The 140,477-nt window shown below is 50.3% G+C and overlaps 2 protein-coding genes across 5 annotated transcripts; both read left to right on the top strand.

The window, feature by feature from the left end:
• Positions 1–19,979: 19,979 nt before the first annotated feature.
• USP40 (ubiquitin specific peptidase 40) lies at positions 19,980–79,830 on the top strand. Of its 4 annotated transcripts, none has more exons than XM_044002229.1 (32): positions 19,980–20,102; positions 22,156–22,373; positions 24,391–24,458; positions 25,401–25,514; positions 27,086–27,250; positions 27,887–28,033; positions 29,186–29,329; positions 30,545–30,673; positions 36,100–36,204; positions 37,133–37,240; positions 38,994–39,306; positions 40,246–40,327; positions 40,546–40,720; positions 41,684–41,768; positions 42,745–42,815; positions 43,875–44,203; positions 50,662–50,785; positions 51,917–51,974; positions 52,337–52,390; positions 53,321–53,409; positions 54,103–54,189; positions 54,405–54,441; positions 65,663–65,727; positions 67,866–67,940; positions 68,744–68,873; positions 70,031–70,137; positions 71,682–71,800; positions 72,160–72,225; positions 76,181–76,391; positions 76,601–76,696; positions 77,902–77,996; positions 78,564–79,830. In XM_044002229.1, the coding sequence occupies exons 2-32, from the start codon at positions 22,175–22,177 to the stop codon at positions 78,691–78,693; spliced, it is 3,777 nt and encodes a 1,258-aa protein (XP_043858164.1). In that variant the 5' UTR covers positions 19,980–20,102; positions 22,156–22,174; the 3' UTR covers positions 78,694–79,830. The 4 variants fall into 4 exon arrangements, 3 of the variants coding, with proteins under 3 accessions (XP_043858164.1, XP_043858163.1, XP_043858165.1); XM_044002228.1 differs by having other exon boundaries at positions 27,881–28,033; XR_006356339.1 differs by lacking the exons at positions 71,682–71,800; positions 77,902–77,996; positions 78,564–79,830 and having other exon boundaries at positions 27,881–28,033.
• Positions 79,831–82,616: 2,786 nt separating this feature from the next.
• On the top strand, positions 82,617–130,417 carry NDUFA10 (NADH:ubiquinone oxidoreductase subunit A10). Its single transcript, XM_044005453.1, has 10 exons — positions 82,617–82,795; positions 84,435–84,603; positions 84,896–85,111; positions 85,770–85,856; positions 87,421–87,542; positions 88,750–88,829; positions 90,793–90,847; positions 96,656–96,741; positions 101,139–101,247; positions 130,016–130,417. The coding sequence occupies exons 1-10, from the start codon at positions 82,703–82,705 to the stop codon at positions 130,082–130,084; spliced, it is 1,086 nt and encodes a 361-aa protein (XP_043861388.1). The 5' UTR covers positions 82,617–82,702; the 3' UTR covers positions 130,085–130,417.
• Positions 130,418–140,477: the final 10,060 nt, after the last annotated feature.

Raw genomic sequence — 140,477 nt, 5'->3', positions numbered from 1 at the left:
TCCCTCTGACCTGAGCGGAGGTATCTGAGAGATGCTGGGCTCTGGCATAGCCTGTGCTGAGGCACATGGAACTGGAGAGCACCCCACCCCCACCAGCCGCAGCCCTGGCTAGCGGATTAGCTTGGTCTGTGGGGGTGCAGGAAGCCCCAAGATTTGAGTGGAGAGTAGAAAAGGTATATATAGACCTGGGGGTTAGACTGGGGGCGGTGGGGCAGACAGATGAGGGGGACAAGATGAACAGTAATGCAGGACTAGGAGCAAGGAGGAAAGGCCAGCGGACAAGATTAGAGGGGCGGCAAAGGTGGCAGAGGGCAGACTGATGGAGCAGACAGACAGAAGGTCGGTGAGAGAGAAACACAGGGGTTCAGCAGAGGCAGCGGAGAGCACAGAAGCGGTCAGCACAGGGTATAGGTTGGAGAAAGTGAAGATTAAGAAGAGTTAGAAGAAAGTAGCTGAGCAGGGAAAGTACATACCATGAGGCGAGAGGCGGCTAATGCCCTTATTGTATTAAAAAAGTTCAAGGCTCAGCAGGTGGGAAAGAGAAGCAGTGGAAAGAGATGCACCTGCAATGCAGTCAGGTTGTACATTTTATTTCCTTGTATTCTTAATTTTAAATAGTATCTCATAAATAAACTCTGCTTTGATTATTTAGCTAAGAGGCTTCTTAATCTTTAATTTATCAATTTGGGAGTGGAGCAGTGTGATGGAACTTTATAAATGGCCCACATTGAGTTTACAGCAGTCAGATAGCCAGTTAGTCAAACGTCCCCAGATTAGTCCTCCAGTCAGTTTTAGCCCCCCAAAATTAGGCCTAGTCATTCAAAATATTTCTACATTTTAATGGCAACCACAGAGGGACTTATGGCCCAATTATAATTTCTCTAAACTTATCATTTTTCATTTAGTTATAATTTTTCTTAAATCCAATTATATATAATTTTCCAGGTTAGATTAGATATACTTACTAATAATTAATTTTTTTTACAATGGGCATTGCTGAGCGTGACCCTGCTACACTGATAACCAATACCAAGGTCTATAAGATGATATGCAAGGTATGGATGGGTGCCGTCTATCTTACTGATGCCCCATTATTCTAAAACCCCCTCCTATTTGCTTTGTAATTCCCTACCCCGTTTCAGCTTGCTTTGTTTTGTGAACATACAAAAACCCCCAGATCTTCTCTGACTCAGAGAGACGGTGTCCATAGTGATTCTGTCTCCCAGCCATATAGTCCTCTCTCCTAATAAACTTTTTTATTTCATAGCATTTGTGATGAGCCTCCAGTTCTTTGGGTAAGCTAGCCTCCTCCCCACCCTCCCTGCCCCCGCCATCCAGGTTGCAAGTCCCTCCAACAGATTGGAGTGAGGAGTAACTGAGGTAGCCCCCCCCCAAGACTATCGAACAGTCTGAGAGTGAGGGATGAAGGCCTACATCAGGGTGGGGGCAGGGTCAGAAGAGAGGAGGGGAGTATTGGTGTCTTGGGGAGGTGATGCAAAGGCAGAAATGGCCAGATTGGGCAACCTATCAGATGGGGGGGAGGGGGCAGTTAGAGAAAGTTAGAAGTCCAAGGATGATGGGCGACTGGGTGGGGCTGAGAGTAAGACAGGAGAAGTAGATTAGAGAATCATCAGGATAGAGATTCCAATGGAATCCACAGGAGCTGATGAGACCACCTAGGGAACCCCCACAGATGTAAATTAGAGGAAGATCCAGCAAAGGAGGCCAGAGAGGAAGGGGTCACCCTGAAAACCCAGAGAGAAGAGGGCATAAGGAGGGGCAGCTGGGAGATCAAGGAAGTGAGGTGTGAGGAAGGGCCGCTGGACAGGGGCGTGGACAGATCCTCAGTAACTTTGGAGAGAGCTGTTTGGGTGGGTTGTAAAGGGCCGTAAAGAAGAGAGTGAGGGGCAGCAAGGTGGTGCAGTGGATAGAGCACCGGCCCTGGAGTCAGGAGGACCTGAGTTTAAATCCGGCCTCAGACACTTAACACTTGCTAGCTGTGTGACCCTAGGTAAGTCACTTGACCCCAATTACCTCACCAAAAAAAAAAAGAAGAGAGTGAGAGGAGAGTGGAGGCAGCTGGTGTAGACCGGCTTCTCAAGGAATGACCCTACAAGGGAGGGGTAGATGGGCAAGTCAGGCTTGAGGGATTTGGTTTGCTTGATGCTCTCAGGGATGGGCGTGTTTGTAGGCAGCAGTGAGCAGCCAGGAGCCAGAGAAAGAACGGGAAGTGAATGGTGAGAGGGAATGGTGGGGCTTGTCTGTGCATGATCAGGGATGGAGAGCAGAGGCTCCCCAATGAAGGGGTCACCATGGGGAAGGAGGAGAGAGGAGTAGGAATGGGGGGGAGGGCGGGGGGCTGGGAAGCAGGGAGGGGTGGGAGGTTTGGAGAGAAGGGATAAGGTGAAGAACAGGGAGAGGGACAGACAGAATGGCAAGAGATCAGGGCCATGAACTGATTCCTGCGTGGGTCTGGCTCCCAGGATCTGGCAGTGCGGCCTTGGACAAGTTATTCCCTCTTCCTAGGCCTCAGTCTTTTCATCTGTAACATGGGAGTGTCGGACTAGATGACCTGCAAGGCCCTTTTTACCTAGCTCTGGAGCTACCTAGAACACGGTTCCCCGTCTGTGACCCTATGGCCTATCCGGGCCCCTTCCTCATCTGTAAACTGATGGGGTGGTCTCTGAAGTGCCTTTCAGCTCATCAAACCCTAATTTATCCAATGGGTCCTTCTAGTGACACAATAGGTGAGGAGGAAGTGAGAACAAGAAGTGAAAATCCAAGCTTTTCCAGGGATTGACCCAGAGCTCTTCTTGACAGCTGGATGGAAGCCTCAGGCCGAGCTGGCCTGCCCTGGCCTGCCCCAGAGCACAGCCTCCAGTCTACAATGTGCCCTTAACCTGTTTTCCTTGGCCCATGGGAATGTGAGCGTGACTAGAGTCTTTGTGTGACTTGGCCCTCTTGGCAGAGTGAGGAGTGGCTAGATAAGGCTTGCACTCTGCCCTGGGGGGAAGTAACGCCCAGGAATCAGGAAGCTATCCCAAGGACCATCCCTGGAATTTCAGGTTCATTTGGAACCTCCCGGCAGCAATCGGAAGCCATGGGGCAGGTGGGGTTGGGGGACCTCAGCTATTACCCGCACATTTTCTCTGCCAATCCCTTTACCCACCAGACATTGCCAGCTTGGCCTTTCTTTGGCTTGGGTAAAATGGGCACTGCCATCCCATGTGGTCAATAATGAATAAGACTGAATGAGCCCTCCCACTGTGGGGAGAATGCTTCGAGGCAAGCTGGCGATGAGGGAAGCTGGAGGAGCTGGCTTTTCCCTAGGCATCTGCCTTCCAAAGGCTTGTTTCTCTCCCTCCATAGGCATCATAGTGCATGGAGTGCCGGGCCTGGGGTCAGGAAGCCTCACATTCTGGACTTCAAATCCACCCTCAGGGACTTACTGTGTCACTTAACCTCTCTTTGCCTCGGTTTCTTCATCTGTAAAAACATGAGGGATAATCATGCTCCTACTTTGCAGGGTTGTTGTGAGATAATAGTTGTAAGGCCCTTAGCTCTATGCCTGCCTATACAGCAAGCTCTAAATCAATGTTAGCTATTGTTAATGTTTTCTTAGACCTAAAAGAATCTAGAACCATGCGAGCCCTTTTTCAGAGGAGGAATGAAGAATTTCTTTCCCCTTTCAAAAAGGGGGAACTTGATTTGCTTGAGCCCCTCAATTATCCAGGCAACCAGAACAACTATCTTCACCAAGAGTCCTTTGCCCTTTGGTTGGCTGAGAGTAAACCCAGCCTGAAACCAATCGAACACTGATCTGACTGTAGGATAAGCTACTATGGATGTTCTTCAGCTATTCTATGACTTTGGAACAATCCTTTTCTGCATAATCAAACCTTGAACTGAACCACCTGTCATGCAGAATGCCTTCTGGTTGTGTATCAAAGGCCACATCCTGTACCTCTAGGATTCTTTGCCCATACCCCTCCCTTTGGGAGTGGGCTTTGTAAGCCCATCTTTCCTCCAAATTCCTTGCCTGCCTTTATTTAAACTGTATATAAATCCTCGAGGGGCACCTAGATAAGCTAGGTGGTACAGTGGATCTAGAGCACTGACCCTGGAGTCAAGAACATCTGAGTTAAAATCTCACCTCAGGGGCTAAGCCAAGATGGCAGAGGAAAGGCAGTGAGCTCTTGAACACATGACATGGTCACTCCAAAAAACATCCAAATAACGCCATAGGACAAGTCCTGGAGCAGCAAAACCCACAGAAGAAAGTGCTGAAATCATCTTCCAACCAAGAACAGCTGGGAAGGTCAGAAGGAGGAGCTGCTGTGCTGATACAGGAGTCAGGCCCAACCCCACAGTCGCCCTGACACAGATCCAGTCCCAGGAAGGCCTCACCAGAGAAGGAGACCCCCAGAGCCTCTGAATCAGCTGAAGCGCCAGTGTCATCTGGAACTAAGCTCACAGTCTGGTGAGAGGGCTGAGCCCTGGGCAGGGGGGAGACTACAGGGCTCTATGCTGGTGCTGAGGCAGAACTTGGGTTTTTCACCCCTGCTGGGAACCAGGAGGTAGGCTCGAGTAGCAGTGGCCCAGGTGGGGGAGGGGCACAGGCTCGTCAGAGCTAACAACCACAACACACAAAGCTGGTTGACTAGCAAGTTTGTCTGGGGTCATCTAAGGACCAGGGAACAGGCCGGGCGAGGGAAGAACCTGATCCTCCTTAAATCATACCACCTGGGACGTCTTAAGCTTGGGACACTGCAGCCTGGAAACAGTGCCCCACTTTAAGGAGCTAAAAGTCAAGTAAAACAAAGGCAAGATGAGCAGACAGAGAAAGGTGAGGACCATAGAAAGTTTCTTTAGTGACAAAGAAGACTGAGGTGCACCCTCAGAGGATGTCAACATCAGGCCCCTATATCTAAAGCTTCCAAGAAAAATACAAATTGGTCTCAGGCCCTAGAGGTGCTGAAGATAAAGGCTCATACCCTGCAGGAAAATAGAGGGGAAGGGGATGAAGAGAGAGAGGCAAAAGAAGGGAAGGTAGATTGGGGGAGGGGACAGACAGAAGCAAATCTCTTTTGAAGAGGGATAGGGTGAAAGAAGATAGATAATAGAGTAAATATCATGGGGAAGGGAATAGGATGGAAGGGAAACAGTTAACAATAGTAATCATGAAAAAGAGAAAAGGGGGAAAAATTGTACAAAAAATATTTATAGCAACTCTTTGCGGAGGCTATAAGGATATATAAGGATGGACATTCCCCTACCAAGGGAATGTCCTTCAATTGAGGAATGACAGAAAAAGCTGTGGTATATGATTGTGGTGGAATGGTCTTGTGCTATAGGAAATGACAAACAGGATGATCCCAGAAAAAACCTGGAAAGACTCATATGAAGTGATGTATAGTGAAGTGAGCAGAGCTGGGAGGACAGTGTGCATAGTGACAGCAACATTGTTCAATGAGCAATTGTGAATGACTTAATTATTCTCAGCAATGCAATGATCTAAGACAATCCCAAGGGACTAATGAGGAAGCATATCATTCACCCCCATAGAAAGAATGGCTAAAAAGAGTACTTGTGGATTGTACATATATAACCTGGTTGCAGTCTTGTGGAGGGGGGAGGAAAGGGAGGGAAGGAGAAAAATTTGTTGTTGTTTTTTTTTGTTTTTGGTGGGGCAGTGAGGGTTAAGTGACTTGCCCAAGGTCACACAGCTAGTAAGTGTCAAGTGTCTGAGGCCGGATTTGAACTCAGATCCTCCTGAATCCAAAGCTGGCACTTTATCCACTGTGCCACCTAGCTGCCCCCCCCCCCAGGAGAAAAATTTGGAACTCTAAATCTTATGAAAATGAATGTTGAAAACTACCCTTGCATGTAACTGGAAAAAAATAAATAAATGTTTGTTTCAAAGAAAAAAATAAATAAAATCTCACCTCAGACATTTACTAGTATGAGAATTGGAATGGCACCCCCTGCTGGAGAGATACTGCAGGGAAGCTCCGCCATGAGGAGATGGCATGTGAGGAGAAGCCATGTGACTTTAGCGTCTGGAAGTGACCTTTTCTGGGGTTTCGAAGGTCAATCTGGCATCCGGAAGTTACATCTATAGAACCACCTGTGGGACTTGTCAATCAGAGCTACCAGCCAATTAGCTTGGAGGTGTGTCTGTGTGTATGTGTGTGTGTGTGTGTGTGTGTGTGTGTGTGTGTGTGTACAACCCTGTTTCCTGTTGGACAGGAGGTTTCTGGGAGGAGGAAGGAAGCATTGGGGTCTTTTGGGTTCTTGACCTTGGCTTGGAGGGGTCGGATGCTGGGGTCTATTTAGATAGTTGGAGAAAGTTTGCCTTTTACCTCTTTCTCTCTCTCCTCACCAACTTCTGATTGCTCTTTAATAAATTCTTCAAAGTTTAAACTCTTGCTAAAGCTTCTAATTTGGGGCAACCACTCATTAGATTTTAGACATCAAAGCTAGAATTTTAGCCCCTTTCACTAGCTGTGTGATTCTGGGCAAGTCACTTAACCCTAACTACCTCAAACATCCAGAGCCATCTCCAGTCATCCTGATGTTTATCTTGCCACTGGACCCAGATGGCTCTGGAGGAGAGAATGAGGCTGGTGACCTTGCACAGCCCTCCCTCACGCGAATTCAGTGCAAGTCATGACATCACCCCTGTGTCATGGTCCTCTTAGAGAATGAAGGACAAACAACAGCATATAAACCCTTACAATCTATCGCCTGGTGTCCTATTTGGTCATAGGCTGAATAGCAGCCATGATCATTCTAGATTTTCTTCCCTGCTTAATAAAACCTCTCTTTTAATTTTGACAGGCAATGGCTTCCTCTGGCTTTTCTTCCCTTTTAGGAATCTCAAGAACTGGCCTTTGCCTTCTCTAGTCTCCCCCTTTGGGGGAAAAAGAGATCTAAATTCCATTTAAGAGAGTGTTTGCCTCAGTTTATATTTTGGTGCCAAACATGGGGTTTTGATTGGGGGCCCAGGGACCAACAGCCTCAGCCTGCTGGAGATATCTTGAGTCCATCTCCACCATGGCCTTGGCAGGGTGGTCAGCTAGGACCCCAACTCAAAGCCAGATTCCTGTCTTTTTCACTTCAGTACTCCTTTATTGAGCAGGGAACTGGTACAAAGCCTTAGGCACCCAAGGATTGGTAAATGATTTTTTTCTCCTTGGGGCAGGTCTTTGGCTGTCTTCCCCCTCCCCCCTCCCCAACCTTTTGGTGTCTCCGGTTGTCTCCCCCCACCCTTTTCTTTGAGGGCTAAGGGAAAGAGGAATTTGCCCCATTAGGGCTTATCCACCTTGCCCTCTGCTTGTCTTCCTCAATTTTGGAAAGAGGGTCCAAGTTCAATAGACCTTGGGTAATAGCTGTCAGCTGTCAGCATTGTGGAAAAGTGTCTTGATAATGCTGACAATAGGATCAAGCATCTGGAATTTTAGTCAAATGGGCATTTTAAACTTAATTCAAAGATCAATAACCTAGGCAAATAGGAGAACTTTTCGCACTGTTCAGAAAAACTTTAAAATGGCATTTGCCCCCTATATATCATGTTAGAAAACAAAAAGGACTTGGGATATGAGTGATAAAAGGGAAGTAAAAATAATCATAATCTCTTGGGCTGTGAGTATTTGTATGAGATGGACAGAATGGTTCCTCTTAAGATTTCTTTTTTTTTTTTTTCCTTTCAATGAGGCAATTGGGGTTAAGTGACTTGCCTAGGGTCACACAGCTAGTAAGTGTTAAGTGTCTGAGGCCGGATTTGAACTCAGTTCCTCCTGACTCCAGGGCCGGTGCTCTATCCACTGTACCACCTAGCTGCCCCCTAAGATTTCTAGTAAGGTAGACAGGAAGAAGTAACCTTTACTATTGGGAGCACTATCTCCCAGTCATTCATTCGTTTGTGTCTCTTATGTATGTTTACGTATGTTTCTGTATGTCTTATGTGTGCTTAAGTGTCTTGTCGAAAGTTGTAATTTTGTGCACTGAGTTTAGAAGGAAAGTTTATTTGTTTGTTTTTGTTTTTTGTTTTTTGTTGAGGCAGTTGGGGTTAAGTGACTTGCCCAGGGTCACACAACTAGTAAGTGTCAAGTGTCTGAGGTCGGATTTGAACTCAGGTCCTCCTGAATCCAGGGCTGGTGCTTTATCCACTGCACCACCTAGCTGTCCCAGGAAAGTTTATTTGATTGTTTGTAATTGATAAGATTCTTTCTGCTCTGATGGCCCCTTGCAAACTAGTTGGAAATTGAATGTGGAGTAAAATCTCTACTGTGAATCTTAAAGATTTCCTTATCTCCTTCAAGCCCTTTCCCCAACCCTGAAATAACTTATTTAAATCTTTTAAGCTAGAAAAGAAGGTCATTTTCTTTGGGGGCTGTGCCTGTAACAAGGGAAGAGTTTTGTGTTATCTGGAAACTACTAAAAAGCTTTCAAAGGTTCCTGCCCTAGAGAACTACCTGCCTGGGAAAAGAAGTCAGGCATGCAAAATCTTGGGGTAAGAAAATTCTAAGAGCAATAACTCATAACACCCAGCCCAGCATAGTCTAAGTTGATGAGAGCAGGAATGATTTCAACAGTTTTGTAAAACTCTCACGTGTACTTCTAAGTACATGCAACTCGTAGGGCAGCCCCTTATCTGGAAAATCTCAAAACTATTAAGATCAATCAAGGATTTCCTAGGGAACACCCATGTTTTGTGATAGGCAGATTAATGAAGAGAATCCCCTGGGTTTAACTTTGGAAAAATGGGAATTTAAAAGCCACTAGACTAAGTTACAGTGTCTATGATCAAAATGGAGGATGCTATGTGTCCTAAGCCCCTCTCTTGTTCTGTGGGGCAGTTTCTGCTATAGGAAAAAGAAGGAATCTGATAACAAGGGCTCCTAAGTGAAATAGGATTTATCATAGTTCAAATCTGCCACTTTTAAAATCTTTTGTAGTGCAAGAGTTTAACAGAAAAAAAATCCTAGAATATTAAATGCTTGTAATAAATAGCTCTTGGGTACAATGTAATACCTAATACTTTAAATTATACATTAAGGTTTTATATGATGTCATTTGGAATTTAGATCCAGGTGTAATTGAATAAATTCTGGCCTCAAGTGAAATTGTTTGTTTGTTATGTGCAAAAATGCCTGATATTAGTTCAATAATTAATTGCATTAGATATTGGCAGTGTTGTGGGTGGACCTTGAGACCTGGCTCAGGGGGTAGGCTCACCCAAAGAATTGGCAGGCTCACTGCAAAGCTTGTAAAATAGAGAGATTTATTAGGAGAAAGGAATACATGGTTGAGAGATAGGGTTAAGTTGGAGGCTGTCTCTCCAGATAGAAGGAGAGTTGACCTTTTATAGTTTCAGACAAAGAAGGCTACATGCCAAGAATAATGAAATTGTGAAAACTACCAAGGAGGGGGCATTGGGGGGGGGCATTAGGGGGACAGGTGATGTCCATATCTCGCTGATGTGCAAGTATGGAACTCGCATGTCATCTCTGTTCCTTGCAGACCTTGACATGCTTATTGATGTTTACATCAGCGATAGAAATGTCTCTAAATATCCTGGGGTCTGCATGACCCCTGGACTATGTGTCCTGGAAACATCATATTCCTAAGGTGGGAAACAGGGATTGTTTTTTATTTCTGAAATCTTAAGTTTTAGTGTTTAACATTTAAGTATTGTTTTTCTTTCTTTCTTTTTTTTTTTTGTGGGGCAATGGGGGTTAAGTGACTTGCCCAGGGTCACACAGTTAGTAAGTGTCAAGTATCTGAGGCTGGATTTGAACTCAGGTACTCCTGAATCCAGGGCCGGTGCTCTATACACTGCACCACCTAGCTGCCCCCTAAGTATTGTTTTTCACTTCTGCTCAAGTCCAAGGTCTCTAAGTTCCTTAGGGTCTTGTGTCCCACCACAGGCAGGATGTGAACTTTTCTTTAATTCTTTTGGGTGATGGATTTAATTACTAAAAAAATGATGTAAGTTTAAACTTAAAGAAAAATTTTAAAATATAGAAGATAGGAATAATGGTTTTCTATGAAGTGAGCATAGCGTTGAACCCTTTAAAATATTCTCATCTGTATTTTAAGATTGTAAGATCTAGGGGGGCAGCTAGGTGGCGCAGTGGATAGAACACCCGCCCTGGAGTCAGGAGGACCTGAGTTCAAATCCAGCCTCAGACACTTAACACTGACTAGCTGTGTGACCCTGGGCAAGTCACTTAACCCCAATTGCCTCACTAAAAAAAAAAAGAAAGAAGATTGTAAGATCTAGTCACATGCTCAGCAAATATTGGCTATAGTAAAAGTAGTGGTTATTGTGATTATTATATAAAATCTTAAATATCTCCTCTATCCAAATTGAGAATTCTTTAACTCCTGTGAAACAGGCCACACCCTGTCAGCTTTAAGCCAAATTCCTTAAATCATTTTGCTTGTGAAGCCCAGAAATGCTGCAGCTTGTTATCTGATAGGTTTCTAACTTAAGGGCAGAGGTCCTAGCTTGGTAGAGAAAAGAAGGAAACAAATTTAGACATGGCTGGGAAATCATCACCACTTGTCATAAAATACAAATGTATTTTATGAATTTATGGATAATAATAATTTCTTTTAAAGTATTAGGTCTCAGAAATTAAAATGTTACTATTAGTGATAATAAATCCAGATTTGATTTGATTTAAGCCAAAATCTGGCCTCAAGGAAAGAATGTGGTAGTAGTTGTGTGGCTGCAAGTGTTCTATTTACTGTCTCATGAGGGATAATGATAGACCCTTCCCCCCCCCCCCACACACAGTTTTCAGGGTCACATGATTGTAAGGTCCTTGCATAGGGCAAATATTATATAATTGATTTTTTGTGTATAGGGCAAAAGCCTGTGCAACTAAATTAAGAACGCCTGATTGGTAATTAATTGGTTTTGTTTCAAGTTTTAAAAATTCCTAATATTATTTTAAGGTATTATGTTTCTAAATTTTCTTATAGTGTACAGTTTGGTAAACAATTGTATCACCTCTGGTAGAAGGGCAATTTTTTTATAATCTAGATGTTAAATTAAAAAAAATATGCCGTTAAAAGGGAATGAATGGGATAGGAAGCTGTTAAGTCTGCTGACCATGTGTTCTATAGTACTGTAGGAACTTATATTGTTCACTAAGCTATTTTGAGTTAGTTTTAATCAAATATTTACATAATTATTTTTAAAAGGGAAAATTGGTAATTATAAAAGAAAATACCTTGTAAAATCTCCTTTGTATAAGTATTTTTAGCACCATCTAGTCATAAATTCTTATCAGCCCTGTACTAGGGTTTTTCAGTGGTGAAATGGGAGTAAGCTTTTTGTTTTTGTTTTTTGCAGGGCTATGAGGGTTAAGTGACTTGCCCAGGGTAAGTATCAAGCATCTGAGTCCAGATTTGAACTCAGCTCCTCCTGAATCCAGGGCCAGTGCTCTATCCACTGTGCCACCTAGCTGGCCCAAGGGAATAAACATTTCAAGCCTACTTATAAGGTAGAATGAATTTCATCCAAGGTTACTGTCTATCATTTATGGACGTTATATACCTCTTTGAAGCAAGTTTGTATTTACAAATTCAACCACTCTTAAAAGATTAATTTTGCTTTAAGGGGTGAATGTTTAGAGAGGATATATGTATATATGTTAATCATTTTCTAGGGATTTAAATAAATTTACCTATTTATTATCTATGTGGGAATCAGGAATGTAATTAGTTTTCTTGATTTCTAGTGATATAATGTTTTAAAATTATTGAGCAAACTTTTTTTTTTTTGCAGGGCAATGAGGGTTAAGTGACTTGTCCAGAGTCACACAGCTAGTAAGTGTCAAGTGACTTGGCTAGTAAGTGTTAAGTGACTTGTCCAGAGTCACACAGCTAGTAAGTGTCAAGTGTCTGAGGCCGGATTTGAACTCAGGTACTCCTGAATCCAGGGCCGGTGCTTTACCACTGCGCCATCTAGCTGCCCCCTGAGCAAACTTTTAAAGGCTAGGTTAATTGTATATTTTCCTTTTTGATTTAGAAGTAACTGAATACCTTCCCATTGCAAACACCTTTTGATGAAAGGGGGATGGTAACTGTAATGGGGAAAATGGGGTACAGGTTTGGTTAGGGGTTGGGGTTCTTAGGAATTCCTCTTTAAAGAATTACACCCTCTTGCACACAAAAATAGTTAGAATAAGGTGATAGTTTATTTAGGAACAAGGCAAGTGAAGGGTGGGGGGAGGGAAACCATGAAAGAAATCCTTGGACTTCTCATGGGGAGATAGGCACAAAGCACATGGCTCAGAGGTACCAATCTCCTCGAACAGGAGCCTGGAAGGTACTTTTATAGAGGCCTGATGGGGGTGGACCATCTGCCTGTGAAAAGTTCCTTAGTGAGGGAGGACCATCCCCCACTGGTAGTAGCTGGGGGAATTGGGTGTGGAGTGGAGGACCATCCCCCACTGGTAGTGACTAGAGGAATTGGGTGAGGGGTGGCTGCGGATCCCTCTTCAGAACGCAAAGGCTGCAGCCATACCCAAATTTATCTCCCCAGGGTAAGGGAGACCAGAATGAAGGGTAGGAATCTGAAGCTAGCTCAGTCCAATTTGGTTCAGCTTATCTCTCTAGGCATTATCTGTCCTCTGGTTTAGTTTCTCAAGGAGAAGTTTCCTTGATATGCCCCAGAGAATTTCTGGGGTGCTCTGTACCCCATGACATGTGTAATTTGGAAAGGTTTAAGAGTTCTGCTTTCTGTGGTATTTTGAAATATTTAGCTTGTATTTGAATGTCTTACATGTATCAAGGCATCAGTAATCTTTGGTTTGTTGTTAACAGTGTTTATGTCAAGTTTAGAGTTTAGATAAAGCTCTAAACAGCATAGGGGCATTTATGACCTAAATTCTCTAAAGGTTCAGGTGAACTACGAGCCCTTAATTTTGATGTCTCCCTTATAACTCTATTGTTACTAAGATCCAAATTATAAGGCTTGAGTTGGTTTTTACAAGATGGACTAGTTTTGGAGAAGTAAATTTTATGACTGCTATTGAACTCCTGTATTAAGATGTTTTGTAAAAGATTTTTGGCAGATATATCTGGAGTCTCTACAAGTTACCTGAAACCAGAGAACCTGAAAACATTTTTTCCAGCCCCGCCCCCCCAAAAAGCTATTTCCACGGACCAGACAACCTAACAGGACACCTAGAACTCAAAATGAAATGTTCTTGTCCACTCTACCTGGGTTATATTGTTATTTGATCATTATTCTATCACTTTGGTCTTTTGTTTCATGGTATTTGTTTCTTGACTTTCTTGGTGACTTTGTTGTACACTTCCCCCTTGTCCTGTGGTCTTAGAGCCACTGAACTTTTGTTGTGTCCCCTGCCTCTTTAGGATGCTAACTTCTGGCAAGCATGGTTAACTATTATTGGCCTGCAGGATTTCTGGGGTTGGCACCGCCCCCCATCCCTTGGCCAAGAGGAGGGAACGTGAAAATGGGTACCTTGATTTGCTTGCAACCCCTCCCCCTCAATTATCCATATAACGGGACAGTTGCCTTCACCAACAATCCTTTTCCCTTTGCATGAACAAGAATAAACCTAGCTGTACATGCAGTGAATCAGTAACCCAGAAACCAGTTAGACTCATCTGACTGCAGAATATGTGACTATGGATATGGATTTTATCTTCAGGCATACTCTAACTTAGAAGCAATGCTTTTCTTTTGGAAGAAATCTGCATAATCGAGTCTTGAATTGGACAGCATCACCAAGAAAGCCTTCGGATTTGGGCATCCAAGGCCACATCCTGCATCCCTGGAATTCCTCACACACAGACATCTTTGGGAGTGGGCCTTTCTAAGCCCACTTTTTCTCCCGATTTCCTTACCTGTGTCATGGTGTGCAGAGCACCCCAGAAATTCTCTGGGGCACATCAAGGAACTTTCTCCTTGAGAAACTAAACCAGAGGACAGATAACGCCTAGAGAGATAAGCAGAACCAAATCAGACTGAGCTAGCTTCGATTCACACCCTTCATTCTGGTCTCCCTTGGGTGTGGCTGCGGCCTTTGTGTCCTGAAGAGGGACCCATAGCCACCCCTCCCGAATTCCTCTAGTCACTCCCAGTGGGGGATGGTCCTCCACTCCTCACCCAATTCCCCCAGCTACCCCCAGTGGGGGATGGTCCTCCCTCACTAAGGAACTTTTCACAGGCAGATGGTCCACCCCCATCAGGCCTCTATAAAAGTACCTTCCAGTCTCCTGTTCGAGGAGATTTGGTACCTCTGAGCCATGTGCTTTGTGCCTATCTCCCCATGAGAAGTCCAAGGATTTCTTTCATGGTTTCCCTCCCCCCACCCTTCCCTTCCCTTGCCTCTAAATAAACTATCACCTTATTCTAACTACTTTTTGTGTGCAAGAGGGTGTAATTCTTTAAAGAGGAATTCCTAAGAACCCCAACCCCTAACCCAAGCCTGTACCCCATTTCCCCCATTACAGCAGGAAAGTCGGTTAGGCCTGGCTACCACCTGACCAGAGCTAGGAGACAGAGATAACCCCCCCCCCCCCCCCAGGTCAGGACCATCATTTCAGATCTAAAATTCCCCTGACTCTCAGGCATATGACAAGCATCCAAGCTTTCCTCACCTCACCCCAAAAAGGAACTTTCCATTTTCAGGTGGTCACCCCATCTGTCCTCTATAAAAGCTTCTGACTTCCTTCTGTTCTGGGAGAAGAATGTTTCTAAGCAAGCTCTCCTATCCAGGGGTAAAGTTTTTGACTTACCCCTCAGTCACTTTCTCTAGTGCCAAATAAAAGACCACTTTAATTCTAATTGGACTTGTGTGAGAATATAATTCTTTACAGAGGAATAGGTAAGGACCCCCACCACCTTTTCCCCAAGACACTTCTCTTTTGAGAAGAAGGGGATTTAAATCTCAAGAACTGGTCTTTGCATTCTCTGGAGAACTGGCCTTAGGGTTCTCCAGTCTTTCCTTTTGGGGAAGGAGAGATCTAAATCCCCCGGAAGAGAGCATTTACTTTGGTCTACACCCTCCAAAGCTCTCATGCCAATTCCTCCCTCAAGTCTTGTATCTCCAGCAGCCTATTAGACCTCTTCAACTGGATGGCTCATAAGCTCTTAGATTCAACATGTTCCAGCTGGGTGAGATAGGTTAGGGTCCTGCTGCCCCCTCTCAGCGTGGGGGTCATTGCAACATTCCCAGGTGTGCCACCTATGCTTAGGTGTGAGTCTTTAATGCAAAGGCTAAACAGGACTAGGCACAGACAATTCCAGGAGCCCTCCGCAGGCGACTCCTCCCAAGCATAGCAGCTCCACCACTCCGAGGCTGTGTACAGTGAACCCCTTCCACTGCTGCCCCCTGGGACTACTGTCCAGGGGCTCTTTTCTGTTCAAACCTGGGCCGGTGTCTCTGTTACAAGGGACAGTTCTGGGAAAGAGGCAAAGGGGGAGAAGGGTCTAGCTGGAAAGGCAGCCACGAAAAGATGCAGGTGAGTGCAAGCTTCAGGATCTGCCCCCACCTCCCCAAACTTCTGAAAAGGCTGCCCCAGACACGGAGAGGGTGGGGACTTCTTCAAGGTCTCATGGCCTGCTGCAGTGCATACTCAACTGCTCCCTCTTACCTACTGAGGGGTGTTAAGGGCTAAAATTCTAGCTAGTCTGTCTAAAATATCTAATGAGTGGTCGCCAATCAATTATAAGCTTTAGCAAGAGTTAGACTTTTAAGCATTTATTAAGGAGAATAAGAATTTGGTAAAGAGAGAGAGAAAGGCCTAGATTTCTATCTATTAAAGGGAGAGCACATTTCTAGCTCCCTTCTCCGCCAGCGTCCCCAGGAAAGAGCGCCAGCCTGAGCGCCAGTCTCTTCCTTCCTCCTCCCACTAGCCCGCGTCACTTCCTGACTCCTGGTCTTGCCCTCAAAGACCTTCCCTTCATGGGCAGAACTCTTCTACAGTAAGTATCCAGCAGGTGGCGTTATTCCAATCGTTACAGGGGGCCCTGTTCCCACTCCACCCCGCCACCTCTCAAGCACAGCACATGTAAAGGATATCCGAACATCACTAGCCACAGCCATCATTCCTATGGGGCTTTAAGCCTTGCGAGGCACTTTACCTGTGTCACCTGTTGATCTTCACAACTGTTATCCCCATTTTGTAGAGGAGGAAACTGAGATGCACGGAAGTCAAGCGGCTTACCTACAGTTACACAGCTAGTAAGGGTTGGGGGAGGGATTTGAACTCAGGTCTTCCTGACTCCCCCCGTGTGTATACACACGTGTGTGTGTGAAGTGTATATATGTGTATTTATGATAAAACATCCTATTAAAGACAACTAAAACTTAAAGTGGAACTAAGACTTTTGGGCCCCCCTAAGAATATAGGGTATACAAATACATACGTACATACACAGATTAGGGATGGAAACAAAGGCAAAGCTGTTTTCTGGGCTGAGCTGAGGGGATACAGCCAGGAAGCCTCCCATCCCGTGATCCCTGGGCCCGGCCTGTGAGGGAGCTGGGGATTCCCGGAGGTGGGAGGAGAGTATATGCCACCGTGGGGACAGTGTGAGCTAAGGTCCACCAGTAGATGAGCCACCCAGGGAACAGGGAGGATCTGTGCACAGCTTGGGAAGAGCTTCCCATGCCACTGGGAGGAAGGCTCACACCTCCTGGGGGCCTCTGCCGGCCTCCAGCTCAGTGGCCATTTCGTGAATGTCTGGGGAGCCAGACTGCCCCCTTCCTTGTAGTTTTTTAACCCTTACTGGTGCGTGCTGTGAGCTCACTTCTGCTCCTGCCAAGCTGGGCCCTCAGTTTCTTTGCCAAGAGCTGCTTCCTAGGCTCGGACAGCCCAAGACAGGGACAGAGCTTCCTAGTTCTTGCTCCAACTTGCAAGGGCAGATTCAGGGACACACCAGTATTGTGGACATGGGAGATGCTGGAGACTGGGCCTTCAGGGGTAGACAGCTGATACTGGGGAGCGCCTGAGCGCCCGGCTTTGGGTGGTAGAGTCCACTGGCCATCTCCAGACCCCAAACACAGCTCACCTCTGTCTCTACCTCAACACGATCAAGTTGTGGGGCCAGAGGCCAGAGCGACGCTTTTCTCCTGCCCAGCCCTTCAGAAAGGGGGTGCAAAAGCTGGCTACAGCCTTCTTCCTGTGGCCCATTTTCAAGTGTCCCCCCAGCCTAGCCCTGGGCACACAGATCTGTCCCCAGATAAAGTCCAGTTTAACTTGTGGGGCAAGAAGCCCGGAGCTGCTCTCCCTCCACAGCAGAGGCCTGCCTCCACAGGCTTCGGCCCCATTTGCTTTAAACCCTGGCACGTTGGGGTGGCAGAGCTTCAGCTTGCCCAGATCACAGCAAAGCTCCTGAGTGTCTCGCCCTCCCCGGACAAACAGTGGGAGCCAGAGAGCCCAGTGCTGTGTGGGTGCCCCAGCAGGCTTCTCCACCCTCTCCCCAGGGACTTGAAAAGGCGTCAGAAATGTTTATTAGAGGATTGCAGGCCACACAAATCTATGGGCTGGTGGTTAGGACCCTCAGCTAGGCCAAGCAGGGACTGATTAAGATGGTGAGGACTCAGAAATGAGACGGCAGGTGCAGGTGAGGCAGATGGGGTAAGACAGCAGGTCACCTGAAGGAGCCCCTGGGCTGGGGTGGGAGAGACAGCAGGAATGGGAGAAGATGGAAGGGGTGGGTGGGGCTGGGGTGGGAGTGGGAGAGGGTGGCAGGGGAGTGGGTGTGGGAATATGGAAGGGGTGGGATGGGGGTGGGGGGGAGGGGCCCATAGGAGTCAGCAATCAGTCGAGAACCCTGACACACAATAGGCAAAGCTCCCAGAAGTAAAGAGAGACTAAGAGGCATGCTCTGCTCTTCCTGGAGAAGAGAAGGCTTAGGGGCCGTGGGACCTCTTGGGTGGGTCGGTCGGGGCTGCCCTGTGACCTTGCCCTTGGCCCTCTCACCTGGCCCCAGCATTAGGAGCTTCGGGGGAAGTTGCAGGGATGTGGGTTTATGATTGGGACCTGAAAAGTTTACTACCAATTAAGGCCTTCCCAGAGTGGAGCAGGCACCTCAGGAGCTGTGCCCTCCCCTCCCGAGCCACTTGCTGGGTAGATGGGAGGGGACTGTTCTCCAGCACTTGGCAGAATTGTTGTTGAAGTTCAGTCACTCAGTGTTTGCATCAGGCCCTTGCAAACTTAGGGGCTCATCTCCCAATGTTATCTCTATTAACATTTTCATACTGTCCATGGGAGTGGGGACAGCTGAGCACTGGGCCTGGAGTCAAGAGGACCTGAGTTCAAATCTTACTTCAGACACTTACTAGCTGTGTGACCCTGGGCAAGTCACTTCACCCCAAGTGCCTTAAACATCCAGGGCCATCTCTAGTCATCCTGATGCCTATCTTGCCACTAGGCCCAGGTGGCTCTGGAGGAGACAGTGAGGCAGGTGACCTTGCACAGTCCTGCCTCACTTCGATCCAATGCAGTACAAGTCATTTCTTGGAGAATGAAGGACAAGCAACAACTGTCCATGGGGTTTCCTTGGCAAAGGTACTGGGGTGGTTTGCCATTTCCTTTTCCAGTGTATCACCTTTTGTCCAAAACAAAAACAAAACCGTAGCAAAATGTCTGGTGCTTAATACGTGCTCACTGATGACTGTTGAGGGGGAGGTCAGACTATGATTCTGAGGTCCCTCCCAAGTCTGAGGCTTTGTGATCCCCTGAGCCTTGAAGTCTCTCTCCCTGCCCACTTCTATGCCACCTTCTTCCAGGACTGGGCTTCTGAACCTTTTGGTGTGTGTATTGGAGCCTTCAGGTAGCCTGGTGATGCCAGTGGGCCCTGTCTCAGCAGTGTAGTGTTTCTGAGTGAGGAAGATGAGAGGCAGGATTACAAAGAAATCCAGTCCCCAGAGTATGCTTAAAAACAAGTTCATGGACGCTGGGTTAAGAACCCCTGCTCTGGGGTTGAGGAACGAGCTCCGAACTGCATCATTTGGCCACACTCTTTATTAGGAATCCTTCCACACTTTTGCTCCTTGCCCAGCTTTAGACTGAAGCATCCCTTTGGTTGGGGGTTCGGGGGTGGGCCAAGCACTTCATCCTGTCGGGATGCTGACAGGGGGCTTGCTACCTTTAGGATGGGCATGAATGAATCCATGCAGCGAAAGCAGGGGAGGATGAAGGAGAACCCAGTGTTGCCCAAGTTCTCTTGGGGAGACCTGCTGAGGTCAAGGCAGAAAGAGGGCGCTGGATTCCAGCCCCCCCCCTCCCCAGGGCAGTGTGTGCTGCACACCTTCTGTGACCCCAATGGGCAGCTATTTTTAAAAAAAACCTCTCCTGGCCTCCTCGGTTTCTTTAAAACGAGGGGTTTGATGAATTCAGTTCTATTCAAAAAGTATGCATTAATCAGCTGGTCTAGTATGTGCAGGAGAACGTAGTTGCAAAGAATAACACCACCACCTTTGCCCGCAGAAAACCTACATTTCGGGAAGACTCGTTTTAGCATGGAGGGTCTGGGTTCAAATCCTGTCTCTTCTACTTACTGCCGGCACTGACTGGGGCTCTGACCGTCACTCTCCTCCTGTCAGATGAGGGGGTAACCTGGGGTCCAATTCTGCGCCTGCCTGGACCTCAGTTTCCCCATTTGGAACTTGAGAATCCTTGTTTCGATGGTCCGCCATCTCTGATCTCACAGACTAGCGGACCCGGAGCCTTCCCGCCCCTCATTTCACACGAGGCCGACGCCGGGGCTCTTGTCTGCGGGCGGCAATGGTCGGTCTGTCTCTCGGTCGATCCGCCATCCAGGGCTCCCAGCTAAGGCTTCAATTTCTCCCTCTTGCCCGGCAGGGGCTGGCAAGGAGGCCTCCAGACTACAACCCCCACAAGCCTCTGCGAGCCGGCCTCGGGCTCCTCCGGGCATCAGGCGCCGGCGCGCGGCGCGGGGCACCGTGGGAGGTGTAGTTCGCGCGCAGGCGCATGGGCCGCCGAGGCGACGGGCGCCCCCTCACCAAAATGGCGGCGCTCCGCCGCGCCCTCCTCGTTCGCTTCCAGTTGGGGTCGTGGGGCCGGGGGGCAGGGCGTTAGCGGTGAGCGGACCCAGGGACCGGGGGAGGGGGGCAGCGGGCGACCTCTCTGGGAGGGCAGGGGTCAGACTGGAGCCGGGCCTGGGCATCTCCGCTCCCATTCTGCAGGCGGGGAAACTGAGGCCCAGAGTGGGGAAGCCCCCGGTGCCGAGTCACCAACTGATGCCGAAGCGAGCCCGGGGTCTGGCCTCAGGGTCCTCACTTACAGACGGGGAAACTGAGGCCGGCAGAGGAGGCTGAGCGTCCGGGCAGGGATTGGAACCCAGCTCCGTGGCTCTCACCCCGAGTGGAGGGGTTCGGCCCGGCTACACGGGGGGGGGGGGCTCCCCAGGTGAGGGTGAGTGGGAAGGTTCGGGGGGCGGGGCTGCCTCTGGGTCACCTGGAGCACTCACCCCCCTCCCCCAAGGGCCGGGGCCCAGTGGGGAGCCACACACTGGACGTTACAGTGATATTGAAACATTGTTACCAAGATAGTCGGGCCCCGCCCCCCTTGGGACCCCAACCCCCACTGTCCGCAACGCCCCGACCCCCCCCCCCCCCCCATCATCCCAACTCTACCGAGCCGACAGAGTCGCACACTGTGGCTGGGGAGGGGAGGGGCGGTCCTTAGAGGCACAAACAGGACTAGAACCCAGGCCCCAGTGGGGCGGGAAGCTTTTATTTAGTGCCCTGCCCTCTTGGGGGAGACAATGTAGCTAGAAGCCATGGGGGTGGAGCTGGGAAGGCACGGGCCGCTGGGAGCTCTGGGAGAAGGAGGAGGGAGGGCAGCCCTGGCCCAGGGCAGCCTGGTAGAAGTGGTTTGTGTTGCCTTCTAGGAACAGTGTGGGGGATGGGGGAGAGATAGTCAAGCCCCAGAAGTCTTCGAAGGGAAGGGACCAGACACCTGAGGACTTTATGTTGGATCCTGGGGGCCCTCGGGAGCCACTGCCTGTTACTGAGGAGGGGGTGCCCCTCTCAGGAAGAATGGTAGAGATAGGATTGCTTGGGCAGACCCTTAGCAGCCGACTCGATGAGGGGCAGGGGCGGAGGAGGGGAGGGAGCTTTTCTTATCGCAGATTGGATAGGTAGGGGGATGAATGGGGAGGGAGTTGAGGGTGCTGACAAGATTCCAAGCACAGATGACTGCGAAGATGGTGGGACCCTCTGCAGTAAGAAGGAGATTGGGAAGAGGGGAGGGTTTTGTGGAAAGGAGAACGAGTTCTGCTCAGGACCTATTGAGTCTGAGGTGCCAGTGAGGGCACCCGATTGAGAGCCGATGGGGGGAGCAGAGAGCACAGAACGGGGCTTTGGGGGGGGGGCCTGTGAGGGAGCAGGCGGCCAAGGGCTCCCCACCACCAGTTTCCTCATTGGGCTCGGTGTTGGAGGTCTCTCCTCTTGATCCGTCTGAGCTGTAGGTGAATGGGGACTCTGGGCCCATCGTTCATTAGCCAAGTGCGGTCCCATGTGGGCTGTCTGTAGGCTGGCATCATTAGTTTATAGGCCCCTGGGGCACAGGAGGTATCAGAGGGGAGGGGGTTGCCCGAGGTCCCACAGGTCTTTAACCTCAGGTTCCTGCACTTTGTCATGGCACATCCATCATCTCCTTGTGTACTTCTCACCACCAGGATCAGACTTTCCTGTCCTTCCTCTGTCCCATCATCCTCAGGCTCCCTGTTCTGTCCTTCACATGTGAGGTTCTGAGCCAAGATTGCCATTGGAGCCACCCTGGTCTCTCTCCCAGCCCAGCTCTGGAAGCCAGGGCGCTGACCCCTGCCTGCTGCTCTCTGCTCTTACAGTGAGGGGCACCAGGAGACTGGTGTGGGGAGGAGGGGAAGCTGGACCACGTGAGGCTCCTCCGAGGCTTTGTGAGAATGACTCTAATGGGCTTAGAGAAGCGAGGGGATCGCCCAGGCCTGGAGTCCAGCCCCCTCATTTTGCCCCTGAGAAAATGACTGATGTTCCCTTTCTGAAGGAAGCCTCGGGTCTGTACGGCCTCCCCTGCTCCCCTGGGGAGGCCAGGGGTGTCTAGGGAGAGGCCTTTGCCGAAATGTGTGGTAACTGGTCCTGGTTTTTGAAGGGTGGCCGGTGCCTTCAAGATGTTTGGGGACCTGTTTGAAGAGGACTTTCCCTACATCTCAGAGAATCACATTGAGAAAGGGCCCAAGTCCAAGTGCGTGGATCCAGAGCCCCCGCTGCCCCGGGGCGTCACCAACCTGAGCGGCATCCAGAACCAGGGTGGGACTTGCTACCTCAACTCCCTGCTGCAGACTCTCCATTTCACACCAGAATTCCGAGGTAGGCGCCTTACAGCGTGTTTATGAATGCCCTCCCATCCACATGGAAAACTAGATTAAGGGTGCTGACCTCTGAAGCTCTGGCTGCCAGTGATGCCCGAGGGACCTTGGCCTCAGTGCCCCCACCCCCCACCTCGTAAAGCAAGGTGCCCGTGCCCGTGCCTGTAAAGGACAGGTACGGGCCATTTTGGGGGTCTCTGCTCTGCTGCATACATGAGACCATAGGTCGGCTATTCCAACATGTAAGGTAACCAAGGCTTGCTAGCTTGTGCGCTCGCTCTCCCTCACCCTCACCCTTGCTCTCACATGCTCACATTCAGCACACTTTCAACTCACACGTGCTCACACACTGACATTCCCACATACTCACATACTTATACACTGACACATACATGCACTCACACATACATGTACTCATACACACCTGCATTCATACATACTCACACATGCACTCACACTCACAATGCTCACACTCATACTCACATGCACTCACATACTCAAGCTCACACATATATTCATACACTCACAATGCACTCACACACTCACAATGCTCACACATACTCACACATATGCACTCACATACTCAAGCTCACACACATATTCATACACTCACATGCACTCACACACTCACAATGCTCACACATACTCACACATATGTACTCATATACTCAAGCTCACACACATATTCATACACACTCACACACATGCGCTCACACACTCACAATGCTCACACTCATACTCACACACATGCACTCACACACTCACTGCTCACACTCACAATGCACTCACACACAATGCTCACACTCATACTCACACACATGCACTCACACTCAATGCTCACACTCACACATGCACTCACACTCACAATGCTCACACTCATACTCACACATGCACTCACATACTCAAGCTCACACATATATTCATACACTCACACATGCACTCACACTCACAATGCTCACACTCATACTCACACATATGCACTCACATATTCAAGCTCACACACATATTCATACACACTCACACATGCTCATACACACTCTCAGCTCACAGCTCACACACTGGCACTTGCATATACCCACCCTCACATGTTCACACACACTCACACACTCTCAGCTCACACACTGACACTCCCACGCTCACTCCCACACTCATGATCACAGAGCCTACATTTCTTCCCTTGTTTCTCACAGTACGGTGTGGAGGGCAGTAGGGACGTTATTTTTGCCATCTCAGTGACTGTCCGTCCGCTCAGCCTGGCACAAGCTGGAGGTGGCAGGGCTAGAAGCCAGTTAAGGAAGGAAGGGCTCCTGAGGCAGGCCCGGTGCTGTCCGTGGTCCTGGAGCTCCACAGATGCGGAGGGAGCCCTCCTTATCCAGAGCTTGGCTGACGGCAGGGAGAGTCCTCTGCTTGTGTACCGCCTGGTGGTAGCTCAGTCGTGACGGGTAGCTCCTTGTTGGGTTAGATTCAGGAAGGAAAACAGTGTTTGGTTCCTGGGGCTTTTCGGGGTGCAAGATTGAGTCCATTTTTCTGAGCTGCCTTTTCTCTTCCTCCTCGTCCCCATTAACGCCAAAGCGGGGGCAGCTAGGTGGCGCAGTGGATAAAGCACCGGCCCTGGATTCAGGAGGACCTGAGTTCAAATCTGGCCTCAGACACTTCCTCGCTGTATGATCCTAGGCGAGTCACTGCACCTTCGTCTGTAAAATGAGGATGATCCCACCCACCTCCCAGGGTGGTTGTGTGGATTAAATGAGAAAGAGATGACGTTTATAAAGCACTTTGCCAGTGCCGAAGATGGAGATGTTTTAGGGAGCTGCCACTCCCGTGCCTGCTTCCTCGCCGTGCGTCCTCGCTGTCTTCTTTCTGAAGTCGTGGCTCCTGTCCTCCCGGCAGAGGCTGGCCCTGCGGAGGCCTCTCCTCCTTCCCCCTCAGGAGAGAATCCTCCCGAGCCAGCAGAGGGAGAAAGCAGCTCCCAGGGGTCTCTGGGGTGACCCAAGTTCTCTTTTGCTCTTTCTTTGTAGAAGCTTTGTTTGCTCTGGACCCACAAGAGCTGGGATCTTTGGAGGACAAGGATGACCCCGATGCCAAGGTACTGGCACCCGCTGTAGATTGTTCCTTTGCCGAGTAGGCAGACTGATTTCTCACCATCCCCAGAGTGTGACTTTCCCTTCACCTCTGCGGGAGCCCTTGTCCCATCACACTGACCGTCCCTGCTTTGTCAGCGTGCCTTGTGTGCCTTTCTTGCCCCAAGCACTCTTTTTGGGGGCTCTGTCTCCCTAGTAGGGAAAGTAACTGTGTCTGCACTCTGCGTCCTTGCCTCTCAGGGTGAGTTTCGTTTGCTCGCTTAGGATCGCTCAGTGGGTTGGCAGCGGTCCTGAGAAAGACCCTCAGGCTTTCATCTGAGGGAACAAAGTGACGTCACCGCAGGGACTGGAATCGGAGGCCTCACTGGGCTGTGACAACTCCTGCCCCAGAGCCAGTATTCGGAGCTCGATGTCACTGAACAGTCAGGGTTGGGTCCAAGACCCCAGCATTTCATGGAAACTTGCTTCTCTTTGCTGACGAGCTGGATGAATTCAGCCCAGACCCTGTTTGCGTCATTAGAGTTGGCCCCTCTTAGGGTTCTCCCAAGGCTTAGTTACTGAAGAGCCTGAAGGACTCAGGATGAAGCAGTCCAGTGTAGAAGGCTGGGCCCAGCAGCCAGATTTCAGAGCCGGACACCCAGTCTGGCCTGGTCGTCCCCAAGAACCCACTGTTTGATGCCCCTAGGTAGCCAGTGAGATGAGGGAGGAGGTCCTATGCAAACCACCCCGCGGTCTCAGAGGCTCTGATTTGATTTTCCCTTGTGACCCCCTCAGATTTCTCCCTGCTTGCCGAGCATAGGAACTCTTGGAGGATTGTGGCTTGGGAGGGGGCCGGGGCGAGGGAAGGGAAAGGAGACAGCCCAGCTCTGAATCAGTGAGGAGGCCTTTCCTCGGTCTCCCCAACATATTTGGAGCCTAAAGGAGGAACGTGTATGTCGTCCATCCAGGTGCGAATCATCCCTTTGCAGTTGCAGCGGTTGTTCGCTCAGCTCCTTCTCTCAGACCAGCAGGCAGTGTCCACCACCGACCTCACTGACAGCTTTGGCTGGAACAACAGTGAGGTAGGTGAGGGTGGGGCGCATGGGGCACCAACTTCAGCAGCCTGCTCTGGGCGCAGCAGAAAGGATGATGTCTGCACGTTGCAGGGGCTTCCTCTGTTGATGGGACATCTTTGACTTGTCACTGGCTGTTATTTGGGCTTCCCAGGTTAGCCGGGGGGTTCCTCTTCAGGCCTTGCCAGGGTGGGTATGGGCACAGGTGTGAGGAGAGAGAGGAGTCAGAGCAGAAAGAAAAGCCAGGCCAGGACAAGGTGGTGGGTTGGTCTAAAAAGGCCAGAGCCCTGACCCAGCTCTTAGAGGGTAGTGGGAGGGGTGGGAGGTAGAGAAGCAGTCTGAGGCCACTTTGACAGTCCCCAAGAGCTAGGTTCAAGTGCTGCCTTGGACACATACCACCTGGGAGGCTCTGGGCAAGGCTTTGGACCTCTCAGGGTTGCCGAGAAGGTGCCAGCCTGCATTGGTAGAGAAAGTTCCTCCTGGGACATAGGGAGGGACCTGCCTTGTCCCTGCAGAAGTCACAGATGTGGCATCAGGAACCGCGCCTTTGCATCCCAGCTTGGCGGCTGCTGGGGTCCCTCCCTTCTTTGGCCTCCGTTTCCTTCTTTGTGAAGTGAGGGGGCTGGCCGGGCAAATGAACAGAGGTGCTATGGGCCTGCAGACACTTGGGGCATCTTTGTCTTTTTAAACTTCTTCCTATTCGGGGAACCTAGAAAGCTTCCTTAGTGCGTTCTGCCCAGTTTGCTGAGACTGAGGGAAGGTGATGGGATGCAGGCCAGACTTGGGATCTCCCAGATGAGGAAATGCCTTCTGACAGTACAGGTTGGCCCCCTCTCTGTTAGGGATGGTCTGAAGGAGTTGCCCAGAGCCTGAGTCACCCTTGTGGGTTGTCAGGCGGATGTGTCAGACTTGAGCCCTGTCTTTGGGGCTTGGCAGTCAGCTCTCCAGCCATTCTGCCTTACTGCCTTCTGTGGGAGAGAAAGCTGAAGGAGAGCAGCAGAGAAACCTAGAGGGGCCGGGGTCCCTGGCCAGAGCTTTTGTGCCGTACCCCAGAGATACCCCTGCCCTTCCTGGGTGTGCCCTTCCCCGGCTCTCTGGCCAGGCTCAGAAAGCCTGGGGAGCTACTGACTCTCCATCCGTTTTCTCCCATGAACAAGTGGGGCATGACCCTCATGCTTGTTCTCCCACTCCCGACTGCAGCTTTTGGCCCCCTTGAGCATCCTCTGTCTTGTGCCCTTCCCTTCTGCTGGGAAATGTTTACTTGTAAAGGCCCTTGTGCAGTGCCCTGTTTGCTTTCTGTTGTCCAGCCCATCCCAGATGACTAGGTCATGAAAGCAGGTCCCCTAAGGCCCTCTCCTGTGTTCACTTTGTTTGCCTCCTGCTGGTTGGCATAAGTAGTCGAGTAGGAAAGTCTCAATTCTTTCCCATTTTCTTGTCTGATTTGTGACAAGCGTTTGTCCGATCTGCTTGTTCTGTTAGACCCCAGTGTGAGAGGTGGGTATTGTGGGCAGCTCTCGTGGCTCCATTATTGGTGGAATTGAGGAGTGGGCAGTGGCTTGGTGACTGTCCATGTTTTGCAGGAGATGAGGCAGCACGATGTTCAGGAGCTGAACCGGATTCTCTTCAGCGCACTGGAGAGCTCCCTGGTGGGCACCTCTGGCCATGACCTCATCAATCGCCTCTACCACGGGACCATTGTGAACCACGTCATGTGCAAGGAGTGTGAGAACATCAGCGAGCGGCAGGTGGGTGGGTGGGTGTGCCCTGGTGCTGGAGGAGGCTCTTGGGCTGGCCCGGGCGGGGCTGCAGGCTCCCTGAGGAGGATGGGGTGTCTGAGCCCTTTGAGAATCACAGGGTAGGAAGAAGGAGGGGGGTCCTGGAGGAGGAGCTAGCCTGATGGGGCTTCTGGGAGTCATCATGCTGAGTCCCCTTTACCCTGGCATGAACTGATGAACCATCATGGTCCTGGTGAATTGCTTGAGAAGCGTATCATCCTTCTGTTAGTGGAGAATAGGGTGTGCCCTGTCAAGGGCAGGCAGGCTGGCCCTGCCCAGATGGTAGGGGGTGGAGTGAAGGCTGACATGTCTGGTAGCAGGGGCTGGGACGCAGAAGGAGCAGCATGGCCTGGGGGTCAAAGTCCGGAGGACCCAACTTCTAACGCCACCTCAGGCTCTTATTGACCGTGTGGTCCTGGGCCAGTCCCTTCACCCTCAAGCCTTGATTTCTTCCTCTGTCTGATGAGGCGCTCTTTCCTGGCCATCTCCAAGGCCATTTTGAGGCACACTTGTTGCGACTTCCTTGCATCCACAGTTTGGCTGCTGGCAGTGGGCATCCTTGTGTGTGGCGCCCCTAACAGACTTCTGTCCTTTCTGGAGTGGCAGGAGGACTTCCTGGACTTGACAGTGGCTGTCAAAAACCTGTCTGGCCTCGAGGAAGCCCTTTGGAGCATGTATGTGGAAGAGGAATTCTTTGACGCGGAAAACCTGTATCACTGTGGAACCTGTGACAAGCTCGTTAGTGCAGCCAAGGTGAGGGAGGCAGCACTGATTGGGCGCCTGCCATGTGCTCCTCACCCATTTTACAGATGAGGAAAATGAGGCAGGCAGGGGCGGAGTGATCTGCCCAGAGCCTGGGGGGAGAGACACGGAGGCTCTTCTGAGGTCACTTTGGGTCAGTCATGTGTCCTTTCTTTTTTTTTTAAAGTAATAAACATTTTTATTTGTAGTTTTGGTTCCAATTTTTATCCCTCCTTCCTTCAGGCAATCAGATAGAGGTTATACATGTGCAATTATGTAAAACATGACCATGTTAGTCATTTTGTATAAAACTTGAATAAAAGAAAATGAAAGTGACAAATAGCCTGCTTCAGTCTGTGTTCCACCAATATCAACTCTTTCTGTGGAGGTAGATAGTGTGTTTCATCCATAGTCCTTTGGGATTGTCTTGGATCATTGTATTGTTTTTTGGCTTTTTGTGTTTTTAGTGAGGCAATTGGGGTTAAGTGACTTGTCCAGGGTCACACAGCTAGTAATTGTTAAGTGTCTGAGGCCAGATTTGAACTCAGGTACTCCTGACTCCAGGGCCGGCGCTCTATCCACTGCACCACCTAGCTGCCCTGGATCATTGTATTCTTGAGAATAGTTAAGTCTTTCCCAGTTCTTCATCCAACAATATGGCTGTCTCTGTGCACAAGGTTCTCCTGGTTCTGCTCACTTCACTAGACATCAGTTCATACAAGTCTTTCCAGGCCTTTCTGAAGTCATCCTGCTTATTATTTCTTATAGCACAAGAATATTCCATCACTGTCATATACCACAGCTTGTTTAGTCATTCCCCAATGGATGAACATTCCTTTGATGTCCAATTTTTAGCCACCACAAAAGAACTGCTAGAAATACTTTTGTACAAATGGGTCTTTTTCTCTTTTTGGGGGTGTCTTTGGGCTATAAACCTAGCAGTGGTGTTGCTGCATCAAAGGGTATGGCTGGTTCTGTAGCCCTTTGGGCATAGTTCTAAATTGCTCTCCAGAATGGTTGGATCCTTTCAGTCACGTGTCCTTTCCATCCATGGCTTCCCGTGGCTTGGAAGGCGTGGGCACCCTTGGGGGCACCTGCACAGTGTGCTCCGCGGCACCGCGCTGCTCCTCGCCTTCCCTCAGAGTGCTGATTTTGTCTCCACAGTCGGCCCAGCTGCGTAAGCTGCCTCCGTTTCTGACGATTTCATTGCTGAGATTTAATTTTGATTTTGCCAAGTGTGAGCGCTACAAGGAGACGGGCTCCTACACGTTCCCTCTGCAAATAGACCTGAAGCCGTTCTGCGAGCAGGTTTGTGCTCTTGCTTGCTCATTCCCGTGTAACTCCTGCTGGGGCGGGGGGAATGACCAAGCGCACAATTCTCAGGTGGCTGAGTGGCTGACATCCCTGTGACCCCCTGGGTTCTCTTCCCGTGCTCAGCATGCTCATTGTCCTGATGGATCAGGTGGCCATTGGGCCAAGCCCGCTGAATTGGCATTTGGGGCCCCTCCTCTTCCTCGCGTTACACATCAGCTCACTCCGGTGTCGGGTCAGGAGGGATCGCAGGGTAAAGTGGGTGCTTTGCAGCATTTACTTCAGAGACCTCTCAGCAGGCCCGAAATGTCATTTGTGGAGCTTCAGTCTTCCTCCCCTGAAGTCTAGGCAGGTAAACGGTGCACAGAGAGAATGCTGAACTTGGGGTGGTGAAGGCCTGGAGTTCGGAACTTGCCTCAGACCACACTTGTTAGCTGGGAAACCCTAGGCGGGCCCCTTCCTTCAACTGGGATGGCTTCCCCTTCCTCATTTGTAAAATGAACATCACAACATCCTTGCCGTGAGGGCCGGGCGAGCCGAGCACCCGACCACGGGGCTCAGAGCTGGGGAGGGGCAGGTGGGCAGACATGGGGCAAGCCCGTGGCAGCCTCCCTCATGCTCCCTGAGAGCATCTCTGGAAAAGGCGGTGCCCATGGGGGCACAGGAGCATCTCAGTGGAACTCAGATCTGGGTGTCATTTAGGGTCTATGTGTGGACAGACTTTCTTAGCGGGGGTGACGACCACCACAGATAACTCACACTGCAGTAGCATTTACAAGCACTTACAAGCAGTGTCTCATTTTGTCCTCAGCAAGGCTGGGAGGTGGGTGCTGTTCTCATTTCCATTTTACAGTTGAGGCAGCTGAGGCAGACAGAGGGGAAGTGACTTGCCCCGGCTAACCCACATAGTGAGTGTCTGAGGCTGGATTTGAACTCAGGTCTTCCTGACTCTAGACCCCGTACTCTGTGCATGGTGGCGTCCCCTAGTGGCCTAGAAGTCTTGCCTGGCATGCTGCCATGTGGGTCAGATCAAGCTGCTATCGGTTTTGTAATTGAAAGTCTAGCCAAAGTGAGCCAGGGAAGTTTGCTTTAAGCCTGTTACAGGCCAGCCGCCCCTCCTGGCGGCTTCTCACTTGAGAGCCCTGGGCTCCGCATCACCCTGTGATCGTCTTCTCACTAGTGCCAACTGGCGCGCTCTCCTCTTCCTTTTAGAGCGAGCTGGATGACGCAGAATACGTGTATGACCTCTTCTCCGTTATTATACACAAAGGCGGCTGCTACGGAGGACACTACCATGTCTATATCAAAGACGTCGATCAGTTGGGAAACTGGCACTTTGAGGTGAGTGTGGACGCCGCCCCCCAACAGTCGCCTAGCCAGAGGAGGCAGCGAGCCATGGCTGGGCACTCGGGGAAGCAGACCAGGGTTATACCTTCCCAGAGCTGAGAGAAGGCAGGGCAGGGAATGGAGCAGGGTGATGGGAAAGGCTGCTCCCAAGGACCAGAAGGCTCCTGTCTGGCATCACAGACTGCCAAGCCAAGGCCAAGCATCCCCTGCTCTGCTCTGCCTGGGCTCCTCTTCTCCACCACTGCCGGCTCTGTCCTGGTTTCCTCCAGGAAGCCCTCGGCCAAATGTGGGGGCCGTGCTTTCCATCTCTCCATGTTGCTGCCCGCCTGCTTTGGGGGGCTGTCTTTTCTTTCCCACTTGGGGCTGCGCCAGCTCCCTTGTCATCCCCACACACTCTTGGGACTTTCTCTGTTTTTAATTGTTTTTTTTTTTGTTACATTTTGTCCTTCCCACCCCATTCCATACAGAGAAAGCCACTGTTTGACATAGATATTTATACAAACATACAGGCATGCCCGCAAAGCCATACCATGTATCCTTCTGTTGGTTGGTTCTTTCTCAGGAGGTGGGTGGCATCTTCCTTCACAGGCTCTTAGTAGTCAGTCTGAGTGTTTGTAACACTCAAAGTAACTAGTTATTCATAGTTATTCCGGACACAGCATTCACTTGGTTCTGCTCATCTCACTGCATTATCTTATGAAAGTCTTCCCATTTAAAAAAAAAAAATAATTACATATTACATATAAGGATAGTTTTCAACATTTGCCCCCACTGGATTTTTAGTTCCAAATTTTTCTTCCCCCCCCTTCCTCCCTCCTCCCCAAGACGAAAAGCAGTCTGATATAGGTTGTATATGTACAATCATATCAAACCTATTTCTACATTAGCCATCTTGTGAAAAGAATCAGAGCACAAAGGAAAAATCTCAAACAAGAAGGGAAAAAAAAAAAAACAGGCCAAAGGTAGAAACAGTATGATTCAATCTGCATTCATAATCTACAGGTTTTTTTTTTTCTGGATGTTGAGAACATTTTCTATCACGACTTTGTTGAAACTGTTTTGGTTCGTTGCGCTGCTGAGAAGAGCCAAGTCTATTCCCATTGTTCATCACACAACGTTGCTGTTACTGTGTACAATGTTCTCTTGGTTCTGCTCCTCTTAGTCAGCATCAGTTCATGCAAGTCCTTCCAGGTTTCTCTGAACTCCTCAATGAGGGTTAAGTGACTTGCCCAGGGTCACACAGCTAATTAAGTGTTGTGTAATTTAAGATTCTAAATGTGGATTCTAATGTGTTCCCCCAGTTTGGGGGAAACTGACTAAAAATCACTGATAAAACGAGTTTAGGTTTTTAAGGGTTTATTGGAAAATAGAAAGAAAAAGATTGAGAACAGAATTCTAACAGTCTGGCATTCCTATCTTTCCTCAAATCTCCTGTGAAGTCCTCTGCCGCCACCACCATCAAGTCCGGAAGCCAAAAAGGCCCGCGCTCTCTGCGCAGGCTCCCTTTCCTCCTTCCTGTCTCCTCCCAGACCATAGGAGGCTCCTCCAGTTGATTGGCTGGTAGACTTGATAGACAGCACCCATGAGCAAGCGTCATTTCCTGACGCCAAGGAAAAGCCACAATGCCTCTGAGGCATTTTCCTCATGGTGGAGCTCTCCACAGCAAGTCTCCAGTAGGTGGCGTCATTCCAATCATTACAGTGTCAAGTGTCTGAGGCTGGATTTGAACTCAGGTCCTCCTGAATCCAGGACCGGTGCTTTATCCATGCTCATCCTTTCTTATAACACAATAGTATTCCATTACATTCATATACCACAGGGGCAGTGAGGTGGTGCGGTGGATAGAGCACTGGCCCTGGATTCAGGAGGACCTGAGTTCAAATCTGGCCTCAGACCCTTGACACTTCCTAGCTGTGTGACCCTGGGCAAGTCACTTAACCCTCATTGCCTCACCAAAAAAAAGAAAGAAAGAAAACATTCATATACCACAATTTGTTTAGCCATTCCCCTATTGATGAGTATTCCCTCAATTTCCAATTCTTTGCCACCACAAACAGAGCTGCTATAAATATTTTTGTACACGTGGGTCCTTTTTCCTTTTCTATGGTCTCTTTGGGATACGGACCTAGCATACCACTGGGTCAAAGGGTATGAACAGTCCGATGGCCCTTTGGGCATAGTTCCAAATTGCTCTCCAGAATGGTTGGATCAATTCACAGCTCTACCAACAATGCATTAGTGTTCCAATTTTTCCACAGCTTCTCCAACATTTATTATTTTCCTTTTTTGTCATATTAGCCAATCTGATAGCTGTGAGGGGGTACCTCAGAGTTGTTTTAATTTGCATTTCTCTAATCAATAGTGATTTAGAGAATTTAAAAAAAAAATTTTTTGGTGAGGCAATTGGGGTTAAATGACTTGCCCAGGGTCACACAGCTAGTAAGTGTCAAGTGTCTGAGGCCGGATTTGAACTCAGGTCCTCCTGAATCCAGGGCCAGTGCTTTATCCACTTCGCCACCTAGCTGCCCTGAGAGCATTTTTTCATATGGGAATATCTTTGACTACTTCATCAGAAAATTGCCTGTTCATATCCTCTGACCATTTCTCAAATGGGGAATGACTTTGATTCTTATAAATTTTATTTAGTTCCTGATATATTTTAGAAATGAGGCCTTTATCAGAAATGCTGGCTGTAAAAATTGTTTCCCAGTTTTCTGCCTCCCTTATAATTTTGGCTGCATTGCTTCCGTTTGTACAAAAGCTTTTTAATTTAATGTAATCAAAGTCTTTCATCTTGCTTTTCATAATATTCTCTATCTCTTGTTTGGACGTAAATTGTTTTCCTCTCCATAGATCTGAGAGGTAAACTATTCCTTCCTCTCCTAATTTACCTATGGTATCACCTTTTATGTCTAAATCTTGAATCCATTTTGACCTTATTTTTGTATAAGGTGTAAGATCTTGGTCTATGCCTAGTTTCTGTCATACTATCTTCCAGTTTTCCCAGCAGTTTTTGTCAAATAGTGAGTTCCTATCCCAGAAGCTGGAGTCTTTGGGTTTGTCAAACAGTAGATTACTATAGTCATTTACAACCGTGTCTCCTGTGCTTAACCTATTCCACTGATCCACCGCTCTTTCCCATGTTTTTCTAAACTCAGCCTGCTCTTCATTTCTTAGAGCACGGTAGTATTCTGTCACCACTTGTTCAGCCATGGCCCATTTGGCAGGCACCCCTGCAATTTCCAGTTCTTTGCCACCACAAAGAGAGCTTCTAAAAATATTTTAGAACAGGCAGGTTCTTTTCCTTTTTGCTTTTGATCTTTTTGGGAAACAGACCTAATAGTGGTCTTCCATTCTGTTTCTTAGCCAGTACCAGGTATTTTTGATAATTACTATCTTATACTATATTTTAAGATCTGATCTTGCTCCTTCCTTGACATGTTTTCATTAATTCCTTTGCTGTTCTTGACCTTTTGTTCTTATTTTTTCTAACTTGATAAAATCACTTTTTGGTAATTTAATGGGGATGGTATTGACTACGTAGATTAGGTAGAGTCACCCATAATGCTTGCGGGTGGTTGTAGGGAGATGCTGCTTCTCATTTTTGGAAAGGCTGTTTATACCTGTGCCTTCAAGTGTTTCTAATAGGACTGGGGGGGTTGCCAGCTTTGGCAGCCGGGCCTTTCAGGTGGTACCCGCCCTCTGAGGCGGGCATGGGCCCGGTGATGAAAAGTGGCATGTGGTGGGATGGAAAAGCATTCACCAAGTCCTCGCCCTCAACCCCGGCGCTGAGGCTACAGATACAGGGACAGGAGCCTGTTTGTGTCCATGCTAAAGGAGCGGTAGCCAGAGACGAGTGGCCTGGTAGGATTGATTTGACTTTTGTTTTCAGAGCCAGGCTAGGAAATGGGGGGTGGGGGTGGGGTCAAGAAGGGCCCTGCTGAAGATGACTATGAATGATGAATATGGTGGTCCCAGCGGATGTGGATGGTGACCTCAGATGATGAGAATGACCCTGACCCTGACCTATGAGGACGACCTTGACCTGTGAGGATGTCCCTGACCTATGAGGAAAATGTCAACCAATGAGGGTGACCATGACCTTGAACAATGAGAATAACCACGACCAATGAAGATGACCCCAACCGATGAAGATAGTGACCCTGACCTATGAGGGCGACCTTGACCCATGCGGGTGACCTTGACCCTGATCGCCGGGGATGATCCTGACTGATGAGAATGACCATGACTCTTGAGGAAGACCATGGCTGATGACTTCTGGGAAGTGGGTAGAGGCATAGGGTCTTGGGGGTGGGAGGAGGGGAGTGAGTGTGACATGTCAGAGGCCTGTGACAGGGAGAGGCTGGGGTGCAGGAGCCCGGCATGATGGAGTCAGAGAGGTGGGTTTGACTCCAGCTTGCAAACATGCTGGTTCCAAGCTGCCTTTGCTTGGAGCCTCCGAAGTTGTCCAGTTTCAGCATGGGCCAGGGGATGGGGGCCGGGGGCTGGGGGGTGGGGAGTGGGGGGCGCCTTGGCTTGTGCAGCTTTCCCAGTCTGCAGAGTGCTCTTATCCCAGGCCCTCCAGGGTCATTGTTAGAGGATCAGTGACCTAGTCCTAACCTGACAGCTGCCCTCGAGGTCCTAGAGTCAGAGCTGGAAGGATCCTTATTGGCCCCAACCCTCATTGTAGGGAGCTCTGAAGCTGGCTCCAAGGGCAGCCCTCGCCAGACCTCATGGATCAGGACAGAGGGACTCCTGGTTCCCAGGACCCCTAGAGATCGGTAGGGGCAAGGGAGTTCCAGCGTGCCTGGGACGACTCTGGAGGCAGCAGAGTGCACAGAAGCATCAGCCCCTTCTGGAAGCTCACCCGCAGATTCATTACTTGACTCCCAGACTGACCCCCACAAGCCGCCATGGCCAGCCCAGGGAGCGCCGGTCTGCATCAGCGGCTATGCGCGGAGGACAGGGAGGACGGCGCCCCTGCCAGTGGTGCGGTGCGGGGAGGGCTGACTCTGGGCCTCTTCCAAGAGGGAAGGCATGGGTCTGAGAAGATAATGTGGTGCGGGCGCCGTGCTGAGCACTGGGGACACACAGAAAGGCAAGGCTCCCACTCTGGTGGGGGAGACAAGCTATGAACCAGGAGGGACCGGTGGGCCAGTAAGAAATCATTAATGGGGGAGGCTCTGGCAGCAAGCGGGGTCGCACGGTCTGCCGTGGGGCCTGTGCCTTCCTTAGATGTCTGAGCACTGTGCTCATTGTAACTCTCCGGGGCCTCTCACTTGAGACGTACTCTCAGATCTCCCCACTGAGAGAGAGTGGGAAAGAGCGTCCACATCTGGGCTGCCTGGCCTTTGTTTGTGGCCACCACAGTCTCCCGACTGTGTCGGGGCCACTGACCAGCGTGTCCTTGTTTTTACCAGGAAGATGAGTCTGAATCAGAACCAAAGGTCAGGAGTCTGAAAGACCTTCCAAGTGCACAAGAAACCGACGATCCGTTGACGGTCCTCAGAAACCTCTTATCCCAGGTACGTTGTACCTTCTCTCTCCTGGAAGCTGCCACCCTCCCCCAGACTCCTGAGCAGGCCGGGCTGTCTCTAAACAGCAGGCGTGCCAGCCGCAGGGACGCGGCCTCTGGCCTTGGGTCTGCACGTGATGTTCCTTTCAGGAGCAGGGTGGGGAGCTCTGCCAGAAAAGGAGCCAGTGCCTCTCGGGGGCCAGGTTTGTGGGGAGGACCAGAAGTGGCCCCTGCCCTCGAGGGGCTCCCCATCCGGTCGTATGGGTGTGCCCACACATCTCTACCGCTCTTGGGGGGTAGGGCTGGGGGGGGCTTGAGCGGTCTCAGGGAGGAGGTGGCCTCTTGGTGCTAGCTGGAGGACTGAGGCTTGGGGGAGACCATCCTGGGTGTGGAGGGTGATCGTGAAAGTCACGGGCAGAGGCCGTTTGCCTTTCTCTTGGCATCCTTGCACACGCCCGGAATGTGGGCAGTAGGCCTCCACTCTTCATTCAGTGCTCTTAGCTTGGCCGGACACTGGAGGGATAGTGGCCTTGGGAGCTGGGTGGTAAGGACATGGAGGCCCAGCACAGATGGTGGGTCAGGAGCCTGGCGGTCACAACCTCTCAGGGGCCACCTCGGGGAGGGACACTTTGAACTCCAGGTTGGGGGGAGGTGGGGGTCGAGCTTTGGGCCCTTCCCGGTTCCCGCAGTGGGCATTAGCCAGGGCCTAGAATGGATTCTCCTTGGGGGAAGGGGCCCTTTGGCTTGTTGCCTGGGAATCCTGTCGCTCCTGCCTCAGTTCTTCATGTCTTGGTGAGAACGCTGGAATGTCTCCTCTAGAGACGGACTGACTTGAATGTTGGCGTCTCCCTGCTTCTCATCTTGGGTCGTCAGCCCTTGTATCCTGTGCGGCATGTGTGCACATTTGCTCTGAGGGGTTTTCATCTTTCTTTCTGAAGGAGGAGAATAAATGGATTGCTGTGGACCAGCTGGGCCAGAAACTCTTGGGAAGCCTAGAAATATCTTGGAACAAGAAGTATCGGAAGCAGCACGGGCCCCTGCTGAAGGTAACGCAGCCCTACCCACCCGGGTGTCTTAGTGCATCCTTTTGTGCCCGGGAACACTGGTGCCAGGGCTGCTGCCCTGGGCCAAGCACCTGCTCCACCCTGAGCGTAGCGGCTGGTCTTGTTTCCTGTCCAGAAGGCCTGTGCGCAGGACTGGCTCCCTTCCCCCACACCCTCAGTTGTGTCTGGGAGCTGAAGGCTGGGGGCCTCTCTTGTCCTAACCCTTCTCGGCCCATCGGGCACGCTGAATCAGGGGCCCCCCTTGGGGCCCTGGGCCAGCAACACTGGGATTCTTTGGGTGAATAAACTGTGGAGAGTTCACAGTAAAATGTCAGGCACGGTCCAGCCCAGCCCAGGTCCTCTTGGTCGTTACTGTGAATTGTCCAGGCCTCTGTCCCCTACCGAGCACCAGATTGGCACCAGCGGTGCAGTTAGTAGGAGATCAGTCAGTCAGTAAATGTTGATTAAGCACCTACTATGTACTGGGTACTGCGGAATGCTGGGGATGCAGAGAGAGGCAAAAGTCCTTGCCCTCAAGGAACCTGCAGTCTAATGAAGGAGACAGTGTGCCCAGCATTGTACAAACGAGATGGGGAAATCAGGGAAGGCGTCCTGGAGAAGGTGGCTGCTAGGAGGCTGGGGGGGGTCCTCTGGATGTTAGAGTGGGCGGCAGGGTGTAAGAGGATGGGAGGGGGCGGGGCTTTAAAAACCAGAGAGGGTTTTGTATTTGACCTCGAGGTGTTTAGAGGGAAACGTGGTCAAATTTGCACTTGGAACATGATGTAGAGGGCAGGCTGGAGCCCAGTCAGCGCTGGCCCCGGGGCTGGGCTCTTAGCTGCAGCTCCCCAAGGTGTCCTGGCTGAAAGCGGGAACGTCTCACGTCATGGGGGGCTCTTCTGGCCTTGGGAGGGGGGCCTTCCCTTCCAGAAATGATAGCCACGGGTCCTGATTGGATCCTTGTGCCCAGGGCTGGCGTGTCCCATGGAGGGAGGCGTCGGGCAGTGGGCCTGGTGCTGGACTGGGGGCAGGAGGGGCCGGGCGGCCGGGTCCTCGAAGATGGCCGGAGATGGGCAGAGGGAAGGCAGGCTGCATCTGGACATTTTAGAGATGGACACAGAACTGATTTCATTTCTTCAGTACTAGGTCTTCCCGGCTGGCATTCCAGATGGGGCCTGGAGGCGGCTCTGAGCCTCCGAGGCTCCCATCTGCCGTATTGTCAGGGAGACAAGCAAGCCCAGGGCCCAAGGCCGCAGCACCTTAGAGGTGCTTCCCATGGGCATTTCTTGTGACTGGGGCTTGGGTTTGTTCCTCTGAAAAGTGCCCATGTGTTTCCATTTGTGTGTTGCAGAGTGGCTCTTCCTTAGAGATTTGAGTCATCTGGGGGCCTTGTGCCAGCAGGCTCCGTGTCCTGTTCCGGCCGTGATGAGGGCCTGGGCCGGACCATCTCTAACATTGTCCTTATTGAGGATGGGGAAAAGGGACCCAGTTAGAATACCCTAAAGTGGGCGGAGCAGAGGGCACCAGGGTCACGATGCCCTTTGCGTTGGACAGACCCTAACCCCGGAGGCAGCCTGGCGTCTGGAGGAGGCCAGGGCCTGAATCGGCCCTTCCTTCCCAGGTGCCTCGTGAGGGTCCGGTGGGGCCTGGTCCATGCGGGGCCTGGTCTGGAGCCCTCTCCCCGGTCCTTACCTCCACAGGTGGTGCGTGAGGTCGTCCAAGGGCACAGCTGATTGAAGTTCTCCTGTCTCCCTTCCAGTTTCTGCAGAACCATCCCGAAGTGTTCCTCCTTAGCTCTGATCCCAGCAAGGTCTGTCTCAGGAGAGATGCCAGCCTTCCACGGTCGCCCCTGGCTGAGTTCGAGCAGCCCGGCCCCACAGCCCCTTCTCGAGGCAAGGAGCCTGCTGGGGATCGCCGGTTGGAGGTCGGTGCCGAAGGCCCTCATTGGTTTGATCTGAATGATTCCCAAGTGGAACCCATCCAGGAAGCGGACATTGAGAAGCAATTCCAGGGGAAAGAGAGCGCTTACATGTTGTTTTACCGGAAGGCCCAGCTGCGGAGGCCTCCTGAAGGTACCGGCTCTGGGCTTCTCTGGCCACAGCAGTCAGGCCCATGCTCAGGCCCCAGGTGCGAGAGCCATCAAGGGGGACTGCCCTTCTTTGAAGACCTCAGAGCAGGCACTATGTGAGGCCCAGGGGCTACAGAGGCAAACAGGGAGGAGGCCTTTGCTGGCTTCCCTCTAGGTCAGTGGTTTTGATTTGGGGAAGCCCCGAGTGTGAGGCATTCCGGGCCTCTTTGTAGGCCCAGCCATCCCTGCCCTGTTCTTCCTCCTCCCTTCTCCCTTCCTGAATTAGGCATTTGCACACCAGTGAGCCAGGGGGTAGCGTGGCATTCATCTCATAGTCTCTCTTAGAGGTGACAATCGAGGTCTCCAAAGGCCTTTGCTTCCAGGTTGTAGCTTGTTGACCCTCCGAAGGGAACCTCCTGCTGGGCACTAGAGAAGTCTCTCCCCCACAGGGTGTAAGCTTCCTGAAGGCAGGGGCCGGGGTTTGTTTCTTGGTCTTTCTGTCCCCCTGCCCCGCAGAGTATTAGGCCCCCAGGAGGGCCTTTCTCAATGGGTGTCAGTTGAGTAGCGAAGGATCATCCTGAGATCTGGGTCAGTAGAGAATCGTCCTCGTACCCGAGGCTGGATGTTGCCCAGGTATGTGGAGGTTGTTGACCCCTGCCCAGTGACGGGGTGTTATAGAAAAAGATTCCAGGTGGCAGACAGTTGGCAGGGACTGAAGCTGAGCGTGCCCAGGTACCTGAGGGACATGGCGAGGACAACTTCAGGGCAGATGCCACGGACTGGCCCATCTGGGTCTCGTGGCCGAGGTGCAGAGTCTGGCTGGGATGATCCCTGAAGCCTCAAGTCCACCTTGGATCTGGCTCTCGGGGCCTGGGCTGGGGCACGCGTCCTGAACCTGCTTGCCTTTGGCTGACCTCACATTCACAAGGGCTGTTGTTCACAGCTCAGTCCAACCCGAGGTACAAAGTTCCGAGTCACCTACTGAGGGAGGTGCATGAGGCCAACAGTGAGCTGCAAAGAAAGAGGTGAGTCCCCCCAGACCTGGGCTAGGCCAGCCGGGTTCTGCTCAGCTCGAGGGTGGCCCTGTCCCGGGAGGGTCTTTCCACTGGGGGCTCCTCCCTTGGGCCGGGGCCAGGCTGGCCCCGGAAGCTGCCTTTGGGGGACTTCTGGGATTTGGGGGGAAGGAGGCTCTGGGTGTTGGCACACTTTGGAGGGTCTTCAAGGACTGATTCCTGCTCTCCAGGGCAGACTACGACTTTGTGGTCAACCACCTGGAGCTGCATCTGCACCTGGGCCCTGGCTACGAGTTTTATGATGGGGCCCTGCACCCCTCTTCCTCCAGAACGGAGGAGTGCGTGGTGGACTTGACCATCGACAAAAGGAGAACCGTAGGTGATCTTCGGCAGGACGTCCTTCAGGTAACACACATTGGCGGGGGCTCGAGCCAGACGCTGAGGGCTGCTGCTCCTGCGTGAGCCCTGGGCACCAGGCGCCAGAGCCCCGAGCCTGGCCTCTTGGACATGCCAGGGCAAAGCTTAGCCAGGTGCCATTTTTGGCCCTGGGGGGATGACATTTCCAGAAGCAGGTGGCGATTCAGCAGAGGCCTTGGATATGGATCGCTTTCATTGGCCAGGCCTCGGTTTGCATCATTTCTTCAAAATGTGTCCATCGAGGGGCAGCCTTGGAGACAGGAAGCCTTGGGTTCAAATCCTGCCACGGACATGTTTGAGCCAGCCGGGTGACTCTGGGCAAGCTCCTGAACCTCTTCTCTGCTTTGGCTTGGTGGGTTTCCTCACTGACAGTGAACCTGCCAGTGTAGTTGGGTCTGGCCCATCCCTCTGTGGTTTTGGTAATAGCGCCAGAAGTTGATTGGGTCCAGCCCCTTTGGTTTACAGGTGAGGAAACTGAGTTCCAAAGATGAGCAGTGACTTGCCCACAGTCACACAGCTAGCATGGGGGTAGGACCAGTGGTTCAAGGCCAGGGTCTCTGCCTCCTGCGACAGCAGACTTTCCCCCGTTTCCAGACTGCGGTCATTGACTAAGAAGGAGAACGCTTTTTCTAGGTCAGCCATCATTTGACCAGGGTTCATCCCTGAGGTGGCACCTTTTGAACCCAGTGCTCCTGGACCAACTGGCCTCCCCTCGAAGGTGGTTTCAGACCCAGATTGTTCTGAGCTCGCCCTGGCTGGGACAAGGGGAGGGCTCCCGTTACTTGGGGCACCGTGGGTCGAGACTCCTCTCCCCCCGCCTCAGATTGCTGGGGCTGGTGGAAGTGGGCCCCCAGCCAGTGTCTGAGAAGGCGGTCTCAGCACTGCAAGCAGGGCCCTCCGGGTCAGCCTGGAGTTGTTGTTGTAGCTCTCCCTTCCTTCCTTCATCTCCAGCTCCTGGAATTCTGGGAAGGGGATCTGGTGCTCAGCTTTGCCAAGCTTGTGCCTGCAGGACTCCATGTTTGCCAGGCTCTCGAAGGTAGGCCCCTTGTCCTCGGTTACCTGCAGTGATGCGGCACCCCTAGGACTGCAGTTGGCTCTGCCCCCACACCCCCATTAGAGGGAGCCTGCGGTGGGGGGGTCTGGAGACAGGCCAAGCCCAGAGTAGGTGCTCTGGGACTGCAGGGTGCTGCTGTAACACACCGGGGGAATCAGCTCGGAGGCCAGACAGGCCCCAGGGTCCTTTTGTCTGCCCTCTTCTCCTACCCCTGACTCTGTGGCTGCCCTTCCTTCCACTCAGTCTTGGCCTTCCTAGTAACCCCCCGGCATTGTGTGCACAAGCAGTAGTTTGGCCATGTTTGGCTACTGTGCTTAGAGATCTCGCCCAACAGCCTCATCTCTGGTCTTTGTGGCAGAGTTGAGTGCTGGTTGGGGTGTTCCCTGTGTGTGCCTCCTCTTGGGAAGAGGCGCCCTGGCCTCCCGGTCCCCGCCCCTGCCCTTTACTGGACAGATGGGCCGCCTGAGAGCTCAGGAGGCTGTGAGCCCACAGTTCTTTCCATAGCTTCATGCTGTCTGTCATCTTTAGTCTACCCTCTTCCCAGGCCCCACTGACAGTGGCATCCAGCAGTAACTCTGCTTACTGGCATTTCCAGCGAGTCTAAGTTAGAAATTGGCAACCCCAACATGTAGAAGGAGCCTGGGTGTAACTGCTCCCCGGGGCTGCGGTGCCAGTCCAGCCACCAAAGCGCGAGGATGGACTTCTTCCCCTATGCCGCAAGTGTGTGCTGGTGGGCTGTCAGCCCTCCAATTCTTGGGCACCTCCTGCTGCTGGGGGAAACGTCGGCAGCCGGCTCCCGGACGGAGCCGTGCAGAGGCTGATGGGCAGATGCGGTTACCGTCAGTTGGTCTTTCCAAGTCCCCTGGTCAGCTCTGGAAAGGGCTGTGTGCGGAGACGAGGTGGGCGCTGTTTTCCATGATGGTGATGAGTGGTTTCACTGGTGATCCCATCTTTGTAGGAGATGAACTGACATTGCATGAAATTGAAATGACCGATGGGGAAGACATCTTTGTGTGGAATGGGATGGAGGTAAAAAATACTTCAGGAAATCTTTATTATGATTTTAAAACATTACTATAACTGCGATAAGATAATCTGCTAAGACTTTCAAGGGTTGTTCTGATTATATAAAAGAATGAGGAGTGAGGGAATTGGGGAAAGCCAGAAGGAGTCTTGGCCACACTGGTGCTCTCTGCTGCACCGAGTGCTGGAGTCCCGCTTAATCTTTCGCAGCCGGGATCTGAAAACAATTTGCTTGAAAAATACTGTTTGGTGGTGGTGGCTTTTCATTGGTTGAGCTTGAAACTCCAATTCATTCATCAGGGCTTCCTGGAGCACCTGCTTTGTTCCTAGAGAAGTATTAGGGTATGTGGGGCCCCAGAGAAGTGTAAGACACAGCCTCATGTGCCCTGAAGGGCCTTAACAGCCACACAGAGGCACGTAAGGCACGCAAGTCCCAGCCAAAGTGACCGCTACAGGTAATAAGTGGATGGGACTAGGCCTCCAGCGTAAGGCCAGGACTTGAGGAAGGCTTCTTAGAGGAGGTGGGATTGTACCTTGGCCCTCCCTTGTGGCATGGACTTATGGAGTGAGTGAGTGACCGCATTCAGGCTGGGACCACAGCCTAACCAAAGGCCTGCTAGATGGGCTGGTTCCTTTTGGAAAGGTCAATTGGGAAGAACCTTGAGTCTCAGGCTGCTGAGTGTGGGCTCAGTCTGGCAGGAAAGAAGGGAGCCTTTGAAAACTTCTGGGCAGGGATGGGATGTGAGAGCAAGGTGGCATTTCAGGAAGAAAGATCCGTCAGCAGTGGTGTCCAGGACTAAAGGAAGGGGAGAGAGTGGCTGCATGGAGACCAAGGAGGAGGGCCTCAACTGCCTTCCTCTTTACAGAGGGGGCCAAATGAGGATGAGGAGGAAACACTGGCATGAGAGAGATTGTTAAGGCATGATTTGTTGACCCGTAGTTATCTCAGAGACAATCGAGCAACGTTGTCATTGCCTCCTTTGAGGCAATTATGCTTTTACTGTATTTGACTTTCTTTCGGTCAGTAAGGATGAGACCACCCTTCCTCTTGATACTGCTTCGCAGGTTGGTGGGGTCAAGATTCCAACTGGGGATGACGCAGTTCCCATCCTGTTGAATATCCTTCAGCTGACAAATAGCAGTGATGGAGAAAGGGGGCAACCCTTTCTCGAAACCCCCCACGTGTTTCCTGCCAATGCCAAAGTGGGCACCATATTCACAGCCTTCGCCTTCTCTCCTGGCATCCTGCTGGTGAACATCACAGGCTCTCGAGTTCTTGAGTTGGAGAACTGGATTGTCATTCCCAAGGAGAACTTGGAGAAGACATTCAAAGAGCAAGGCCTTCAAGATGGCAGCTCCGTGTGGATAGTGTCCTCCAGCAGCTATGACCAAAGGTAACTGATGCCCCCGGGGAGCCTCTGCTTGTGCTGCTGGAAGGTCTCGGCTCTGCAGCCCTCTCTTGTGAGTGTCAGAGCTCCATCTTTGAGACAGTAGGTAAATCGTCAGGGCTTGGGTCTAAGGGACTGTGGAGCAGCTTTCTGCTTTTCCATGACAGAGGGGAGATGTGTCCCCCCAAGTCGCTCAGGAGAATGAGTGGAAAATGGGGCGAGGAAGGTGTTGTGTCTCCCACCTGCCAGCTCGCTCAGGGACTGCTGCCTTGTTGCTCATCCCAGTGCCTCCCTGGTCAGCAACCCTTCCCTCCCCGTCCTTCTGCAGGTAATGGAATGCTTGTCTCCTAGGCCACACAACAAAGCAAGGGGCAAAGCGATGTTCCTGAAGTTTGCTGATGTCAGATTCTGTGAAATGGGTTCTTTCCATCCTTTGTCAGTATGGATATAGCAATTCCTTCTAAGAAGCTTTAGTCCAGTGGACTTGAGGCTCTCCAGCAGGGCTTACTTATATTTACTGCCATGAATGTGGCATCTGATGGATAACAGTAACAGGCATACATCATTAGTGATCTGCCATCATGACATACAGTGGTCAGGCTTCTGTTGTGGCCATCCATAAAGCAAAGACAGATTTAGGGTGGCCCTTGGTCCTGCAAGATTCCTTCTACTTCCACATGGATGGTGGAAAAAGGGGCAAAGAGCATTAAAAATCACTGTTTTTAGACCATCTATAAGTAATAAATATTAACTGTAGGGACTCCAAATGTGAATGCTTTGTCTGAAGACCAGCATTGTCTGATGACATTCTATTTAAAGAAGTGGATCACGCTCATGGTTGTGAGGGCCAAAATTTGATATAGGGAGCGTTATTAGGGTGACACCTTAATATTGGGGTCCCGGAAATATGAGGGACTCTTTTGTTTTGTTTTGTTTTGTTTTGTGGGGCAATGGGGGTTAAGTGACTTGCCCAGGGTCACACAGCTAGTAAGTGTTAAGTGTCTGAGGCCGGATTTGAACTCAGGTCCTCCTGAATCCAGAACTGGTGCTTTATCCACTGAGCTACCTAGCTGCCCCTATGAGGGACTCTTTTAATCTGCCCTTTGAACTTTCCTTTTTATATATTCCTCCCAGGCCAATAAGAAAAGGAGCCTCTGAGCTTTAGTTCATAAAGGTTCAGGTTTTATTACTTGGGAATTAATTAAACTACAAAGGTGAAACCAATTAAGGAAATAAGGAAGTAGAACTACAGATAGATAGTTTTAACTCTAAGCTTAGCCTATGTGATCCCAGAGCATTCCCAATTAAGCTAGTTAAAAGGAATTTAGGTTTAAACTCACCAATCCCAGTCAGTTTACAGTTGCTCGTTAGAAAAATGCAGTCGCCCGAAACGAAGCAAAGCACATGTGTCCGCCAGGTCCAAGGACGCCTCCAGAATGATTGCCAGGCCGAAAGAGTGCGAACCTTTGAAGGTACCCCTCCTCCTGGAAGTTCCCTCCCTTCCAGTTGCATTCTGCTTTTCCTCCCCCAAAAGGGGAGGTCCTTCAAAAGCTGCTCAGTAGCATGCACAATCTCAGGGTGGGCCAGGTGTGGCCCCTCCCAAATGATTCAGCTAAAACTGCAATATTTAATCTGTACCACAAATAATTTTTACCACAGGGACATTCTTTTTTTGATAAGTAATAAACATTTTTATTTAATGTTTGGAATTCCAAATTTTATCCCTCCTTCCCTCCCTCCCATGAACCCTCCCTGAGGTGGTAAGCAATCAGTTATAAGCTATTATACATATGCCATTACGTGCAATATGACCATATTAGTCATTTTGTTTAAAAAAAACTTGATTAAAAGAAAAAAATGAAAGAAAAAAAAATAGCCTGCTTCAGTCTGTTCCACCAATGTCAGCTCTTTCTCTGGAGGTGGATAGTCTGCTTCATCATTAGTTCTTTGGGATTGTCTTGGATCATCGCATTGCTGAGAATAGTCAAGTCATTCACAGTTCTTCATGAGACAATATGGCGGTCTCTGTGCACAATGTTATCCTGGATCTGCTCACTTCACTCTAAATACGTTCATACAAGTCTTTCCAGGCCTTTCTGAAATCCTCCTGCTGGTCACTTCTCATAGCACAATAATATTCCGTCACCATCTTATACCGCAGCTTGCCTAGCCATTCCCCAATGGATGGGCATTCCTTTGATTTCCAATTCTGAGCCACCACAAAAAGAGCTGCTAGAAATATTTTTGTACAAATAGTTCTTTTTCTCTTTCTGGGGATGTTTTTGGGATACAAACAGTGTGGCATTGCTGGATCAGAGGGTACGCACAGTTCTATAGCCCTTTAGGCAGAGTTCCAAATTGCTCTCCAGAATGGCTAGATCAGTTCACACCTCCACCAACAATGGGTTAGCTTCCCAGCTTTCCCACATCCCCTTCAACATCCAGTATTTTCCTTTCTTGTTATATTTGCTACTCTGATAGGTTTGAGGGGATACCTCAGAGTTGTTTTAATTTGCATTTCTCTGATCAATAGTGATCTAGAGTGTTTTTTCATATGATTATAGATCGCTTTGATTTCTTTGTCTGAAAAGTGCCTGTTCAGATCCTTTGACCATTTATCAATTGGGGAATGACTTGTGTTTTTATAAATTTGATGCAGCTTTCTCTGTATTTGAGAAATGAGGCCTTCATCAGAGATACTTGTTGCCACAGTTCTCTCCCAGTTTTCTGCTTCCCTTGATCTTGGATACATTAGTTTTGATTGTATATAATCAGAATGATCTTTTACATTTTGTATTGCTTTGGCTCCAGCAGTTCTGCTGTACCTCCCTTCTCAGCTCACTGCCGCTTTCCCAGACCTCTCAGCCCTCTTCAAATCTCTCCCTTCTTTCCACTCTCTCAGTTGAGAACCTCACCTCATATTTTACAGGAAATTGAGGCCACTTATCATGAGCGCCCTCTCCTCTTCTCCCCCTCATCTCCTATCACTCAGGTCTCCTTTCGTTTTCTTCAGCCCTGCCTCAGGTGAGGCCAGCCCCTCTCCTTGCTCAAGTGATCCCCCTCTCTCACTCATTTTCAGTCCCTCCCTCTCGACTGGCTCCTTCTCTACTGCCTGTCCTGAAAAAAGCCTCTGTCCCTGCTAACTGTCATCCTCTATTTCTTCTGCTCTTTATGACAAAACTCCTGGAAAAGCCGTTTATACCAGCTGCCTCCACTCTCTTCTTAACCCTTTACAGTCTGGCTTCTGACCCCTCTCTTCATTCTTAGGTCACTCGTCTCTCCTGGTTCTCCTCCTCCCTCTCTGACTACTCCTCTGTCTCCTTTACTAGATCCTCCTCCACACCCTCTGACCCTAGCTGCCCCCCAGGGCTCTTTTCCCTCTATGCTGCTGCACTTGGGGATCTTCTCAGCTCCCATGGAGTTAATGACCATCTCTACTCAGTTGATTCCCAGATCTACCTTTCCTGCCCCAAACTCTCTGCTGACCTCCAATCTCACCTCTTCCATTGCCTTTCTGTCATCTTGAAATGGATATCCTTCCTCCACCTACCTTCCCTTTTCTATGGCAGAGGGGAGCACCCTCCTCCCAGTCCCTGAGGCTCCCAACCTAGAAGTCACCCTGGACTCCTCACTCTCTCTCACACTGGCCCCTATCCAGTAGGGTGCCAAGGCCTGTCAGTTTCACCTCTGACCCTGCCCCTCCCCTGGAGCAGGCCCTTATCTCCTCTCACTTGGACTATGGCGAAAGCTGCTGGGCCATCAGCTGGTCTCAAATTTCTCCCCAATTCATCCCATCCTCCATTGAGCCACCAAAGAGATTTTCCTAAAGTCCAGATCCAACCGCGTCACCCCCTATTCAGTAAATTCCAATGACTCCCTATTTCCCCCAGGATCAAATACAAAATGCTCTTCATCACTCAGCTTCCTCCTTCCTTTCCAGTCTCCGTACACCTTACTCCATCCTCCCCCCCACCCTCCCCATGTCCTCTTCACTCCACTGACACTGACTTTTTGACTGTTCCATGAACAAGACCCCTCATCTCTGGGCATTTTCTCTGGTTTCTCCCTATAGCTGAAACACTCTTCTTCTGCTCCACCCCCTCACCTCCCTGGCTTCCTTGAAATCCCCACTAAAATCCCACCCTCTACAAGAAGCCTTTCTCATCCCTGTCCTGATTCTCCAGTGCCTTTTTCTCTGTTCATTATCATTTAGTTATTCTGTACACAGCTTTCTTTGTATATATTTGTTTGAGCTCCTTGAGGGCAGGGCATGTGTCTGGCCCACAGTTCGCACTGGGTAAATATTGATTGAATGGTTAATTTTGCAGTGTTCACTTTTTTTTTTTTTTTTTGCGGGGGCAGTGAGGGTTAAGTGACTTGCCCAGGTCACACAGCTAGTAACTGTCAAGTGTCTGAGGCTGGATTTGAACTCAGGTCCTCCTGAATCCAGGGCCAGTGCTTTATCCACTGTGCCACCTAGCTGTCCCCACAGTGTTCACTTTTGATTGTTTCTGGTGAATGTGGGTGGGAGGTGAATCCTTAGGGTTATATTGTTGTTAATGGTTTTTTGGGGAGAACCATTTATCTAGGTCCATTGATACCCCCTCTCCCCACAATCTCTTGAGGTGTATCTTTTGGTCAGATATGTATATGCTTGTGCATACCTCCATATATGTTACCTGTTAGTGTTATCTGTTAGTGTCCTTGGATATCAAACCTGTATCTGAAAAAAATTGATACAAATATTTTTCCCCCTATTTGACTCCTTTCCTTATCCTAGATGCATTAATTTGGTTGAACAACTTCTCAGTTTCATGTAAGCAAAACTACCTGTTTTATCTTTGTGTTTATTTTTGTTTGGTAGAGAACTCACCTCCCCAGAGCTGTGAGAGGTGTGTGATCAGTTTTTCTTCTCATTTTTTAAGAGTATAATGTTTCATATTCAGGTCATTGATCCATTTTGAATTTCTTGTGGAATATGTCATAAGATATTGATCTCACCCCAGTTTCTGCCAAACTGCTTTCTAGTTATTCCAACATTTCCCATCAAATGGGTAATTTTCTCTTAACTAGTTTGCTTTCAGATTTATTGAACGTTTTTTATTGAGTTCTATTTTTTTTTAGTTCTCCCTTGTCTAGTTTGTTCCATTTATTTGTTTCTCTATTTTTAAACCAAATGGCTGCTGCTTTATAATATTGTTTGGCATCTGAAAGTGCTATTCCCCTTCATCCCTCCCCTTATCCCTCTGTCTTTTCATAATTTCTCTTGATGATCTAAATCTTTCGTTTTTCCAAATGAACTTTGTTACTATTTTAGTTGAGTTCTCTAAAATATCTCTTTGGTAGGTTGATTATTATAGCATTAAAACTGTAAATTCACTTTGGTAGTCTTTTCATTTTTATTCTGTTGGTATGGCCCAGTCAGGCACATTGAATATTCCTCCATATATTTGAATTATTCTTTATTTCCTTATGGAGCACTTTATAATTAAAACTCGTATTTTATGTATTTTGGTAAATTGATTCCCAAATACCCTATACACCCATGCATGGGGGCTGGATGTGGATGATAATCTGATGTTAAAGCAGCCAGACATGGGTCAGAAGAATCAGCAGAGAGCAGTTTCATTGAGTATAGTGTGGTGAGTAGTTTGAGTTGAGTGACACTGTGAGAGATTGAGAAGTGAGTGAAAGAAGAGGGGGTGGAAGCAATGAGAGCAGAATGCTCTTCCTAGGAGTTTGACTATGAAAGGGAAGAGAGCTGTGGGATGTTAGGTGGCTAGGATAGGTGCTTGGGTGCATTGGTTGGCAATTGAAAGGTGTCAGAAGACAGATTTCTCTTCAATAGGCAAACAGACTTTTGTTTTGTTTCATTGAGGGTAAAAAGAGATGTCATTTCACAGGACACTTGGCCATTTTGTTTCACAGAACTCATGATGAGCATAACCAAAAACATGGTGATGCACAAATGTGAGGTAGAAGATAAGGTCATGGAGGCCCTGCCATGCTGAGGAGAGGGTCCATGCAGCTTCCATGAGAGACCACCAGTGTGAGAGAGGGAGCCCCCTGAAGGGGGTCCCAGAGCAATCGAGTCACAGAAGTATGAACACACACTCTCTGTAGGGAGGCAGCAGTCTTGTTTTCTTTTGTCTGATGACAGTGCTCATGGGAATGTGGTCAGCTCATTTTTACAAGGACATTTAAAGAGACGTGTAGAGGTTGAGAAATTTTGGTCATCCCAGAAGCAGTTCTGGGTCACAGTAAAAATGAAAGCGTAGGGGCAGCTAGGTGGTGCAGTGGATAGAGCACCGGCCCTGGAGTCAGGAGGACCTGAGTTCAAATCCGGCCTCAGACACTTAACACTTACTAGCTGTGTGACCCTGGGCAAGTCACTTAACCCTAATTGCCTCACTAAAAAAAAAAAATGAAAGCATACCTTTGTGAATCTTTCCCCTTGCCTGCAGCTTGATGATGGCTGGAGGCAGACGGATGAATTCTCTGAGCAACTTCAACTGGATGCAGGTGAAAAATCTGTGCCAAGCCGATTCTGAGGAGGAGCAAGTGAAAGTTTCTGCGACCATTGAAACAGTGAGTAAAGAGCAGTTTGGGGCCAGAGCCTGAGGGGTGGGTGGGGCCAGAGCCGACATTTCAGAGTGACAGGTCTGGGACCACCCAGTAAGTGGCTCTGAGGCTGGGAAACCCCGTCTTGTGGCCCTGGAACCCCAGAGCCCTCCCACTCCACTTCATTAGTCCAAAGTCATGCACGTGGGGTCATCTTCAGAAGTCTTCTCCACCCAAATATCTCGGTCACCTGAACCAGTTCTTAGAATTCTCCAGGAGTTTTCAAAATCTAAAAACCAGAGCTCTGGAGTTCTCCAGTCCCTTGGAGATGTTTCTTCATCTGGTTTTAACAAATTGAAGTTGTACATTTCAGGAAGTATGCTCTTTGTTTCATGAATCATAATATTTCATGACTTCCTGGGTTTAGGGGGTAAAAAGCCAATTCAGACCTTGAGACCTCTTGTTGAAAGTAAATGCATTGGTAAGGCTTCATAAAGGGAATTGGTTGGTTTCTCTTTTCATAGTAATTCTCCGACAAATCCTTGTGAAACTAGGCCTTCTTGGATGAAATATTTCTGGCCAGGGTTTGCGTAGAAGAGCCGGCCCACCATTTTCTTAGGATTTATTTCCTTCACAGTCCTTCCCATCCAGTGGGGGAGTGGTCTCTGGGCAGAGGTGGCTGCCAAGGCAACTTTCTCAAGCCTCAGTTTGCCATCTCTCTAAGGTCCCTTCCAGCCTTCACTCTCTCTCTGTAAGATGGGGGTTGGCTGGGGGAGGGAGTGTCGGTGAGATGGCTTCTTTGGCCTCTGGGTTCCAAAAGAGCGTCTCTCTCCGTTTTACAAACTCTCCAGTTTACAAGACTTTCCTTTTGTTGGTGGTCATAAAACTCAGACTGTTTTTTTTGTTTGTTTTCTGCCTTTTGGTCAACATGAATTCCTTAGTCCTTGATTAAAGGGAGTTTCTTTGGTGGACTCTGAGTTTGACTGCTGGCTTAGGGAGTATTGGGTTTGTAGAAGCCCAGATGTCTGTGAAAGAGCACTGAGTTGGGACACCTACTGTCGTAGCCTCTGCTCCCCACCTTGGCCTCTTGCCTCCCAGCAGCCCCACGTGGCCCAGGATGCCCAGGGACGCCCAGCCATTCACGTGGTTGTCTTTCAGATGCTGCTGGATATTAGAATCAAGGCCATCAAGGAGCTGGGATTGCAGGAGGAGCTGGGTAAATGGCATTTTTAGTTATCAGTGAAGCCAAATGCATGTTTCAGAAAGGACTTAGGGCTTTGAGGGTGCAGGGAGGAAAGTAAAACCAGGATGTGTCTTGGGGGAGCAGGTGAAGGTCAGGATGGGGGGGGGGGAGGGGTGGGGGGGCTTTGCCTGGAGAAAAGGAAGGAGGCCAAAGCTTCGGATGAGTGACTGGGGGCCCTGAGGGTGTGGGAAGCTTTTTCAGAGTTGGGGGAAGGGCTGCCTTGGGAGGGCCGTGGGCCCGTGGCTGTGGGAACTGTCCTAAGGGGCTCTTCACATGCTTGATGGGGTGGTGGGGGCCATCCCTCTGACCTGCCTTTTCTTGCTGTTTTCCTCTAGTTAATAATAGCTGCTTGAGGCTGATTGACAGAAATGGGCAGCTTCTTTCTCCAGGTGGGTGTGTTCTTGTTTGCCATGGCCCGGCCCTCACTGGGTGGAGGGCAGAGGGTGGTTTGGCTAAGGCCTCATTAACTTCTGGGGGACTACAGGCTGGTGAGCCCAGCCCCTTTCCTTAGATAAGGAGATCGGGCCCAGCTGGGATGTTCTGAAGCAGGCCGATTCAATCCAGCCCACTTTGCACTCTGTCCCGCTCACTCTCCTGAGGTTGATTGCAGTGGTCCTCCTGGGTGTCCTCAGGGCTCACTCAGGCCCACCTCCATACTCAGCCCGTCTCAGGTGTTTTGGTTTCGAATGGGTTTGAATGGGACCTTGATGTTGTCGTCTTCCTTGAAGCATCCCTGCCTATGTCAGCTTCGTTTGCCTTCTGCACAAAGTGACACCAAGATTCATGCCATGATCCACCAGAGGTTCCACTGTCACTGCAGTGCCCGGCCTCGGGCCCTTAGGAGCAGTTCTCTCGATTATGTGCCCTCTGCTTGGGCAGCTCCCACTGGCCTCTCCTGGTTCAGAGCCTTGGGCTCCCACAGGCTCCCTCACTCAGCCTAGGACTTAGGGCCATTGGGATCTGAGTCGAGCTTCCTGATAGCTCTGGGCCCAAGCCAGACTGGCCTAATCCCTCTTGTAAATGACGCACCTTGGAATCATGGGACACGGGAGGAGCAGTCCTGCCTTCAGTCAGCTGGCTGTGTCTGAGATGGTCAGCCTCTTGAAGGCCCAAGCTCCTTCCTTAGCCTCCGGTTGGATTGAATCAGATTCTGCCTTCTAATGTTTCATCTCCTTTGTCATTGGGTAATGAGAGAGACTGTGCTTTTGGCCAAGGAGGCCCCTCTGTGATTCCTAGCACCCGGCCAGCTGGGGCGTCCTGAGCGGAGCCTGAGGTCTGGGGCATCCCACTCACTGGACTTCCCTTCGTGGTCTTGACAGTGCCAGAGACTTACACTGTGGCTGAAGCAGAGATGGAGATGGGGAGTTTGTTGGGGCTCTGTCGTGGGAAAGCACCGACTTCCTCACAGGTAACACGAACTGGGCCCTGAGACTGGGGCTTTCTCAGACCATAACATGACATTGCCAAGAAGTCCCGATCCTGTGGCGTGGTGGTGTTTGTGTGTGCACATGCATGTTTCTGTGCACACACCTGTGGGTGGATGTACGTGCACAGATGCCTTTATAGCACACATGTGTATGTATGGCACATGTCTTCATGTATGTCCACATGTGTGGTGCCTGTGTGTGAGTGTGAGTGTGTGCATACATGTGTGCACGTCTACATGTGTGTCTGTACTTGTGCATGCGTGTGTGTGTGTGTGTGTGTGTGTGTGTGGTGGGGAGGCCTCCCCTGTGGCCAGTCCAGCAGACATCTTGGGCCTTTTGGGGAGCAGATCCACCCGGCCCTCCCTCACTCCTGGGGAATGCCAGTGGTCCCAGCTCAAGGTGACTCTCATTTGGACTGCGTTTATCTGAGCTCTGTTTTGTCAGCTTGACACCTGTGTTCTGCCTGCCCCAAGGCCCCCAAGTTGTCCTAGGACCCCCAGAGCTCATGGCTGTCCTTTGGGCTCAACCTCCTTTGGGGATTGCCAGGAGGCGCCGGTGGGGGTGGGTAGTCTGGTGTTCTGGGAGGTCGGGAGGTCAAACCATCAATGGGAATGGGAGCCTGCCGCGATCTAGCGGCCTTCAGCCCCTACCCTGAGGGTCTCGACCTTTTCCAGCTCTTCCTGTTTTTCACTGTGGGCTCTGACTTTGAGTCCGGCCTGATGCTAGAGATCATGGTGGAGGCGACCATCTCTGTGAGTGAAGTAAGTGAGGGTGCCCCCACCCGAGGAGAGCCCGGGGGCCCGCTGGGGAGGGCCTTGGCCTTGCCAGTGGGGAGAAGCTTGGGGGATGGGCCTGGAGCGGTCACCTGGGCATTGACTTTTCCCCTTGAGGAAGGAGGGCCTGTGGAGGAGGCCAGCATGTCCTCAGAGGATCGACTGACCTGGAGCACGACTTCTCTGTGTTTCTTTTCACTTAGTGTTTGAAGCTGATGCTGGAGAAAGCTGGTCTACAAGGTCAGTGGCTGGGGATGGCGTGCAGTGCGCTTTACAGCTTGTGCTGGTGATAAAGCTCTGGGCCTAGACTGGTTCTTGTGCTCTTGGCAGGCAGCTTGCCTCCTCCCAGGCTCCCAGTGGGTAGATGGTATTTGGGGGGACCTAGAAAGGAGAAAGAAGGAGGTTGGACGGCTCCTTGATTCCTCGATGCAGGGAGAAGTGGGAAGGGTGGAGGTGGCTGGTCCAAGTCCTGGGCTGAGGACAGACCTGGGCCTCCTGCTTCTAGTGCAAGGCCTGAGGGGAGCAGGAGCTTTGGGAGTTCTCAGGGGCTTCAGATAAGGGAAGAGCAGGAGGATTTGTACACAGAGGAGAGCCCAGGGAAGGGCACTTGACAGAACCAGGGATATGCTCACTTTGGGTATGTCCTCACCTCCTGAGCATCCCTTGTCTGCGTCTTCCTAGGAGTCTGCCTTGGAAGACCCAGCCAGTGTGCTGCAGGCCTTCACTGTTCCCTGATATTGCAAGGGGACCAATAGTGCAGCCTTCCGGCTGGCCACCTGTGACCGGCTGGCTCATCTGTTCCTCCTGTCACCCTCTCTTTGCTCACACTTTTGACTCTCATTCTTCAAAGCTCCTCTTTGGTTCTATGTTGCAGCCTGCTGCTGTAAGGGCCACCGATCTGTAAGGGCCAAATTTAGTAATAGAATCTCTTCCACACTGCCCTTTCCCCAATCATTTCTCCCAGACTGATAAGAAATGAGATTACAAAGCCTCCTTTTAGACAAACTAAAGAAACAGGGTTTATTGATGTGCGAACACATTTAGAAATAAGAACAAAGACAAGCAGGAAATATGACCTGTGAACTCGCCCACCAGACTCAGCTGTTTCACATTCAACTCTCTACCCACTGCACATCCACGTTTAGCTCTTTCGCCTGCCGCTGTGAACTCTTCTCTCTCTCCTCTCCACATCTCCCTCTCAACTCTACTACCCTCTCCTCTTTTCTACCCCCCAGAATAAAAAGCTCTTCTCTCACAGGAAACCCGGGCCAACCACCCACACACCCCAAGTTAATTCACTGGCATCCCTAGGGGTGGCATCCAAGCTTGGCTGGGGCACGGGGTTTCTTTGCATACCCTGGCTTGGCCGGAGGGAGCCAGTGCTCAAGTTTTCTGTGCATAACCTGGCTGGGCGGAGGAAGCAGGGCTTGTGTGCTGCAGCCTGAGGCAGCGCCTGGGCCTCGCCTGGGGCCAGGGCCTGCCCCAGGCTTTCTGATTCTAGCCAAAGATGGGGTCCCCCAAATCACAATAATTCTTACACTGCTCACACCCCACATGCTTGTCACCATTTCCCTCTTTGGAGATAATTGTATTGCATGGCTCAGCAACACACAGCAACGCAGTAGGCTACTCAATTTAATTTATTTTTCTTTTTAAAAAATTTTTTTTGTTTCATTAAGTACTTCCCAATTACATGTCAAAAAATTTTTTTAGCTATCATTTTAAAAAAATTTAAGTTCCAAATTCTTTTCCCTCCTGCCCAAGCCCCTTCCTTGAGAAGGCAAGCAATTTGATTATGATTATACGTGTGTGGTCATGCAAAACATATTAGCTATGTTGCGAAAGAAAACACAAGCAAAACAATAAAATTAAAGAATTATACTTCAAAAAATGATGCTTAGGGGAGGCTAGGTGGCGCAGTGGATAAAGCATTGGCCCTTGGTTCCAGAGTACCTGAGTTCAAATCCGGCCTCGGACAATTGACACTTACTAGCTGTGTGACCCTGGGCAAGTCACTTAACCCCCATTGCCCCGCAAAAAAAAAAAAAAAATGATGCTTCAATCTGTACTCAGAGCTCCTCAGTTGTTTCTCTGGATATGGCATTTTCCACCATGGGTTATTTAGAATGGTATCAGATCATTTTCTTGATCAGAGTAGCTAAGTCTTTCCCAGCTGATCATCTTTACAATACTACTGATACTGAGTACAACGTTCTCTTGGTTCTGTTCACTTTAGATCAGTTTATATAAGCCTTCCCAGGCTTTTCTGAAACTACCCTGCTCATCATTTCTTATAGTAAAGTAAGATTCCATTGCAATCATACGCCACAGGTTGTTCAGCCATTCCCCAGTTAACTATTCGGAAATTCCCCAGCTTCCAATTCTCTGCCACCGCAGAAAGAGTTGCTATAACGATTTCTGTCCACGTAGGTTCCTTTTTCCTTTCCTTTGATTTCTTTAGGGCACAGACCTAGCAGTGATCTTGCTGGGTCAAAGGGTGTGCATAGTTTGACAGCCTGTTGGGCGTAGTTTCAAATTGTTCTGCAGAGTGGTTGGATGAGTTTATGACTTGACCAACAGTGCAAGAGTGTGCCTGTTTTTCTACATCCCCTCTAACATTTGTCTTTCTTTTCTGCCACGTTAGCCAAGCTGAGAGGTATGAGGTGGTGTCTCAGGGTTGTTTTAATTTTTGTTTTTCTGTTCAGGAGTGATTTGGAAGATTTTTTCATGTGATCATTGATAGCTTTGATTTCTTTTTTTTCTTTTTTTTTTTTTTTAAGTGAGGCAATTGGGGTTAAGTGACTTGCCCAGGGTCACACAGCTAGTAAAGTGTTAAGTGTCTGAGGCTGGATTTGAACTCAGGTACTCCTGACTCCAGGGCCAATGCTCTATCTACTGCGCCACCTAGCCGCCCCAGCTTTGATTTCTTTTGACAAAAACTTCTGCCTCTTCTCACCCTATGACCATTTATCAATTGGGGAATAGCTCTTAGTTTTATAAATTTGATTCCATTCCCATATGTTTGAGAAGTGTGGCCTTAATCAGAGAAACTTATTGCACAATTTCTCCCCACTTTCCTGTTTTCCATCTAGTTTTGGCTGTATTAGTTTTGTTCGTGCAACAGCTTTTTAATTTCATGTAATCAAAATTACCCTTTTTTCTTCCTGTAATCTCCTTTGTCCTTTGTTTGGTCATAAACTCTTCCCTTATCCATGGATCTGAAAAGTCCCCTAATTGACTTACGATATGACCCTTGATGTCTTAATCATTTCTCCATTTCGACCTTACCTTGGTATGTGGTGGGAGATGTTGGTTTATGTCTAGTTTCTGCCAAACTGCTTTCCATTTTTCCAGTAATTTCTGTTAAGTGGTGAGTTCTTACTGCAAAAGCTTGAATTTGGGGGTTTGTCAAACTCTAGTGATTGTGGTGATTTGTTGTGGTAGAGTCCTTTTTGTCATGTCCAACTCTTTGTGACCTCATTTGGGGTTTTCTTGTCAAATATTTGGCAAAGAGTGGTTTGCCATTTTCTTCTCCAGCTCATTTTACACACAAGGAAACTGAGGCAAACAGGGTGCAATGACTTTTCCAGAGTCACCCAGCTTTTGTGGTCATTTTCTTCTGTGTATTGTGTACCTAATCTCTTCTACTGATTCTCCACTCTATTTCTTCCTTCCTTCCTTCCTTCCTTCCTTCCTTCCTTCCTTCCTTCCTTCCTTCCTTCCTTCCTTCCTTCCTTCCTTCCTTCCTTCCTTCCTTCCTTCCTTCCTTCCTTTCTTTCTTTTTTTGGTGAGGCAATTGGGGTTGAGTGACTTGCCCAGGGTCACACAGCTAGTAAGTGCCAAGGGTCTGAGGCTGGATTTGAACTCAGGTCCTCCTCGATCCAGGGCTGGCCCTCCAGTCTATTTCTTAGTCAGTACAAGCTTGATTTCATAATTACTGCTTTATAATAAAGTTGAGATCTGGTACTAACCGTATCACTTTCCTCAACCTCTTTTTTCATTGATTCCCTTGACATTCTTGACCTTTTGTTCTTCCAGATGAATTTTGCTACTATTTTTCTGGCTCTATGTAAGAATTCTTTGGTAGTTTGATTGGTGTGACACTGAATAAGTAAATTAATTTAGGTAGAATTGTCATTATATTGGCAATTAATATTTCTTTCTTGTGTAGACCTGACTTTCTTTGTGTGAAATGTATTTTGTAATTGTGTTCCTAGAGTTTCTGGGTTTGTCTTGGCGGGTCGACTCCCAAGTGTTTTACATTGTCTGCAGGTACTTTAAATGGAATTTCTCTTTTGTCGCTTTTGCTGGGTTCTGTTGGCAGCACATAGAAAATGCTGATGATTTAGGTGGGTTCACTTTATATCCTACAGATTTCGCATTCTACGATCTCATGTGATTCTCTAGGATTCTCCGATTATACCATCAGGTCCCTGCTCCTTTAGGACTAAAAGTGTTATTGCCTCTTAGGGTCCCTGTTCCCCTGAGACCACCCTTCATGGCTTCCACTCCCTCATGACTGAGAGTGCCTCTCTCTGCCCTTAAACTGTGACTTAGACATGGGGATAGACCCATGTCTGAGTTGCCAAACAGTTGTCCCCCTCTCCCTCCCAGACCTTCCCCTCCCTCTTGACCTAAAGTGCTCCTCCCTGCCCTTAAACTATGACCCAAAAGTGGGTAGAGGAAATGGAGTGGCACCTGGTCATATGTCTAGTGCTAGCACAGGGATCCCCTGTAGTCTCTTTCTGGATAGCTGCTGGCACCCTTATGGTCTCTGGCTTGAGAACTCTGGAAGCTGCTGCTGCTTCAGTCACCACTACTTGGTCCCACTACTGGTGTTTCATCCATGTGGGCTCCTGACCTGTCTCTACTCCTGTGACACAGATCTCTTTCTAAACTCCTAAGTTGGCTTGGGCTGGAAGAATGTCTTGTTCTGATTCATTCAGTCATTTATTTATTGGGCTGTGCTACTCCAGAAATTGAATTGAGGCATTATTTTATTTTTTCAATCAGCAAACATTTAGCATTTAGTATGCACTAGGTCCTGCAGATACAAAGAAATGAATGAAATAGGCTCTGATATCAGGAAGCTTCCATTCTTCTTCTTTGTTGTTGTTGTTGTCATCTTTAATAATATAATATTTTTTTCCAATTACATGTGAAGATAGTTTTCAATATTCTTATTTTTTTTTTTGTGGGGCAATGAGGGTTAAGTGACTTGCCCAGGGTCACACAGCTAGTAAGTGTCAAGTATCTGAGGCTGGATTTGAACTCAGGTCCTCCTGAATCCAGGGCCGGTGCTCTATCCACTGTGCCACCTAGCTGCCCCCACAACATTCATTTTTAGTTCCAAATTTTCCTCCCTCCCTTTCTTCTCTCCCCACTCCCCAAACCAACAAGCAATCTGATCTAGGTCATACATTTCAAACATGTTAAACATGTTTCCACATTAGTCATGTTGTGAGAGAAGAATCTGAACAAAAGAGGAAAACAAACAAAACAGAAATGACAAAAAAGGTGAAACTCGTCCACTTGTGTCTGCATCCAGACTCCACAATTCTTTCTCTGGAGGTGGAGAGCGTTACCCAGTTGGCATTGTCTTGGATCAATGCACTGCTATGAGGAGCCAAGTCTGTCACAGTGGATCATCGTTACAATGTTGCTGTTACTGCATATAATGTTTTCTTGGTTCTGCTCACTTCACTCATCATCAGTTCACTTAAGTCCTTCCAGGTTTCTCTGAACTCCTCCTGCTCCTCATTTCTTACAGCACAATAGTGTTCCATGACATTCATATACCACAGCTTGTTCAGCCCTTCCCCAATGGATGGGCATCCAATCCTTTGTCACCACAAAAAGAGCTGCTATACATATTTTTGTTTGCATACATCCTTTTCCTATTCTTTGATCTCTTTAGGGTACAGACCTAGCAGTGGTATTGCTGGGTCAAAGGGTGTGCATAGTTTGATAGCCCTTTGGGCATAGTTCTAAATTGTTCTCCAGAATGGTTGGATCATTTCACAACTCCACCAACAATACATTGGTGTTCCAATTTTCCCACATCTTCTCCAATATTTATCATTTTCCTTTTTTGTCATATTAGCCAATATGACAGGTATGAGGTGGTACCTCAGAGTTGTTTTAATTTGTATTTCTTTAATCAATAGCTATTTAGAGCATTTTCCCTATGGCTCTAGATAGCTTTAATTTCTTCATCTGAAAACCGCCTGTTCATATCCTTTGACCATTTATCAATTGGGAAATTACTTGTATTCTTATAAATTTTATTCAGTCCTGTATTTGTTTGAGAAATGAGGCCTTTATCAGAAATTTTGGCCATAAAAGTTGTTTCCCAGCTTTCTGCTTTCTTTCTAATCTTGGTTGCATTCATTTTGTTTGTGCAAAACCTTTGTGATTTAATGTAATCAAAACGATCCATTTTGCATTTCATAACGTTCTCTTTTTCCTCTTTGGTCATAAATTCTTCCCATTTCCATAGATCTGACAGGTAAACTATTCCTTCCTCTTCTAATTTCAGGCTATTGATTTAAAAAAGATGAGCTTTTGCTTTTCCACAATGCACGGTGCTTTTGAAGGAGCTTGGTCATTTCCTGAGGGCCTTCCAGCCTGGTCTCTTCCCCTTTTTAAATCCTAGGCCCAAGTCCTCAGTCAGTCCTTGCCATCTGTCTCAGATGTGCATACTGCTGGATGTGTGTCTAAATGCCTCCTGTCGTCCTGGTCTTTCCTGTGTGGGTGGTCAGGATCTCTTCTGGATTCTTCATTGGCCTGGGACTTGATGCAGGCCACACAGTGTCACTGGTAAGCAGGAGCCTCTTGAGGACTTAACCGAAATCCAGAGGGAATCTGTCTGTGCTTAATCTGCATCCCTGCGGTTGATGCCCGGGGTCACTCACCATCGTCCCTGTTTTATACTTGGGCTAATGGCTGTGGGCAGAGATTTGCCGAACAAGGTTCTTTCTGTTGTGATGCTTTTCAGAGAGACTTGAGTGATTTTGCTGTATGGATCAGAGGCACCATGTTGTAAAATGACTTTTAAACAGCAATTGGAGGCCTTTTCATAGTCAGCAAGGAAACCCGGTGAAATTTGATATTTATTCTCTACTTCTTTCAGTGCCTCGGGGTGTGGTCGGTTGTTGAATGTCACTTGTGAAAGCCTTCTTCCTCCCTGCTGGTAACCCCCCATGAAGGAGGCCCTTGATTTAGGCCAAGGTGAAGGACAGGAGGACTTTGTATCAAGAAGAAAGCAGGCGTGTGGGTGGGCGGGCAGTTGTTTGTGGCCTCTTGGTTCTCGGTGTCTTCTCTGCTCTCAGCTCTCTATAACTCAGCCCCTCGGTGACCTCCTAGCCCTGATTTCTCCATACACGTGGAGGCTCTCTCATGGGCCCGCTGTCATCCCATCTTTGTTCCCTTTAGTGCCATTTTCATCTCTGGATGGCCAGGTGTAGTGGTTGTACTCTGCCTTGAAGGTGCTCGGGCTAGTGGCCGGAATTTGTAGTGAGTGGGTCTCCTGGGTGGTGTGCTTTTGATCCCATTCTTATTCTTTAGTTCTAGAACAGGAGAGAGAGGATTGGTGTCTGAGGAATGTCACTATCTCTGTGACCAGGAGAGCACTGGGCTTTCTGCCCATATGCCTACATTCTCGAGTACACAAAATCTCTATGACTGTTAATTGATGCTTGAACAGGGGGTGTCTCTCAGGAGAGTTGGCTGAGCAGGGACCACGGGTTTCAGGTTTGCAGCTAGTGGAACATGAAGGTAGGTGTGACTAGATGAACTGAGGCAGATCCATTGGGACCGTAGGGATAGTTCAGGGCCCAAAGGTCGTGATTCAGGCAAAGGAGATGTTTGGAGGAGAAGTAGATGCAGAGTGGAGCTTCATGGAGGTTGAGGTGGCAGAGCCGGAGGTGTGGCCATGGGGGTGGGTAGGTGGGTGACCAAAGTTGGAGGAAGGAAGTGATCAGCCCGATTGCCAGGAGGAACTTGGTGAGGGTTTGGGGTGGGCTGGGGGAGAAGGAGCCAGGCACAAAACTCATTTTAGAAGTGGGAAGAGTTCCCTGAGGGGGTGAGTCGTAAAAGTAGACGGCAGCTAAGGCAGGGAGCAAGGTGGCACAAAGGGCCGTGGTCCAGTTTCACAAAGGGAGCGAGCACTTTTGAAGTGCCTACTCTGTGCTGGGTTCTGAGAGTGCCTGCTCTTGAGAGGGGATACAGCTGGCTCCAGGGTAGGCTTTGAAGTAGGGGCCTGTGCAGAGAGAGGAAAGGCCCCAAAGCATCTCAGAAGAGGGACCTGTTTGGGAGCGGTCTTAGGGGGCCCCGTGAGTCCTGGGAGGCTTGGACAGTGGCTACCAGCAGTCAGGTTTCTAAGGAGCTGGTTTGTCTGGGCGGGCAAGGGTTGGGTTTGGAGGGAGCATTGGTGAGAAGTTAGAGACATGGGGACAGTTGCGTGTGTGTGTGTGTGTGGGGGGGTGGCCCCTCCAGAGGGCCCAGTGCAGTGCTCGAGGCATGAGTGGGCCTGGGGTGAAGGGAAGGCATCCCTTGAAGTCTGAACAAGGCCCTTTGAGTCGGAGCTTGGCAGCAGAATGAGGTTTTAGCCTGGTTTTTCCCATCTTCTCAATGGAATCTGAAATGGGCTCTTGCCTCTATGGTCACAGAATCTGAGGGAGAAGAAACCTCAGGCAGAGTCTGACCATGGCCCAGGGTCACACGAGCCCCACCCAAAGACTGGTGGAGGAAGATCCACCAGCAGACATCACCCTGGTGGGATTCATGGAGCCCCAAGCTGCTCCCCTTGGGCTCCTAGCTCTGTCTTTGGCAGCCAGACAGCTGAGGGCTGCGAGCTCACAGGAAACGGCTCCAGGCTTTGCAGCTGCCCCAGGGACTTCAGCCTGCTATCCCGGTCCTTTCCAGAATGGGGTGCTCTAAAGGCACTGCCCAGTGAAGGCAGGGGCAGTGGGACTGACGCTCCGTACCCTTCCCACTGGGCTGGGTCCCTTCCCACTGGGCTCCTCCCTGTCGATCAGATCCCGCTGACTTTCTGAGTGGCCACGTCGTCCTTCCCTGTGCCAATAGACAGAGCTTGACCTTTAGTGCCAGGTCTTTGAGACTGGAGCCCCTGGTCTCGCCCACTAAGTATTCGGGGGATCCTCCGCCTTAAATCGTCCACACGTTAGATGAGCTTGTGCAGGTCAGAGAGAACAATGTAGGGCCGGGGTCAGCTTCTCACCTGGAGCGCCACGGCAGAGTGCTGCCTGCGATGATCTCTTATGGCGGAGGCCGGGCTGGCTTGTGGCTTGGTGCCTTCCTCCCGGCATGCCCCAAAGTTGTCCCTTTAATCATGTGCTCTCTCCCGCTGGGCGGGGGCACTTTCAGGAGCTTCGCTGTCTTATCTGCAGATCCTTTGGTCCTGGCCTGGTGCCCCCTGGGCACAAGGTGCTCTTATCTTGGGCTCTGCACCAGATTCAGGTGGAAAGATCAGAGTGGAGCTGTCCCAGAGGATCTTTCCTTTCCCCATTGTGCACCATCGCTGCCCCGTCCTCCCTCTGAGTTGTGCTCCCTCCTTCACGCCTTGGATCTTGGGTGGGCCTGGCTGAGGCCTTCACCAGACCACCACACACTTGGGGATTTGTCCTCAGTGACGTCTCTCTCGCTGTCCATGACTTCCTTGTGCATCCCCTTGAGTTTCTTGGCTTTTGTCATCAGGCCCTGCATAGGCCTCTCTGTCCTAAGGCTTTTGGTCCTGGTCCTCTTCCCAGCCTTACATTCAGCAAATGTGCTGAAGATGCAGAGGAGCTAACTGCGGGGAGCAGGCACGTAAACAGTGTCATTGGGGGGCACCAGCAGCCGAGGGGGAGCATCGGCCAGTGGGAGGAAGCTTCCCTTGAACCTTGTCGGCTGTCCTCGGCGGTCACATTCGGGACCAGAGAGGTGGTGGCTGGTGTCACCTCTCACTGTCTTGGAGAAGGAAGTTATTGTGAAGGCACGTTGGGGATTTAGTGTGTGCTTGGCCTAGTCTCTCCACGTGACTTCCTCCTGTCTCTGTACTAGCGCCAGGTGTGGTGCTTCTTCCTTTACTGATGCTCACGCAGTGTTCTTTGTTCCCTGCATCTGCTCTCTGGAGTTCTCACATGTTAATATTGATGATGGGGGCAGCTAGGGGGCGCAGCAGATAGAGCACCGGCCCTGGAGTCAGCAGGACCTGAGTTAAAATCTGGCCTCAGACACTTGACACTTACTAGCTGTGTGACCCTGGGCAAGTCACTTAAACCCCAACTGCCTCAAAATAAAAAGAATATAAACTCTGTGAGGTCAGGGATGGTTTGGGGCAGCTAGGTGGTGCAGTGGATAGAGCACCGGCCCTGGAGTCAGGAGGACCTGAGTTCAAATCCGGCCTCAGACACTTAACACTTACTAGCTGTGTGACCCTGGGCAAGTCACTTAACCCCCATTGTCTCACTAAAAAAAAAAAAGAAAATATATTGATGATGATGATAGCACTTTTCAGACGTGATCTCATTTGTTTTTCACAACCATACTGGAAGGTAAGTGCTCTGGGATACTCTCCTCCCTGTGTTGTCTCTGCTCCTCAATGCCCAGTTCTCTGTGGCCAGATGCCAGCCTTGAGCGCCATCCCTCTGGCCATCAGGATCTCTGAGACTGGGGTTTGGCTGGGGTCTCTTCTAGGGCCTTGCTTCTCAGAAGTCCCATCTCCCTGCCCATTGGCATTCTTCTTCTGGCGCTGGACCCGTGCCTCTCCTGGGCGTTTGGCGTGGCCCACACTGGCAGTTGTCCCTCATCTTCCATTTCGCTTTCAGTTCTCCATGGCCACGGTCACAAGACAAACATGGCAGCTTCCATCCCTGGCCAGGAGCCTGTCATGAGTCCCAACTCTGCCTCCTGCTTCCAAATAGCTTTCCTCCTTTTCTCTTGGCACGGAGGTGAGCTTCCTGCCTTGCATTGGCAGAGAGTGGATTCCTTAAGGACTCCATTGCCAACTAGAGCTGCTTCTGGCTGTTGTCCCGGGGTCCCAGAGCATCCCAGCCTCAGCCACTTTGCCCTCTTCTCCCATCTGGCCTCCTGTCTGTGCCCAGCGACTTTATAGACCAGCATCATTTATGTCCATTCACATATAGTGCGTTAATTTGTATGGCATGCAGAACACCTGTGGCCTTTGGTCAGCATCCCGCAGCTCCCCGTGAAAGGGGGGTGAGCTCTGCACTGGCGGGGGGTGGGCACACGTGGACTCTTTACTCTCACTTGTGCTCGTTGGAGGAAAGGTGATGTATTTGACAATCTCGCTGGGGCGGGGCTGGTGCCCTTGGCTCCTCCCTCACATGTCGCCCTGTTTGTGCCTCATTTGATCTAAAGAAATGTTGCCTCTTGATGAACATCCTTATAATTGATGACTCTTTAGAATTCCTTCATCCAGATTTTTATTTCATCATAGGTGACTCATGGCATTTGCGAAAAATGGATTGGTGCTTTGAAGCTGGAGAGCCTTTAAGTGAGGAAGTAAGCTTTTTTTCTAATTAATTAATTTTTATTGCCCTGAATGGTTAACTCTATCTTGTATTCCCTGATCCAAGTATAGACTTGCCCTCCCCTGGAGCAGGGGGCTGCTCTGTCGGCATTGCAGGGTGGTCATCAGCAGGCAGGACTGTCCTCATGGCTCAGTCACTCACCAACCAGGTGACCTTGGACATGGCCTTGAGCCTCTCCTCGCTTGTTTGCTCATTTGCAAAATTATGTTTGGAATTTAACAATACTGCTCCGACTGACTGACTGATGTTTGCAAATGACCTCGGAGGCTCCTCTCATCTCCCAAGTTTGGTGGCTCCTTAGGAAAAGAGCAACTTCTGAGTGTTCTAGAGACGGTGTGGTTCAGCCTTCATTATCACACCCTCTCTGAGAACCTCCGCTAGGCCCTCCTCCATCTTTCTGGGTCTTATCTGTAGGCAGGGGCGGCAGCCACAGACCAAGAAAGGCAGGAGGCATCTGGGCCCCTGATGGAGGGGAGGGGCAAGGGAACAAGCACTGATTAAACTCTGGCTGTGTGCCAGGCACTGGGGTAAGTGCTTTCCAGATAATTTCATTTGATCATTGATGAGCCGGCAGAATAAATGCATTGTCAATATCCAAAGCCCAAACCCGCAGCCCTGGAGCATGGGAAGCGTCCTCTAGCGACTTGCAGGTGAGTTCATTTCACCTCGTTGGCCCCAGAGCTCTGGGTGGCCACACGGGACACTTGGGTCTTCTCAGACCCCTTAAGGCCCCTCAAGAACTTAACTTGTTTCTTTGGGGTCTTTAGGTTGATAATGAGCTAAATGGAAGCGAATTCTAAACGCCATTAAGCCCATTTTAGGTCGCCATTCACACTGGGGCTTTTCAACAGCAAAATGTCAGAGGGTTCCCAGTCTCCTCAGCCTTTACCCTCCATCTTCTGCTTTGCTCATCCTATTAAAGTCCATTGAAGATGACTCATTGAGAGGGAAATAAGTTCTTGAAATAAGCAATGCTCAAACGGTTTGCTCCAGCACCACATGACAAGAGCACAGAATTCCCTCTGAAGCAGAGCCTTGTTGGCCCCCATTCTCCAGAGTAACAGAAGGACCTTGTTCTTGGGCTGCTCTGCTAGGAGCCCACAGCCTTTGTTCTAGGGACACTTGATCCCAACTGGGGGTATTGAAGACAACAAGGTCTTGAGCACATCCACACTCTTGGCCATCACCTCCACGTTGATCGTGCCTGTGTCTCGCTCCCATCCTGTCTTCTCCCCCAAGCTTTTGACCCAGAGGTCTCACTGTTGGATATTTCTCCTTGAATATCTTAGAGTCACCTAACGCTCACGCTATGTAAAGTTGGACTTATTTACCCTTCCCTCCTGCCTCCAAACAAACAAAAAGCCAACCCAACAACTGACTTCCTCCCCCATCTTTCCAATTCCTACCAGTGGCATGGGAGACTGGCTTCTAGATTCTTGTCACTGTTGGCTTTGCCTTTTTTTTTTCATGTCCTATCTATGCCTTCCTACCAGACAGACCCAAGTTATTGCACAGTCTCTCATCTGATCCTGCAGCCTTGCGGGCCTCCTGAATCTCATGCGTTCTCTGAGCAGCAGCTGGCTTAATCTTCTTTAACTGCCTTTGTGAAGGTCTGGTCGGTCGCCACCTCGTGAACTCTTGTACTTGGCTTTTGAAATTCCACACTCGCTCTCCAACCTCTTGGCACAGTGATCTCTTTTCCTGGCCCTCAGCATGGGTCCTCTGCCCCAGTGATCCTCCCGCTGGGCCAGTGCCTTTGTGCAGGTGTTTCCTTAGGCCTAAGGCCACCCCTTCTCCCCAGCATGTCTCCACATGCCACAGTTCTTTCAGTCACCCCACCCCATTCCCTTTCTTGAAGCCTCCCTGATCTCCCTGGCTCTGTGGGTCTCCCTTGCCTCTTCATCTCCGCAGCCCGGCCTAGCAACGTTGGGCTCCTAGTTCCCTGCTGTTCTCTCATGTCTGTGAACCTTGCCCCCTCAGCTAGAATATAAACTGAAGGGCCTTCCCAGGGACAGGTGGCGGGGGGCAATGGGCTGCCAGTCAGCCTTGGGCAGGGTTGGGCTGGAAGGGGGCTGCTGGCCCTGACGTCAGAACTTCTTCTCTCCCCAGAACGCGTCCTTGAGTGAGCTCATGATCCTCAGCGGGGACACACTGGTCTTGTCAGAAGGGAAGCTGCCACCCAAGGTAAGAAGATGCTTCCTGGGATTGATTTGCTTGATTGAATGAGGGAGGGAGGCAGTAAAGCAGTAAGTGGAGGAGTGGGAGAAAGGATTTTTGACCTTCTTCCCCATATCCCATTTATACTCAGTGTGTTTAATTTATTAAGAGTTTAAAAACTGGGGCGGCTAGGTGGCGCAGTGGATAGAGCACTGGCCCTGGAGTCAGGAGTACCTGAGTTCAAATCCGGCCTCAGACACTTAACACTTACTAGCTGAGTGACCCTGGGCAAGTCACTTAACCCCAACTGCCTCACTAAAAAACAAAAACAAAAACAAAAACAAATCCAGCCTCAGACACTTGACACATACTAGCTGTGTGACCCTGGGCAAGTCACTTAACCCCAACTGCCTCACTTAAAAAAAAAAGAGTTTAAAAACTAAGTATTGTTTAGCACAAGCCCTGTCCAGCTTTTTTCATGTTTCTTTAACGAGTGACCTTTTTGGATTTAAAATGGGGAGTGCGTTTGCCAAGTTCCGAGACCTAAAGAGAGTCGATGGATGAATGTGGATCCAAGGCCTTTGTCTGCAGGCTGACCACGTGTCGGGTCTTGTGCTAAGCGCTGGGGGTGGGGAATAGGGGAGGAATAGAGTGGGAGACTCCCATCCCATCTGCACCGTAGGGACAGCTGAGCAGCTTGGCCGGGCCGGGGAGGGCCCTGGCAGAGGCAGGCTGTGGGAGGGTGCCCTGTGATTATTGTATTGGTTTGAGGTCAGAGCTCACTTCATTCATTTTCATCGTGAAAGCTGAGACATGGCTTCATTCTTCAGGGTTTCCTGAAAGTGCCCATCTGGTGGTACCATCCCTCAGCTCCCTCTGGATGGCAGGAGAGTCCCCAGGACCAAGTGAACCACGTCACTCACCAGGTGGGGGCTTTGAGAACCACCCCTGAAGGAGGCGGTGAGTCTGCAGCGCGATTGTGGCAGTAGAAGTCATGGGCGATGGATTGGAAAGGCCAGGGTGCTTTGCAGATGGTGAACGAGCACGATTTGGGAGGGGCCACAGGCCTGTTTTTTTTTTTTTTTTTTAGTGTGGCAATTGGGGTTAAGTGACTTGCCCAGGGTCACACAGCTAGTAAATGTCAAGTGTCTCATGTCAGATTTGAACTCAACTCAGGTACTCCTGACTCCAGGGCCGGTGCTCTATCCACTGTGCCATCTAGCTGCCCCTTGGCCTGTTCTTTATAAGCCATTTATAAAGCCCTTTTCCTGGGTGGCCGGGGGCAGGGGTTCCAGTTAATGGTAATGCCAGGTGATCTTTGTGTCGTCATGTTCTCCAAGGGCCTTCACGTCTGGTGGCCAACAGAGCGCCCTTGAGATGGGTCCTGAAGATGGATCTTTGGGGCCATTAGACCAAGACAGTGGGGGGCTCCCAAGCATTGCCTTCTGGGCTCCTCCTGGAAGCCCTTCCCTTGGGAGGGGCTCTTGTTCTGGGGCAGGTTCCCTTTTGGGGATCCCTCCTAGCCAGGGCTGTGCTGTCTCGGCCTCCCCGCTCCCTGCAGGCCCCTCGCTGTCCTGCGCTCCCTCCTCTGGGGTGCGCCCTGGTCAGTGTGCTTGCCTAGAGTCCGTCCCATCTGCACGGCGGGGACCAAGGCAGGCCCAGAAGCCGGTCCTGTGGTGTTAAAAAATGAGCCCGGGTGAGTCCTTAGGGAGCTTCTTGGATGCCTCATTGTCTCCCAAGGACAGACAAGGAGCCGGCCTTTTTCCTGTGGGTACCTAGGGGCCGAGGCGCTGACTTGGGCCTTTCTTTTTTCCTTCCTGGGAGGATTGAAGAAAAAAGTGACCACATCTTTTTTTAAAGGCGCTGCAGGCAAGGAGAAAGACCTCCTGAATGGGCCAGCTGTCTGTTGACTTTACCCCCCACGAAGTGCTTTCGGTCCCTTGGCATATCGTCTCCTCCTTATTCCCAATTTCTCGTGTCTCATTATCATCAATCGCTTTCCCATCATGTAGCTCTTTTCCCTTTCATTGATGTCATTGGAATGAAGGACTGAGGTCCTCCCAAAAAGTGATGCAGCCTGTCTGTGACCTGTTCTTATGTGTCTGATACGCATCCAGATCTGCATGGAGATGTTCTGGAAGTTGGCCAGCCCGAAACACCATTGACTTTTGTGGGTGACGTCGAGATCTCAGAAGAGGCTTCTGTGGCGGAGCTCAAGCGTCAGGTCAGGCTTGTTCTCTGCCTACCTCAGGACTGGGCTGGTGTCGGTGAAATAGTAAGATGACCCTCACTGGCCTTTCCCTGGGGTGTGCTGGGATCGGGGTGCCAGCCGGTCATCCGGCGGCACAGACACAAGGCTCGGGCGTTTTCCTGCTGTGGGTTTCCTTCCGCTTGCCGTCCTGGGGCCCTTCTGTCTGAGCCAGAGTCTTGGCCACTTGCATGCTCCTGGTCGTTGTCAGTAGATACTGAGCAAGTCTGGTGTTTTTCACAGGGTGTTAGGAAGCCATCCCCTTTCCTTTCTGACCCATGGTTCTTGTGTTTGTCAGGGCTGGTGGGGGACCCAGGTGGCTCAGCCCCAGGCACCGTCCTGTGCCTGCGTGCGGGAGCCCTCTGACTTCTCTGTGAGCCCGTAGTCATCCAGCCTTTCCTCGAAGCCTCGCCCCATCCCGGTTCGCCGTCCGGATGGTCAGGAAGTCTTTCCTTACATTAAGCTCAAATCTTTGTCTCTGTCCCACCCACCCTTTGTCCCAGCAGCCAAGTAGAATTGAGGTAACCCTCCTCATAGGGCAGTCCTGTCGGGCCCTCCCTCAGTCTCCTCTCCGGTCGGCCGCAGAAGAATCTCGGAGCCGGTCGGCATCAGGCCGGCCGCTCTGTTAGGGGCTCTGGTTTAGCTGGGCCCTTCCTAAAACAGGGTGTCTGGGACGTCAGGAGTGCCTTCCTCCTGCAGGGTTCCCCCAGTCCAGGCCCAGGATGGCTCCTCAGTCACTGCATTACCTGGGGTGCTACTAGTTCTTTTGGCTACCTCAGAAATCCTGAAATCCCAGCTCTGCCTTCAGACGAGTGGCTGCAGCTACAGCAGCCGTCCTTGGCCTTTTGTGGGGTTGAGGTTTTGGATCCCAGTATGAGATGAGTGTCCTTGTCAGCCCAGGAGGCCCAGAGGTTCTCGGAGGACAGTCATTCAGTCCCCTGGGTTAGGAGGCCAGACGAGGTCCTGGGGGAGGCCTTCCTTGGAAGGCTGGTTAGGCATTTGGAGGAGCTGAACAACTAACTGTTCTCCAGAAGATAATGTGGCCTCAGGGGACACTTGGTCATCGGGCAGGCTCACGAGCTGGGATGCTCCTGTAGGATGGAGACGCATGTGGCAGAGATGGGGCTGCTTCTCCCAGAAGAAACCTGTCCTCTTCCTGTAGCTTAGAGATCCCTGTCATGGGTGATGGAAGGGGGCTGGCGCACAGTGGGACTCGGGCCCTGAGTGAAGGTCTGGAGACTACCCTGGTAAACCTTGGGAACAGGCCTCTCTACACTTCCTGGGGTCGGGGCGGGGGGGACTCCCTCAGCGCACACAGGAAGCAGTTTCAGAAATATGCTTTGGGAAACTGAAGCGCAGAAGAGCAGATGCCGATTCGGGAAGAGGGGCTCCCTCTTTCCCAGTCTGACCGAGGCAAACTCAGGCAAGCGCTCCCCGCCATGGCGCGTCATCACGCATAGGGCAAGCCCTTGAGAGAGGGCGGCTTCTTAACATCTCGGGGATGTTGTCTCCTTTTCCAGGCCATGATCTTGCCATCTTTGCTGGAGCTCAGTTTTCCATCTGCTGACTTTCTCAGAGCCTGGACCATGGAAAGTAAGCGTCCAGGCAGGCTTTTACGAAACAACCAGCAACAACTCAAGTAGGTTTCTAGTTGGACCCTCCACCTTCAGTCTGTTGCAACACTACAGAGCTGGATTGTGAGATGGATTGATGGCGAGATAAGTCAGTTCAGGCAGATATTAAGGGGGAGCTTTTCTCCTGCTCCTTCTCTTTTGTGAGTCCCCCGTTTAAACTTTGCTTGGAATGGCTGAAGTCCGCCATCTTGTAAGCCCAAGTGAGCAGGGACATGTGCATCTCTGTGCTTAGTCTGAAGCCCTGTAGGAAATATGTCATGGTCTGATTGAGTACAAGGTTTTACATGTGCAAAGTCAGCAAAATGAAAAACAGAAACATGGGGTGAATAAATCACCTGATTTCTCTTTTTTTTTTCCCTACCAGGGAGTACAAAGTGGGAGGGAGAACTCAGATTTGCATAGAGCCTCTTCAGAAAGGAGAGAACTTGGGGTAAGAATTTCCACTGCCTTTACACATGCACACACACACTCATGTGCATGTCATACAGTGTGTACCCACTCTCACACACACACTCACATATACACGCACACACACAGCGCACACACACATGTACTCACACTCACATTCACACATACACTCATGTGCATGTCATACAGAGTGTACCCACTCACACACACACACACTCACATATACATGCACACACACAACACACACATGTACTCACACTCACATTCACACACACACCCTCATGTGCATGTCATACAGTGTCTACCCACTCTCACATACACACACTCGTATATACATGCACACACACATGTACTCACACACACTCATGTGCATGTCATACAGTGTGTACCCACTCTCACACACACAATGTACTCGCACTCACACACACACTCATGTGCATGTCATACAGTGTATACCCACTCTCACACACACACACACTCACATATACATGCACACACACAGCACACACACATGTACTCACACTCACATTCACACACACCCTCATGTGCATGTCATACAGTGTCTACCCACTCTCACACACACACACTCATATATACATGCACACACACAGCACACACACACATGTACTCACACACACTCATGTGCATGTCATAGTGTGTACCCACTCTCACACACACTCACATATACATGCACACACACAATACACACACATGTACTCACACTCACATTCACACATACACTCATGTGCATGTCATACAGTGTACCCACTCACACACACACTCACATATACATGCACACACAGCACACACACATGTACTCACACTCACACACACTCATGTGCATGTCATACAGTGTGTACCCACTCTCACACACACACTCACATATACATGCACACACAATACACACACATGTACTTACACTCACATTCACACATACACTCATGTGCATGTCAGTGTGTACCCACTCTCACACACACACTCACATATACATGCACACACACAATACACACGTGTACTCACACATTCACACACACTCATGTGCATGTCATACAGTGTGTACCCACTCTCACATGCACGCACACACTCACATATACTTGCACACACACAATACACACACATGTACTCACACTCACATTCACACATACACTCATGCATGTCATACAGTGTGTACCCACTCTCACACGCACGCACACACTCACATATACATGCACACACAGCACACACACATGTACTCACACTCACATTCACACACACTCACATATACATTCTCACACACTCACACATGCACACTCACACGCACAGTCACACACGCACACGCATACACTCACACACACATACACCCCTCAGCCCTTGCTAACATCCCCCCCACAATGCTCACTTTGATTCCCTCATGGTGTTGATGATGACTGCCCTGGCATCCTTCCCCAGACCATGAGCAGGCTTGGCCCCTCTGTGCTTTTCTGGGTCCGTCAGGGTAAAATCCACGGTGTTTCCTTGGGGAGCTCTGTGGTCATGGTTGGGGGTGCTCCCAGTGAGTTTGTTCTTCTGAGGCCCTGGGGGTCCTGCTGCTTCTGTCCCGGTTTCATCCTGGAATCCCTGAAGTGTCTCCTTGCTCTTGGCCATCGCGGGCACTCTTCGGACAGGACTGGAGCTAGGGCTCTTCTAGTCCGGCCTCGCATCTTCCAGTGGAGGGACTGATGGCTAGTCAGTGGGAGAGGCCAGTCTGAACCCGGGTCCTGTGACTGCAGCACCGATGGAGGTCTCCTTCCTCTTGGGCCCCACCATGCCCCCAGGGGGCAGGGCTTCTCAGCAGGCTCAGTGGTCCCTAGGAGTGAGCGACACGTGTCACAGAGGAGGGGCGAGGGGAGGAGCTCGATACATAAGTTCTTGGACCCTCTAGTCGACTGGCCTGGTGCTGATTGATGACTCGGGGCAGAGAGTGAAGAACGTGGCTCCCAAGTGAGAGATGCCAGGCGCCCAAGGCTGGTCGGCGAGGCTGCGGCCTCGAGCCTCTATATTCTCGACTTCTCGCTAGGGTGAGAGGCGGCCAGCCTGGGACTTGGCAAAGACCACTGGCATCACAGAAGATTGAGTCGTGTAGATGTCCCTGATCCCACGGCCACTGTAGGAGTCACGGTCTCGATGTGACAAGTGTTACCCCATCAAAGCAGGAATGCAAGTTGGCATTGGATGAGAATAAACAAGAACTGGGATGATCCATCGGGTCATCAGAACAGCTCCCCTGACCTCCATCAGCTGCTACAGCTAGAAGTGAAACAAGGGAGGAGAGTTCAGACCTCAGCGGGGCCTGTCGCGCACGGGTCTTGGGCCTGTTTCTGGCTTAGGAGCCGTCACACTGGAGAAGGCAGTGACGCCTCAGCCCCCAAAGGCTAGCTCTCCTTGCGGGGAGGCAGGCGCTGGTGCCCCTGATGGACTTGCAGAACCTTATAGAGGAGGAAGATGGAAGTTGGCAAGCCATGGGAACAAGAAGGCCTCGGTGCCTGCTGACCTCTGTGTAGCTCCCTGAGAGTGACTGACATGGGCATAGAGGGTATTGTTGGTGAAATCGTGACCAGGGAAGAGCAGGCCAGTACGGGGTCGAGGCAGAGGCCTCAGATGCTCCCTCCTCCCCTCTGCTTCTTTGGGCTCCAGCCTGAGGATCGTGTGGCCCATCCAGGGGTTCCTCCATTCTCTCCTACAGTGAACACACCCTCTATGCCCAGATAGGTGACGAGGAGGTGGCCCAGGGACCAGAGAACAAGAATGGGGGGAGGGCGACGGAGCGCAAGTGCTGCTCTTTGGGCTCAGTGTGTGCTCCGGACCAGGCAGGGTGTTTTGAAGAAAAAGCAACAGGAAGCGCAGGCGTGGCCATCTTGGATCCAGCGAAGGGAGGCTTCCTCTTGGCGGAGGCCCGTGAGCGGGAACACAGTCAGAGGGTGGGCTTCTCAGAGAAGAGGAGAGAGGTGGAGCATTGAGTCCGGAGAATGTCCAGCCGATTGGCTGGAGAGGGTCATGAGAACAATGGGGCAAAGTGGCCAGGGGCTGGCCAGGCAGGGCCCCCGGGTGATGGGAGTCTGGTGACTGGGGGGATTCACCTGTGCAGAGGACCCAGGAGGAGGAGGCCTAGCAGGAAGCCCAGCTGAGAGCAGTGGATGTGGGGAGGCAGGGGCGGGCAGAGGTGGGCCAGGTGAGGCCAAGCAGCCAGGTGTGTGGCCAGAAGGTCGCACAGGGATCTGTCAGGAAGCGGGCAGTCTTATGGGCCCTCACTTCCTCTGCTGGCTGATGGAGCCCCATCCATGGGGGGCCCAGCTGGAAGCTTTGTAGGAGAAGGGAGAAGGGCTAGAATCTGGCAAGCTGCAGTGAGGGTTTTACATGGAGTGGGGGACGGGGGCCTGGGGGCACAGCACAATGCTAGGGCCTCCACCCGAGGAAGACTGAGGTCCGCCCCAGGGAGTGGAGACCACGAGTGGGGAGTGGATGCGCGTAGGCTGTTTGTGGGCAGCTGTCCTGCAGGCTCAGCAGCCTGGGTGGAGAGGGCCGAGGCAGGGCCCAAGGGGCCGGGGACTGCAGCAGACCCTAGTGTACTAGGGGAGTTGGTGACTGATCCGCGCTGCGGGTTGTCAGGGGTGCTGTGGAAGGGGGTGTTCTCAGGGCTGGCTGGGCTCTGGCCCCTGAGGACCCTCCTGCCGGCCGCCAACTCCCTCTGGTACCAGCTCTCCACTGTACTACCCCCTCTGACCCCCACCCCCAAGAAACCTGCGTTTATGGAGCTTTGCAAAGTGCGTGCAGGTAGATTTTCTTATGTGAACCTCACTGCCACCCAGGGGGAGAAGACTCAGTATGATCTCCATTTAGCAGAGAAGAAAACTGAGGCAAATGTAACATCCTCATGTTGAGTCCGGTACTCATTGCATTCAGTCAGCTGTCGGTCCCTGGCTCCATTGCCCTGTTGGACTTTTGATTCTTTTCTCTTGCAGCCCCAAGGACATGCTGTTAAGGACCCAGATGGGCATCCCTGGGGAGCGGGCCTACTACCCCACTGTGGACTTTGTGTGGGACATCATTAACGAGTGCACGGCTTCATCCTTGCGGCAGGCTGTGGCTGCCCATTACTGCCTCTCTGTGGACAACATTGAGATCGCCAAGTACTTCCCGGAGAAATTTGAATGGATGCCCATCTCTAGCTGGGTAACGCCTTGGGGCCGCCTTCCCTGGGGTGGGCACTGATAAGGTCCTTCTTCATGGAGGGCCTCGCCTTATGTCATCTTAGTGGCCAGGCCATATTGTGAGGCTTCCTTCAGCCGGGTTCCCTGTGGCCGAGGAGACAGGAAGAGAGCTGTCCCAACCCTGTCCCCACCACGTGCTTCACAAATTCATTGACTTTTCCTTGTTAATAGGACCAGCAGGTTTCCAAGAGGAAAAAGAAGAAAAGGCCCGAGAATTTGCAGATGGCCCCGTATTACCTGAAAGATGGAGATATTATTGGAGTGAAGGTAAAAGTCTAACAGGCGGATTCATTGGTTCTGGGAGAGGAAGAAGGCATTGCGTTCCCTCCCCGACCCCATTTTGTTGTTAGCATGTAGCCTAAGTGTTTCCAAAGTTTACTTTTGCTCAGAAAGGTGCTTGGAAGGAGGAATGAGTGTGCTGAGGGGATCCCAACAGCCAAAGCCCAGGTCAGGCAGGGCTGCAGAGAGCTAGAGCTGGTCTGGAAGATGGGAAGACCCAGGTTCTAGACTTGTCTTTGCACCTCTGAGACAGAGCTTTCTCTCCAAGACTTGAATGAATAAAATGTAGGTGTGAACCAAAGGAGGAGGAGGAGGAGGAGGAAAAGGGGGTGGTCTGAAGTGCCTGAAGCCCTGCCCAGGGCCTGCTCTCCTGGGCCCAAGAAATCTGAGTGAGAGAGGGAGTGAAAGATGGCGTCTGGAGCTCTGGTAAGCACAAGGCAGGATCTAAGGCCAATGGTGTATTCGACTTCTGTTTCCCCTTGGCGAGAGAGAAGAGACGTGTGACCTCCCTGGTCCAGGAAACTTCCGGAGAGGAAATTCTGTCTGCTAGTGCAGCCTGGGGCGTCTTGTCTTTCTGTCTGCGATGCTGCCCTCCCTTTCCCTCCTTCTCTCCCCTAGACTGGCAGGGATGTGACAAAAAAATAGCCTCAGCAGTGTCGGAGAGGAGTAGGGAGAGTCTTTTAGGGGTCCTTAGTACCAAGTTGGTACTAAAGACATTGATAAACTCTCCCTACTTTTTTTCATATTATCTCAATTCCCTATTGTGCAGCTAGGTGGTGTGGTGGATAGAGTGCCAGGCCTGAGGTCAGGAAGACTCATCTTCATGAGTTCAAATACAGCCTCAGACTTTACTAGCTGTGTGACCCTGGGCGAGTCACTTAACCCTGTTTGCCTCAGTTTCCCCATTCGTAAAATGAGCTAGAAAGGGAAATAGTAAGCCACTCCAGTATATCTGCCAAGAAAACCCCAACTGGGGGCATGGAGTGTCTGACCCAGCGGAAATGACCAAACAACACGTTTTACACGTCTTTAGAATTTAGCTTGTTCTGATTTTTTAATTCCTCTTTCTAGCTAAAGGAATTATTCTTGCAATTCCTTGTTCCTCTTCTGCTGGTGCCCCCACCCCTAGATAGGGCCAGTTGCCCCAACTAGTGTACTAGAAGATGATAAGTACTCATTGCTTTGATCAACAGAACCTTCTGGTGGATGACAACAGAGACTTCAGTACCCCAAGAGATGATATTGGAAGAGAGAATCAGATCAAGCTCTTTGTGGGAAAGAGGAGAAGGTAATGGGATTTTTCCCTCAGGGAGCTGGGCCCACAGACCAGGCTCCATCCTAGGAAAGCCCAGAGAAAAGCCAGCCTCTTCTGGCCACTTGGCTTGGAGCCAGATGCCCGTGGGGGAGGCACCTTCACAGTGATGTGTGTTGTGGTGAGGGTGGGTTCACCATGGTGACTATTTGTGGTGATTGTATTCCCCGAAGGCAGTTAGGAGGGGGCTCTTGGAGTCTTTGCAGGGTGGACATCCCACTTGAGAGGGATTGTCAAGTAGGCATAAGAATTCTTCACATTTGGTTCATGTAATGGTCATCCTGAGGCTTAATTAAGCTCAATTTTTGTAAAGTTCTACCAGATTATAGGAAGGGAAGCCCTTTAAAAATCGAGTTTTCTCTCAGAACAGAGTCTGAGGGAAGGGAAGTGTGTTCAGGGAGGTTGGGAGCTGCTGCTAGGGCCCTGGAGGTCTTGGGGAAGCAGCCAGTGGGGCTTGAGGGAAGCAGAATCCCTGGCAGGTGCTTCTGGGAGCCACTGATGGGCGCGTCAGTCTCCAAGAGCTGTTGTCTGTTTTTCTCCCAGGCGACAAGCCGTCCAGCTGCAATGTAGTGACCACTTAGAGAGCAGTACGACTGAGACTGAAGCACAGCTGCCTGAGAAGCCGCACAGGCCAGAGGCCGGCCTTTCCATCAACGTGGGCGTTTTCAGATAGCGCCAGAGCAGGGCTTTGCAGGAGGCCAGCTGTGACCCACCGCCTGACTGACTCCCAGGAGTCTGTGTCAGGTCTGAGTGGGAGGGACGGAGGGAGGACTAGTGAGTGTGGGACAAGGAGGCGTCTGGGGCAGCACGGCAGGAGTTGGCTCTTGGGACAGGAATGATCAGTTCATTCAGGGAAACCAGTGGGATAGCTTTGTCCCTCCAAGGACAAGACCGGCTGGCCGGCAAGTTGGCCAGCAGTGTAGACAGACCCAAGGCCCTGAAGACTCTTGGCCAATGGATCTCCATCACCAGTGGTGAGATCCTTCTCTGCCTCCAGCGAGGTAAATGCACTTTATCAGTAATGACCCACCATGTGGAAACATGCCATTCTGTGACATTCTCTTTGAGGACCTGAGGCCTTGCTGTGCTTGGAGGCCCCTATACAACTTAGCTCTTTGGCGAGAGAGAGTTTGGGATGTTGGCGTTCTTAGCTCCCCACAGGAAAACTGGAGGTTGGTACAAACCTGTTTGGAGCTCCCTCTTCTCTGTGGCTGCTTAGTCCTTTTCCCAGAGTCTCTTCAGACTTTTTGGGACACTCCCTTAAGAAAGGTTCCAGAGCAGAGGGCAGTAGCAGCCGCCGCTGCCCTGCCCGGTGCTGTCAGACACTTTTTTTCTTTCTGTGTTTGATACTGTCCATTCATCTGTTTTTCCCCCATAATATTTCTTTTACACGTTTCCTTTTGAAGTAAGTTTAATCTGTTATCTTAGGGTCATGATACTGTAGTCGTTGACATTTAAAAAATAGGGCTAGACAGGAATCATCACTTGGAGAATGAAACGGATAGTTTTCTAGCCTCCTTGAAGGTCAGAAGTGACACCACCAATGTTCCATAGCGTGGGTTTGTTTCCCTGTAGCAATCTGTGGGTGTGTTTTAAAAAATGTTTTCCACTCTTCTTCTATTCTGGATGCCTCAGTCTCCCTGGTTAGCCTCCATTCCCAGCCTTTCGGAGAATTCAGATAAGCCTCTTGTTGGTTTGGTTCATCTGAACCGCTTCCTCAGTTAGTAGTACTTTGATGTTCAGTGTTCTGCTTGGCTGAGTTTTGACATTCTTCTACGGCAAAGACCGGAAATAAAGAATGTATGAACAAGCCTATTGTCTTCTTGGTGTTGCAAAGACTCCTGGCAGCTCCTGAACTGGCTGCACTAGCTGGCCATCTCAACCACAGGGTGGAGAGCCTTTCCTGGGATGCTGCTGCCAGGATGATGGGCGGGGGGGGGGGATAGGATCTCTGCTGTCCGTGGTCACACTTGTAGAACCCGAAGCTTGGCAGCAGGTTGTCACAAGCAAAAGCCTTCTGTCCTTGTGGAGGTCTTTCAGTGTTTCTTTCTCGGAGAGGGTCTCAGTCAGAGCCATCATCTTGATTTCACCCAAAGACCCATTGGCACTTGTTTCATTGTTTTGAAATACATGTTTGACAGTTTAAGAGCTGGGGTAAAAGGTGGGGCCCAGGAATCAGGTGTGGGACTGATCACATAGCAGCACGGGAACCACAGATGGACAAGCCCCTTGGTAAGAAGCCTTTTTATTAAAGTTTCGAGTTCCAGAAATTACCCCCCCCTCCCCCAGGCAGTAAGCAATCAGAGGGTATAGGCGTGCAAACTCCCTTCTAAATAAGCTCAGCTTATCCAGTACTGACCTAGACCAGAGCCTTTCTCCCTTCCCTCAACCCCATAAAAGTCGGGATTTGCCTTTAGGGTCCCTTGGTCCTGGCGGTGAATGCTCCGTAAGATGCTGGGTGAGTGTGGCTCCTTCGGCTGGAAGCGTGTGCATGAAGCATCTGGAAGACTTCAGGATTGCAAATGAGCATTGGGGGGTCCCCAAAGAGGGGATGAGCAAGTCCCTTTGCCTTGCCCGGCTTTTCCTGCAGCTCTCTCCTGAATTGCCAGGCCTGTCTTCCTTCTGTAATAAGGTCTCTAGTCTGAAAGCTGCTGATGAGAAGCCAGAGATCTTGCTGCATTTTGTCCCCTCCATGGGCCAAGGTCAGTGTTTAGGCTGTGCCTTAAAGGGGCAGTGCAGCAGTTGCTGCCCTGACGCATTGGAGCTGCAGTGAGTGGTGGGTCCTGGGTGACTTTCCTCTTCTGAAGAGTCATCCAAAAGGGGCTGCTTTTCAAGGGAAACTGACTACTTGACAATTTGCTGGAGCCAAAGAAGCTTTTTGACCCTCCTTCCCCCCCACCCCATTCTTTGGAAATGAAATAAAAACGGTTTAAGTGAAGAATCGCCGTATAATTGGTTTTGGTGAAAGTCCTGAAGGGTTCAGCTTTGGCTGTGAAAAGGGGCCAGGCCTGGGAATACACCCAGTACCCGCTCCCAGGAAGCAGCAGACACTGCAGGGTCACATCACCTTGACCAGCCAAGGCACCTTTGATCCCAAGGAGGCGGGTTCCTCAGCCCTGACAAACCCTGATCTGTTTTGGAGAAAACTGTTGGCCCAGCCTTGTCATCCTTTCTGGGCCCAAGAGAGCCTTCCCAAGCCTGCTGCTTCTCTCCATCTCCCTGTGCCTCTCCAGGAAAGCTGCTGTGGCCGGTGCTGGGGCTCAGCAAGCCCTGGGCACCCTAGGACACGGCGGGATGCTTGTAAGGCTCTGCTTGAATGTTGTCCTGTGTCTGTCACTCCCTCCAGAAGGAGGTTCCCAGGCTGCCGTGTACCCCTTCTCCTGTCCGCCATCCCTGCCCTCCCATTCTCCCTTCCTCCTTAGTCCAACTTTGTCATCCATCTGTCTTGTTTCTTTTTTTCTTTTTTTTTTTAGTGAGGCAATGGGGGGTTAAGTGACTTGCCCAGGGTCACACAGCTAGTAAGTGTTAAGTGTCTGAGGCCAGATTTGAACTCAGGTCCTCCTGACTCCAGGGCTGGTGCTCTATCCACTGCGCCACCTAGCTGCCCCCATCTGTCTTGTTTCTGATGTTTGTTCAGTGTGTGTGTCAAAGCCTGCGTTCCTGTGAGGTGTGCAGGGTGAGAGTGCCCGGCACACTGTGCTCACCACAAAGGCGCCCATTGGCTCAATGTTACCCTCGTGGGAATTGGAGGGGGGGTTCTCCTTGGCATTTCAGAGATACCATCAGTAGAGATGGCTGCCAAGTCTTCCACATGTGAGAGGAGAAGGCTGGGACTGGCAAGTTATTGGGGAAAAGGGACAGGAAGCTGTTTGGAGGTGGCAAGCTCAGCATGAGTCCACCCTGTGACATGCTTGCACCCCTCCCCCCCAAATAAAACTAAGGGGGGGGGGGGAGGAACCTTCCCTGCCTTCAGACTTCTGCTGACCCCTGAATAAGGTGGGGGGCACAGGACAGGTGAGGTCAGAGTGCATGGCATATGAGGGTCCCGAGGAGCAACTGGGGGTGACCCTCACCCTGCACCCTGGAGGGCGGGTGGCGGGCTTCAGGAATTGGAAGAGCTGTGAAGTGGGGCAGGGTCCAGGCTTAGTCGGCTTGGTTCCTGCTCTCAGCCCCTCCCCTGCCCTGCTCTCAGCCCTGCCCCTCCCCTCCCCTTGCTCTCAGCCCCTCCCCTCACTTCCCCTTGCTCTCAGCCCCTCCCCTCCCCCGCTCTCAGCCCCTCCCCTCACTTCCCCAGCTCTCAGCCCTGCCCCCCCCTCCCCCGCTCTCAGCCCCTCCCCTCACTTCCCCTTGCTCTCAGCCCCTCCCCTCCCCCGCTCTCAGCCCCTCCCCTCACTTCCCCTGCTCTCAGCCCTGCCCCCCCCTCCCCCGCTCTCAGCCCCTCCCCTCACTTCCCCCTGCCCTCAGCCCCTCCCCTCCCCCGCTCTCAGCCCCTCCCCTCACTTCCCCTTGCTCTCAGCCCCTCCCCTCCCCCTCTCTCAGCCCCTCCCCTCTGAGCTCCACCTCTCCTGCGGCGCTTTCTTTACGTCACTTCCGGGCGACACCGGAAGGCACGGAGGTCGCTGCTCCCCCTTGACAGTGGAGGCCGTTGCCAGGACAAGGCGCCCTCTGGCCGTGGGGACGCGATGGCTGCCGTTCTTCTGAGGCCCAGCGCGGCCCGGGCCGTGTCCTTGTCGTTGTCAGTCCGCGCCCTCGGAGCCGTAGGCGCCCCACACGCGGTGAGCGAGCGGGGGCGGGCCGGGCCCCGGTGACCTTGGGCCCTCGCCTCAGTTTCCCCCCCTGCCCTGGAACCCTGGGGGCACAGGGGAAGCGGAGGCGGCCCGGGGCGCTTCGGGTGGGAGCTAGGGCCCCCCACTCCCCCCCCCCACGCGGCTCCGCTGGCCTCGGGGCGTCGGCACAGCGGGGGCGGGGGGGCCTTGGGCCGGCGGCCCCCTCATGTGGGCATCACGGGGGCGGGGGGCCGGACTCTTCTCCCCGGGCTCAAGGCCCGGTAACGCCGGCTCCGCCTCTCTGGGCCCCAGCTGTCCCCTGCCCCTTGTACCCGGGACTTCACCCGTGTAGACGCGGCCTCCTTGGGGAATATTTTTTTTTTCTTTTTTGGGGGGGGGGGTCAGTGAGGGTTAAGTGACTTGCCCGGGGTCACACAGCTAGTGTCAAGTGTCCGACGTAGGATTTGAACTCAGGTCCTCCTGAATCCGGGGCCGGTGCTCTATCCCCCGGGGAATATTTCTCCCCAGATCTTTCAGTGCCCGTGGCCTTTCCCCAAGGCCTTTTCTTTCTGATTCTCCCCTATATTCCAGTAGGTGTTTGCTAAGAGCCTCCTGACCATGCCAGGGCCTCCCCTCGGGGAGCTTCTCTCCTTTGGGGAAGGCTCCCAGGCCTAGCCGCTCGCCCCATCTCCTGTCTCAGGCCTCAGTGTTTCCTCTGACTCTCCCTGTGCCCTTGTGCTTTCCCCACGGGCCGAGCTCTTCCTCCTGACCCCCATTGCAGAGAATAATCCCTGGCTTCCTTCACGAGTCGAGAGACAGCTTTTCCCCAGGCCATCAGCTTCGTGTTGTCTGTCCACCTCCCTGTGACCCCATTTGGGGTTTTCTTGGCAAAGATACTGGAGTGGCTTCTCCAGCTCCTTTTACAGATGAGGAAACTGAGGCAAAGAGGGTGAAGGGACTTGCCCAGGGTCATACAGCTAGGAAGGGTCTGAGGCGAAATTTGAACTCGGGTCTTCCTGACTCCAGGCCTGCCTCTCTATTCACTAGGACACCACCAACTTAGTAGCTGTCTGCTTTTTATGTCTACTCTGTGGACCAGTTTGTAGACACATTTTCTCCTCGAGTTGCAAAAAGCAAGTTTCTTGAGGTCAGGGAATGTTTTCATGCTTTCTGTCTCCAGTGCTTAGCACAATTTCCAGCACATAGTCAGTGCTTAACATACATTTGGTTTGCCAATCATAATATAGGATTGATTTGCCAGCTGAATTCTTATCCGTATTTAAGAGACTAACTCTAATGCCGGTTCCTCCATTGAGTCAATAAGACTATTTTCTCTCAGACCTCACAAAGCATTTTCTTTTATACGTCTCATCTACTTTTCACAGATTGATTTGTATTATAGTTGGGATTATATGTGTACACCCACATCCACACAGACACTTGACAAGCGTGCATGTCTATGTCATCTCACTCCCTAGAGTATAAAACCTCAGTGAAGGTAGGGGACGTTTTTGTTATCGTGTCATGTATACAGTAGGGGCTCAATAAATGTTGATTTGAAATGCAGTCACCAGAGTCAGCAAATCTTACAATTTGAGATTCCTTCCTGGAGTGTTTATCTTGTGCTATTGCTGGATGTTTTCTTCAGGCAGGAATTCATACAGGTTTGCAACACCAGCGGCAGTATGGTCCGTTGGCTTACATACTTGGTGAGAGAACCACAAAGAGATTCACTGAGAAGAGCAAAGTGATAACTGTGGATGGCAACTTATATTCCGGAAAAGGCGACCTTGCGAAGCGTTTAGCGGAAAATCTCGGTAAGGCCTCCTCTGTCTTCTAGAGAGAGTTATCCTGACCCTTTCTGTCAATGAGCACATCCCCAGGATTTACAGGCTCTGGCCCAGACCCGTCCCTCACTGTCCCCAGGAGTCTGCAGGGTAGACCCCCAGTGCTGATCTGAAGGTGTAGCAGATCTTGTTGTCGAGAACATTGCTGTGTCTAGTTTGTTCAGTTGCTTTATTTAGCGGATTCACAGACACTTCACAAACCAATGAAGCACATGCAGGCCCAGGACATACCGCGCACGACTTCCTTTCCCGTCGTCCTCAGGTTTGAAGCACTTTCCTGAAGCCGACGTTCATTACTCGGAGAAAACCTCCGGGGGTGGAACAGTCCTGAGTCCAGAGCTGGGAGGCAACTGCAGCTTGGAGAAGTTCTACGATGACCCCAGCAGTAATGACGGAAATGCCTACCGCCTGCAGTCCTGGCTCTATGCTAACCGCCTTCTGCAGTATTCCGATGCTCTGGAGCACCTACTGAGCACAGGTGGGGGGCCCCGGGGGCACTGCTCACTGGCTGGAGTTGGGGGGAGTGTCTGAATCTGCTGGGCACGGTCACATCCTTAGAGTCTGGCACCCCTGCCCATGCAATGTCGACTGAGCTGGCCACTTGTTGTCTACAACCTGCTTAGCAATGGTGAATGCTGGAGGCAGAGGGTCTGTAGCCTCACATTCTGCTCTCAGGAGTATCTGAGCGAAGGGCATTGTTTTAAACCCACAGTAGTGAAGGTTAGAGAGGCAACAGGCAGTGGGCCCTGAGCCCAGCTGACCAGGGGACAAGTCCTGACCCGGGTACGTCCTGCCCGTGGGACCCTGGGCCTGTCATTCACCCCCCCCCCCCCCGCTCCCCCCACTCTGAAGGTGGCAGAGGAGGTGCTGAAGTGCACTGGTCGAAGGCCTTTCCTTCCCTGGGGAAATATGGGCCCGAAGCCAGCCAAGGCCTTCCTGCACCCAGCCCCGGGAGGGAGGGAGAGAGGGTCAGGCTAAGAGGACAGGAAGCTGAGGCCTGCCACTAGGCATGTCAGGGCCAGGCTTCAGAGGCCCTTCTCTGGGCTCCTAGTCTGAGTGTCCTGCTGGGGAGGCTGGCGACTCTCATTTCTGTGCTTGGTCAGCGGCCCTGACGGCCCCTCTCTCTCTGATGACAGGACAAGGTGTGGTTCTGGAGCGTTCTATCTTCAGTGACTTTGTCTTTATGGAGGCGATGTTCAAGCAGGGCTTCATCCGGAAACAGTGTAAGTCAGCCCTGTCCCCCTGGTGGGGAAGGGTCAGAATTCCTGCAGGAGCGTTGGCAAGCAGGCGTCAGAAGGCTTTGACCTCAGCTCTCTGAGCCCTCCTCAGTTTTTCTGGCTCCTGTTTCTTTCTTGTGCCCAGCGGCGTCCCAGGCTCCTGGGCATCTTTCATCACACATTGCCATTTGAAAGGGCTCAAGACCACAGGGCTTGTTGAAATGAGTGGCTCTGAGAAGGGTTCCTTCCACTTCACCAGACCCAGAACCTCAGAAACTCTGGACCAGAGCCCTGTGCTCTCGAAGTCCTGTTGGATGTCTGGCACGGTCCTAGTAGGAACTAGAGAAACACAGGCAGGGCCATTGGGTTCAGCAGCGTCTGTTCTCCCACCACTTTGGAGTATCTTGTTTCTGCAAGGGCAGACTTGGGCCGCTGAGCAGGGGCCCAGAGCAGGCCGGCTACCTCAGGAGTGGTGATGAGGTATGTGGGTCTGGCAGGGAGCTCCTCCCCAGAGCTGGGGAGGCCTTTCCTCCTTCTCATTATTCCTGCCTTCCTGAATCCTCTTTTTCCTTCCAGGCCAAAGAGCCCCCTTGTGCCTTGAGGAGTCCTTGAGCCTGCTGGCTGGCCCTCTCCTTTGCCCCCTGCCCTGACTGTATCCGTGTCCTGTCCCCAGCCCTGCACCTGATTAGCTCCCAAAAAGCAGTAGCAGGGATGCCCACTCATGCCTCACCTTGGAGTTGGCTGGCTGCGATGTCCTTCCACATCATTGCTGAGCAACCTCTTGTTCCCAGCTGTAGGACAGAGTCTCTTTATCTGTCCGAAGGCCCAGCTCCTCTTTCTGGGAGCCTGGAGCAGCCCTTGGCTATCGTCATGGGCTGTAGGATGAAGAGTGGTGCCTACCACTGTTCGATGCCGGTGCTCGGAGCCGCTGAACTGCCCCGGCCAATGGGTCCAGCCCTCAAAAGCTCGCAGAGGCCTGTGCAGATGCCTTAAACAGCCCAGAGAAGTCAGGTTATTACCTTTTTGTGCACGAGAGTCACAGAAATCGGACGTGTTCCTCTGGGCCGGGGCTCTTGGTCAGCCTTCAGAGCCAGATGGGCCTTGGAGCTAACAACAGGTCTGACCGCCCCATTTTACAGGCCCAAAGAGGCTGCACAGTTTGCCTCGTCCTCCTCCCAGGATTCCATGCTGCCTCCTGGGGTGTGCAGCAGAGCGCTAGAGTCAGGCTTACCTACTGTGTGGATAAAAAAACAGAATGGAAGCACAAAGCATCAGCTTGCATGGCATTTATTTGAGCACTTGTCAGGGAGCGTCCCTTCATTGCTCTAGTGAGCCCTTTGAATGACTGTGTTTGCTTGACCAAAGGAATACATCCACTGAAATCTACTCACTGTTGAGGAAATTGGGTGGATGGGGAGTGTGGCTTAAGTCTCCTTTGTCTGCAGGATCTTGGCAACAGACGACAGCTGATTCTTTGCAAATCCTGGGTGTGGTGGCAGTGGAAGGGAAAATTGGGTACCGACTCCCAGTCATCTTCTCTTAGGCCAATTCTTTTTTCCTCTTTCCCCAGGCGTAGATCACTACAATGAAATCAAACGTCTCACTGCCCCCGGGTATCTGCCGCCTCACCTGGTTATCTATATTGACGTGCCTGTTCCCGAGGTCCTGAAGAGGATCCAGGAGAAAGGAAATGTAAGCTGGCCGTTCTGCCCAAGTCACAGCTTTCCTTTGCTGGGTACAGCCACTCAGGATCCCTGAGCAGCACGCTGCTCCTTTACGCACAGAGGGCCCTGGCTGCCACAAGGGATCCTTCCTGGGAGTTGTCGCAATGGCGTCGGGAGCAGATGGGGCTGGGTGGGCTTCCAGCTGATGCCACTGTTGTCCCCGAGGGCTTGGTCACTGGAAGTAGGGGAGGTGGCTGGTCCCACATCCTTTTCTTCCTAAGGAATCCTGGGACATCAGACTTAGGAGAGTCAGTCAGCAGAAATCTTCCACTCCAGCCCTCTCATTTAATCTCAAAGGAACCTGAGGCCTGGAACAGTGAAACTGCAAGAGGCGGCCACCTCGCATCCCGTGGAGAGCTAGGAGTGGCACTTCCAGTGTCACTAGTTTGAGTTTTCTCCCTTCCCCTTCTCCCACCTGACAGTGGCCAGCTCAGTCAGTGAGTGCTGAGTGGTTGTGGCTCATTTTGCAGGGAGCAGGACTGAGGAGATGGCAGGGCCTCTTGGGGGCCCCTCACTGGGCTGGCCAGGGCTCAGGAAGCAGGGGCTCCGGCCCCCCCACCCAACTTTTTTGGGCAGCCGACTTCTCTGAGCGGATGGGGGAGCGGGGTGGAGCTAGATCATTTCTCAGCTTCCTTCTGGCTCTAATAGACTGTTCCAAGCCACCTACGAAATTCCTGAAGGCACAGGGAGGGAGAGAAGCAGGTAGTTCAGAATTCCCATTCCTCGCCTTTCACCCCTGTCTTTCATGATGTAATTTTTAGTGACCGGGACAAGCAGGGAGAGAACATGCTGGCATGCGTCTGGCCATATGCTGATAGCTGATGTTTTTCAACTATTTATTTATTTAATTAGCTTATTTAATTAATTAATTTATTTATCTATGTTTATTTATTTTTGTGAGGCAGTTGGGGTTAAGTGACTTGCCCAGGGTCACACAGCTAGTGAGCGTCAAGTGTCTGAGACCAGATTTGAACTCAGGTCCTTCTGAATCCAGGGCCGGTGCTCTATCCACTGCATCACCTAGCTGCCCCTGATAGCTGACGTTTTTTAAAAATCACTCACTGGTGCCTAGGCCAGGGCTTTGCAGCAAGGCCTTGGCAGCTGTGTGTGGATAGGCTGGCTTTCCTGTTTTGTCCACTGTCGCCTTGTCTCACGTCTCACTTTTGTTTGTTTAGGTCCATGAAAAGAAGATTACAGATGCCTACCTCCAGGACATTGAAAACGCCTACAAGAAGACTTTCCTCCCGGAAATGAGGTCAGTCAGGCAGCTCGCTCACTCACCCTGGCTGGCACCACTCGCTTCTTACTGACCGATGTCCCGCAGCCCTCACCCTTCGTCTGAGTGGCCGTGGGCTTGTTGTCATCTTAAATGGCCAACTGGACAGTGGCATTCGGTGTTGTAGCCCTTCCTGATTTTCTTTGGGCTGCCGGCGTGAGCCCAGCTTAGTTGGTGCTGATTGTGCTGCTAGAGTTCTTGGACATTTGATTAGGTTCTGCGCTAAGTTCCGTATTCTGCCTTTTCTGCAGGCTCTGCCTTTGATCAGGGGCCTGCAGCATCATCACATCCTGCCCACCTTGTGGTGTTAGGCCAGGCCACAGCTGATGAGGTGCCCCTGCAGCTTTGCAGTCTTGCAGTGGGATGTGACCATGATGTAGATGGTGATTCCTGTCAGCCTGCAGGGTCTAAGAGGAGTATTGCTTCACAGCCTTGGTTAGGGCCTCCCCATGGGGCTCCAGACCTCCCCGGTGAAGTCCCGCAGGGCAGCATTGCATGTGGCTGGACAGGAAGGCAGTGGATGGATTTGGGTAGGGCCTGTTTCTAAGGACTACAGATGGTTGCAGTTATTAATCGGGTGTCTGGAACTCAGAACCCTCTTCCCCAAGATGCCCAGGTAGTGCCCTCGAGGGCCCCCTGAAACCCTGGCTGTGTGTTTGCTTTCCAAGTGGTAGCCCAGGGCACTGTTAGTGTGAGTGAGAAGATGCGGCAGGAGCAGCCACATGTACAAGTGCATCTTTTTCTCGTGAATGCTGGTGCTTGAGGAAAGTTATCTTGACCTGAGGTGTTCTGACCAAGGGTTCTGGGCCCCTGGAAGGCCTTGAATGTAGAACGCGCTGCCTGTCTGTGTGTCGAAAGACTTAAAAATGGGTAGCTCCCACACACTTGACACGAGCATCTCTGCTGCTTTTTGTTCCTTAGCTTAAGTTAAGATCATTTGGGGGGGGGGCGGTTAGGGGTTTAAACCTGTGATTTTATCTACCCGGGAACTCCTGGGGTAGCTCATTGGGTCTGAGACCTGGAGCAGGAAGGACTTCTCAGAGGCTGATCCGATGCCTACATTTGACAGCTGATGAATCTGAGGCCCAGAGAGGGACAGTAGGGAGGGACTTGTCTAAGATCTCCCGGGAGGGAGCAAGCATCAAAGTGGAAATTGGGTCCCAGGTCTTCCGTGTCTAACAACAGTCCTCTGTGCTTTTGGCTTGGGGGTGTGTGTGAGTGGCTTCCAGGCATGCTCTCAAGAGCTCTGGGATCAGCGTCAGCAAGGGGGACATGGGAAGATGGGGTCCCTCAGCCTTCCCAGTACGAGGAGATGTACTCTAACAGGACATAGCTATGCCTGCCCAACCCTAATGTAGTTGGGTGACTGAAGAACAGAAAGGACAACATGATGAGGAAGGGCTAGTTTGGGGGGAAGGTCATGAGTTTTGTTTGGGACCTGCTGAGGTTGAGCTGTCTATGGGGTATCCAGGGAGGGGTGTGAGAGTGGAGTTCAGAGGGCAGCATTACCTACATGGAGATGATGGTGGAGTCCATGGGCACTGATGATTGCCGGGGGAGGAGAGAAGAGGACCGGGCTCAGGACCATGCTGCGCTATGGCCCATGCCTAGACAGGGGTTTGCCTGGGCAGCCCCAGTGTCCAGGAGGAGAGTCTGGTCACTGACAGACAGGAAGCCCAGCGGCCAGGGGTGGGCCCTAAGGCTGAGAGAGTGCAGGGATGGAGAGGGAGAGCCTGCTGTCAGAGGGCTCAGACAGCTCTCTGGACCTCCTCCCATAAGGCTTCCCACATGGGGCCTCGGGCTATGCCCACTCCCAAATCAGGAGAAGGGAGGGAGGATCCAGTCTTTGGGACCTTGTGAGCTTCTGTGGCAGCAGCCCTCTTAGGGTAGAGTGGAAAGGGTTCTAATTGAATTTGCCTTATTCTTTTTTTTTTTTCTTTAGTAAAAATTGTGAGATTTTGCAATATACATCAAAGGAAGCGAAGGATGTGGAAAAGGTAAGGGTTAAAATGGAGAGATGGAGAAGTTTTGGTTTCAGTCTCACCCTTGAAAACTTAAAATTTTGCCTTTTGTTGTTAAATTATGAATTCACATTTTATTTTATTTTTAAAGTAATGAACATTTTTCTTTTTTTTTCTTTGTACTCTCAGAACTTTATTATTTGAAGTTTGGGCTTAAAAGAAATGAAACTTCTGAAACAGTCACCCATTTGGTGCAAGACAGGAGGAACAAAGCTAGTGTTCCTCTTGGGTTGGAAGGGGCTCATTTTCGTTTGAAATGGAGGGTGGGGGAGTAGTTGGCCCCACTTTGTGGGCATGGGCAGTGATGAACATTTTTCTTTCTAGTTTGGTTACGTTTTTTATCCCTCCTCCTCCTCTCCCCGCTCTGTGAGGCGACAAGCAATCAGATATGGGTGATACGTGTATGGTGATGTAAAACATTGCCATGTTAGGCGTTTTGTACAAAAAATCTTGGAGTTCACATTTTAAATGCTTGAATGTCAGACAGCTCCATTTCCTTATCTGCAGAATGGAGTGGTTGGGAGGACCAGTGTGCGGGCCTGCACACGCTCTCCACTCTGCTCTTGGACCTGCTGCCCTGCCTTGTGCCCCTCCCCTACCAGGTTAGACTCATCCCCACCCAGAGGCCAACTGAAGCCTTGACTGATCCCGCCTCCCTCAGTCTCCTCTGCTCTCTGATTGGAGGGTGGACTACTGAACTCTTCCCAGTACCTTCCTGCATAGAGGGTGGAAACTGGCCTTTGGCCCACTCTGCTCCATTGGCTTGGGCGCTCCTTGAGAAGCCAGCACTGGCTCCCTGCACTTTGTCAGTGAGGATTGGATTGGGTAATTCCTCTGACTGACTCGGCCCAGCTCAGAATGTCAGCCAAAGGCCTAGACTGTGGGATTGCTGGCATTCTCTGACAGTGTACAGAATTCACTGCTGCTTTGTTTTTATTGAAAGGAATTGGAGGGGGGTGGAGCCAAGATGGCAGAAGAAAGGCAGTAACTTTCCAGAGTTCCTCACAGGATCTGTCCACATACCTCCAAACAATGCCATAAAACAATTCCTGGAGCAGCAGAACCCACAAAAGAACAGAGGGAGACCGTTTTCCAGCCAAAGATGGCTTCAAAGGGTGGCAGGGAAGGCCTGCTGTACTGGGGTGAGAGGGGAAGCGCAGCCACACTGCTAAGACTCAGCCCCAGGCAGGCTGCACCTCCAAAGCCTTGGAATCATCAGTGGCAGTGGCTGTTTCTGGAACTCAGCCTGTGGACCAGCAAGGGAGTCCAGTGGTTGATTGGGGGAGATAGCAGGAGACTGTGCTGGAGTTGAGGCGGAGTGCTGTTGTATCCCTGTGTTCTGAACCAGGAAGCAGACTTGAATGGCAACGGCCCAGTGGGAGAGGGATACAGGCACGCCAAACTTGCAAACACTGAACTAGATTTCTGCTTCAGGGTCAAAGAGCAAGCAGGCCCGTGGTTACTTACAGACCAGAGCACAGGCCAGGCAAGCTGAGAATGGCCTCTCCTTAAATCATACCACCCGAGATCCCCTGAAGCTTGGGACAATATGTTCTGGAAGCAGTTCCCCACCTTAAGAAGGAGTTAAAAGCCAAGAAATAGCCTAGGATAATGAGCAGGCAGAAAAAGATGCGGACCATAGAAAGTTTATTTGGTGACAAAATAGATCAAAATATACTCTCAGAAGAAAATAAAAAGTCAAAGCTCCTACAGCCAAAGCTTCCAAGAAAAATATTAATTGGTCTCAGGCCATAGAAGCTCTCAAAAAGGACTATGAAGATAGAGAGATAGAGGGAAAGATGGAAAGAGAAATGAGAGTGATGCAGGAGGGCCAAGTTGGCCAAATGGAAAAAGAGGTACAAAAGCTCTCTGAAGAAAATCATTGCTTAAGAATTAGGATAGAGGGGGCAGCTAGGTGGCTCAGAGGATAAAGCACTGGTCCTGAATTCAAGAGGACCTGAGTTCAAATCCGGCCTCAGACATTTGATGCTTACTAGCTGTGTGACCCTGGGCGAGTCACTTAACCCTCATTGCCTCCCCCCCCCCCAAAGAAAAAAAGAATTAGGATAGAGCAAATAGAAGCTAATGACTTTATGGGAAATCAAGACAACAAAACAAATCCAAATGAATAAAAAAATAGAGGGCAATGTGAAATATCTCCTTGGAAAAACAGCTGAAAACCTGAAAACCATTATCAAAAAAAGAGCTTAGACATCATCTTCCAAGAGATTGTCAGGGAAAATTGCCCTGATGTTCTAGAAGCAGAAGGTAAAATAGAAATCGAGAGAATCCACCAATCACCTGAAAGAGATCCCAAAAGGAAAACCTCCAGGAATATTACAGCCAAATTGCAAAGCCTCTGGTCAAGGAGAAAATATTGCAAGCAGCCAGAAAGAAACAATTCAAGTACTGTGGAGCTACAATCAGGATAACACATGGTCTAGTACATTAAAAAATGGGAGGGCATGGAATATGATATTCTAGAGGACAAAGGAACTGGGATTACAACCAAGAAATCACAAACTCACTAAAATTGATTATAATCTTTCAGGGGAAAAATGGGACTTAAGTGAAAAAGAGGACTTTAAGGCATTTGTGATGAAAAGACCTTAACTGAATAGAAAATTTTGACTTTCAAATACAAGACTGTAGAGAAGCATTAAAAGATAAACAGGAAAAAGAAATCATGAGGAATGTTAAAAGGTTAAACTGTTTATATTCCTACATGGGAAGTTAATAATTCTAACTCATAAGAACTTCCTCAGTATTAGGGCAGCTGAAAGGAATGTACTTAGAGGGCACAGGTATGAATTGAATGTGAAGGGATAATATATGTAAAGCATTTATTTTTTGTTTATCCTTTTTTTTGTGGAGCATGCAGGGTGGGGTGGCTTGTGTCTGGGGCCGGATTTGGGTTTGGGGCCTCTTGGGTCCAGGGCTGGTGCTTTGTCCACTGTGTCACTTAGCTGCCCCCATGATGATATCTTTAAAATAAAATTAAGGAGTGAAAGGATTGCACTGGGAGAAAAGGAAAGGGAGAGGTGGAATGGGGTAATGTAGCTCACATAAAAGAAACAAAAATAAGCTTATGGAGTGGAGGGGAAGATGGGAAAGGAGCGGGGAGTGAGTGAGCCTTACTCTCATCAGAATTGGCTCAAAGAGGGAATAACATTCACACTCAAGTGGGTATAGTCATATATCTTGCCCTGTGGGAAAGTGGGAGAGGAAGGGGATAAGGGGGGAGAGGTGAAGGAAGGGAGGGCAGATTGGAGGAGGGGGCAGTAAAGAGCAAAACACTTTTGAGGAGGGATAGGGTGAAAGAAGATAGAAAATAGAGTAAATATCAAGGGGAGGGAATAGGACAAAAGGTAATGCAGTTAGCAATAGTAACTGTTGTGATAAAATAATGGGGTTTGGCAGATACTCAAAGGCTCACCTGGAGATAATCTAAACTGATTGAATTAAGTGAGAGTGATTGACTTTGCTGATTAGCCTACTTCAAGTTAACTGGATTGTAAGCACACCTGGCTGGCCCTTAAGAAGGTATTGTTCTCAGAAGATAACTCGGCCTGAGACCACCTTCAAGTCCAGTGAACCAATGGATTTGGATGACGCTAACCAATCAGCTTGAAGCAGTGTAAGGCCCGCCTCTGCTCCAGACCTATAAAAAGCTTCCACACTCAGTTTGGGGGGAGTTCATGCTTGAAGCTGACTCGTGAGGAGGACTTGAGGAAGAACTCAACCAGGCTGGAACTCTAGGCTAGAGAGGCCTTTTCTTAACTTTCTGAACTCCATGTGAATACCTGGTATGCTTTAATAAATGCTTAATGCCCAAAGACTGGCGCTAAAGCTTCTCATTTAAGGCGACCACACAGTATAGATTTTAAACGTCACACTGTGAAACAAGTGGATGAGCAGGATGCTATCGGAAGGATGTATGAAAAATGCAATCCATCTGCAGAGAAAGAACTGATGGTATCTGAATACAGATTGAAGCATAATTTCTTTTTTGTGAGTTCCTCTTTATAAAGCTATTTTGTCTGTTTTCTTGCACAACCTAAGGGGAAGATGTTTTGCACGACTGCACATGTATAACTTACTGAATTGCTTGATTTCTTAGGGAGGGGTGGGCAGGGAGGGAGGAAGAGAATTTGGAACACAGTTTTAAAAAAAATTCAATGTGAAAATTTGTTTTTATATGTAACTTGGGAAAAATTCTAAATTAATACATTTATTATTTAAAAAAAAGAACACACAGACCAAGAGAACACTGTGCACAGAGATAGCAATATTGTTTGATGAAGAACTGTGAGTGACCTTATTATTATCAACGATACAATGATCTAAAACAATACAAAGGACCATTGATGAAGCAGACTGGAGCAGGCTGTTGTTCACTTTCTTTCATTTTTTTTTTCTTTTCATCAAGTTTTCTTATACAAAATGTCAAATATGGTCATGTTTTACATAAGCCTACATGTATAACCCATATCTGATTGCTGCCTCAGGAAGTGGGAAGGGGAGGGAGGGAAAGAGGGATACAAATTGGAATCAAACCTATAAAAATGTTTACTCCAAAAAAAAGAAAAGAAAAGGAATTGGAAAACCCGCTGCCTGCTACTTGGCGTCATTTTGGAGGGCCCTCGCCTGAGCGTGATGGGGGTAAGGGCCAGGGAGCCTGTTGGCTCCCTCTTCTTGGAAGCTCTGGGGAGTGTGATGTGCCTGAGGTCAGGAGAGAACGGGGCCCACAAGGTGCCAGTGCCTCCCAGGGTCATGCCCCGGAGGGTGTCCTTTGGAGGCAGTCTTTTAGGCCAAGTCACGGGACTAAAGGGAGAGCTTTGGGCATGGCTGCCTCCCAGAGGTCTGGCACCGAGAGCGCGTTTGTAAGGGCTGGAGCCAGCCCTGGACAAGGCAGGAGAAAGGCTCGGCCCTGACCTCTAGGGCCTGCAGGGCCGCCTTCTTGGAGAGACAGGCTGAGTCAGGAATGAATGGAGCTCTTATCAAGCACCAGCTGTATGCAGAAACGGAGACGTCAAGACGCTCCCTGCTCTCCAGGAGCTCACGCTTTCACTGGGGACAGACTGTCCAAGGAAAGGTCCTTAGGTGCAGGGGCAAAGCAGATGGTCAGGTCTCTTTTTTTGGCATTGCCGCTGAAAAACGATGGCAGTTTCTGTTTGGAGCCACTTTACAGGGCCAGGGCTTTGTGGCCCGGCCTCGTCTCAACATGGTCCCTTCCCAGTAACTGGAGGATGTTGAGGGCACCAGGCTGGCAGCCCTGCCCCTCCCAAGGCTCTTGGGCTCAGGGACCTGAGAGGAGAGGGCAGCGAAGGTCATGGCATAGAGCTCTTCCTCAGGTGTTCCAGCTGGGCTGGGCTGGCCTGCCTGTCCTGGGAGGACACTTGGTAGGGTTGGCTGGCCTGGCACCAGAGGTGCTTCCCTGCAGGGATCCTCTGGAGAAGAACCTGGATTGGCAAAGCTTGTCAGATCCATGAATAATGGAGCTCTTTGGAATATGGAAAATGCCCTTTCAGGGGGTTTCTGGGTGTTTTCCTACCTCCTCTGTGAGCCCCTATCTTCCTCCCAGGCCCAGCTCAGGCAGGTCTTTCCTGAGCCCCTTGTCCGGTGCTGATGGATGGAAGCTGAGAGGGCAGACAGGGTGTGTGTGTGTGTGTGTGTGTGTGTACACTCCTGTGGGGCCCAGTGCCTTGCCCTTAGTAGGCTCTTAATACATATTTGTTGCTGTGTCAAGCCTAGCTTCAGGTGTGATGTTCTTTTCTCTTTTAGGTTTTGGAAGACATTGAATATGTCAAGTTCGATAAGGGCCCTTGGCTGGAGCAGAATGACCGTTCTCTGCACCACTTGCGTATGCTGTGAGTCTCTTGTGCTCATGGGGATGGCTCAGCCCTCTTTGCAGGGCACGTTGTCACGCGTGTGTACAAAAGGCCGAGGAGCAGAGCTGGCTTTGCCTCTTCTCACCTTTTGCTTCCGGGCTGTTCCTTCATTAACACAGCATTTCTACCTTGAGTTTTTTTGGAATTGACCGATCCATGCAATCACTGGGGGGCCTCTGGAAGAGAGCTGCAGCGCCTGTGAGATGACATGCAGACTGCTGCTGCGTGAGGAAGCCGGGGCAAGCACCCAGAGCCTGCTGTCACACTCGTCTTCCCCCTCAGGATCTCCCTGTCCTTGCCCATGGAGGCCTCGAGCCTGGGCCTTTCTTCTCAGAAGCCGGCATGTCGCTGTGGGGAAAAGGGAGATGATGGCAGGGACTCATGCCTGCCCCCTGGCAGCGAGCAGCTGGCTCCTCTGAGAAGCTGGTCAGGGGCCTAGGGAGCAGGGGCAGAAATGGCTCTGATCACGGCTATTGTCCCGGAACAGAGGCCTCTGGGGACAAGCAGGGAGGCGTTTCTCTCAGTGAGGATGGGGTGGGGTAGGGGGTGCTGAGTGCAGGCCTCTGACAGGACTGCCCCGAGGCTGCTGGGGACGTTCAGCCCAGGGAGGGCCTCTGGGGGTCAGAATGGATGCTAAGGGAGAAACCTCTGAATGAGCCTGTGCCATTAGGAGGGTGGCATATGATAAACCCTAATGCAGGTGCTTATTCAGTGTCAGCACCGAGTGTTCCAGTGTTGTTCCCCCCTAAAAATGTTAGAGTAGTCACAGAGCCTCACACGGAAGGAGGCGGCTCTGTTCCTCACCAGTCTTCAATGTGAGGCAAGGGCGGCAGAAGCGCCTGGGTGAGGAGCAAGTGCAGGTGCATAGGCTGGGTTCCATATCTGTGTTCTCTCTCCTCTGCCTGGCTGGGAGGGGGCGTGTTGTCACTTCTTTTCCTTGGGGACACGTCTGGCTGCGATCCTTTCACACTTCCCCTTTCCACGGCCGTGGCCACTGTCCAGTGGTCCTGTGGTAGCTGTTTCCTCACCACTGTGTCAGCGGGTCAGTGCTGGTCTCTGCTCTCACAGGAGGATGGCTCTGCACGTTCGGTGTCCTTGGCCTTGCCTCTTTTCCTTGCTCTCCTTGCGCCGAAATCCTGTGGTCAGAGGGCATGGGTGTTAGAAGTGCTTTCTTCGCATAATTCCAGGTGACTTTTAGACCCAGCTCTGCATTTTCCATCCCAGGCCTCTGGCACCTGACCTGTGTGTGCCTCAGTTTCCTCATCTCTACAACGCAGAGAAAAGCTCCTCCCTTCCAGAGATGCTCTTGGCAAACCTCAAACCTTTGCCCAGAAGCCGCCATCTCTCCCTGATGATGGAAGCAGGTGCACTGATTGCCACGTGTCTCTCGAGTGCCCAGTCCCCGGACTTTTCGTTACGGACTCTTGACCCCTTTTAGCTCCCTGCCCTCCCACCACCTTGTTGGCTCCCGGCTCTCTTGCTGCCTCTTGCCCTTTCCTTGGGCTGTGCTCATGCCTGTGGTCCAGGACCCTCTTGATTGACGGCCCCCGTCTCCCTCCTGCCCACTTTCCAGCCCTTGCTTCCTTCTCTATTGACACCACATTTCCCCTTAGTCCCTCAATGAACCGCCCCATCTTCTCCCTCTCTGTGCCGGTGCCTGTAGTGACACCTCACAGGAAGCTCTGCCTGGCTCGAGTCCTACCCTTAGCCCCCCATAAGCCTCCGCAGTGTTTGGCCCAGAGGTGGCACTTGATAAACGTGTCCTCAGGGGCTGTGTGTCACCTTCCCGGGGCAGAGACTCTCCTCGCTCTTCTGTTGAGTTGGCTTTGTTCTCTCATGTGACACGGATGTTGGTGCCCAGCCAGTCTTTTTCACTGCAAGTTCAGGCCCCTTGTGAAAGCCCTTCTCCCCCAAATCTGTCGTGACGTGTGGCTTTGGTGGGAGTATCCAGCTGGGCTCTACTTCTCTGGCAGGAAGAGACCTGGGCTTGGAGGCTGCTGCCCACTGGGCCATGAGGCTTCTTCCTGTCCACTAGGACTTCATTGGTTTTGGAGAGACTGACCAAGCCATGAGGGCGGGAATTCTTCTCCAGTGTGATTGCGCCTCTCGGTCCATGAGGGAGCAGCCCCTCTGGCTTCTGCCTTTTAGACTGTGCCTGGTGAAGAGGCACAGCTGAGGAGCCGCGTTTGGGGGCCTGGCTTCCCGCCAGACTTGCCAGCAGGGCTTGAGCGGGCCTTCGTTAAGGACTTAAGCAAAGGCTTCTTGTTGTCTGAGGCACAGCTCCTGCGACTCTGGGCACAGCTGCAGGTGGCGCCCTGGGGCTTTGTGGCACCAGTGACTCCTGTCAGAGGCAGAGGAGGGAGACGGGACGTAGAAATCCTCAAATTGGCCTCAGAATGTTTTGTGGGGTGCATTCCCCTCCATTTCCATGTAGATGGAGCTGTTGGCCTGCCTCGAATCCCCCAAATCCTTGGACATTTTCTAGGCCTTTCTTGGACTCATTTGTTGAATGATGGAAACTGGGCCAAGATTTTCAGTGAAAATCTACGTGGGGTCCCCCTTTAAACAGCCCAGGCCGAGTTTCTTTGCTAGGGCTGGCATTGTTGTGCAGTGATCCTCTTCAGTACGGTGGAAACGATTCCCAGAAAGGGCATGTTGGCTTTTTGTCTGCCTGAATTCAGCTCACCGCCCTGCTTGTCTCAGGCCTCCCAGGCCCTCCTTCTTACCTTAGGCTTTGGGGAGCCACTCTGCTTTTGGGCAAAGCCCCTCCAGGAAGAGGGAGTCCCTGTAAAGATGGTAGAGGAGAAGAGATGGGGGGAGGAGGGGGAGGAGGGCAGGCAGATGTCACTCACACACACACACACACACGCACACGCACATGCACGCATGCACGCACACAAATACACACGTGCACACACACACGCACATGCACGCACGCACACAAATACACACGTACACACACACACGCACACACATAAACACACATACACACACGCACACACGCACGCCCCTCCGGCCTGGTCTCAGGCTCTCACTGATCACACCTCAGATTTCTTGAACGCCAGGCCTCTTCCAGACTCTGATTTGAGTCTGCCTTGTGAGGGCCTTGGAGGCATCTGTTGGGAGGCTCCGGGAAGTGGCCTTAGAAACAAGATAAAGTGACTGCCCATTGGAAGGCTGCCTTGGTTTCTATGAACAAGCCTCTGGAGGGCTGCCGGGCTCTGCAGAGCTCACCTTCTGGGGGCGACGGTCCCTTCTCTGATGCGAATCGCCCCGCGTGTGTAGGGGTGCTTGTCAGCGCTGAGGGCTTTGTTTTCTGGACGCTTCTGGAGGTCGCTCCATTGGACTGTGGCCACAGGCTCAATGGGGAGGTCGGAGGTCAGGGCAGGGGCCGTGGTGTGACTCGTCTGACGCTTGTCGCCTCCTTCAGCGGCTGGCCACGGCTGGCCAGTGCAGTCAGTAAGGGCTCTTCCCCAGGAATAAGCGGGGCCAGTGGACCAAGCTCGGCTCTACACCGGTCACATTGGGCTGTGCTGGAGTATTGTGCTCAGGGCTTGTTTGGGACCGTGTTCCATCCCGGCTGCTGATGAGTGGGAACGTGCCCAGAGAAATCCCGGGGATCAGAATTGGGAGGGGTCTTGAAGCTGTGGCTCATTGAGCAGAGGCTATTTAAAGGAGGGATTTGATTTCTTATGCCTCCATCAGGACGGTGCGCATTAATTAAGCACCTGTTGTGTACCGGCACTGTTCTAGGAGCTGGGGCTTTCAGGAAAGGCCAAGGCGGTCGCTGCTCTTAGGGAGAACACCCAGGGGGTGATCAGGAGAGAGAAGGCGTCAGCATGGGGGGGCGGCAGGAGACGGAGGGAGGGTTGTGTGTGGGGGCACCCTAGAGGCCCGGGCTACAGGGAGAAGAGGGCGTGGAGGAGAGTGAGAGCAGAAGGGGGCCGGGCCATTTAATGAAGGGCTTTGAACGCCAAGTGGAACGTTTACTGTTTGACCCTGGAGGGGACTGGGGTGATTGGGCGGCTCCCGTGACCAAAGTTAGGACCGCTGGCAAGCCCGCTTTAGGAAGGGCTTAGGAAGCCGAATGCATCGTGAGGTAATGTGATCTCTGTCACCGAAAGGGTTCAAGGAGAGGCCTGTCAGTGATGCTGTCGAGAGCCTCAGCCCTCCAGGCTCCCTTCCAGGGTTCCGGCCTTGTAGGCAGAGGGGGGCTCCTGTCACAGCATTTGCAGCAAGCACCTTGGGGCAATCCTTTCATCTGCAGGCCAGGCACGGGTGCCCAGCTTTCTCGAGGCAGGACCGTGAGGGGAGCGACGGCTGTCGTTTCTGGGTTGTGCGGGCAATGATCTGCGTGTTTTCTCTTTGCTGTTCAGGGTCCAGAATAAATACGAGGTGTTGAATTACACGACCGTTCCCATCTACCTCCCGGAGATCACCATTGGCGCTCACCAGTGTGATCGTCTCTATCGCCAGTTCAGAGAGGTAAGGCGGGTGGGGCTGGGGACAGAGGTGCGTTCGGGCTCCATGGGTTGCTGCAGCTTGTGTTTCTTGTTTCACTGAAGCAGAAAAAATGAATTTTCATTAAGGTGATTTTTCTTCCAAACGTTTGTCCCCACCCCCCACCAAGTTAGTTATTAAAACTCTAAGCTGATGGTTTATTAGAGTCTTAGATTCTGGCCTTAATTTGTGGTGTTGCATTGTTTTGTGGAGTCATGAGTAAGGAAGTCTCCCATTTACCCAAATTTACAGGGACCGTGTTCATGCATTGCCCATGCCAGATGTAGATAGGCCACAGGCTGGACTGGGCAGCCCGGAGGGGCTGGGCCTGCCTGTTGCTGTTAGTGACCTTCTTGTCAGCATCCTGACATCTTTGAGACAGGTCGATATACATGTCGCCACGTGGGTCTTGCCCTTTGCTGGAGGGTATTCTGATGTGAATATTGGGTGGGAGGCAGGAATGGAGCTCCTGGATGTGTTTGGGAGGGAAGGGACATTTTATGCATCCTGTTGTGGGAACTCAAGAACATGGATAGAGCATTCAACAAAAATCTCCACACTCTGAAGGCTTGCAAGTATTAGTCAGATATCTGGTAGTTGAGTGATTGGTTCATTAAGAAATCCTAGAATTCCTTGTAGAGTAAGACCTTGATTCATATCTTGTTTTTTAATAAGCCTGAAAACACTGTCTATGAGTTTTGGGGCAGCAGGGTGGGGTCATTCCAGCCTGTCCCAAAAGTCTTAGTGTAGTCATAGGCCCTACGTCTTGGGCCACCCTCTATTTGTGGCCTGCTGGAGCCAGAAGCTTCTGGCATCGATGTGAGGGTGGGGCCCTTCCTTTGTTAGATGCAGAGTTTGAGGGTTCCTTGGATTCTGGGGTTGGAAGTGGTTATGAGACAGCAGTTCTGGGCCTTGTTCGCTTCTTCATTTCGCTTCCTAGTTATTTGGGGCTGGGAGGGGGTGTCCTCTGGTCAGTCACATCACTGGTGGGCTTTTCTTGTGAGGAGAATTCACTGCTCTCTGTTGCCTTTTCTCTTTGTGCCGAGTACGTTTTCTACCCTCCCAGAAAGCCATCTTTTCTAGCAAAGAATAAAAGAGACAGTTCAGTCAAGTGCTCAGCACATCTTGCTCCTGAGCCAACAGGAGCAGGACATGGAAGGAGATGGGGCAAGGGTGGTTTGGGGCCCCTGAGCAGCATGACAGAAACAAAGCTGGGCACTAGTGGTAACAGGAAGTCTGCCTGGGACAGGCGATGCCCTGCCCCTACAATAGCTTAGGTGGGGGGAGCAGAGTGGATGAGATGTGGGCCAACAGAGCTCGAGAACATGGTGAGGACTTCCCTTTGGGGCCTGGCTGTCACAGCTATTCTCCTAATGCCAGATGGGTAAGATGTTGTGGGTGCAAAGCATGTCCTCCCCTGCCCCTGCCCCCTCCCCATGGTCCAGACTTTGCTGAGGGCATACGGATATCCAGGATAACGGCAGCGGCTTCCTTGTTACCATGATTGCTGCCTACCATGTGCCCTCAGCAAATTCTGGGAAAGAATTCATGCATGACTGAGTTGGTGAATGAAGAGGGAGTGAGCAATTCCAAATGAAAGCATCCTGGACCATGGGGAGCCAGGTGGGTGACAAGGCCTCGGGTATCCTGTGGCCTGCTGTTTGTGTCACAAGCTGCCCTGCCTGGCTGGCTCGCTGCCGGGCCTTGGGGTACAGGGAGAGCTTGAGTAGGAGGGAAAGAGCCTGTGCTGAGGACACTGGAGTCATTCCTGGGCTGCAGCCTCTTTTCTGGGATTACGGGGACAGTTGTTGGAAGCTGGCTCCCGAGCCCAAGCAGTCTGACGGGCGGGGTGGACGCAGGAGCAGGAAGGCCCTCTTCTCCTCGGAGCCAGGTCCCAAGTGCACGCCAGGCTCTCTCACTTGGACTCCTCCCTCTGTCCTGGGCCCCTGACCTTGGGGCCATCTGCGATGATCCTCAGTCTCCACACCTGCAGCCAGTTGTCAGGCGCGGTGGTTTGCCCTTCCGGCCCGTCCTCTCCGCCCAGTGCAGTTACCCTGGACCCTCCTTTCATTTCCCCCCTTTTCCGCAGTTATAATCACTGCCTCCTGAGGGACTTTCCTGCTTACAGTCTCTCTCCTTTGTGGGACTCCCCCCTTTTCTTCCTAATGGAGCACTCTGCTCATCTCACTTCTCTCCCCAGAGTCCTTGCATGGGGCTGCCCATTGCAGACGCTCTGCTCTCTGAATGTGGACTTCCTGTTCCACTTGTTCTTCCTGCATAAACTCTCTGCCTTTGTTCTCTTGCAACCCCCCCCCCCCTTTGGAACTGTCTTTCTCTGTCCTGGCTCGGTTCAGATGAAGCCTGACTTGACCTGCTCCTGGATGAAAGTCTCTCCTTAAATTTCCCCAGCTCTTTGCCTTAACCTTTTCCCTCCTACTCTCCTGGGCCTGGGTGTCCTTTCTGCTCCCTCTTCCTTGGGGGTCCTCTCTGCCTTTGGATTCCAGCACCTAGCAGAGTACTTACATAGAGTCATCTAGCAAAGGCTTATTGAATTGAGTCTTCAGAATTGTTTTTATCTTGTTACTCATTTTCTAATTTTTTCCTTTGAGTAAATGAGATCAGTCATTCTTTTTTAAAAAACATTTTCGTGTAAAATGTTAAGTTCCAAATTCTATCCTTCCCTCCCTGAGGCAGTAAGCAATGAATGAGATGTAGGTTGTACATAGGCAGTTAGGTAAAACATTTTCATATTAGTCATTTTGTAAAAGAAGACTCAAATAAAAGAAAAAAATGAGAGAAAGTGAAAAACAGCCTGCTTCAGTCTGTTCCATCAATATCAGTTCTTTCTGTGGAGGGCGACAGGACGCTTCATCATTGGGATTGTCTTGGATCAGTGCGTGGCTGAGAATAGCCAAATCACTCACAGTTCTTCACCGAACAGTATTGTTTCACCGCACAACAAAGAATGGTAATTCTTAGGCCACAAACTTACCTGTTTGTGAACTTTAATATACTCACTTAGCTCCTTGACTCCTTTCGCATGTTTATTGGGGGTGGCTAGAAAGTTCTCGTCCAGAGTAGGGATGCTTCCCTGGACAAAACTTGTTCTTGGGGATTCTGGGGCAGCTCTGCGTGTGCTTCCTGAGGCCTCCTGCACAGTCTTCATAGGAAGAAACCACTGGGTAAAATGGCTCAGAAATCACAGGGCTGTGTTGCTCCTCATCCAGTGAAAAAGAAGGGGCTCAGAGGTTACTTGGGCATGATTAGAAATCTCCTCCAAATCCGGGAATTGTACCGTGTGCTTAAAGGGCCGTTACGCTACATTTTCCAGGCGTGCTGAGGGCCCTTCGGCATCTTGTTTTTGTTATTTACTGTTGGATTTTGGAGAAACTTGGAAATTGTGAGCTCTGAAAAGTGCGCAGCGGCAGGGTCTCTTCTGGGGAGCGCCTCTCCAGCGTCCTCTGACAAGCGCCTTAAACATCTCTTTCAAGGTCTTTTCACAGAGGCAAAGCTGCATCGATTTCCACACCATCTCCTCTGTTCAGTTGGTGATAAATTGAAAGGAAAAAGAAAATTTTCAAATGTGTGGCCCCTCCCCACCAACGTACCCCCCACCCCCAAGAGCTTGGGGAAGGGAACCACTTGAACAAAGGTCTTCCTCAACAGCTGCTTGCTTGCCACAAAATACAGCTAGCTCTGTGTGATTGGGCTCTGCTCCAATACTCTGCAGGGTGAAGGGAAGGGAGTGCTTATGAGGTAGGCGCTGCGCTCTCTGTGTGCCCAGCATTGTGCTTGGCCCTTTATTACCTCCTTGGATCCTCGCAGCATTCCTGGCAGGCTATGATTGTCCTCACTTTACATTTGAATAATCTGAGACAAATAAGGGACCTGCCCACGTTCCCACAGCTAAGAAGTGTCTGAGGCTGGATTTGAACTCAAGTCTTCCTGACTCTAAGCCCAGCACCCCCCCACTGCATCACCCAGCTCTCTGCAATGGAGCAGAGTCATCCTAGGGAAAAGGGAGAAGAGGTGGGGACCTCCTTGTCATTTATCAGAGATGCTCTAGGTCTGTCAGGCCACCTCAGGAAGTAGCTCGAGCTGACTTGGGCCAGGCACTACACTGCCTGTACTTGATAATCTTTCCTCTCATTTATCAAGTGCTTCTTGTGTTCTAAGCCCTGAGGATACAGACCTTACTCTCAGGTAGCTCCCCTCCTAATGGCTGGAGACGACACAGATCAGCCAATCAGCTGCAATATAGGATGTCCTGGCTCTGCTCGTTACTGCTGTGTGACTTTGGATAAGTCTCTTTGCCTCCTCGGCCTCTGAAGGCCCTTCCGGCTCTAAACCTACGACCTTTCCCTCCTTTCCCTTCCTCTTCTCCCCTTGCCTGTTCTTCTGGCCTCTCTACCCAACCTCCAATAGAGATTTAGGATAAAGAGAAGGGGCTGGATCCGTGATACCTCCTAAGGGACAGGAACATTCTGCATCTTCCCTAGAGGTGCCAGGGGACACTTTCTCTGCGACTTTTCTTTGTAGAGTTAACGAGAGAATTTGAAGGGAGCTGGCCCAGATTGACACGTTAAGTATTTATGAGAAGTAGAGTGAACCCAGGTAGGTCATTCTGGCTCTGTCTCCTGTGCTAGGCAGCTTCTCATAGTGAAGTATTGAAAACAATTCTTTATGTATTTATTTTCTGTCCCTTCCACCCCACCCCTGCTGAACAAGAAAAAAAGAAAAAAGAAAACTCTGGCTTAAGTGACTTGCCCAAGGTCACACAGCTAGTAAGTGTCAAGTGTCTGAGACCAGATTTGAACTCAGGAACTCCTGAATCCAGGGCCAGTGCTTTATCCACTGTGCCACCTAGCCGCCCCCTGAAAACTCTTAATAGATGTAGGCCAGCAAAGCAGATTTCCCACAGTGGCCATGTCCAAAAATGTTTGCCTTGGTCTGCATTTTAAGTCCACCGGTTCTGGGGCCAGAGGTGGGGGCTGTGCTTCTTCTCTGGTCCAACAGGGTCACAGTTTTATCACTTCACAGAGTTGTTTCTCACTGTGGAGTTGTTCTGAGTCAGCTTCGGTTCATAGAGCTCCTGCCCCTTTCTTCTACAACTGCCCTGTCATCATTGTGGCCAATAGTATTCCTTCCACATTTCTGTACTATCATTAGCTAACCCAGTAGGTGGGGGCACCCCTTTATTAATACTTTGGCAGATTTGGGCCCTTTTATTTCTTGGCCTATGGGCCTCGGCGTGGTACTGTTGAGTCTCAAAGGGTGTGGACAGTAGCGTGACTTTTCAGACATAGTTCCATGGTGCTTTCTAGAATGGCTCCACCAACATTACATTCAAGTACCTGCTTTCTCCAAGCCTTTCCAACATTTGTCATTTTCCTCCTTTGTTACCTTTGCTGACCTGATGAGTTTGAGATGGAACATCAGAGTTGCTTTCATTTGCTTTTTTCCTAATGATTAGTGATTTGGAGCGTATTTTATGTGGTTGTTGAAAACTGGGATTTCTTCCTTTGGGAACTTCCTGTTCTGTCCTTTGACCATTTGTCTGTTAGAGACTGGCTTTTAGTCATCTATTCGAAGCCATTTCTTTTGTATCTTGGATGTAAGAACCTTTATTAGAGAAAATTGCTACAGATTTTCCCCCCAGCTAACTGTTCTCTTCTGATTTTAATTTTATTCGTTTTGTGCACATTTTTATTTGACATAATCAACATTGTCTGTTTTATCTTCTGTGATCTGCTCCATCCCTTGTTTGGTAATGAACTCTTCCCAGTTCATTACTGAAAGGTAGTTTCTTCCTGACTCTTCCAATTTCCCTCTGATTTCACCTCTTATGTCTAAGTCGTAATATCCATTTAGAACTTTTCTCGGTATGCCGTGTGAAATGTGTGCCCAGAGCTTATTTCTGCTGGATAGCTTTCCAGTTTTTCCAGCAGTTTTTGTCATATAGCGAGTGAGTTGTTACCCTGGTAACTGGGGTCACGCCATGCCGACACTTGTTTCTTTCTGTAGGCTGTGTACCCAATCTTTTCCAAAGAGCCACTTCTCTCTTTTTTAACCAGAACACACTGTGGAGATGATTGACGATTTGAGATCTTTTATTGCTGGGCTCCTTGCCCACTTTTTTATTATTTCCCTTGTGATCCTTGACCTTTTATTTTATTTTTTTTCTAGCTTAATTTAAAAAAAAAATCCCATAGGAGTTTGGTATGGCCCTGAAAAAGTATATATTAATATCAACTCAGTTTACCTATGAGCAAATAATATTTCTCCAGTTATTTCATTAGTTTATTTCTCCAAAAGGTGTTTTATAGATAGATTCATGTAACTCCTGGATATGTCTTGGTAGCTAGATTCCCAAATATTTTATACATTTTTTTTTTGTGAGGCAATTGGGGTTAAGTGACTTGCCCAGGGTCACACAGCTGGTAAGTGTTAAGTGTCTGAGGCTGGATTTGAACTGAGGTCCTCCTGAATCTAAGACTGGTGCTCTATCCACTGCGCCACCTAGCTGCCCATATTTTATACATTTTGTAGTTATTTTGAATGGAATTTCTTTCTCTTCCTGCTAAGTTACATTGATAATATATAATTAACCTGATGATTATTGTGGATATATTTTATATCCGGCGGCTTTACTGAACGAGCTGATGATTATTTTAGGTCATTCTTTCAGTTGTCTCTTTAAGGTATTCTAAGTAAATTGTCACATCATTTGCAAAGAGCAGTAATTTTGTTTCTCTTTTGTTTGTGCTTATTCCCTTGATTTCTACAGGTCGCTTGTTCCGTATGGGATTAATCTATAGTGGTGATAGTGGCGACTTTGCTTTACTCCAGAATTTGCTCTGACTTTTCCCCACTCCTTCCTAGGTTTCTTCTTCATTTTAGGTCACGGTTATTTACTGTGTGAAGGAGAACTCCAGTTATTCCTGTCCTTTCTGGTCTTTTTTAACAGAAATAAGAATTCGATGTTATCAGAAACCTTTTCAGCATTTATTGATAAAATTCTGTGTTTTTGTTATCTATGTAATCAACGTGATTTATGTTTATAGTTTTCCTCATATTTAACCAGCTCTGCTTTGCTGGTATAAACCTGACCTTGTCATAGTGTATGTGTAACCTTTCTAATATGTAGTTTTATCCTGTTTACCAATATTTTATTTAAAATTTATGGAGCACTGTTCACTTCAAGTATTGGTTTGTAGCTTTCTTACTCTGCTTTCTCTTTCTTTCTAGATATAGTTATAAAACCATTACAGATTCAGTACTGAACCCAGGGAGAGACAAAGTAGGGGTGTGTGTGTGTGTGTGTGTGTGTGTGTGTGTGTGTGTGTGTGTGTGTGTGTGTGTGTGTGTGTGTGTGTAAGTAAGTAAAGCCATTACAGGTTTATGGGATTAATACCTAAGCCAGGTATGCAAGCGTATACATACATGCATACATTGGTATGTGTGCACATGTATACACATATACTCGTGTATGTTATATGTATACACACGATGCCCATGTATAATCGATATACAGAGAGAGAGAGTGTGTGTGTGTGTATTCCCCCTTTCTGTGTACTCCCTGAGGCTCTATTTCCTGAGTGGTTCTTTTTTTTTTTTTTAGGGAGGCAATTGGGGTTAAATGACTTGCCCAGGGTCACACAGCTAGTAACTGTTAAGTGTCTGAGGCCGGATTTGAACTCAGGTCCTCCTGAATCCAGGGCCTGTGCTCTATCTACTGTGCCACCTAGCTGCCCCCACTGAGTGGTTCTTCTAATTCTAAAATAGTCACTAAACCAGAAATTCTGATAATTCTGTGGAACTTAAGCTTGATTATAAAAAAGCCTTCCTATCCCCAAGGCAAGGAATGGAGCCTTGGCAGAAAACAAAGATAAGGAACATTTGTCATTAGCTTTCAGCCCAGAAGATTCCAGGTACACGATATTCACCTTCATAAGTACATGGTATGAAAATGGAGCTAAGCCAGAAGTCCTAAGAACTAAAGGTCTGAGGTGTCTGTCCTTGGACACAGAGTTCAGGATGATTGGCCACATGCCATGGCACCCAAGAAAGTTGCCAATGACCTTAGGAGAAGCAGTTTCAGAAAGGACTTTGGCTAACTCAATAGTGGCTCTCCAAGGGCCTGGAGAAGAGAAGCCAGGGGGTGGGGGTGGGGGGTCCATGAGGGGTGCCTGGCACACATAGAAGTGGGAGGCTTGTTCTACTTGGCCCAAGAGGAAGAACCCGGCATGGCTGAGCTGGAGGGGTCTGCCTGCTGTGCTGTGTCTCCCCCCTGGCCCAAGAAGCCCTTCAGCAGTGCCTGATGAGGGCTCACACCAGCTAGTGCTTTAGAGAGGCCTGTCTGATGCCTCTTCTCACCTTCCAGCCACCTTTCTTCCTGATTCCACAGGAGAACCCTTTAAAAACAGGAATTCAAAGGGATAGAAGATGTGGATGTAAGGAAAAACTTCTAACAGTTAGAGTTTGTTGAAAATGGCCCACGCCCTCCTGGCCATGGCCAAGCCCTGAGACCTCCAGGAATGTTTGAGCCCTCCTTTCAAGTCATAAAACTGCATGACTGCTTTGCCTGTCTGGCCTCAGACACGTTCGGGAGCTATTTGAATGGATCTCTTGTCTAGCTCATGGGCTTGTCTAAGATCTTCAGCATCTGTATCTGTAAGAGTTAGTGAGCCAAAGGACATTTTGGAAGTGCCAGGTCGTGGCCTAGGAAACAAGGCCTGCTCCTAGACTATGCATTTTTTTTTTTTTTTTGCGGGGCAATGGGGGTTAAGTGACTTGCCCAGGGTCACACAGCTAGTTAGTGTTGAGTGTCTGAGGTCAGATTTGAACTCAGGTCCTCCTGAATCCAAGGCTGGTGCTTAATCCACTGTGCCACCGAGCTGACCCCCTTAGACTATGCATCTTAATGGGAACAGTAAGTACATCAGGAAGTGTGTGCAGAAGAAGTCCGGGGCGTCATGCACATGTGGGATGATTGTATTGCAGAGCATCACATGCAAAAGCGTACAGGTGAGACATAGGCTGTGGTGTCCCAGCCTCGTGGCTGGACTGCACAGTGAGGGATGGGGCTGGAAAGATGGTTTGGGACCAGGGCCAAACAGGGAGGTTTGCATCTTGTCCTAGAAGCAGCAGGAAAGGCCCTGGCGTTGATTGAGGAAGGGAATAATGAGGTCAGATGTCTCCAGAGGGAAAATGGACTGAGTTGGTGAGACACTTGAGACTGCTCTTGGATAGCTCTAGGGCAATATGGTTTTTTTTTCCTTTTCTTCCTTTTTTTTTTTTTTTTTGTGGAGCAATGAGGGTTAAGTGACTGGCCCAGGGTCACACAGCTAGTAATTGTCAAGTGTCTGAGACCAGATTTGAACTCAGGTCCTCCTGAATCCAGGGCCAGTGCTTTATCCACTGTGTCACCTAGCTGCCCCCATAGATCAGTGCTTCTTAAACTGTGGCCCTGAGTGTTGGGGTTGTGAAAAATTTGGCAACAGTCAAAAGTTATATATACCTGTCGACCTGGGGTTGTGAGTGGAAAAAGGTGTAAGAAGCCCTGATCTAGACAAAGGGGAGGGCAGCCAGGTGGCACCATAGTGCCCGGAGTCAGGAAGATGTGGCTTCCAATCTGGCTCCTGACAGTAATAGCTGTGTGACCTTGGGCAAGTCACTTCACCCTACGTACCTCAGTTTCCTCAGCTGTAAAATGAGTGCGGGAAGAAAATAGCAAAGCCCTCTTGTATTTTTGCCAAGAAAACCCCAGTGGGGTCACGAAGAGTTGGACATGACTGAACAACAACAACAAAGGAGAGCCTGGACTCTGAGGGTGGTTGGGGGCGGGGGGAGGGGGGTGTTTGCTGATGTAGCGCTGGCAAGACCCAAGGGCATATGGAGGAGGAAGAGTCCAGTAAAGGCCACAGAGGTGGAGGGGAGGCTGAAGAAAACCGGTCTAGTTTGGGAGCTGGTGAATTTGAGGCGGCTTTCGGACAACCTCTCTGAAATGTCCGTTAGGCAGCTGGGCGTGGGACTGAGGTGTGGCAGGAGCCCTGAGTCATCTGCATGGAGATGGAGGGATCTGGCTGATTCCTGGGCAGCACGGATGCAATGCAAGACCCTCTCTGCTAGGGGCTTAGGGTGTAAAGACATACCAACAACTCAGGCCTGTCCTCTAGAAGCGCCCCTTCTTGTGGGGAGCACAGATGACCAGAGATCAGGAATGAGAGGGAGAGCAGGACCAGGTCCAGTGCCTTCACGCCCCTGCAGCCGGCCTTCTTGCTGGCCTTTGTCTCATCTCCACAGCCGAGCTCTGCTTCCTAGAACCCCTGACTGCCTTCAGAAGTCAGCGGATCCTCACATTGGCAGTGCCAGCCCACACCCCCAGTTACCTTGTGGACGTGAGGGCAGGAACCCTTGTGTGGTGCCTAAATGTGTGTGAGCCAGAGTTTAAGCCCTGAGGCGATTCACTGAAGGCTTTCAGTTTTCTCCCATTTGTGTTGCACCAGCATAGCCTGAGCTTGGAACTGGGGCTGTGGAAAGCTCTGAAATTTCCTTTGGGATAGAGGCCTTTGTTGATTCAAGGCCACCTTCTTGTTCTTGTTCAGTCTCCTGATTGGTCTGGCCGGAGGCATCCTGTTGGCTTGCAGACACCTGGAGTCCAGGCTTTCACTGACTGCAGACACAAATGGAAGCAGGGCTTGGGGGGAGCTGTTGATCCCAGGATGCCGAGCACCATCACCGTGGCTGAATGTCATGGTTTGGGGACTGGGCTCGTTCCTGAACTTTGACGTAGATGCTGGTTGTGTAAGCGACTGCTCTTGGAAGCGCATTCTCACAAGCCGGATGTGGTCACTTCTGTGACGGCGCTGCCCTTCCCTGAAGGCAGATGATGACACCATAACTTTTCCAAATATAAGGAAGCAAAATGCTATGAAGATGCAGTGCTCCCTTTAGATTGTGTCCAAGACAGTTGCTATGGTAACAGCATCTTCTGTGTTGTCTCCCCTGCTATTTTTATTTCTCTACTCTCTCAAGTTGTTTTCATTTCCAGTATCAAGGTCTCCCTTCCCATGTTTTTAATGGAGCTGTTCGGAAACTTTAATACATAGGACTTTCTGTTCTTGGCTTTCCCAACATCTTAATGAAGACAGTCGGACTTCTAGCAAACAGAGAAGCACTGGGCTATAACCCAGCCCAGATCATGAGGAAACAATGCAAGGTCATGAGGCCTTTCATTCGGCCTCTTCCTAATTAGGTAACTGGCTTTCCCTGAATATTGGAATGCAGATTTTCACATGAAATATTCTGTTCCCTTTAACTGTGATGGAAGTGAAATCATTCCCACTTCTCTGCTAGGTGAGACAGGGATGGAAAAGTGTTGGGGCTTGGCTCTGAGGAAGGAGCAAGAATGGAAATAGACCGCCAGGTCTCTGTATCTGAAGCTCTTTCTCTTTTCTCAGATCAAAGCAGCATTCTCAGTGGCTGAACGTGGTTAAGGAACAAACACTGGGGCTAAAAAGCAGAGGTTAATGAGCCTGAGTGTTTCTGCATTTCTGTTCTGATTCACTTCAGCGTTTGTGGCCCTCTGCTCTGTAGCTTTGGCACTCAGCAGTCTCCAGTGCTCGCCCCTTAGGGATTACTCTGAGGGGGTGGAATGACTGGAGAAAACAAGATGCTAATTGTAGCCATTTGAACAAATGTCTGGGTGGGACCTGTGGACCAAGCTGGACTTCTTCTGTCTTTTCCCAGCTAATTAGGAGTGTTTTCATCTTCCAACATTATGACACCGAGAAGAACAGCTAAGCAAAAATAGACTCATAATGGGGTAGGAAGTGTATGTGGGGGGGAAATCATCTTTAGTTATTTCATTTTGATGTAGAAAAACTGTTTTTTCCACACCCTTCATGTAAATCCTTATTTGAAAATCTACCAACGGTCATCATATTTTGAGATGAGGAGAGGACTGGCTTTTGCTGTGGCAGAACTTGGGAGAAATGGGCATCCGAGAAGCAATGAGGATGCCTGTGAACACTCAGTGACCAGTCTGCTGTGTGCCAGGCACTGTGGTTAGGGAAACAGCTCCCACACTCTGGGTGCTTTCATTCTCATGGGTGTCTCAAATGAAATCGGACAAATAGGTAAACTAAGGCAATCCTCCTAGTAGTATAACAACTTTATTCATAGGCCCTCCTTCGTTTGTGCCAAAGACCCTAAGTGAGGGTGTGTCTTCCTTCTCACTGGCCTGATGGTACATCATGTGGATCTCCCTTGGCAAAGGCACGGCAGTCCTGACTGGGGGACATTTTAATGAGATGCTGGGTTAATAGTTGTCAGCTTTTCCTTATTCCGTCATTAGAGGGAGAAGGATCCTCCGGTGAAAAGATTAATCTGAAGCTAGGAGAAGTGGGCCGGCCTTCACAAGCCATCTCAATCGGGTTGTCTCTGATCACCCCTGACTTTGATTAGGAAAAGTGAGGACACTGGGAGTCATCCCCTGGCCTAGCTCAAGCCTTCTTCTGGGCTTAGTGGCTAAACAGAAGTGAGGGGCCCAGCCAAGCTGGTGAATGGGGCTAGGAGTTATCACCTTACTCTATAACACCCTTCAGAAGTGGGGTCTGTCAAAATGGGCAAAAGGATGGATCACAGAGAACGTTGGTTATTAACAATTCAGCCCAGTATTAATTTTCCCTGTAGGGGAGTCAGCGGTAGGTGTGTGTGGTTGGGAAGAGGCTATCAGGAAAGGTTTCCATGCAGAAGTTGGTGCCCGGGCCAACAGCAGTTACAGTAAGGAGATGGTCATGGCAAGTGTAAAGGCAGTGATGCAGGAGGAGGGGGAATGTTGTGTGAGAGGGACCAGAGAACACCAGATTGACTGGGTGGCCGATTGGGGGTGGGGTAGGTTGAGACTGGGAGGTGTTGGACTTTAAATTGGAGGCCAGAAGCAGTAGGAGGAAAGAGTCCACTGGTCAGATCTCTGCCCAAGGAAAATGAATTTGGGGTTAGTTTGTGGGCTGAATGGGAGTGGGGGCACAGTAATCGAAGTGAAGGTAGCAGGGCCTCGCTGAGAGTGCAGAGAAGGAGAGAGTGTGGGCTGAGGGAGAGCGTGCAAGTGTGGGACACCAGCGGGGTGGTGCTGCTCCAGCCCAAGGGGAGGGGCCTCCCGGGTCCTCCGGCCTTATTCTACATCCAGAAGCAAAAAGGAGAATGCTCATGACAAAACAACCCACAAAGACGATTGTGGTGTGTGGGATGACAATATTTATCGTGGAGGGTGAAGGAGTAAAGAAATCCCCCAGAGCACCTGTTGTCCTTCTGATTACATCAGCAATCTGCTGCGATATTTTGTGGCTTCCGCACACATTGTTCATGGGGAGGGGAGGGTGACAAACAGTATATTGGAAGGTCAGGCTCCAGTTCGGATGGGAAAGAGGACATAGCCTTATAGACTACTGAGAAGTCTTACCTGTCTGGAATACTTTCTTAGAGAAAGCATTAAATTCTAGTAGAGTGTTAAGTCAGTATCTAGAGAATTAGTATCTAGTAGAGTATTAAATTCCTGAGAGTTCTGGAAACTTGCTTGAATGAATTGAGAAGAAAGTTAGGAGGTGAGCACTTAAGAACATCCCAGGCAATGATAGACAGGGAATGTCTGACTACTGATTTGTGAAATGTTTCCAAAGCAGTTGTTGATGTATAATCAGACCCCCAAGAAAAACCCAAATCAGTTAACAAATTGTAAGCAAGGATTAAAAATGAAAAAGTAGATACGGCTTGTAATTTCACTCTGACGTGGTTAAGCAAGCCTTTCTTAAGGCTATGGGTTTTGTGGGTAGGGAACACCAGTGCATATTGGTCTCTTGGTAATGTGTTGGCGTAGAGAGTTGCCTGGACCCCTGAGGGGTTAAATAACTTCTAGTATGTGCCTGAGACAGGACTTAAACCCAGATCTGCCTTGTTTCCACTCAGAATGCAAACTCAAGGAGCTTTTAGTTGGTGTAAACCAGTTCCTACACCGAGGAGACCAGAGGAAGCCAGAAGCCTCTGGAGCTACAAAGCTTTTCTCTGCTCGACAGTGTAGTGGCTTGGTGGCGAGCATCTGTTGTGCGTTACTGTCCATCAAACACTGAGGACTAGTGGAGGGGGAAGAGAAATGGGGAAGAAGGAGCACCCTGAGAAGGTTGAAACCTGAGGCTGCAAGGACAGGCCAACACACGGTAGGAAAGTGACCGTGGAAGCTGCCATGTCGGAGGAGGGGGACATCGCAGTCTTGGAGCTGCCTGATGAAGTTAGGAGTGACCCTAGAGGAAACAGGTGGGGAGACCAGTCTAGACAGTCTGCATGCTGAACCCCAAACAGTCTGGATGGAGAGCGGGAGAGAATCACAAAGTCCTCCTCCAATAAAATGACAGACCGCTGGGGCTCCCCCTCAGGCTGCTGTTGGCCCCTGCAGACAGCCCCTCGGGCCCTGCCACACCCTGATTATGCACCCTAAGCATCATGGGACCACTGATGGGTTCTAGAGGTGGGTTCTAGAGCCAGTGGGTTCTAGAGGTGTTCTCTCGCCCACTTAGAGCAGGCTCCAGCTCGTTTCTCATTTGTATCCCTAGTGCTTTGCATATAGTAAATCCCTGACACCTGCTTGCTTTTTCATTGATCTGCTCATCGGTCCAGATATCTAAGAGGGAGGGTGCCAGGTACTTAAATACTGGCTCCTGCACCTTCTTGTTACTGAGAGAGGAGATAAGAAAACATCAGTGATCCCCAACTTGGGATTGGCCCCATGACCTGTATGAGAACAGTCTCTGTGCAGATGGAGGCCAGGCTTGGAGAAGGGCTGGGGAGGGAGCAGGGCAGTGGGGGCCTTCTCCTGTGCCTCCCAGCCCCGAGCTTCTCAGGGCTTCCATCCAGCTGCCACATGGATGTTCTAGACCCTCAGCCTGACCTTGGCCCTCCTGGGGCTCCTTACTGCCTCTGGGGTCTGGTGGGAACTACCTTTTCAGGCTCATTTTCCTGGTTACAGACTTGCTCCAGGCTCCCTCCTCATCTTTGCCTCCTGAAGTGTTAGTTCTTTCCAAGGCCTGTCACAGGAGCCACCTTGTGCGGGGAGATTTTTGCCTGTTAATGCTCCCTCTCATACATATGCACATATTTCCCTTTGGAGGGAGACATTCCCCACATAGATCCAGGCATTGCTCACAGATAATTGTGAGTTACTCCATATGATGGCAGCAAAGCAAATCTTACAATAAAGTGAGTCACACGAATTTTTTGGTTTCCAAGTGCACACAGAAGTTATGTTTACACTATAGTCTATTGTGCCTGAAAAAGACAAAGTATATGCCTTAATTTAAAAATACTTTATCGCTAAAAATGCTAACCATTATCTGGGTTTCAGCAAGTCGTAATTTTTTTTTTTTTTTTGCAGGGCAGTAAGGGTTAAGTGACTTGCCCAGGGTCACATAGCTAGTAAGTGTCAAGTGTCTGGGGCCAGATTTGAACTCAGGTCCTCCTGAATCCAGGGCCAGTGCTTTATCTACTGTGGCACCTGGCGGCCCCAAGTCATCTTTTTTGCTGGTGGAGGGTCTTGCCTCAATCTGGATGGCTGTGGCTGCCAAAGGTTGGAGCGGGTGGGACAGTTTCTTAAAATAAGACAGCACTGAAGTTTGCCCCATTGACTCTTTGTTTCACTTGAACACTTTAGAGGCCATTGTAGGGTTATCAATTGGCGTAATTTCAATATTGTTGTGTCCCAGGGAATAAGGAGGCCTGAGGAGAGGGAGAGAGATGGGTAGGTTGGTGGAGCAGTCAGAATACACACATTTATTGATTAACCATCTCTGGGTGAGATTTGTGGTGCCACCAAACAGTTAAACTAGTAACATCAAAGATCACTGTTCACAGATCACCACAACAGGTATAATAATGAAAAAGTTTGAAAAATGAAAATTACCAGAGTATGACACAGAAACAATGTGAGCTCATGCTGTTGGAAAAACGGTGCTGATAGACTTGCTTGACAAAAGGTTGCCACAAACCTTCATTTTATTTTAAAAAATACATTCTCTGTGAAGTGCAATAAAATGGGGGTCAGCCTGTGATGAGCTCCAGGCCCATCCAGCCCAGCCCATTGGATCCCAAATAAATGCCCATGCCTGACACACCCAGCCTTTGCTAGGAGGGCTCCCCATTACGGTCCAGTCAACTTTGGGACTCATCTAACACTAGCTCTACCCCACTGGCATCTTCGCTTTAATCGCTGACCATTGATAGGTCAGATCTAAATTGGCTTTTTTGCACCTTCCACTCTTTCCTCTTGGTTCTGCCTTCTGGGCCAAAGAGAACATGTCAGATCCCCTCACAAGGCGACTCTCCAGAGTTCTCCCTTCAGGCTGCACAGACCGACTTTGTTCAACTGACCCTCCTGTGATAGGCACTTGAGGCCTTTCCCAGTCCCGATGGCTCTCCTGTGGACACTGCTCTGCTTCACGTGTCCTTCTTACACCCAGAAGTGCCCAGTCTTGAGCACAGTCCCTCCTAGAGCCCAGTGGGACATCACCTCCCTGTGACTGGAAGCCCTGTCCCTCTTGAGGAAGCCTCTCCATCCCATGATCCTCCTTGGTCTCCACATTGCCACAGACTCCCATTGAGATCGCATCCCCCTAGGCCCCCAGAGCTTTTTCAGATGTGGCTGCTGCTCTGTGCCTCTCTGCCTGGTGTGAAGGTGATTTGCAAGGACAACACTTTGCACTTGTCACGATTGAATTCCTTCTTACTGGATTCGGCTCAGTGCTCTGAGAGCCACTTGCTTGAGTCCAGCTCTGCGGTTCAGTCTGTTAGCCATCCCTCCGTGCTTCATGCAGTCCAGACATTTGAAGAGCAGGGTCTTCTGTGACCTCTTCTCGAGGGAGGCTGGTAGGCTCCTGCAAAGCACCCTCTCACCCTCTTCCTCCGGGTCATGGCCACTCACCTTGTGACGAGTAGAACTAAATGTGTCCCAAGTGTAGGGAAATTAGCTAGAGTTTACTTAGAAACTAGCTTTAGCACCAAGCATTTACTAAAGCCTATTAGATGCTAGCAGTCCCTACACACTGCCCCAAGCTCATTGGTTGGTAGCATTCAAGTCCATTGATTCATGGGACTTGAAGGCCAGCCATGAATAGAATGTGTTGAGGTCAGAGTTCAGATCTTCTGGCAGGAACAAAGCTTTGTGAGGTAACTTCCTGACTCGGGGCTGACCTCTTGGTCAGCCAGGCTTTCTCAGCAGGGGGTACCCTGGAAGTCCTAAAACCCCTATTAATAATTTTCTCACAACCTCTTTCTTTGATGAGCCATTCCAGGGTTTTCTCTGATATCAAACTTAACTGGCCCATGTTGTCTCTACTTATTTGTAAAAGTTGTGCCTTACCCAGACAGGCACCGTGGGGGCAGGGCTGGGCCTGGATTCAGAAAGACCTGAGTTCAAAGCTTGCCTTTGTGATCCTGAACCAGTCACTTCACTTGTTGGCTTCAGTTTCCTTACCTGTAAAGTGGAGATAATGGCAGCCCTGTGAGGATAAAGTGCCCTGCCACCCTCCTGGACATCTCTGAGACCTCAGGGTCATCAATGCTGTGGTCCTTGGTCATCGTCTTTCAGTCATTCAGCCGAGTCTGACTCTTTGTGACCCAGGGGCACCGGCATGCCAGCCCTTCCATCCTCCGCTTCCTCCCAAAGACTGGCTCGTGCGGGTCACTCCCATGACACCGCCCCTCTTCTTCCTCCTCTGCCATCTCTTTTGCCTTCAGTCTTTCCCACCATTCATGTCTTTCCCTGTGAATCCTGTCTTGTTATGTGGCCAAAGGATTTAAGCCTCAGCTTCAGTATTTGACCTTCCAGTGAAGAGACTGAATTCATTTCTTTTTTTTTTTTTTTAGGCAGTTGGGGTTAAGTGACTTGCCCAGGGTCACACAGCTAGTAAGTGTTAAGTGTCTGAGGCCGGATTTGAACTCAGGTCCTCCTGACTCCAGGACTGGTGCTCTATCCATTGTGCCACCTAGCTGCCCTGAATTCATTTCTTTAAGCATTTTTTTCTTTCTCTCCTTTCCTTTCCTTTCCTTTCCTTTCCTTTCCTTTCCTTTCCTTTCCTTTCCTTTCCTTTCCTTTCCTTTCCTTTCCTTTCCTTTCCTTTCCTTTCCTTTCCTTTCCTTTCCTTTCCTTTCCTTTCCTTTCCTTTCCTTTCCTTTCCTTTCCTTTCCTTTCCTTTCCTTTCCTTTCCTTTCCTTTCCTTTCCTTTCCTTTCCTTTCCTTTCCTTTCCTTTCCTTTCCTCCCTTCTTTCTTTCTTTCCTTCCTTTTTTGTGGGGCAATGAGGGTTAAGTGACTTCCTCAGGGTCATACAGCTAGTAAGTGTCAAGTGTCTGAGGTCAGATTTGAACTCAGGTCCTCCTGAATCCAGGGCTGGTGCTTTATCTACTGCACCATCTTGCTGCCCCCAGTTTCTTTAAGTATTGACCATTTTGATCTCCTTGCTGTCTAAGGGACACTCAACTCTTCTCCAGCCCTACAGTTCAAAAGTATTGATTCTGCAGTGCTCAGCATATAGTCCAACTCTCACAGCCATACATTGCCACAGGAAAAAACATAGCTTTAACCTTTGTTGGCAAAGTGATGTCTCTGCTTTTTAGTCTGCTGTTGGCCAGACTTGCTGTCGTTTTTCTTCCAAGGAGGAAGCATCTTTCAGTTTTGTGGCTGTAATCATTGTCTGCAGTGATCTTTGAGCCCAAGAATACAAAATTGGACCCTGCTTCCATTTCTTCTCCCTCTGTTTGTCAGGAAGTGATGGGACTGGTTACCAAGATCTTCAATTTTTTGATGCTAAGCTTTAAGACAGCTTTTGCACTCTCCTCTTTCACCCTCATTGAAAGGCTTCACTTTCTGTCTTCAGAATGGTATCATTTCTCCCGGCACCCTCAATTCTGCCTTTTGATTTGTCTAGCCTGGCGACTCACATGATGTACTCTGCATATCAGTTAAATCAGTGAAGGGACAGTATGTAGCTTTGGCATGCTCCTTTTCCAATTTTAAACCAGTCCATTGTTCTGTGTTCAGTTCCAACTGTTGGTTCTTGGCCCGCATGCAGGTTCCTCAGGAGACAAGTAAGATGACATTGTCCCATTGTCCTCCCATCTCTTGGAGGACTTGCCACATTTTGTTGTGATCCAGATAATCAAAGACTTTAGTGGAGTCACTGAAACAGAAGTAAATGTTTTTCTGGACCTCCCTTGCTTTCCCATAATCCAGCCAGTGTTGGTATTTGGTCTCTAGTTCCTCTGCCACTCTGAGAAGCAGCGTGCTCTTCTGGGAATTCTTGGGTCCTGAATTGCTGAAGCCTTGCTTGCAGAATCTTAAACATAACCTTGCCATCATGAGAGATAAGTGCAGGTGTTTGGTAATTTGAATGCTCCTTGGCATTGCCCTTCTTTAGGATTGGGACATAAACAGAGCTTTTCCAGTCCAGGGGCCACTGGACTGGCATATTGAGTGTAGTAGCACTTTAGCGCATCATCTTTTAGGGTTTTAAATAGCTCGGGTGGGATTCATCACCTCCACCAGCCTTATTGTCAGCAGTGTTTCCTCATGCCCTTGTGACTTCATTTTCCAGGATGTCTGGATCTAGGTCAGTAACCAAGCCATCATGGTTATCAGTGATGTTAAGATCTTTCTTATAGAGTTCTTTTATGTATTCTTTCTACCTCTTCTTTTTTTGTTGTTCTGCTACCTCTTAATCTCTTCTTGCTTCTGTTAAGTCCTTACCATTTTTGTCTTTTATCACACATGTTTTTTAAATAGTATTTTTTTCCAATTATATATAAAGTTAGTTTTCGACATTCATTTTTGTAAGATTTTGAGTTGCAAATTTTTCTCCCTCCCTCCCGTCCCTCTCCCCTTCTGAAGCCAGCAAATTATCTGATATAGGTTATACATTACAGTCATGTTAAACATATTTCCATATTAGTCATGTTGTGAGAAAAGAATTAGAACAAAAGGGGAAAAAAACAAGAAAGAAGAAACAAAACCAACAAAAATGAACAGAGTCTGCTTCAATCTGCCTTCTAATTCCATAGTTCTTTTTCTGGGTATGGAGAGCATTTTCCATCGTGAGTCTTTTTGGAGTTGCCTTGGATTATCGTATTGCTGAGAAGAGCTAAGTTTGTCACAATTGATCATCACATGATGTTTCTGTTATTGTGTGCAATGTTCTCTTGGTGTGATGGTCCTAGGTAACCCTCTAACGGTGCAATGCCCTCACGAAGTAGGGGCTCTCTTACTACGTCACAGGACACAAGCCTTTTCAGATCAAAGACTGGCTAAGTATGAAAGTTCAGGCCAAGTTGAACGTATGAATAAAGAGCTTAAGAGTATGATTGGCAAATTATGTACTGAAACCCATTTGAAAAAGGTCTATCTAGAAAACTAAAAGCTTCTTCCATTTACTAGTCTGGGAGATAAATTAAGGGAAAGGTTAAGTAGGGGAGATTTATGATCTAATATCCAATTTTTAATCTCACAGTTTGGTGTTCTCTTGGTTCTGTTATTGTGTGCAATGTTTCACTCAGTGTCAGTCCACTTAAGTCTTTCCAGGTTTTTCTGAAATCCACCTGCTCATTATTTCTTATAGCACAATAGTATTCCATCACATTCATATATCACAATTTGTTCAGCCATTCCTCAATTGATGGGCATTCCCCTGATTTCCAATTCTTTGCTACCACAGAGAGAGCTGCTATTAATATTTTTGTGCACGTGGGTGCTTTTCCCTTTTTTATATCATGCCATTTTTACATGAAGCTTTTGCTTGATATCTTTAATTTTCTTGAAGAGATCTCTTGCCTTTCCCATTTTAATTCTTTTCTTCTACTTCTTTGCATTACTCACCTAAGGAAGCCATCACTCTTCTCGCTAGTCTCTGGCATTCTGCCTTCAGTTGGGTAGAGCTTTCTTTTTGACTTTTCACTTTTGCTTTCTTTCTTTCCTCGGCTATTTGTAAAGCTTTCTTACTCTTTTTCTTTGGAAAGCCTTTTGTTGCTGCCTCCTGCACAATATTGTGAACCTCTGTCCACTCTGTCTGTCAGATCTGGTCTGAAAAGACCAAGCAAAGTCCCATCACCCCTTCCCTTTTTCAGGCCCTTTTTTCCAGGTGATTCCTTGGAACTAGAGAAATTCATGGTCCTCCAGCATGCTCTGCTGCTGCCTGGTTGGTTCTGAAGTGTGTGTGTGTGTGTGTGTGTGTGTGTGTGTGTGTACATGTGTGCGTGTGTGTACGTGTGTGTGTGTACATGTGTGCGTGTGTGTGCTTTAATTGGGTACATTTTCTCTTTGAATATGTGTAACAGACACTTTGACAAACTTGTTCTGATGATGTGGAACCCAGACCAGAAGAGCTTTGCTCCCTGCATCCAAATGGCTGAAATTTTGCTCTTCTGTTTGGGAAGGACCCTAAAAAGTCCATGCAGATAACGCTGGTCTCTTTTACCAAAACCCCACGACCAAGGGGATGAAGGTATGAGGGTCTATTTTCAATGAGGAGAGGCCGACTTGTAGTAATCAGGTAAGAGACAAAGCCTGCTTTGTCTCCTCCCAGCGTGAAGTCATAGAAATGAAAGCCTTCCCTGTGGGCCTCTGTGGGCCTAATGTACTAATAACTGATTATCTTCCTCATCTGAGACTCGCTCTGAATATCAGAGGGCCAATTATATGTTGCCTTGAGAATGCCAGAGAGAGCAGATTCTGTGATACAATTAATAGATGCTGGCTGGACACAGCAGGCTTGATGCTCTCCTGACTTTTTCTTCTCTGGTTTGTGGCTGAAATTTTGTTTTGCAGAGATGGAAACAAACAGCCACACGATCACATGGCCCCTTCTTCCTCAGGAGGTGCTGTTGTTAATAGATATGCTTGGCTGAGCCAGTGTTCAGCTGAAGAATTAAATGATACCTTTAAATTAAAAACCTTGGTGAAGCTAATCAGGGGGAACCAAGCTGTGGACGGGCTTCTGTGTGAGAAGGACCCAGGCTGGCTGTGAGGAGACCAGAAAAGCTCTTTCTAGCTTCGTAGTGAAGACAGGAATGATGTTTGCAGGCTGGGCTTGGGCCAGCCGGCCTGGGGAGTGTGATGGGGCAGCCTGTGTCTGCGTTCTGAACCTGAAGGAGAAACCACGTGGGGGAGGAGCAGTAGCTGCTTTGCCTTTGTAGCCCCCAGCAGGAGGAATGTTCAACCAGTGCTGCTTGTTTGTTTTGGGGTCTGACTTCACTTTGTCACTCCTGCCAGTTATGTGAAGTTCACATACTGAATTACCCCTTACCCCTAAGAGGGTCCAAGTTGGAAGGAGCCTCAGGGCTCCTGCGGTAGTGTCCAGCTCATATAGAAATGGGGGTCACAAAACCTTACCGAAGGATCCCTGTGGGCTGTGTGCTGACCTAGAAAATGACATAGGGGCATTGTTTGCATTCTGTCGTCGTATTTCCCACTTACATTTTAATCGGGGTCAGCAGCTTGGCCCTGGTTTGACACCTCTGGGCTAGTCTAATTAGCACCTCAGGGGGACACACATTGTGGCATCCCTTGCGAGTGGTCATCCAGCCTTTGCTGGAAAATCTGCAATAAATGAGAACCAAGTCCTAGGATCTCACGCTTAGAAGGTTGCATCTTGACCTTGAGCCTCAATTGACCTCTGTTCCTTCTCCCCATTGCTCCTCATTCGCAGACTGAGTCACTTACAGCTTTCCCATGACACCTCTCAGGTACTTCAAGGCAGCTGCGCTCTTCCTCCCCCAGGCTGAACGTGACATCCCTTGCCATCCTGAAGGCCCTTCCCTGGAGGCTTTACAGGTTTTATCAGTTTGATTTGTTCTGTGGTGCCCAGAACTGAACATATACAGCATTCTAGACCTACATGTATTTGGGAACAGTGGCTGGACCTGACTCCGCCCCCTCCCCCCCACCCAAAAATCATCCATGCCTCAGTGATCAAATTTTAATGGTACCCAGTGGTGTATCCTTCGAATGTCAGACGGTTCCGAAGAAGAGAAATGACTGCAGACGGTGCTTGTTTAGCAGAAGGCAGCAGATGAGGCAGCAGCAGTAGCTCCTGACCTGTTGCCCTTTACATTGCCGTGAAGTCTTTTTTTTTTTTTTTTTGGTGAGGCAGTTGGGGTTAAGTGACTTGCCTAGGGTCACACAGCTTGCCATAAAGTCTTTAGGACAATGGTGTCTCCGAGTATCTTCAGGGATGTCCTTGATGAAAACATGAAGAAGGACAAGGCCGCCTCTCCGACACTGTTTCCTGTCAAGGTCCACAGGCTTGTACTCATCAAGCTTCCTGAGACACATGGAGGATGTGAACTCCCCCATTTTTCTGGTTTATTGGTTTAAAGTATTTTATGAGGAGTCAAATGTAGCCTTGAAGGCTGTTATCAGTCGCTTCCCACCTGTGTAACCAACCTGTACATCACTTGGATGCTGTGGCAGCAGGAACTCTAACAGGCACTGTGTCCATTGGTCTGTCTGCTACCATGGCCATGAGGGTCTGCATGGCAGGGGATGGCAGGAGGCCGGGCAGGCTGCATGCCACTGAGCATAAAGACAGCCACACACCCACACAGCACCAGGGGCAGCAAACCACATGGCCTTTGGCCTGCTCTGACCCTTATCTCCTTCCCACACTGTCACCTATCTTGCAGTTGACTCCTGCTCCTACTTCAGGCCTTGCTTTCCACCACAGGTCTTTCGGCTCTGGGGTCTGTGCCCTAGTTCCTCACTTTAGCATCTTCACTCTTCCAGAGCCCAGGCTTCTGCCAGCCTGTAGAACTTGTGCAGTGAAGGTGGGGTGACTTCTCTAGAAAGGAAACAAAGCAAATCAGAGATGTTTGCCAGCATTGTGTAAAGGGTGTTCCCAGATGGCATTGGCCTTGGAGTACCATAGCAGTGCACCAGACACCATCTACCATGGAAAAACAAAGTGCTTCGACGCTGTTGGGACAGCCCATTTAGTTAGGCGACTTTTGGACACAGATACTAAATACAGAAGAAACAGGGTAGGATTGCCCTTGGGGAGTGACTTTGGACTTTCAGTGGTTTCATGATGCTTACTGCTCGCTGCAAATGCCCCGTCCCCTTAGCCCTGAGATTTTCCTAGTGATGCTACAAGGCTGCAAATCCCAGAGCCTGATTTTGTAAGAGTGAAGGACAAGTGACCCAGAGGGCCCGAGGCACAGTGTGCTCTGAAGGAGACTTGCTCATGAAATGATACAGGAAGCATGAGCAGAAAGGAGGCTGGGGAGCCAGCACACAGACTGGAGTGTGGTTTGTGGGAGGGCGCATCGAGGGATGGCAGTCTGCATGGGCGGAGGGAAATGATGGAGCCACCCAAGCATTCCATTTCCAATGGTTTCTCATAGGCCACCTGCTGGTGTGGTTAAATTGTCCTTTCACTTGAGATCCTGTTTGCTTTTTAGATTGGAAAAGAGCACATGAAGACATTCTAAATTATGAATGAACCTGGTGCTTTAATTAGCAGCTGCAGCCGCTGGAGCTGTGGACGCGGCAGCAGAGAAGATTGAGAGATTTTAAGGAAATTAGCTGTTAATTAGGATTTTATGAGGTAGTGAAACAGACGATGTACAGTGATTGCTTCTGTCCTCACCAGAGAGGAAGGCAATGGTCGTGACTTTTTTTTTTTTTTTTGAATGTACAACCTCTGCAGAACGACTCATGCGCTTCTAGAACCCCTGCCCTTAGGGTGTCATCTCAGTGTGGGTTTGACTTTAGGAAATGGGGAAAATAGAAGTTCTCCATCCTTGCTCTGTTTTCTCAGCTTTGAATTGTGCACATGCTGTCTCCCTTGTGAGCCCCTGGAGATCAAGGCTTGCTTTTGGTCTTTGTTTCCCCAGCACTTCAGACAATGTCTGGCATACAGTAAGCACTCAATAACTGCTGATTCTAAGTTGAATACATATGAGAAGGAAAGTTCCTGGCTTTTCTCTTGAATGAATGTTTGCAGTGAGAAGAACAACAAAGCAAGATGGAAGCATTTCTTGGGTGCTTGCAACACCCAAAAAGCCTTAAGAAGATGGAGGCCAAAGTTTTGTCTGTGAGGGCGGGTGTTGGGTGGTATCTGAATCAGGTCAGCTCTTGTCCTGCCACCGAGCAGATCCTTCTGTAACATGAAGGAGCGAGGCTTGATCTGTCCCATTGTCACCAGCGGGCCAGATGCCAGAAAGACATGATTGGAGGCCCCCACCAATTGGGGAGGGAGAAGGAGCCAAGGACCTTGAGTCATGCCAGCACTGCCTCAGGCTTGGTCCTGCACCCGAGAGCTGAAGAGACAGCTGGGAACAGCTGGACTGTAAGCTGTGCCAATGTGGCCCCAGTGTGCCACTGGGTAGCTGTGCCCTCTGCGGGCTCTTCTTCAGCACATGTGGGAGGCTGCACTGGTAACAGGGACACAGACTTTAGGACTGTGATGGCTCTGGCTGCGGATGGGATGAAGGAGGAGGATTGAGCTGGGAAAACAGATCCGATGACTTAGAGGATGATGGCGTTTTGGGGAGGGCACCTTGGTTATTTCTAACAGTCCTATGTTTATTAACAACCAAGATAATGGCGAATGTTCTCCCCTAGTCCCTATCCTCTTGATGCAGTGCTGTTCTTTGCTCTGCCTTATGCTGCCATCTCCTTTTTTTCATGCCCAGGGGCAGAACCATAGATCTAAATCTGGGAGGAACCTCAGCTGGTCTAGTCTGGTCCAACCCCTCTGATTCCCTAGAGACTGGCTCAACTGCTCATGGCTGCCTAGGTAGTCTGTGGTGCCACTGAGATTTGAACTCAGGGCCAGTGGCTCCCGGCTCAACCCTCTTTCCATTGCCCTGTGCTCCATGGGTCATTTCCAACAATGGCCAGGGAATCCTTGCTAATTGGTCTTGTTAGATTGGAGCTTTCACCCGTTTATGATGTGTCGGTGGAAAGAATTCCCCCACACATCTGTGGACACCCTTCTGGTGCCTCTGCCAATTGCACTCTTCTCCTTAGAACTGTCGCAGTCAGATTTACTGTGAAGAGGGGAGGGCGGTTAAGTATTTCAACAAAGCTGAGGACAGAAACTTGACCTTGTTTGACTCCTGCCAATAAAAAACTGACTCTATTTTGTGCTAGTGACATGGGGGAAGTCTTTCTTCAAGCAGTCTGCAAGCTGCTTCCAGTAGGTCTAGTCTTTGCCCTGAAGGAGATAAGAGTTGAACATGAATGGCAGCAATACAAGGGGTAGGTGGTATGGTGAGGATGCCAGCCGTATGGGCAGTGCCAGCAAAGCGTGAAATTTGCAGAGTGGGGGAGGAATAACTTAAGACCGATATGCCTAGGAAAGACATAAAAGAGCGGGTCTTCCGGTTGCAGGGAGTGGACAGAGGCAGGAGAGCAGGAAGTGTGTTGAGCTCATAGGTGAGCAAGGTGTCCACATTGGCCATTGTGCGGGGTTTGGGGATTGAACCAAGGCAGGTTGGGGTCAGATTGGGAGGGGGCTGGGAAGGTCAGACTAATTAATGTAGGCAACAAGAAGCTGTTGGAAGATGTTTTGAATTGGAGAGTGACATATTTAGTGCTTTAGAACGTAAGGCTGGCGGTAGAAGAGAACCCTCCTGGTGCAGGCAAAGAGAGCAGGGGAGACTTGCAGTCTGATTTAGGGGTGAGGCAGTAAGGCCCTGCACGGGGCGCTGACAAAGGGGAAAGAAGAGGTAATCCTTCCCTATTTGGCAAGGACTGCTGGCAGTAATTAGGATGTGAGCAGCATCTTACACCGGGCTTGTATGACACCACAAAGAGCTCAAGGTGGAGGTTGGCCCTGCTCAAAAAAAGTAGAAGAGACTCAGATGAGTGCCTTCCTTGGCTCTGATGGGGGGTGACTTCCGTGAGGAAGGGGTAGCAGTGGTCACAAAAGAGAAAAGGGTTAAGGCCAGTCACATGAAATTGAGACAGACGTGTGTGTGAACAGAACCAGGGGGCAGTGATTGCCCAGAGCTTGTGTGCCAGGTGCTGCCCTCCCAGGGGAGTGGCCTGATGACGTTCAGAAACTCCTTTCCATTTCGAGGGGACTCCCTGGTCCTTCAGCAGAGTCTCTGAGCATGCACTCCACAGGTACAAACTCTGCCTCCTGCAGCGTGGAGTCTCCTCCCTGTCCCGTGGACGGGACGTGCCTTTCTTGTTCCCGCTGCCTCCCTGAATCCAGACCCTCCCTTGGAGGAAGTCTTCCCCGTCCACTCTCGCCCGTATTAGTGGCACGGCGTCAGCAGGGAAGCACTTGGTGCCTTAGATCACCATTTCACCGTTCTCTGTCGCGTGTGTCTGATCTCCTCCAGCAGAACTGTGAGCTGTGTGAGGGCGGGCATCCTGCTCCCCATTCCACCCGATGGAGTGGTGTGGTGCTGAGCACATAGACGAGCATCAGCAGACACTCGCTGAGTGGAATTGGATTGGTCACTGATTTGTAGACTTGGTGATGAGTCCCGCTTGTCCCCTAGCTAACTGTGCTGCTTTGGGCTTGTCCTTTCCTGTCTCTGGGACTGCGGAGGGTAGATCGCTAAGCGCCCTTTCAGCTCCGACACCTGTTTTATATGACTTTGCGCAGACGGTCTTTCATTTGTGTGGCTGTACCCCTTTCTGAAGAGAAGTTTGCTGGGGTGCGGTGGGCCCTGCAGTGCCCAGCTACCAAGCTGGCGGGCGTGCTGAAGGCTTTTAGAAGCCACTTTTCAGTCATTTATACTTCCAGATGTCTTGTAATTGGCAAAGACTCAACAAAGACTGAGCCTTTGGTTCCCGACGGCTTGTGTTCTCAGCCAGCGCTGTTTGTCACTCACTCATAAGGGTGCCACGGGTTATTTCTTCTCAGTTTGGGCCACTCCTCTTATGAACCTTCTTTGTAGCAAAAGCAAAGCATCAGGCATCCCTGACAAATAGTGTACACACCATTCCACACCAAGGCTCCCCACCTCCCCAAGGGAAGAGAGAGGTGCCTTTACTTGGCCTTCTCTAGAGCCAAGGTTGTTAGTTGCAGTTGCCCCAAGGATTAGGTTTTGCTTTTCTTCATTTACATCATGGTAACTATTTTTGGTTTGATTTAGTTTGCTGTGCACCAGCTCAGTCACAGCTAACCAGGGTTTTCTTTCATTTTTTCTGATCTAGTAAATATTCCATTGCATTTGGGGGCCGTACTTCCATCCGTCATTCCCTCATTGATGCACATTCGCTTTGTCTCCAGTGTGTTTGGTATCACAGAAAGTGCTGCCGCAGACATTTTGGCCTCGGTGGGACCGCTCTCTCTTTCTCTGGCCTCTCTAGGCTGTGTAGCTGTTTGTGGGATCTCTAGGTCAGAAGGTTTCTTAATATTTCTCTCTTCGTTCCAAAATTGATTCCATAGTGGTTGGACCATTTTGCGGCTTGATCGACAGTTTATTACTATGGTGGACCTGTCCTTGGGCTGCTCTTTTCCCCTCAGGACATATATAGGGGTATAGAAAATTGGGCCCAGTGTGTCTCAGGACAAGATGCTTCCTCCTTTGTTCATCAGCCCCTCCCCACCTTCTTTATGACACCAGAATTTGACAGGAGGGGTCTTTGCACACTGGTCATCAAGGTCTCCAGAGTGTGCTAGGAGCTGGGGGGCGGGACGGTAATCAGGCGCCTTTGTGAAGCAGCTCTCGGTACCCATGTTTGTTTTTCCTTCTTAGCTGAAAGGTCACAAATACAGTCCAGGCTATAATGCAGACGTGGGGGACAAGTGGATCTGGCTGAAATGAAGCCTTTCTCCCTTGGAAGAAGCAGCCGGAGTAATTACAGAGCCCGGACAGTCCAAGAACCAGTCACCAAGGAGATGAGCCTCCAATTATGGGAGAGACAGAGGGAATGGGCTCCTCTGTGCCCCCCGCGATGAGGACCGCAGGAGGGGAGCAGCTTTCTTCTATGACCCCGGGCAGTGTCGGTCTAAGAAACTAAAAACAAAAAACCCAGAATGTCCCAAACCGGCCAGCAGAGCCAGAAGCACCTTCCTTCCATTGCCTCGGTCTCTGGCTTCTGTAGGGTGTGTATTTTGCTTCCTCATCCTTCCAAGAAATAAAACCTTTTGTGTGGAACTCCCTGAAGTGTGTGTGTGCATATGTGTGTGTGTGTGCGTGTGCGTGTGTGTTCCTGCCCCTGGATGGCTGGGTATATTCCACTCCTTGGAGCACTGGGGTCCTGCCTCTCACTCACACAGTCCGGCAGCTGTAGCAAACAAAAGCCCGAAGAGAACAGACTGAAAGGGGCAGGGAAATGACCGCCGGGTGACCTGGCGGTGCGTTTGTCTTTAGAAATTTTGGTCGGCTTGCCGCTCTCCTCATTCTTCCTCTGATGGCCGTTTACTGGCTCAGATTGTCAAGGCTGGAAAATGCAAGGGGAAAGTAATAATGAGCACCTTTGAGTCCCACCGGACAAAAGCCTGGTGGTGGATTCGTTCCGCCCGGCCTTCCCTCCTGCTCTGTGATGCCAGCCGAGGTGCGGGCAGAGAGAGCAACCCCTGAGCTGGCGGATGCTTCCGAAGGCAGTGCCGAAGCCATCTGAAAACAGGCCCGAGGAAGCCGAGTGACCCGCATCCCCAGTTCAGCTCCCAGGAGGTGACCCTGCAGCTCCCCGGCCATTCTGGAGTCGGAGGCCATATTTAAGTGGTTGTAATTTGGCATTTCCCACAAGGAACTGAGCCCTTGAATAATTAAATGGAAATGCTGCTGGGCATCGGGCCAGTCACCCAGGGCCTTCGCTTCCCAGCACCCCCATTTGGACTTCAACTCCCCCCCACAAACCCATTATGAGCAGAGGCAAAAGAAAGACAAATCTCTTTAATTATCTTCAGGCTGTGCCTGGTGCTGCCTCCTCTGCAGGGACCCCCTTCTTTTCCTAGTCACCAGCAAGTCAGGGATGTGATGGAGTGGGGGTCAGGATGACTTTGGGGAGGTCGCATGCCCGCCCACTGTCCCGACCCCCTTTCATGGCGTTTCAGGTCTAAACCCTGCGGCCACTGTAAACGCTGGTTTTTCACAGGATTTGTGTCCAAGCCCGAGAGCAGCCGCGAGGTTTGTTATTTGGAATTGTAATGTTTTGTTTTCTAGTGTTTTCTTTTATAGGCTTGTGGGCAGAGACAGAGACAGGAAAAAACCTTCCATGCTTTTTCTTCCAATTGAAATGCTGCACCAGAATCACAGCCCTTCAGGGTTGGAAGGGCGTGCCAAGGTCAGCCCTCTCCCCCCCAAAGAAACCCTCCCTGCGAGCCCTCCAGAGGCTGGGGGACTCGCTGTCTTCACAGCAGTCGGCTCCCTCCTGGGCAAGCTTCTTACATCAAATCGGGCAGTGCCCCCATTTCTCCTTGGTCTGCTCTTGGGGGCCACACCAAACAATCTCTTCAAATACTTGATGTCAGCTGGGAATCCATTCCTCCTCCCCTAGAGCTTACTCCAGGGGAAACACGCCCGCTCCATTCACCAGCCGAAACTTGAGTCCCTTCCCCACCCCAGCTGCTTCCCTCTGAATGCTTTCCAACATGCTGCGACAAGAACTGGGCACAGGCCTTCCCGTGTGGACCATCCCTTCCTCATTTCTCCATTTCTGTCTCCATGCAGCCAAACTTGCATTGATGGCTTGGCTGCCGGGTGACAGTGTGGCCCGCAGCTGAGCTGGTGGTCCTCTGACACCCTCAATCTCTTTCAGCCAGACTGCTTTCAGCTAGACTTCCCCCATCTTTTATTTGAATGTAGTAGTAGGGATCCCCTTTCTTTTCTTCCTTCCTTCCTTCCTTCCTTCCTTCCTTCCTTCCTTCCTTCCTTCCTTCCTTCCTTCCTTCCTTCCTTCCTTCCTTCCTTCCTTTCTTCTCTCTCTCTCTTTTCCTTTCTATTTCTCTTCTTCCCTCCCTCTCTCCCTCCTTACCTCCTTTCCTTTTTCCTTCATCCTCTTTTTTTTTTTCTTTTGTGGGGTAATGGGGGTTAAGTGACTTGGCCAGTGTCACAGCCAGTAAGTGTCAAGTGTCTGAGGCTGGATTTGAACTCAGGTACTCCTGAATCCAGGGCCAGTGCTTTATCCACTGTGCCACCTAGCTGACCCCTCTTTCCTTTTTTCTTAAGAGCAAATTTTTTTTTTTAAATGCTTTTCCAAATTGTGTAAATCTACAAAAATCACAGTGGCAAGTGTGGCCCATTAGACAGCCTTAGAGTCAGGATGATGTAGACTTCAGTCCTCTCTGACACACACCAGCTGTGTGACCCTGGGCAAGTCACTGCCTCTCGGCTCAAAGCAACTCAAAGATGAGAATTGCAGGACAGTTAGACCCTCCATGTGTAGAAGCCTCCTGACTGTAAGTTCCTTACCTCATGAAATAGGCCTGAGTCTGCCTCCCCCCAAAAACAGCCCCACCACAACCCGAACACAGGACTCGAAACTCCTCCCTGCTCCCCCTCCTGCAGAGGACAAGAGGGTTGCTCTTCCTTTAGCCCCTCAGAAAACCCTCTGTCTAGATTGAGGGAGCAAGTACTGTCTTTAAAATAGTCTGGCCTGCCTACGTAGCTGCACAGGATGATATGAGAAGATCAAATGCCGCAGTTTTAGGAGGTCATTTGTGAATGCCACATCCACCGGACATATTTAGAGCAGGCTTGGCCCTGCTGTCTGTCCTCTGGGATGTCTTCTTCAGTAGAACAGCAAAGTGTGGCCACTCTTTGCCCCAGTGGCCAGGACATCCATGAAATTCCATAGCTACTTCTGGGCAGAGAGTGATGGGGCAGGGAGGTGGACAGACTGTCTGTTCTGGAGCCGAGTGGGCCCAGTGACTTGTGCCCCTCATCCAGGAGCACAGGAGGGACGGAGGTCCCAGTGTCCTGTTGCCTTCACGTCCTGTCGGAGAGGTTTCTAGCCAGTTGCCTGTGTGCACACACTAGGACAGAAGAAGAGCTAACTCATGAACAAATCCGCCGGGATAAAAATTCAGATTTTCACTTGAACCTTGAAACAATTTTATTCATCGCCTAGAATTCTAAGAATCTGAGATTCCATAACTTGACAAAAACAACTGTTGAATGAAGATGGTGTAAAAATCACGTTTAAAAATAGAACAGGGCTAGATTTCTGCTCCCTGAAATACTCCTCATCTCCTTGGTTAGAACAGGTGGATGGCAGAGTGTCTCTACCACTCTCCATGGAAAGATGCCGCGATGCCTCTGCAGCCGTCAGAAGTATCAGATCTTTTTCCATAAGGGAAGGTGCTGCTGCCCCTCTCATCACTTTAGGACTAGGGGGTGCTGTCCTTGCCCGCCATGTTCTAGGGACCCTGCTTTGGATACATTAGGAGGTCTCGAGGGGCCCCGTGTGTTGTGTGGAAAAGGCTGTGATTCCAGATGAGTGTGGAGAGGCTGCTTTTTCCCGTCTGTCCTTCCCAGAAGTACCTGTCAGGCTGCTACCTTCCAGACCCCTGACGAGCTGGGAAAAGAAATGTTTCCCTTTTCAATGTAGAATATGGCAGAAATCCCTGGATGAACGATCTAGTGGCCAGCAGGAGACTTAATTAGCGCCTGTGATGGGGGTTTCTTTGAAAATAGCTGGCTCGTGTGGCAAGGGTTGGCGGGCACATCATCTGGGGCCTGACACCTCTTGAGTGGGGCTGGTGTTTCTTCTTGTGCAGAGGGAGATAAAACTCTTCCACATACACTGATTGCCACGGCTGAAGCTTGGGGTAACAGCAAATGGACTAAGGCCCTGTTGACACCTGAGGCATCCAGGTGAGTCCTTCATGTGAAGAAAGCTCTTGTGGACATAGGAAAGGTGTGGGGGAGGGAGAGGGGCCTCGGTGTCCACGTGTTTAAGTTTTGCCACCTTGGGGTGCACTCTTGACAGTCCACACTCAGACTTCCTACTTTCTTGGTTGACCCTTATTGATCCAAGGCGTCGAGACTTGAGCTCAGGTGCTTGCTAGCCTTCCCAGTGGAACAGAGCCTGCAGGGAAGTGGCTGAGCCTTCAAGGCCCAACGGGACTTCTCTTTAAGCTCTGGAAGGAATCCTCTCAGGAGAGAGGCTGTGGTTCTGAACCCCAGGTCTGTTCGGTCTGGGCTCTTCCTGAAACTGTCCCTAAGGACGCCATCTTGGGCCTTGGCATTTGTAAAGGGGGCAGAGGGAGGACTCGGTAAATTGATGGACATTGGCCATAGGACAGTGGTGGTGGGACCGGGCCGTGGCCAGGAGAGTTCACTGACCTTGGGTCTGTCCTCTCTCTGTGCTGTGATAGAATGGCCTGGTGCACACTGGGCTCCCAGCTTGTCGTGCCCGGGGTGCTGCTGCTTCTGTTGAAGGAATCACGCTGTGGGATAAAAAGAGAAGCCTGAGCTTGGATTTCTTTTTTGTGCTCTCTGTGGCTCTATGAGCACTGTGTTAAGCATGTGACTAACTCTATCAGAAGATAAGGAAGCAAAATTGAAAAACTTGTTGCATGGGACCTGTGGCCCAAGTCAAATGACCCCTGCCGTGTCCAGCCAAAGGAGGGAGGAGGCTCCTGTGCCCATGTCCCATCGTTTGTGCCTGAGTGCAGGTGGCACGGCCAGCGAGCAGGCCTGCTGTACTTGGGGCTTTTCACCCTCTGAGTGGCTTACCAGCATTAATTAATCATTACCCACTAACAGCACTCTGTGGTTCGTCTGGAAGAGCTCGGATGCATTTGGTCTGGCTGGATCCAGTGGCTCTCAGCGTCAACTTCCTGAGCACAAGGAATAAATCCATTCTAATGGAGTTTTTAACTCAGACAGAAATGGTTTGGAAGAGCTGAGAGCTCCCAGTTGGCACGAGTGTTTCCATACGCATGGATCTAGCACCGTGGTAATTGCTTATTTTAATGAGTAGAGTAATAGCACATAGGGACTCCTGCGGAAAAGAAAGTGGAGGTGGGCACTGATGGGTGAATTTCCCCCGCCTCTTTGTCTTCAAGGCTCTGCACCCCTGGCCGGAGCAGCCTCCAGACACCGCTCCGGAAGCCTGCTTAGAATGCCTCCTGGAGCCTCTAAGCTCAACTCGGGGCTCCGAGGCCGTTTGGTCCAGTTTGGGCCTGACCAAGTCCCCTTCCCGACGCCCCTGACACATGGTCATGCAGCAAGAGCTCTTATTGCCTTGGTTTTTTCATATATCAAGTGGGACTCCCCAAGCTCTGCCCCTTGGGCCGGACGGTCCCAAGTCTAAGACAGCCGGGTCTTCCCTGCCCAGGGCTCCCCAAGCTGCTGAGCTGCTTCTCTTGCACATGCACTCTTCGGAGAGCTTGATGGGCATCCAGTTGGGAAGGCATAGGTGGGGTTTTTGAGAAGGAAAAGTCCTCCCTGGCAGTATTTCAGCCAAAAGCATTAACGCTATCGATGACCCCTCTCCAGCCCATTCTTTATCCTCAGATGGCCTCCACAGGGTGGGGCAACAGTCGGTCCTTGCCAGGCCACCTTGTCCTTTGCCAACTTGGAGTTTGAGCTTTTCTCCACGTGGGGCTGGCCTTGCTCACTGTAGGCTGCCGCTGGTCACAGTGATAAAAGCTTGGCTCTCAAGGTGGGAAGATGCCTCAGACACAATGGGACACTATGGGATACTGGACAGGTGGCCCCCTGGGGCCTCCTCTGCGACTTCTGGAAAACGGGAGTAATAACAGCACCTGTCTCATGGGTTGTCGGGAGGTTCCAGTGAAGTGATTCATGGAAGTGCTTCACAATCTGAAAATGTTGTAAAAACATCGACGATTTTTATCAATGTTTTCTGATGATGACCTAAACTGAGTTGGCAGATAAGGGCCTTTGGCCTGTTTTTGGACAGCCTGTGAGCTAAGGATATTTTGTTGAATTGTAAAATAAAGTGTTATTGCATTTTAAAATGTAAAACCCATTCTTAGCTCACCTGGGCTGGGCTGGATTCGGCATCGGGTGTGCCCTAGTGGGAAGTTGATCATTGTCCCCATCTCATGGCTCCCAGTGTGGTCAACATTTGGAAAGGTAGGACAATCATTCATTCAGCAAACATTTATCAAGGCCTTACTCAGTTCAGTCCCAAGATCACGCCTCAAGTGCCTCCCAGTGCAAGTACAGGGGGGCAGCTAGGTGGTGCAGTGGATAAAGCACCGGCCCTGGATTCAGAAGGACCTGAGTTCAAATCCAGCCTCAGACACTTGACACTTAACTACCTGTGTGGCCCTGGGTAAATCACTTAACCCCCATTGCCCTGCTGAAAAAAAGGTAAACCAGTGCAAGTACAGGGTACCCTGTGTCTGGGACGCTGTGCTTGCTCTGTTCTGGCGACACAAAATGTAGATAAGATGTGGCTTGAGAGAGAGCAGTGAGGGCCTTTGGGCCAGTGAGAAAGCTTGGCCTCAGTGGTCATGCCATTCTTCGCCGGAGCCTTGGGTGAGATGGGAGGAGGAAGGAGGGGTCAGCTGGGTCCCTCAGACGTGGCCTGGCCAGCTTCACTAGACTCCCATCACGTGCCTTTTCCATCTCGCTGGACCAGAAGGACTCTGAGCTCCCTTCCAGAGAAGGGTACTAGCCCAGGGCATGGGGACATGCAGCCAATGGGTGGGGCATTCATTAATGAGCATGCATTCAGGGCTTGCGGTGTAACAGGCCCTGTGGAGGAGGGGAACGAATGCCCAGTGCCCAGAGTTTGCCCCCAAGGAATGTCGGAGGTCTCTGACAAGAGTTTTGGACCATCCCAGAAAGCTCTGTTGATCAATCTGCTGGGCCACATGACGTGGCCAGGCTGGGTGGCGACTTGTCACTCCCCCAAAAGGGCCTTTCAGCCCCAAGTGCTTGAGGGGAGCTCCCCAAAGTTTCCTGCAAGTATTTGCTGCAGAACTTTGGAAGTTGACCCTCCCTTTGTTGGACATCCAGGTTCATTTTGTAACCCCCTCTGGAAGACTAAAACCGTATTTCCCAACGCTGTGGGGGCCAGGAGTTTCTGGTGCTGATTCTTGTGGGTTGACCAAGAACTTTGGTGGGGTTTCAGTAGGAGGATAACGGTCACGCAGGCCGCTATTGAAAGCGTTTGACTGAAAGGAACATTTCTCTGAGTCAACGGTCATCTGGCTGTTTTCACCCACAAAGGCCATGGGCATGAAACGCACCCTGGGACCTGGGACAAATCATTCACCCTCCCCAAGTTTCCCTTTTTCTCCTTACAGACTCAATGGCCTTGGAGGCTCCTTCCCACTGTGACAGCATGAGCTCTGCTCTGTAGGGCAGGGTACGAACACTGAGCCCACTGAGTACCTGGCAGAGAGAGCAGAGGCCCATCTCTTTGCCATAGGATCTCCCAGTGTGTCCCCTCTGCCACAGTCAGACTCCGCACCCAAGAGCTGGGCTGACCCAAGGGACCCTCCAGACCAGCCAACACTTGTACAAGAATCTGCTCCACAGCACCTGACTAGGGCCTCTCTGCTGTCTCCCAAGGGCCTTCCTACACAGAGTCCTCGCCCAGACCCAAGGGCCTCCATACAGAGAGTCCTCACCCAGACCCAAGGATGTCCCTACACACACACACACACACACACACACACACACACACACACGCACACACACACACACACATGCGCACACACGTACACACACATGCATACATGCACACACGCATGCACGCACGCTCTCCATGGGAGGAAGGACTCTCTAACATCGAGCCTCCCTTTCCCTCTTTGCAGCTTTCCCGTTGTTCCTGCTTCTGCCCTCTCACAGCAAACAGAATGAGGTTGATCCCTCTTCCTGTCGCAGACTTGATCCCACTTTGGGGTTTTCTTCTCCAGACTAAAGCTCCCAGCCAGGCCCAGGCCTGCTGGGAGTCCTGTTGGAAGCCTCAGGGTTCGGCCCCGGCCTCTGTTCAGCTCATTCCCTGGTCTAATGTGTCTCTCAGGGCCACATGCCCTTCATGTGTGGGGGGAAAGGGCTGCTGACGCAGTTTGGAAGGAGGAAAAACCGATTGCTTCCTGCTGCGCCCACATTTGACAGGCCTGTTGGCAGCTCCAGAGGGAGCCGGGGGCATGTTCCCCATTTGCTATAGCTTCTCAGCCATCTTGGAGCTGTAGAAAGCCAGCACTGGCCTGAGGGCCGGAAACAAAGGGGATTCTGAGTATCTGATCCTGGTCAGGCCCCATCTGGAGGCCTGGGCTCAGTTCTGGGGGCACCTTGTTTGAGGAAGGGCATGTCACAGAGGGGATGCCAGGCTGGGGAGGGGCCAGGAGAGCATGCCGGGTCAGGATGGGGTGGAGGACCTAAGAAGGGGACATGATCATTGTCTTCCAGTATTTGATGGGCTCCTAAAAGAGGAATTCAATCCTCTTTAAAAATAATATGGTGGCAGGGCAGCTAGGTGGTGCAGTGGATAGAGCACCGGCCCTGGAGTCAGGAGTACCTGAGTTCAAATTTGGCCTCAGACACTTAACACTTACCAGCTGTGTGACCCTGGGCAAGTCACTTAACCCCAATTGCCTCACTAAAAAAAAAAAAAAAAAAGAAAGAAACAAGAGCAGAACATTGGAGACAGGCCCCAAGTGGGGGGGGGCAGCCAAAGCTCCTGAGGACACTTGTGGGGGGGGGGGTGCAGTCTTTGCAGGTGGCCCATTTGTGGCTTCTTGGCAGGTCGGCCACCAAGTTCATCCAATGCCCCGGTTGATCCCAAGAAGAACAGGCTTTGGGGTTTTAGGGTGAGGGTTAGGGCTCGGCTTGTCCCACGGCTCAACCAGACCAGAGCTGGGGAGGATTCTCTCCTTCCCCTTGGGGCTTAGAGGACCCAGGCTGGTGGTTTTGCAAAGGCAGAACCAGCACCAAGGCACCCCCAGGTGTGGGTGGGCTGGGGCCCAGAACACACCCAACAAAGCCATAAACCAGAAAGAATGTGCCCTTCCTGGAAACCAAGGATGGAAGCTAAACTCTGGGAAAAGACTGTTTGGTGGGCCCGAGGAGTTTCCTTTTTAGAGTTCTTTTCCCCGGCTCCCAAGGCGATCTTCTGGTTGCCTGTTCAGGCAGGACAGTGAGGCCTCCTAGGGCCAACGGACACGCTCCTGTTTGTCCATGCTTGGGAACTGGCCAGGGGTATGGGTGAGGTGCCCAGCTGTCCCCTGTGCACGATGGGAGGAAGGGAGGATGTCCCTCTTGCATTTTGTAATCTCTAGCGTTTGTTATTGTGGTGTCTCAGTTACCGTTATTGCCTGCGGGGCACCTGGCTTCCTGCCTGGGTCACAGGAGAGGCCAGCAGCCATTACAGGCACACCTGGGTGAGGATGAAGCCCCGGGAGCAGGGCAGGATGAAGTTACTCTCTGGGGTGCTGATCTGTGGCCCAGCCACCGGGGCCCTCCTTCATCCCCTCTTCTCAGTCCGCATCCATCCCTTCTCTAAGGTAGCAGCCCGGAAGGCCATCTGTCGCCATATAGAGCCTGTTCAGGTCAATGCTCTCTTGTTAATCAGCCTCTAATTTCTCTCCGAATCCCAGCCAAGCAAAAACACACCGTATGACGTCATGGTGACCTCAAGGGGACACAATTAAAAAGGCAGGATAGAAAAGTCCCAACAGCAGCAAACCATCTCACCACCCATGTCACTCCACAGGCTTGCCCTCCTCGTCCTCCAACCCCATAATCTCTTCTGGACTGCAAGGCCAGGTCGCACCTCGTTGGCGGACCTGGGGGGATCAGCAAAAGCTGCATCGGCCTCTTGACTACCAGATAAACGCCGAAGGTGCCTGGAATTCCCACTGATTTCCAGAGTCCAGCCCAGAAAGGGCAGAGTCTCTTAAGGCCCACCACAGCATGAGAATCAATGAACATTTATGAAGTACCTACTGTGTGCCTAAATGTGAGAATGTAAAGAAAGGCAAAAGACTCCTGCTCCTCAGGAGGTCATCCCAATGAGGGGGACACTTCAAGGTCTGCCAACCCCCAAAGAGGAGACAGCCCAGAAGACAGTTCCTGGCTCTGCAGCTTTTCTCCCTCGATTTGGCTCTTCAACACCCCCGCCCCCTTACATCTGTGATCCTCCCACAGGATGTCCTGTGATGTCATCACCTACAGAAGTCTGGGGACAAGGTCCCAAAGAGCATGGGATCACTCTTGGCTGGGCACATACCCTCTGGCTACAGATGTGGCCCACCCACCCGGCCAGATCCAGCACCAGCACACA

This window comes from Dromiciops gliroides, chromosome 4 (assembly GCF_019393635.1).
Source record: "Dromiciops gliroides isolate mDroGli1 chromosome 4, mDroGli1.pri, whole genome shotgun sequence".
NCBI classification, from domain to species: domain Eukaryota; kingdom Metazoa; phylum Chordata; class Mammalia; order Microbiotheria; family Microbiotheriidae; genus Dromiciops; species Dromiciops gliroides.
The sequence above is the reverse complement of the archived record's forward strand: the minus strand, read 5'-3'. Positions and strand labels throughout refer to the sequence as shown.

Coding starts and splice junctions, on each gene's coding strand:
- USP40 (XM_044002228.1), top strand. CDS start 22,175: ATGTTTGGGGACCTGTTTGAAGAGGACTTTCCCTACATCTCAGAGAAT. Junction 39,307..40,245: donor GCTGCGGAGGCCTCCTGAAG/GTACCGGCTCTG, acceptor TGTTGTTCACAG/CTCAGTCCAACCCGAGGTAC. Junction 40,721..41,683: donor TTCGGCAGGACGTCCTTCAG/GTAACACACATT, acceptor CTTCATCTCCAG/CTCCTGGAATTCTGGGAAGG.
- NDUFA10 (XM_044005453.1), top strand. CDS start 82,703: ATGGCTGCCGTTCTTCTGAGGCCCAGCGCGGCCCGGGCCGTGTCCTTG. Junction 85,857..87,420: donor GGGCTTCATCCGGAAACAGT/GTAAGTCAGCCC, acceptor CTCTTTCCCCAG/GCGTAGATCACTACAATGAA. Junction 88,830..90,792: donor ACTTTCCTCCCGGAAATGAG/GTCAGTCAGGCA, acceptor TTTTTTCTTTAG/TAAAAATTGTGAGATTTTGC.